The 113065-nt window shown below is 35.4% G+C and overlaps 3 protein-coding genes across 4 annotated transcripts in view; 2 read left to right on the top strand and 1 right to left on the bottom strand.

Annotated features, from left to right (window-relative positions):
- LOC110464314 (golgin subfamily A member 4-like) overlaps positions 1–5428 on the top strand; it is a 39836-nt gene extending 34408 nt beyond the window's left edge. Inside the window, exon 22 of one of the 2 annotated variants that reach the window (XM_021519464.1) lies at positions 3274–5428. In XM_021519464.1, the coding sequence (XP_021375139.1) occupies positions 3274–3300 (27 nt within the window). In that variant the 3' untranslated portion in view covers positions 3301–5428. Of the gene's footprint in view, positions 1–465; positions 565–3273 lie in introns of those variants that run through there. The other variant, XM_021519465.1, reaches the window with a different exon arrangement.
- An 11788-nt stretch (positions 5429–17216) lies between these two features.
- On the bottom strand, positions 17217–28731 carry LOC110464313 (solute carrier family 28 member 3-like). Its single transcript, XM_021519463.1, has 11 exons — positions 28540–28731; positions 27199–27665; positions 26053–26197; positions 25357–25548; positions 24678–24839; positions 23934–24059; positions 21647–21780; positions 21069–21237; positions 19807–20067; positions 17932–18112; positions 17217–17476 (listed from the first exon to the last, which is right to left on the bottom strand). The coding sequence occupies exons 1-11, from the start codon at positions 28582–28584 to the stop codon at positions 17454–17456; spliced, it is 1905 nt and encodes a 634-aa protein (XP_021375138.1). The 5' UTR covers positions 28585–28731; the 3' UTR covers positions 17217–17453.
- Positions 28732–40312: 11581 nt separating this feature from the next.
- LOC110464359 (NACHT and WD repeat domain-containing protein 2-like) lies at positions 40313–96243 on the top strand. Its single transcript, XM_021519545.1, has 8 exons — positions 40313–40540; positions 43914–44296; positions 54163–54251; positions 77170–77286; positions 83389–83592; positions 87879–88023; positions 88524–89077; positions 89732–96243. Exons 2-8 carry the CDS (start codon positions 44125–44127, stop codon positions 93491–93493), a joined length of 5043 nt encoding a protein of 1680 aa, XP_021375220.1. The 5' UTR covers positions 40313–40540; positions 43914–44124; the 3' UTR covers positions 93494–96243.
- Positions 96244–113065: the final 16822 nt, after the last annotated feature.

Below are 113065 nucleotides of genomic sequence, written 5' to 3' on the forward strand. Positions count from 1 at the left end.
ATACGTTAGCATACATCCTTAGGTCTACATGTCATAGTAAGGTAGCATACATCCTTAAGTCTACATGTCACAGTAAGGTAGCATACATCCTTAAGTCTACATGTCACAGTACGGTAGCATACATCCTTAAGTGAACACCACAGCTACACCAATTGTTATTTGAATAAGAAACAAAAAAAAAATGCAATTATTTCTAAATTTATTAAAATTACCGGTAAAGAATTAAAAACTATGGGATAAAATCATTCACAATGAACTTAAACAATACTGCTGACTTCTATTGAATATGTTTAGTATTTTACCTGCAATAACCCCAGGACCTCAGTCTTTTGTGAAAAGGGTGAAATGGGGACTGGTATTTATCAAGCAGAAGTCACCCTATGTTACTGAAGTACTATATCTGATATGCAGTCTGTCTCACTGTAAGTGGTAATTTAGATGAACTTTGTAATATATCTCAAACAGGTCCAATAGGTGTAATCCCGAGCGTCAGAAATACTGGTTTGTTTGTTACGTTTATTCATGCATGTTGCGTAGGACCTGTTTCCTGCCAAAATTTGCTGGGTGTATTCTTGTGGTGTTCTTTCACATTTCTATTTTATTTTCTATTTCAAGGATGTACAATTCACTACAATATGTTAACATTTTTCTTTGTCAATATTCTTCACAATGATTATCATTTTTTTCTTTGATGCTTGAGAAGTGAAAATGAAAAATTAAAATGCTGATGATAAAAAGATTTTTAAATGCCTGAAATGAGAAATTCTGCAATTTCCATTCTGAAAATAATGTTAAAATAATTATTAAACCAATATGTACCATGTTTAATCACTGATAAGCCCGTTTTCAATATAATGTCGATCCCTTGTAGGTATTTAAGTGTCGTATTAAACCTTATACAGTCCACCTCGATATAATGCCATTCATTTCATTTTCCGACTCACTTACTGCCAACATATTTTAAGGTCCCACTTTCCAGTATATTTCCTGTTATATGTCATCTTGACATGTCACCAAACCCCTTTATTATGACATGTCACTAAACCCCTTAATTATGACATGTCACCAAACCCCTTTATTATGACATCTCACCAAACCCCTTAATTATTACATGTCACCAAACCCCTTTATCATGACATTTGTTTCCCCTGTACAAATATTGGCAGTATAATAAGGTTTTACTGTTCAAGCTTTCCTGCAAAATGGTCCAACACATATTTCCCCCTTTTCTGAGAAGTAAGCTTCATGGTCTATATGAAATAAATAAAAAACAGTTTGTTTAAATTTGTTTTTGTTAGCACTGTTTTTTTATCATTTTCTTTCAAATGTGAACAAATTTTAAATTGCTCTCATACTTTTCGAAAAGAAAAATCACGAGAGTATTGTGTGAAAAGGATGATATTTATTTTGGTGGTATCGGTGAATATTTGTATTTTGGGTTCTCTTGTCGCTTTCCTTTGGCTTGTGTAAGTAAATTTGGAATTCTGTTTAGTACATCACATGATAATTTCTTGGGGAAATGATTGGCAAACTACCATTGGTCCAGTTTGGCACAGTTTGCTGTATTTCTCTAATTACAGAGTACTATACTTAATGAAAGGTGGTATTATTTTTCTGGCTCGGGTTAAAAAAAATGATACCAAATAGTGTGTCCTTAGTCAAAGAGGGCATTCTGAATTCTACTTCAATTTAGTGATGTTGTCTGCTTTGCTTCAACCGTCGGATTCAAACAAAACATTCAGGAGTTTTTTACAGAGCCAAACAAAGTATTAAGAGAATCAGTTAAAAAAAATCATGGAAATCACATCAAAAGAGTTGATGCAAAAAAAACAAATGTGGGAAATTACAATTTCGCCAAGATTTAGGTTACTGAAATGAAAAGTCAATAACAAATAATTAGAAATATAATCGAAGGGTTCTGTGATAATGCCATCAGACAACTTTTTCATGGCTTACATGTAGTTATGTGATGTACTGAATCTATTATGTTCCTCTCCTGAGGGAACGGTTTCTCTTATAGTGTTGTTTTGGAAGGTATAGTACCCTTGCATCGGTGTTATGGGTTCGGTTTCGGCCCCTAATCTCCCAAGACAACGCTATAAGAGAACCCTTCCCTCAGGAAAGTTGCATCATAGATCAATGGTGTTAGCTTTGGGTAAATGATATTGATATTTCTACACTTCTAATATAGTAGAATCGCTTTTCTGATATTGAATATTCGAAGAAAAAAAATTGTATGTAGATGTTGTTTGTTCATGTTTCCTGTGTATTTTAAATACATGTAGTTCGCTTTTTAGGTCACCTGAGCTTTAGCTGAAGTGACCTATTGCTATCCGTTTTCGTCCGTCGTCGTCCGTCGTCCGTCGTCCGTTAACATTTTACATTTCAAACTTAAAGTCAAGTTCTGCTGGGCCGATTGAACTGAAAGTTGGTAGGAATGATCGCCTCATGGTCCTGACAAAGTGTTGTTATTTTTCGGGTCAATCAGAAATACAATTTGGCTGCCATGGCCGCTATTTTGCTACTAAGTTCTAATAGGCCGATCTCACTTAAAATTGGTCTAGGAATGATCAGCTCATGGTCCTGACAAAGTTAAGTTAACATTATACTATTTTTTACTCAAATTGGTACATATTTCAACAACAAAAATAAATATTGTAGGACTCAGGTGACCGTTAAGGCCCATGGGCCTCTTGTTTGGGAATTTTGTGAAAATTATTGTGGAGGTGTTTGTTTCTACCTAAACATTTATATTTTGCTCCTACTTATAAATGTAAACTTATCCAACTGGATATGAAAGACTTGCAAATTAATAAATAGAATCCTTTTTCTCATTGCTAAATATGTTGTCAAACTATTTGTTGTTAAAAAACATCACCATTTGTGGTGAAATATCATAAGTGGTTTTTTAAAAATCATAAAATTACCTGACGTGGAAAACATTGTTGAAGATAATTTACTGGAAATTTTTCATCCATTCAAACTTTTACTATTCTCCCATAAATTTTTTGCCAGGTGTAAATTTCACTGATCCATATTACTATGTATACTATGTTATCTACCTATGTTCAGTGTAATAATACATTTGACCTCATTAAAGAGGGCGAAAAAGGCCCGAAATTAAACTGTGGCAAAACTTTCATGGTATACACTAGTTAATTTGACTGCAGGTATTTGCAGGTATTTGATAGAAGTCACTTAAAAATCATGCTTATACTCGAGAGGTTTGACTTTCCATATAATTATTCATAAATTTCTATTTCGTTTTTTCAGGGCTGGATTTCGTCACCTATGCATTGATTTATATGAGATACAGTGAAACGCCATCATTAGCATGCAGTGTTATCTATATAATATAGATCACTGTCGTAATTGGTCAGTCATAGGAACTCTTGACAAAACACACTGTACCTCCAGCTGGGATAAACTCACACAAGACCTAGATCAGTCAGAATATTTTGGCAGACTCGGAGCTAGTGGCCTACGTATAAATGTTACAAGTGTCTGTGGAAAAGCGATTTATGGGGGAACAAATTGTGAACTCTTATGGGATGTATTTGTATTTATTCAGTATGCATGTGAAATTGGAAGGTTTTCCCTTTTCTAAACAAATTAGATACCTCTTTTAGGGGTAAGGATTTATTTATTGAATATGAGTGAGATATGAAGATTAATTTTACTGAAATGGCCCAGATTGCATGAAATGTTGTTAATCTTACCAATATTTGTATTGGTGGGCTAAAAGGGAGTTAACTGCTGAAAAATTCAGTTCGGTATGAATTTTATCTTATACACAATTTATAAACAGGAACAACTATAAATATATATACATGTATATAAAATGTATCTACAATTTCAATGAATTTTAAGTAACATTTAAAAAATCAGATGATTACAAAATTAACATTCAGTTTTCAAGGAACCAAATATGATAATTGCATACCTCATTAAAAATGCCAGTAAAGGTAGGAAAATTTGGGGAAAGTTCTTTGGTTTGGGCTCCTTGTAAAAAGGATTTTTTTGATGATTCCAAATTCAATGTTGTGGAAAAATATGAGAATAGTGTTTTAAGAATATACTAGGTGGGCTGTTTAGTTTTGAGAAAATATCTTCCAAAAAAAAGGTATAAAAAAAGGTATTGTTAATACAATAAAAAACAGGCATCATTTGACAATATTGCAGCAAATTGTTGATACAAATCAAAGTCATACTTCTTTCATTTAATAACAAGGTGCATTTATAAAAACAGGAAAAATGAAAAGATAAATAAACAAATGTTTTGCATTTGCTAATGACAACTTTTCCAGTGTGATTCTATTTTATGCGACGCACGTAAGAAAGATCTCAGATTAAAGGGACGTACCCCAGAGAGTTTTGATGGCTACTGTCCTCTTGGTCACTCTTGTGGTGAATTGGCTACTTTACTCAAAGGATGAAATAACGTCTAGCTTGATATGTTCATTGACTTTTTATCATCAATAATATTGATTTGTTTACCCACAATGGAAGTGCATGGGGGCTGGAAATGGTTTTTCTTGCATTTATTAGAAGGGTTGAATTTTTGTTATTTTATATTAAAATATCTTTTTGGTTATCTTAAATTATGATTATGCTTGCTGATTTTTTTTTATTTCAGTGGTTAAGTTTTGGCTACTTATAACTTGTACATACGATAGTTTGAAAGATGGTGTTGCCATACTTTGGCTTTAGTTGATTGCATCGAAGTATTATTGTATAAGTATTGATTTAATATGATTTAATTGTTCTACTTTATGAAACTTTCTATGACAGCTTGGGGGCATATCTGATTTGTTTAATCCAGAGTATTTCATCCTCATTTAGAGTTATCTGCCCTTGATACATCATGGGTCTTCTTCAGATATTTATTTAGTAACTACAAGCATTTTAAATGTTACTCATTACCTGTACGACCGCTTTAAATCTATATCTCTCCAAAGTATTTCCCCTAAAGCAGATTGAAAATCATCAGTTACATATCAACATATGTGAAAACCTCATTTATCTATGTAACATAAAAGATGACCTTTTCAAAAGGACATAAAATGTCAAATTTTCAATTCCTAAACCTTATATTTGATACTCAGAATTTCCTCAAATTATATTTAGCTTCCCAATAATTTTTATGTATAGCTTGATCGTTACGAATAGCCTAATTAGCGAAGCCTGTGATTAAATATCTGCTCCAAAGTATTTAATTCTATCCTAACTGTTTATAAATGTGCTATTATTTATGAGTATTATGTTTGTTTTGTTTACTTTATGACAATATTTGTTGATACATTAGTGTTCTTTAGTCGTTACAGTTGTTTCATGAACAACACACAGCTGATAATGGACTCATTAGTTTCTTTCTTTTTATATTTTTCTACTTTGTTGCATGTTTGTTCATTTCTGTTTTATATGTAGATATGTGGGAATTCACCCAAAAGTTCATTTTTAACTCATTCACCCCTGAACACACATATGAACTCTCCCATTTCAAAGTTCGGAATAGTTCATTATGAAATTTCAGGGGTGAATGAGTTAAGATGATCATGACATTTTGTTCATATCTATTAAAGCAACATATAAAGATAGTACAGGGAACATAAGATACAACCTCTATTGTCTGCAATTTCCGAAATCCCTTTGGCCTTTTATGGATGGATTTCGTATAGAATTTAGAAATCCAGTGCAAAAAGTAACAAAAAATCATGGTAAAGATGACAATTTATTGCGATTTTAACCTGTTTTAATGCACTGGGTGTATGCTGTCCAGAACAGATGTTTACAATTCAAAACAGCTGTAAGGTACAAAAAGGTTGTGCTGTTGTCTGGCCGTTCTCATGTTATATATATGACGTCATAAGAACAGTTTTCAAATAAATGGCGTCGTTCACAAGTACAAAGCTTAACTATTGATTCACAATGTTTTAACCCTTTCATCACTATGCTACTTCAGTAGACTCTACCATGCATTGACCTGGATGTGTCCATTATGGTCTATACAGTGGTGAAAGGGTTAAGCAGGTCCTGTGTTGCGTATAATTCCACCTTGTGATTTATGCCTGCCAGATACAATGCATTTGGTATTTCAGGTCTGTTTCAATTTGTAGACGTTTGGTAGTGATGGCAGGCTTGACAGCCCTCTTAGTATGTAGAAACATGTAAAATTATAAGATATAAAAGTAACTCCAAGAATTTAGTTTTACTGTGCACTTACAGGAAAAGGACTTGCATAGCAATATGCTTATTTATGAAATGTAGGGGCCAGATATCATCAATAGCAAGGGGAGGACACTCGGTAAACCTCCTGGGACCATATTTATAAAACCATTCTCATGTTCAAGCATGGGTTCTGTGCTCAAGCCAACTTTCTTGTAACTCGCTTAAACCACTTAAAGATTTGCTCATTAATGTAGAACTAGAACAATAAATTAGGCTTGAGCACAAAATCCATGCTTGGGAATGTGAATGGTTTCATGAATACAGGCCCTGGCTGTTCCTTTAGAATTTTTGTTCTGTTTCCTTATGAAGATCGGTGATATACTTATACAGTGGGTGTCCTAATGTATATCCCTGTTATATATATATAGGGGCCTAGTAGTTACAGAATAGAGGTGACAGAATATGGTGTTCAGATATATCCGTACTTTTACATATATTGAACACAGACAGTGTTCATGATGAGTCATTAAGTCTTACTGTCCTTTAGAAGTGCATGTTTTTAATCATTCTGTTTGTTTTTCAATTTTGATTGGGTATATATATACCTTTCAGGTATTTTAATTTTAAGATTCATTTAAATTGATAAAAATGAATGAAAATCATTACGTGGACATATCTTTGAGATGTGGGTGATGTATGTAATAATAATGGGGAATATTAATGGGATTTTTAAAGCATGAATATTATACAGGGGAGATAATTTAAGGGGAGATAATTTGTTTCTTTGCCAATTTAAATAAAGTCATTTATTAAAGTGATTACATGAATCGTGATGATGGGACCAACATATTCTTATTGATAATATATCAAAAATTCAAAACAGAATAATTTGGAAACTGATTTATTTGTAAAATGTTAGAAATAGAATGTGTTTGCATTTAAATATATTTTATACAGCAAAGCCGAACTTATTCATCTTTTTCCCCAGTAAGTGTAAGTAAGTTATTTGCGACAAGTTTGTATAGAAAAAGGCCGATATTCCCCTAAAATATATGAATAGGTAATCAAATGAGACAACTAGATTGATGATGTCTTGATTAACAAGAGACTTGACTGCAAGAGGCTTGTGCAGACTAATATTAAAGATAGTGGTATGTTTGTAAACATGTATGCTAGTTCTCGATCCAAGCTTCTTTCCTTGCAGCTTTTAGGTAATTTCAACATAATAGCTTTGAAATTCTGCTTAACTTTAACTTCAATTTCCAGAATGATTTGTTGTAATTAATTTGAAAACAATGCCGTCCTTATAAAAACCTAGCTACACACACCCGTCTTGTCAAACATAAACAGTGTCTGCATTTAAAAAAAATCTGTGAACTTTATGTATAATCAATTTTACCTAAACTTAAGGTTGTGTTATGCTGCTTGATAGTTAAATGAAATACAACAGCTGTTTTAAAATAAATTTGCCTTAAAAAGCAGCTATAGACTGTTTTAACTGTTTCAATTAATGCGTGAAATCGACATCGATTTTGTGGACAACTTGTACACATTTTACACCTTTGTGCGCATACGCTTCACTGGTCATTTGTCTGATGAAGGTGACACTGTACATATCGTACTAGTCATTGAAATGTCACATAGACAATTTTATTGGTTGTGTAAAAAGAACTTCTCATAATACATACTTACCAACCTGAAGAAAATGTTTAGAAATGTTCCAATTAATCATTAAGAATGCTGTAATAATTTCCTAAACATTTTTAAGCAAATAACTGTAAAGTTATCAAACCTGATTTAAATGCATTTGAAATAAAATGAAGTATCGGATTAAAAAAGAATGTCTAAAATTGTATGTTCATGTTGAAATCGAACCCATCATCTGTTGTTATGATTTTAAACAAATGTGTGCCACTTGCCTTCCAAAGCCATTGTTTTTACCTCAGTTAGGTTCTAAGCAGGTTTCAAAATATAATTTTAAGTTTTTTTAATGAATAAAACTACTGTTTAGATTCTTGACCTTTGCTTAGTGGTGGGTAAATGGAAAATGTGATAACATATGTAACACTTGCCTTAAAAAATTATAATTGTCGGTTGCAGATTACAAAATATCTTAAAGATATTGTTTGCATTAGAAACCTGGGATCCATAAATAGCCATTTTACGAGTTTATTATCCTCAAGAGCTTCCTTTTCATAAAATGATAAAAATAATTTAAAAAATAATTTAGAATAGAATTTAAAGTGGCATTGCTAATTCAATATGTATAAGGAAAAAATTTGTTAAAAAATTTAGAAGATGTCCTGTTTCATTGTCGCAAGCCACAGGTTTGAATCCACTCCCGCTCCTTCAAATGGAAGGGGAGGGAATTAAAACCAATGGCCTGGGTTGAGGATTAAGTTTAAGATAATGAACTTTAAGGGCAATGAATTCTGCTGCATTTAGTTTTAGACAAATCATCATTTACAAAAGGGAAATAAACATTCCATGAAAGCCATTGAGACCACCGTGCAGCTTACCAATTTAATCTCACGAATAGAATTTATATGCTTGAGAGTGCGCAAGACAATACTACATTTGCTTTGTAAATGATTGCTATCAGTTGAATGTTTGCTATCTGTTGGGTGAATGTGTTGAGCGGAGCTGTGTGTTCTTAAACAGACCATAAAGATACCTGTCAACATTATCGTGGGTTTGTGCAATTTGGTGCGTGACTTCTTAAAAAAAGAGAATTATGTATCACTCCGTAAAGGAACAATTGATCACTAGTTTGATGAAATCGGAAATTTAGTTTTATCACTGAATTGGAATGTTGACTTTATTACGTGTAATGTACCATGACGTATGTTATGAAAATAATATTGATGTAATACTATTAAAAGAAACATATATTTCACTCTTTGTCATGGTTTGGTTTGCTTGTGTTTACGTCCTATTAACAGCTATGGTCATTCAAGGACATGCCTGGTTTTGGTGGTTGAGGAAAGACGGAGTTCCCGGAAAAAAACACCAACCTATAGCCAGTACCTAGCCTGTCCCACGTAGGTCTCAAACCCGCGACCCAGTGGTGGAGGGCTAGTTAAAGCAAAATGTTGGACGCCTTAACCACTTGGCCATTGTGGCCCCCTTTGTCATAGACTTGGGTTTTTAGGTCACCTGAGACAAAGTCTCAAGTGACCTATTGCGATCGCCTTTTGTCCATTGTCGTCTGTCGTCCGTCCATAAACAATTTACATTTTCGACTTCTTCTCCAAAACCCCTTAACCAATTTCAATGAAATTTTGCAGGGACCTTCCATGGACAAAGGTCAACAAAAATATTTGCCGGTTTAGTCCTAAGCCCCCCAGGGGCCTGAGGGGCCGGGCCAAAAATGGTCAAATTGACCAAAATTTCGAAAATCTTCTTCTCCAAAACCCCTGAACCAATTTCAATGAAATTTTGCAAGGACCTTCCATGGACAAAGGTCAACAAAAATATTTGCCGGTTTAGTCCTAAGCCCCCCAGGGGCCTGAGGGGGCGGGCCAAAAATGGTCAAATTGACCAAAATTTCGAAAATCTTCTTCTCCAAAACCCTTGAACCAATTTCAATGAAATTTTGCAAGGACCTTCCATGGACAAAGTTCAACAAAAACAGTGGCCAGTTTAGTCCCAAGCCCCCAGGGGCCTGAGGGGCGGGGGCCAAAAAGGGTTGAATTGACTGAAATTTCAAAAATCTTCGTCTGAAGACCAAGATATGGTAGAATCAAATACTCTTCATAGATGGAAGGTTCTTAAGGTGCTTTATCAAAATTGTGAATTTCTTGACACTGGGGTCTCACGTTTCCCCCTGGGGAGGGGGAGAACTTTACTATAGTTTATATAGGGAAATCACATTTCGGACCAACATTTGTTTAATTTCTATAGGAAATAATTCAATTTAGGTTAGCATTATCAGTATTAGGAAGCAGTTTGATAGTGTGCACCTATGAGCCCTGACTGACCCCCAGGGGCTGATGGGTGGGGCCAAAAAGGGTTGAATTGACTGAAATTTCAAAAATCTTCTCAAGACCCAGATATGGTAGAATCAAATACTCTTCATAGATGGAAGGGTCTTAAGGTGCTTTACCAAAATTGTGAATTTCATGACCCTGGGGTCCCATGTTTACCCCTGGGGAGGGGGTAAACCACAATAGTTTATATAGGGAAATCACATTTCGGACCAACATTTGTTTAATTTCCATTGGAAGTAATTCAATTTAGGTTAGCATTATCAGTATTAGGTAGCAGTTTGATAGTATGCACATATCAGCCATGAATGACCCCCCGGGGCTGATGGGTAGGGACAAAAAGGGTCGAATTGACTGAAATTTCAAAAATCTTCTTCTGAAGACCAAGATATGGTAGAATCAAATACTCTTCATAGATGGAAGGGTCTTAAGGTGCTTTACCAAAATTGTGAATTTCTTGACACTGGGGTCTCACGTTTACCCCTGGGGAGGGGGTAAACTTTGCTATAGTTTATTTAGGGAAATCACATTTTGGACCAACATTTGTTTAATTTCCATTGGAAATTATTCAATTTGGGTAAGCATTACAGTATTGGATAGCAGTTTGATGGTATGCACATATCAGCCCTGGCTTACCCCCTGGGGCTGATGGGTGGGGCCAGGTGGATTGTATTGACTGAAATTTCAAAAATCTTCTTCTCAAAGACCCAGATATGGTAGAATAAAACACTCTACATAGATGGAAGGGTCTTAAGGTTTAAGACCCTAGGGTCTCACGTTTACCCCCTGGGGAAGGAGGGGGGGGGGGGGCAAAATTTATTATGGTTTGTGGGACATGCAGTGTTTACACTCCTAGGTATATACAGGTAAGCAGTGTTGACTGTATTTGTAGCTTTAGTCACTACGTCTATGTATGTCTATAGCAAGTCACACACATAACACTGTTAGTTCCCAGCACGCTTCACACAGCCGCAGAATTGTTAAGTTGACATATTTGAATCACACAAATATCCTCATAGGAAGTTAAGACTTTTTGAAGAGTCTAAACCTAGTTGTGTGTTGATATTCGTTAAAGCTGGGAGGTAGTCTTATAAATTTTGAATGAAATGCTGACGGATGTTGTCAAGTGCAGTGCAATCCAATATAAAATGTTGGGGAGTTTCTTGTGCTGATTTGCATAGCAGACATGTTGGGTTTGTTTCATTCTGATTAAATACACTTCGGTTACATTGTAGTAAATAACTGTTCGTAACTAATCTGAGTTTGACAGGTAGCCTTTCCACATCTCTGGTGTCTGTTGAAACTGACCTCAGTATAGGATGTAACACTCCAGGTTTGAAAGAGCAGTTGAGATTGTTCAGCGATGTAAGAAATACTGCTTCGATTCCGAATCCTGACTATCCAATACTCATCGATTTGCTCGTTAACTAGTTTTTTTCATTGATTCACATGGCATGGGACCTCGCCATCCAGCAAATCCTGAATTGTTGGTAGTTCATAAATAGCAAGGAGTGACGCAGATACCGCAAACCAGCTGTGTGGATTATACTCCCCTTGTCAGAAGTAAACGGTCAGCTATATATATATCGCTTTTTGCTGGCTTGTTAGAGATAAGGGCGCCTAGCATCTTCAATACATTTTTATGTACAACAGATTTCAGTGGGATGCATGGTTCCAGTAAGAATATATGTGGCAGCGTCGTCAGCTACTCGGTCAGGCATTGAGAAGATTTGTTTGAGGATTTTCCTATCCTGTACTGTCGGATTTATAGTTTTCAGGCCATAAACCATAGTTGGTATAACGTATGTACGTAGAGGGAGTAAACAGGTCTCTGGATTTAGTCCATTTTCCCCATGTAAGCCTGTACCCCCTTTGATTGACATGGTGGATCACACCTAGGTGGACAGCTTCTATAACTCTAGGCAGAGTAATGTTATTTATAGACGACCGAAAGGGTGGTGTATCTTTTGGTATCCTGTTGTTATTACAGACTGGTAAGATAACACACTTTGCTGGTTGTAAGTCATTCTTATGCTCCTCACTGTAGTCTTTTACGATGTTAATCAGAGTCTGCAAGCCACTCGTTGAAAAATCTATCAGGGCTACGTCATCTGCACAAGTGGGTGAAGCACATGGTGTTAGACCGATTTACGCGCCAATACCGGCATTCGACACCCGATCCAACATATCGATCATTAATATACAGTTTATAGAGTTCTGTGTCGATAATCCCGCATTGTCTAACTCCCTGTTGTACAGAAATACATTTGGATAGTTTGTTTTGCCATTTCACTGAGCTGGTTGCATTACAGTTCAGATCATGGATAATCTCCCATGTTTTACCTGTTACGCCATGTAAATATAGTTTCCTTTCGAGAAGACGGTGGTTTACGGTATCAAAAGCAGCATTTGCATCAAGGAAGGCTATATATGTGTTCTTTCCATGGTTAGCAGCGATCGCCTCATGGAGAATGAAACTACTGGAGAGAGGTAAAGTGCCTTTGGTGAATCCTCGTTGTAGTTGGTTCTGTTGGGGACTGAAGGCTTTCTCAACTTGCTTAATAGGACGGTTTCTAAGGTTTTGAGTACTGCTGGTAATACAGTTATTCCCCTATAGTTCTTGCTTCGAGACTAAGAGCCTTTCTTCTTAAAAACAGGTGATGCATTTCCTGATTTAAGGACATCAGGGACAACTCCTTCGCTGATTATTATATTAAAAAGTGTAGTAAGAACATGGATGAGTCTGATACCACCATATTTGAGATGTTCCGCTGAGATGCCATATACATCTGCTGATTTGTTGCTATTTAGTCTTGTTCTCGGTAACGAGTTCCTCAAGCTGAACTGGTTGTGACTTACATACCAGGTGTATAGCATCTACGTCATATTCAATATCCATTGGTGTTGGTTTCTTAGGATAAATACAAGATGACTTTGCAAAATGCTTTGTCAATCCATCAAGAATTTCCATAGGTTCTGAGTGTCTCTCATCATCTACCCATAGTTCAGCCTGTAGATTTCTTTTTGTTAATTAATTTATGGAACATCTTTGGATCATCTCGTCTGGAGTCTAGTAGGTTTTGCATTTGAGAATCTCCTCCTAACAATTTCTATTCTCCTACATGCTCTCAAGTACCTCTTTGTTTCGGACCAGCGTTGTGCTATGGTCCCATTTGCAGGTTTGCCTGCCAGCTTCCATGTGTTTAGAGCGTCTTTATTATCTCTATTTGCTTTGCTGATGTCACTACTCCAGACATGTTTCCCTCTCCTGATAACACTGAGGCGTGGTAGAACAGACGATGCCGCATTCAGTAGGATGTCATTGAGTTGGAGAACAAGTTTCTGCAGATGGTTCACAAAAATCGAACTTTTCCAGCATTTCCAACGGTACTTCACAATATCAACCTTGCTCCAGTCAATTCGCCGAGTGACCGTTCTCATAGCAGGAATATATTTCCTTAACAGGATGACTTGAATACAAGAGACAATTGGATAATGATTAGACGTATCTATGTGAAGTAAATCTAGTTTCCAGGTAGAAGAGTGACAACAACGTTGTAATAGGGTCTGGTGTATACAATTATAGTCGATGGTTGACCTCTCCTTATTGTTCGGATGCAGAAATGTAAATTAGTAGGTTTCGTTGAATATTCACATGTACTCAAGATTCAAGCCTTGTCTGCCTGGGAGTTTTGGTTTGTAGGTCACAGTTCCAGCCTCCACACATTACTATATCATGAGAAGGGAATCCTCCTTGTAATTTCCTGGAGAATAGTTAGACTGTTGTCAAATTCAAACTCGCAGGATGTAAGTTTCTACATGGCATGGAGACACTGATAATTTTTGTGGTTAGCCAACTAATAGACAGAGAAAGCATTCACTTCGATACTTTCTTAACTAGCCATATGTATGGAAAAAATACAACAATGCATGTGTTTTGCAAGTCAGATTTTTTTTTTTTTTTTTCAAATTTTTTCATTAGTATACAATACAGTTACAATATATATACATAACATGACATAACACAAACATATATAAAGACATACACACACTCATTCATTATCATTCAAACATCCATACAATTATCAAAAAGGAAAGGTAGGATTGTTGAAAGTTTGTATTACATTTTGAATTTCTAAGCTAGCTGTCAGTGTGAGCGTAATCAATATTTACATTTACTCAATACGACAAATATTTTTATAAATTGATAAGTTACTTATGGTAAATCAGTCGTAATTTCAAGTTTGGGTGTTTCAAAAAAAGTTTTGCCATTTGGCCCATTCTCTTTGAAACTGGTCTAAGTAGCTTTCTCCCTTACTTCTAGCAATGTATTTTTGAGTTGTATATGTATCTTTTAGTGTATTTTTCAGGGCAATAATGCAGAGTTCGTTCCTGAGGCACCTTGCTTTGTAGATATATTGTTTTATTGTAAAGATGATCATATTATCCACTTTTCTGTTTATTCCATTCTGACGATATGTACCAAAAAGAAAAGATTTCTTATTAAATTCAAATGGAATGAACAGTGAATTCAACAAATTTTCTAAGTTAACAAGTAAAATTTGAACTTTTTCACAGTTCCATAGCGTATGCTCTATCGTTTCAATTTCTGTTTTACAAATGTTACAATAAGGGCTGTCTACTAACCCAACTTTAAATAAATACGAATTTGTTGTTAGAATATGGTGATTAACCCTAAATTGAAACCATTGCAATTTTGTATTTTTTGTTACAGAAAAAGGGAGTTTAAAAATCATTTTCCAATCACCTTCATCAAATTCAAATTGTTCATTCCATTTTTTTGTTCCACTTGCAATTATATCATTTTTACTAAGCACATTATAAAAATCTTTTGTACCTTTCTGTTTTTTAGCAAATATTTGTAATTTTCTTGGAATAAAAGGATAGTCTATTTTTGGATGGGTCAAGTTACACCGACTGCAAAGCTCCCTTATAGCTGTAACAATTCCGTGATATTGTAAGAAATTTGCTCTAACACCATATTTTTCTCTTAATTCAAAAAAACTGAAGAAGTTGTTGCTATCCTTTTTTAAGTCATTAACTACTACAACTCCCTTCCTATACCAATCCTTATAAAAAACACTATTATTATCTATTTTGATTTTTTTCGTTTAACCATATAGGCATGTCGGAGATCTGTTTTGAATCTGTATATTTTTCCTCAAGAATAGTAAGATTTTTCCATGCAAGAAAGACATCTTTCCAGAAAAGATTTTTACAGTTATTATGACAGAAGGAAATATAGTCTGGTCCACAGTTTGCAAGAAGGTTTTTATCAATATTTGAATTAAAAAAAAAAATTAATTTTTTTTTTAGAAACTATCTCCAAAATATTTTGACCATTTCAGTATAGTCAGAGAATAGATCGACAGGATCAATACATTAACACAAGAAAAGAACTGTAAAGCTTACCATGCTTTGATAACTTTAGCTACTCGTCAAACAGCAAGCAGCCGAGCTGGCTGGATGAGGCCAAAGGTCACCGGTTTACCTGTATTTCTACAAAACCTGCTCTTCCGTAGTAGAACATTGGACTAACCCGATCAGCCGGATTTGAATGAAATCGGTCTATTTGTAGGGTCGAAACATACTTGTGAGTTATCACAAAACTTCATTTCCCTCAGATTTAATATTAGACGGACCCAATCAGTCAGAATTTAGATGATTTTGTACCGCTTTTGGAAAACAAGTCAAAATTACACTTATAGCTTCAGGACAAAGGACTTCCCACTGTTATTGGATACAAGTAATAGCAGAGACGTATACATAATGTACACCTACCGGTAGCATGATACATTCATATTGGTTGTCAGTATGAAAAGAAGCTGAGAACGACTAATGAACAACTTGGGAACGTATTTTTTTCTTCAAAAAAGAACGTCTGCTCGCGCTAGATGACGTCCGAAACCGGAAATAGTGTCCACACAAAAGTGATCCACGTAGGAAAATAGTCCGTCATTAACATATATCTATACAAAGTTATGAAAAAACATTGTGAGAATGACAACACCATTTCAGGTGTAAATGTACATACGGAAAAGCCAATGACGATAAGATTGTTTAAAAAAAATCCACGTAGTTTTAAGATTCATTGTATTCCTCCGCGGAAAACCTCTATTTGTTTACGTTTGTGACAGGCGATCGTTGACCATTTCGCTTAGCAGTCATTTGGAAAACATGGTGTTTAGTTGACTTTTTTAAATGTAGAAAAATCTATGGTAGTAGTATATATATATAGATGATAAATATTTTATCATACAGTATTTTCAGTGTTTGTCGTTAGAACAATTTTCTCATCGCTCGCACGTAGATAAAATCTCGACTCCACCTCCGGTGGCCTCACGATTTTATCTACGTGCTCTAAGAACAAACACAATAAACATATTACTGCGCCATATGGCTATTTCGTCCATTTAAGACTCAACATTGGTACTATTACCCAAACGAATGAAAACTCGATTTCTAAAGTGTTTCCAAACACACGTAGAATACAGCAAACTGGTTTGCCATGTTTGGCTACAACAGAGGCCAGAATTGATTAAAGAAACAAGGTTAAGGTCCATTACGAATATTGGTAACCAACCAGGTTAAGTAAAATAATCACTGGATTTGGGGGGGAAATGTAGATGCAAAAAGGCAAATGAAGTAAAACGTTTACTGCACCATATGGGTATTATACAATTAATTTATATATGATATCTACCTACAGTATATTAGGTGCATATAGTTCAAAAACAAAATTTCATACAATCTAATATTGATATGAATGGTACCTCACTTAGGTATTCCCATTTATTTCAAATGAATGATTCATATATAAAAATATATACTGTTTTGATTCAAATAACTCTAAATTGAATTAATATTTTTTTAAATATGTAATTATTTCATAACACTTTTAAATAAATAGAATAGATACAATCAACTAATTTTACTATTTAATAAATAAAATATATTTCACAAAGATCAATTTAAAATTGAATTAATAAAATACATTGAGTTCAGATTATTGTTAAATATATCAACAAAACAATCAGTTCAGCTTACTATTGAATAAAATCACATTTTGCATTTAGTTCACTGTTAAATAAATCAAATATGTACAATCAGCTCCGATAACTATCAAATACATGTTCATACATTTATAATGTATTTCAATCTACTTTAAAGTATAACACGGACACTTTTTTGACCTGTTTGTTTCATTTATTGTCGTATGTATTGACGTCTTTACTTTCTGAGCTGATATGGAGAGACATCGTTGGCTTGCTTCTCTCCCTATTCCTCCTGGTATATCATACCTGTAGAAAAACGCAAGAAACATAAATACGGTACCTTTTTCAACAATAAAGGACAAAATTAGCAAGAGTATGCCGAAGTGTCAGCAAACAATAATTAGAACTCAAAATCGACAAATCTAAGACAAAATATATACAAGGCAACTTTTACGTGGATTACCCATGAACAACTACTAGGAGAGGAAGACCAGTTTTTACGGAAGGGTAAGCGTCTTCTGTTTCATCAACGACACCGCCATGAAAATCTATGAGAAATCCAAGTAATGTTATATCCTCATACAGAGAATCCGGCAGTGACAACAAAACCACAAACCAAAATAAACCTGTTGTTTACTTCAGTGTTTGTGTTGCAGTAATTCAAATGATTTTGCCCTTTAGATTAGCCGTAGGAAGGATGAAAATAATGCAGGAAAATAGCAAAACAATAATCGTGAATTCGTGTTTTATATAAAACCTACCTGCCACACATGCAGTGAAATAACATGCGATGGTACCGACTATTACTGCCCGGGGAGCGAACTTGGTGACGGCTCCGATGTATTTCGGGGCCAGGACGGATATGGATCCTATACTTATACCAAGGGAAGACAAGGAGGCAAATCCACATAAGGCGTAGGCACTGATCACTTCGGAACGGTCCTGTAAATAGCAGAAACATGAGCCCAAAATATTTTATCCTAGCGGTGGAGTTACACGAATTCATAGTCATAACTGTACCTAATAGAGCTTGTTGTAAGTTTTCGATAATCTGAACTTTCGCCTTTTGTACCCTTCATATGGAAGACGAGTCAATTATGAGAGTGGATATATACTACACAGAATACAATATGTAGTAATTACATGTGGCGGGCCATCCTCGATATCCAGGGGCTACGCTCACTAACGCTCTCCTCACCTCTAGAATGTCATATACGAAGATACCTGTTTGATTGGTCTCAGGTAAAAAAGGGGTCGAACTATAGTCTTCTCATCACAGCCACAAGGTGGCACACACTGAGCCTTCGATATTTCTATGACACATTCCAGGGGTGAAGAGAGCAAAAGTGAGCATAACCCCTGAAGTAAACCCCTGGAATATCAGGGAAGGTAATTAGAAGGGCAAAAGTAACACTGAGCATATATAGATTTCACCGGTGAAGAGCGAATGTTTAAAAATTAGCTTGCGCGAAAGTTATCAAGTGTACAGTAGCAGGCCTCTATGGAACTTTAAAGCCTGATCTGAAGTTATCACAAACGCATTCCATTTCCAAGCGAAGAACACGAGTGAATGCTTAATTATTAATATTATAACATTGTGTTTTGAAAATATCATAACACACATTATCAAGTGTACGTGTATGATTGTGCGATATATTAGCATTCCCCGTTTATTTTGTTTCAATGAAAAAACTAGATATTTTGTTCCGAAATTATCCCTCTCAAAGACAATAGCCGTATTAAATTTAACTGTATATTCAAACACTTTTTAATGTTCAAATTATTGTTAACTGCTAATCAACATTACATGACCTTAAGTCGGCACCCATTCTTTTGTAAATATAGCTTTTAAAGTGAAATAAGATTGCAAATTATGACCACCCTCACGAATGCCCTGTTCAAATATATTATTGCACATATATAAACGTGCTACAGCATATATAGTGAAATCATTATCAAATATCCATGGAAAGTAGCAGACGAATTGAGTGAAGACGTGCCGTGAATTTTCTATTAACATCTTCGTTGAGATTAGGTATAATAGTGTCAACATCAATGAATTAGCTTAAACTCTTTGAGAAGTATAAAATCATTCTGTTCTGCGTCCATCCGTCTTTCCACTCGGCCCTCATTTGTTAGTGTCAGTATTGATGTGACTCGGTACTTCAATTTTCGTTTTGATTTGATACAACTGACTTCATAAATACACAGCAAAAAAGCATGAAAGTTTGCTTTGGCATTGTATTTTGCACAATACGTGTCGAAGATGTATACGATTAACACAGTGGCGTAGCATACATGAATGCTTGTATGGTTAAGAATACACTAAAATTTTCAAGATTTTTTTAAAAATCTTTTATTTTTTTCTCTCTTTTTTTTCATGATATCAATCATAAAAAAGGAAAGAAAAGAAAAACATCTTCTTAAAAATAGATAGCGTTCATATAAAAAGTCGGGTTTTGCTTGTTTAATAATCAGACGAAAAGGATTTCTCAGAATACGAGAGATTGCATCTAGGGCCTAGTAAACAAAATTATCCCATACCTCCCCTCCTTCTCCACTACGCGCCTCGGACGTTCGACCCTCTGTAAGCATATACTCCGAAAAATAATTTGGCACACCACTGAAACACTTACCGATAAGATACCTTTCACAAGAGTTTGGTTCCACTGCGGTAAAACTATATCGTACGAGTCCTGGTAGAATACGGTATCATTAAATAATGATGAATATGCATTAAAGGCCACTTTGTTCTGGACGTATTCTCCCATTCGTATGTAAGCTACGGTCAAATCTATCATGCTCCTTAGTCCGAGAAGGTTTGAGACTCTGGAACAATCACTCACGTCCACACCCATCAGGAAAGCAAACGGATAAAACAGGTAGGAGGAAATGGTCTGAAATATGAAAGGGTTTGTTTTAAGTCAGAAAAATAAAACGGATCGTCGTTTTAAAACTGAAAGTAGAAAGATTCGTTTAAGTCTGGAAATAAAACGGATCTTTCTATTTTGAATATAGAAAATAGAATCATTCTATCTCTGAAAATATAAGGTATTGGTTTCGGTTTTTAAATAAGAGGGATCGTTTTAAAACTGAAAGTAGAAAGATATATTTTAAGTCTTAAATTAAAACGGAAAATTTATTTCATGAAATAAACATTTTGAAAAAGATAAACATGTTTCATTAGGCAAATTAGGCAAAGATATCACACGGGTATCATCATATCTGTCATTGAATAAAGTAATTTTGTTTGGAATTTAAATATTATATCGTCACGCTACCAAAATTGGTTCGCTACTGAAATAAGTTATTACTCGGTCAGAAAAATGGTTAGATATTTTCAGCGACATTTTAAGAGTACCCGATGACTTCAAATTAAATGTCTGAAAACCAGAAAAAAAAGCATACGCCGACGAATGTTTGGAGGATTTTGAAGGGGTTAATTATAGACATGCTTAAATATTGATTTTTGGTCGTTATAACTGGATAATATAAAAGTGTATATATACAATTGTAATTCAGTTTGGTATTTATAAAAGCACTCCATATTGTTGCAAACGACACATCAACTAGTAGAAATAAAACAAGTGTCATAGCCTGTGATATGGTGTACCAATCTCGGCCCTAATAATTTAAAAAACAAATCGGATGAAATCTCACTTTAGCGTTCTATTTTAAAAAAAGTTAAGATTCTAGAAATATTTCAGATTTTAAATATCACTGAAAAACTCAACTCAAAATTTTACTATTTTTTACCAATTTTAGCGTGACGTTACCTTAAATGGGAGTTTGTCAGAATAATGCTAACTTACATATACTTATAGAAATTAACGTTGCACTGTGGACATATATGTTCTAATCAGTCTATGGTGAAATTTTAAGTCTTAGCATAAAATACCTCAAAATTTAAGTTTTCAATTCCAGCCCTGGCTCCAAACCATTCCAAAGCGGTATCGACCAAGCCCAGCACGGCTAACAAAACCATTACATTGACTAGGATGCTTGCCACGAAGGCCAATCCCTGTCTTGAACCAGCTGACAAAGCATGGAGAATGTTAGACTCCGTTCTGCCAGACAAATAAAAGAAATAGCTTAAGAATACAGTCATATTTGTATTCGCTTTAGAACTTAAAATATTTTAAACTGAGATATGTAGACATAATCATTCAACAGTGATGACAAACGTTTAGAATGATGTTATTTCTCTTTCACTGCCAAGTTTAAGCACTGCTTCTAAAATATACATATCAACTGCAGGGAGGTAAACAAAATTGTTTCTTTGATCTCCAACTTTGATCGACCTGATACAAGATTTAGACACAGACATCTATCTGTCAAGTCTGGTGTCAGGGCCAGAGGAAACTCGGACTTCCCCTAACTGTTAAAGATAGGTCCACAAATGCTTCTGATTGGCAATTTTTTTTTGTTTGAAATTTGGTATGCAGTTGTGACGTTGGGTAAGACAGAATACTCTACCTTATAATGTTGTCTTTCTTGACGTTCTCGTCGGTTTTCGGCAGGGAGGGTGGCGAGGGATAGTTCAGTTTAGCAGCGGCCAAGGCAGCGGGTGCAGACAACACTGATGCCGATATCAAATACTGAACCGGAATCTTAAATGACAAAATCAAGAACATTGTTAAGGACTATGTCGGGTTTGCCCTCAACCCCACCAAAAAAATAAAAAAATATAAAGATATCGAACCACAACAAAAACAAAACAAAACAAAAACAAAACATGTTTATATTTAGTTTAGTTATTGAGTACTTAACCAATGCTACTACAAACAGATTTTTTTTGTGTTTTCATTATACTTGTCATGGTTATGAGTTGTCGATTGCATACATTAGGTTGAATCAAATATTAAGTCAATTTCGTCGTGGTAGGTTTTTTCTCAATAGAGCACATGCTTGAACAAACTAAATATCTAAGAAGGACGCTGGGTACTGGTAAGATATTTTTGATGAAAAATATGTTGGTTCAAATTGTACTTCATAGTAATCATGAGAATATCAGGGATAAAATCTATCAAAAATTGAGGGAATATTTAAATTTCATCAAATTTATGCAAGTTTCAGCTGCTCACAACAGGAATCAAACTTTAAAATATATTTAAAGGTATTATATTTGGATACATTTCAAAATAATAATTTTCACTATAAACTGGCGTAATAAAAACAGCCACGGTGATGAGCACGCTTTGTTTAAAGTTAAGGATAAAGTGAAACACAGAGTGCAAACCTCAAGTATCCTTTGCTCGTACAATACGAAGAATTATAAAACGATGAGACGGTTCACTGCTGACAAATATGCGGCTGAAGCCGGTAACGCAATGGTAGTTCAGCATAAACAAGGTAAAGTATTGCAGGGCAATCCATAGTCCCCCACCGGTACTGATTTCTATAAGAATAAGTCTCAGTAAGGTCAGAGTGACCCACTTTTTGCACTCCGCCATCCCAAGATGTCATTGTACACCAAATCTGGTTACTTTAAGTGAAAAGGTATAGAAGATATGCCCCAGACATAATTTGTTTCAAAAGTGAAGGTCAAAGGTCAAGTCATAGGTCACAGTGACCTTATTCTTGCACTCTGCACTCCATCATCCTAAGATGTCCTTGTACACCAAATCTGGTTACTCCAGGTAAAATAGTGCAGAAGACGTTTTCAAAAGTTAAGGTCAAAGGTCAAAGCATAGATCACATTGAGGTTATATTGATCTTCGTTTTGCACTCTGCACTCCGCCATCTCAAAGGCTCCTTGTACACCAAAGCTGGTTACTCAAGATGAAATAGTATAGAATGTATGTCCCGGACAGACTCATCGGACGGAAGGCCGGACGGACGGACGGAGGGACGGACGGACATACATACAGACAGACCGAGTGAAAATATATAGCCTCCCCCGGGAACCGATGGAAGACTAATAATTGTAAGTTATATCCATTTGGAATACTAGTACGTATTTGTTCGTTTACCGGTGCAATATTATAGTGCGTATATGATGTGTTTGTTTTGATCATTTTTCATATATGTATATATCTACTTGATAATAGGATTTTTATTTCCTCAAAATAGTTGTAGTCATGGATAAGGTTTCTCAAAGAAGTACAGACAGGATTGATTCGGAAACCATTCTAAGCGTTTATATTATCGTATGGACCCTCCTGAGCTCGCGATCAGTAACACTGTATATTTTTCTACATCAGTCGCTGATCTTGATTCACTTACACTGTGGCCAACTCACGTTTCGATTCCCGGTCTGACCTCGAGGCATTTGAGTTAACGCAAAATTTGTTTGTTTTTTTCTCTCATAAGAGGTATGGCTTTTTATTCATACTTACTATTTTATTGTAGTGGTACAGACCTTTAGCAATCAGTTGATGTTTTTTTCGAAAAAAAAATATGCATAAATTACCGCATTAAGATTGAGTTCTTGGTCTGCATTCATGAAACCATTCTCATGTTAAAACACAGATTCTGTGCTCAAGCAAAATTGTTCGTTTTGGTGATGAATTAACACACACAAAAAATTGTCAGCGATTTGGAAAAGTTTTGGGGAGACTTAAAGTCGAATTCCATCGTAAATTATTTTACTTGATTTTTTTTATCCTTTAACATAATCTAAGCAAGGTACAGGGACTTGGTTTGAGCACAATATCATGCTTGAGCATAAGAACGGTTTCATAAATACAAGCTCCGAACGTGTCTGTGTTATTGACAAGACAATACACACAAAAAGATACTTAATAACTATAGCGCTACTTACCCCATACCCCGAGTACAGCACCACGGCACCACCACCGATGGAAGCAAGGTCTCCCACGAACACACAAAATATCTCAGACTCAGTAAGATAGTCCATATACTCCCTAATGAAGAGTATAGCTTGTCCCTGTCAGCGTGAAAAACTTGTCAATACTCATAATTGATTTCTGGTTTCCACGGTCGCAGCAATGACGTGTTGTTTTTTTTTTTGGTATTTATCATTTATAAATTCAGTAAGAATGATAACAAAAAAAGATAAATAAATGAAATGCTGTGTAAAAACTGAATGCATATTTCTTAATTCTATTATTTTCAATAGCTTCAATAAGATTCATCAGTTTGGCATTATGTTATAAAACTTTGTACACACAAACAGTTTACGTATTAAACGTATCGTAACGTGTCAAGACCGACTGGTCTCTTTGTCAAGCTATGTCCGAGTGAGCGATTTGTATATATTTGCACCTTTTCGACACATTGTGTATACACTCTCTATCGATAAGGCGAAACGTCCCGGGTCAAGTGACATATACAATTTCGCCATACGTTGTACAAGTAAACAATACAAATCGCTCACTCAGTCGTGCATGGAGATTAACAAAGGGACAATCCGGTCTTAAACGTTGCGGCACGTTTAATACATACATTGTTTGTGTATAAAGTAAAAATTGACATTATTTTCAATAGTATTTTTTTCTTTTTTCTTTTTAAATCACAAACAAGTTAAGATTTGATGTATCATTACCCCGCCAACAAATACATTGGCTGCTGCACATATGGACTCCGGATTACTCGTTCCCGTACAAAACGATAGGAAGGTTCCCAAATTCCGATTGATGAAACTGAGGACACCAAGGTGGGTCAAAACCCTCACCATGGCAACGAAGAATATAACCTTCGGTAAAAGCTGAAAATATACATATATTCTAAAAAAATCACAAGAAGATTCTGAAAACCTTTCGCTGCTAACATTAGAGCTTTTGGTTGATAAAGATTCCGAATCTGAATCTCTTCCTGTATTCCAATTGTTTCAACCATAATCACGTGGTGGCAGTCTGTGTCTATATAGCTTTTTTTAAATCCATATAACCACATGTTTACCTCAAAAAATGTCCTTTATCGATAACATTATGATCAATTCGAAATGCTCAACAACAGTTCAGAAAGGAGTAGTTTGCTAAAACTGCGATTGCTGAAATTTAGAAATAATACTTGCATGATATTCCAAAGGAAATGACAAAACATTGTAATTAAATGCATAACAGAGTAATAAAAATTCGGGAAATGTCGTTTTGTTTCGTTTTATTACTGACAACATTACTTAATTACCATTATTATGCAAGTGCAATTATATACTTGAAAAAATTGTTGAAACAAAAGACAAATAACTCCCTTGTGTATGGGTATCGAATAAATATACTTACACCAAAGGCAAAATAAAATTGCTTATAATTTTTGCCAAAGACGAACTCTGACCCTTTTGCGGAATGAGCAAGTAATTCAGTTAGTCGTCTGCTGCACCAAACGACCGCATCTTTCCCGCCACTTGTGTACAGCACGAGAATAGCTAGAGTAAACTGAATCCCGAATCCCCAGAAAACGCTGTGCCAGGATATCTAATTAAAGAGACGCATCAATGATCATGCTAATTCTTTGATTGTGAATTTACAGATATCTAACAAATGATTCGTTATGTAGGCCACAGGTGATTAATTATAAGATAAGCATATTGTAGTATTTCTTTCTCGTTATTTTACCTTCGAATCAGATTTTTTTACATTTAAAGTCGAAAAAGCAGGACTTTAAAAGATACTTTTAAGGTTTTATTTTGCTGCAAAATGTACGTTACAAGATGACATAATATCGTATCACTATAAAAAAGGGATTGCTTTTTTAAGGAATAGTGGTTCTTTATTTCTCAAAGATTTATCTTGTTAATATGGGCGCTGCCAATTTGTTCTTAAGGATTACTCTCCAAACCTTGCAAATGGTTTAGATACTCTCCTAGTAATTCTGTATGAAAATATAGATCTATCTCGAACAAATTTGAGTGACACGTACACGTATTTACAATATACAACAGCTGTCTAAAGAGAGGGTGTCAACATGTTGTCCCTTACATTAGAGCGGTCCACGGAGGTAACGTATAGCAGCAACAGGAAAACGATGAGTCCTCCAAGAGATACCAAATTCCTGAAGTTTCCCTTCGCTATAGATGTGCCAACCAGAGACCCAACGACCACAAGCATGGTGATGTACAGTCCCCTGTAAAGCAGAGGAGAGTAAAACTGAACAGGAGTATATGCAATTTTATTTGATACATTTTTCATCTTAAATATATGTTAATTTGAACCAGGATAAACCTTTTATCAAATATACATTGTGTTTGCTTTGGGTTAAGCGAACATGATGAGGTTATACAAGACGGTGTCACATATGAATGGACCGGTCATTGGCAAATTTTTAACATGATTTCTCACAAGTATGATAATTGTTTCACTATGAGACCACGGAACAGTAAAAAAATATCTATTAGAAACGGTCAGTATATTTCCTCGTCGGTATTAAGAGGTTTCAAGAATAAGGTACATATTAGAGAGTTGATGTTTGTCTTTTGTTGTCATTATCTCGGTTCTCACTTTGACATGAAATTACACGAATTGACAGGTATTGACGTCTTCAGTATCGATGAAGCAAAACACGTTTCTATTTCTAAAACCTGGCGTTATTTTCATTTTCAATTATCTCCACGTAAATCTGCCATTTGTTCATATTTTGCACAATCTTACTGATTTTGAGTATAAATAACGGTTTTGTTGACATGTTGATTACAGAAGATTAAAAGTTTGATAGCACTAAAAACAGTAAGGGAACATTGAGAAGTTATGAGTAAAACAAAGAATATTCAAGATCACTTGTAACAATTTATAAATTTCATGATTGGATTAATGATACCAAAGAAGCGTGTGATGGATACACGGTTGACGATATTTCATAAAGGAATCTTTCTTAATGTTCATGCAATAATGCTTCAGTTTGCGATATTATATCTAAATAATGATCCAAATTTTTCATAAAAATGTCCCAAAAAAGAAAGTAAATTAAACAAATTCTTTTTTTATTATGATTTTTTATTCCATTAATAAAGCATCCTTGTTCAGTGAATTGTTGTTTGCTACAAATCATATTTTCAATTAATTTTAATGATTGATTTTATGTGTCTGTTTCATGATATTGTTCCCATATGAAAATATAAAGTAACTTACCATCGGATATATTTTCTGATCTTCAGTTGCATTCTACCCTGACATTTAACCTGCCGTAGATCAGCATAGATGTTTGCAAACCATTTCCACTTTTTAATCAGATTCCACGATAGGAGGAGATACCACAGTATTGTTCCAATCAGAAGTCTTAAAGAGTTTTCAGAGCCGAATTCTACTGTCATACAATATCCAACATACGCCAGAAATAATGCTGGAAAGATGACTTTGGTCGCCTTGGTTACCGGTGCTGTGTACGTTGCTATGCATTCGGAAAACTTCTGCCTTTCTGTTGTTTTCGTTTCTGATACCGGGACCATTTCGCCATCGTTGATTGTAACTGTTACTGCTGTTTCTTTTTCGAGGTCTTCCGAATATGTTATTTCAGTAGTGTCCAGTATCTGGGTGTAAATATTTTGACTTGCCATACCCGGTGTCGAGAGTTCCCCAGGTACTACTAGTACAGTTTTCTATTGTAAAATCAACAGAAGTATGCAGTTATTTTTGTCAGCATGAACATGAGGAAATGTTATGTTTATCGAAAGAAAAATGCCTTTGGACTGTAATGTTTCTCATGCAAAGCTCGAAAGCCTTTAGAAATAAACAAAGGCGCCAACTGCAGGTTTCTCAATATTACAATAGGAAATAGGCAGACAACTATTTTTTTGAATGCAGCAAAAAGCTGAGTAAATTAAAGTTTGCTTTCATTACTGTCGCTTTCCTCTTGTTCCATTTTTTGACCTACCTTCAGGTCAGCCATTACGCATGTTATCACTGTTTGGCAACGATGGTATGATAGGTTTCAATAGGTATATGCTAACTGCTATCCAGAGTTGCAATAGTAGTTCACAATATAGACTGAGATACACTAGGACTACATTCATATACACTTCTGATGTTTTCCTATGAGAATATGAGATTCGTTATATTGCCATGTTTTTTTTAATTTAAGATAAAAAGTAGAACAAGTATTGGGATAACAATGAAATAACAAAGTTTCCAATGTAGTGAAGTTTTTATATTATATTACACCTACAAAAATACGTTTTGCTACGTGAGTTCAAATGCAATGCAATGTTAAACTGAATTTTACATATGAAATGTATTTGGAAAGTCAGCTAGCGTCTTCTGTTTTATCGCTAAACATTTATGTGGGCATCGTTATGAGAGTGATCTTGTATCGCGAATTCGAAAAGAAAGAATAAATATCAAATATCTAACGCTATATTTCAATTGGATATTATATCAATACCATTTAAAATTGGCATATTTAAAGACGATGTAAACAAACGTACATATCCCAATGTAGTATTAAAACAATTTTGGTATTTATCAAAATCTTACCGTTGCGGATTCCTTGTTATTGACCATTTTCTCTAAAGCAGACATGGTGTTTCCCCTACTCTAAGCTGCATACGAACACATCCAGGTGATATGGCTACAAATGTGTTATCACGAAGTGGAGAGTTCTGTGGTCATGACATGAATATCAAATTTTATACGAAGTCTTTGTCTTTATGCAAAGAAATGGTCACATACTGCATGTCGGTTTACATATGATGGTTACATTGTGTTTATATTTAATATACACTGTTATCTGTTGTCGTTGCATGATATATGATTGATTAAATCTGATTCATATATACATTACGTTCAGTACATTTCATAGGTGAAGGGTCTAGGGTCATTTCTGATTTTCTTTTTTTATGTTTACCCAACATAATTATTGATAATTTTGTTAAATCTATCGTAATTGTTTTCCGGACGCAAGGAAGGCTACCTACCTAGCATTGTCTAACTTATATGCAGGTGATGTCAAACTCTTGCCTAGCAGTAACCATACCACCTCAAGCGTGACCTTTGACCCAATAAACTTTGACCGCAAACCAGATGTAGAATTCAATGTTACAGTGCATCCTAACATGGAGGCTCATTAAATATCGTGTACACATATTTTCTTGATTTCAAAATTGCGTGACTGTACACAAATGATCCATGACCTATGACTTACAAAGTCTAAGATGAAGAACTTGATATTACCATACTATGTTGTTAATATATACTAATTCTATTACGGGGATCTAGAAATACTACCTTGTACGCAAACATTTTACTTCGGACTGACGGACGCACGGACTCACCTACGCACTGACAAAGAAATGAACTATGTAAACCTGACTGTACACAAATGATCCATGACCTATGACTTACAAAGTCTAAGATGAAGAACTTGATATAACCATACTATGTTGTAAATATATACTAATTCTATTACGGGGATCTAGAAATACCTTGTACGCAAACATTTTACTTCGGACTAACGGACGCACGGACTCACCTACGCACTGACAAAGAAATGAACTATGTAAACCTTTTGACTCAATAAAGGTATCACAAAACCGCTTTGAACCGTGTCAACATTTAATTAACAGGATTAAGAATATTACTAATTCTTATTCAAGCACTAATTTGCTAATAAAATTATGATGGTTCCACAAATTAACGCTTTTTTCTGTATTTAAACTTAAGGAATATTGACAGTTTTCCATATTTCAGCAAAATACTGAAATCCCTTTAAAAAACCAACAGCAAAAAATAAAAACAAAGATTTATCGACATACACAATCTACAAATGTCAATATCATTTCCTTTGAGCCCGTATTCATGAAAGTATTCTCATGCTCAAGCATGGGTTCTGTGCTTAAACCACCTTTCTTGCAACTCGCTTAAGGTGGCTCCACACTTTCGTAATTAACCAGCGAAATTCGTTGATACTTTCATATAATGGTTATGCAACTATGTAGAGATGATTTTATGAAAATCTTAACACTCCGACAGTAAGGGGACTTTTTTGGAAAAAATACCAAAAAATTGAATTTTCGTCAATTTTAATATTTTCCGGGTTTTTTTTGGGTGTGACATTGTTCGGGACAATAACAACAATAATAAAATGAAAAGAAGCATTTCTAATTAACCCTACAAATATTTTATTTATCGCAAAATATGTAACACATGTTACACAAAGTGTTTTTTATTGAATTTGAACGGATAAAAGTGATTATCTACAAGCTAAAAGCCAACAGGACACAAAGATCTATACATATAGAATGGGAAATTGAACAAAATATACACAATGGCTTTATAATTAATTTATTTTACATTTTACAATCACTTCGATCCGGGTAAGAGTTATCTTCCTTGAAAAAAATCGGAACTTTTTGCAGAGGGGTGACATTTACACAATGACAGTTGTCCCTGTTTACATATAACAAAAATGATGGAAATAAATCAAAGATATGATATCAAAATTATCGCATGGTATGCCGTTCTCACGTGCACTCACACATGCATTTTATAGGTATCTTGATATTTTACAAAACATTATTTTCACAGAGTAAGTAGACTACATTTGTAAACACGATTTAATCGACAGAGCGAAACTTCCTCAACAGCGAAAATCGTAACGACCTCGAGCTTATGAACTCGTGTTGCACATGTGAGGTCGGTACGTCCGCATTCCATGCGTTTCCTCTATGACCTTCTTGAGGTCGTTTGGTCTCATGTCACTATCTTCCAGTGAGTCTGTTTATGTCTATGAATTTGAAAGCTTTATTCCTGAAATACGTGTGATTATACATTTCCCGGTAAAATCTCGATATCGGGTGTTGACATATCATCGACACGCACGTGTACTATTGTTTACCAGTGGCCTGTTCGTGTATGCGGAGCAACCGGTTTGACCGTTTATAAATGTAACAATTTCGGGTATAAATCCTGCCGGACCTGCAAATTTATATGCAGGCCTTGCAAGGCTTTCTCACGGCTCGCCTGAAAGCAGCATCAGATTACTAGGTCCGACCTTATTTAATAAACGAACAACAGTGGTCCGATCGGTTTGACAGTTTAAACGAAAACGGCCAAGGTGTAACTATAATTTGCACAACGACATCGAATGCCCGATACGCAATACGGAAATGACGACACGGTGTACATGCACATTTCGATCAAGATAATTGAGTCCGAGCTGTACTTTTTCCGGAAGTACGTCACGAAAATGGACGCTGATGACGATGTGTGGAGCCACCTTAAATCACTTGACACGTTGAAAAAGTGAAGTGTGAACATTTTAAAATATAATCAGTTTGAGGTGTCTTCAAACTTCTTACAAATCATTGATAAAATATGTTTCTTAATTTATTTATCATCAGAACAAGAAATTTGGCTTGAGCACAAAACGTGAGTTTGAGCATGAGTATGGATTCATGAATAAGGGCCCTGAAACTACCACCCCTGCTGGTGGGGAATCGGGAAGAGAATACACCTGCTGTTACCCACTGCATGCATCGTAGAAGGCGACTAATGCGGAAAAAAAACCTGCAGAACTGGGGATTTGCTTTGGTATCCTCTATTTGAGCATAATTTCCTAGCACCTTCCATGGCAACACCTCACTTTTGGCCTTAATGTTGAGCGTTCGCCAAGGTGAGGGAAGCACTGGGTTCTGGCCCAAGGCCGGGACATGCCAAAGTCCTTCAAAATAGTAGTTGTTATTCCCTGCTTAACGTTCAGCATTTAGGGGAACGGCAACAACTGGTTCACCCGTTGTCAGTATAATGTGACCGGGCGGAATGCTGTGCTAGGTGCCTTCGGCATGGTATTTTAGTGAGATAGCACTATAAAGTCGGCATCACAAGGAGGCAAGCACGCCAACATACCCTGTCTCCTGCATACATACACGCAAGCACGCATACACTACGCGCATGGATGCACGTCCTTAAATGACCTTAGCTGTTAATAGGACGTTAAACAAAATTAAACCAAACCAAACCAACCCTTGAACAACAACTTTTAAGCGATATAGGTATCTCCATTAAAAATGCACTTGTAAACTTAAGAAGGCATGTTTACAACATACTTTAGTTCGCCCAGTACTACATGTTTATTTGATGTCGTTTGGATGCAGCTCAGTTAAAATGAAATTGTAAAATTGATATTCAGATCTGAAAAAAACCACTTAGTATAGTGAATAGCTATTTGATAGAAACACTTTTTACAAATGTCTTAACATAGAGACTGCTTTTACAAAGACATAAGTGAGTCAATAGTATATGTTTATCCAAACGTAATGACACCAATTATAAAATTAATTGAACTTTGCTGATATTTAATTAACACCAAATAACCTTCAAAAAGACAAGTTAAACTAGTGTTTCAGGTGACCGGAACTTTTTGCAGAAGTGAAAAAAGTCTTTTATTCGCTTTTTTTAGTACACATACACAAAACAGGATTGGATATCAGGCATTGCCTATTCCGTCTTTGCGTATTGCAAAGGTATCTTCTCTTTGGAGCAGGTATTGATTGTTCCGTCATTGGTATGTGTGAGAAAATTACGTCGTTTTCTCAAAAATTGATGACGTTTCTCTCACAAACAAGTGACGTAACAATCAATACCTGCTCCCAATAGAAGATAACTCTGCAATACGCAAAGACGGAATATAAATCCTCTCCTTACAGCTACATTCGGTGGTGAACATACTAAAGACATTCGCATTATAGATATACAAAGGGGAAGTAACTCCTCCAAAGCAGAATATATAATAGTGTTGTGTAAAGATAGTTGCCCTTTTAATTAAGGACTAGTAATAAACACGTTTTGCAAAATAGATATATTTACCTAAGCTATAGCTACACTTTTTTTATATATATTATGGAAATAATCAAAATACACATATTTAGTAGATTTGGCTTTATCTCAGGCCAAACAAAGTCAAAATGTCACATATTGGCACTCCACTTATAAAGTTCAAAAGCCGATTACAGCAAATAGATATTTAGTTTACTGGTAGGGCCACGCCAAATCTAGGACATAATAAGACTGTTTGTACATTTTCAAAGGCAGGACTTACTTCATAAAGCTAGTTTGGTTTTACCCAATCTGTGGTGCCAAGAGGAAAGTACATACTAGGCAATTGATGACCTTTATCATTTCAATGAAAAAAATTATAATATCTACCTACAAAAAACACCAGCCATAGCCTAACACTAGAACATTGGTCAGTAGTATATGTGTATATCTTACAATGAAATGTATATCATGTTTGAAAGAAGAAAATATATCTTTACATATTCCTAACGATTCAGAGCAAAACAAACATATTTCTCCGCGCGCTTCACATGGGCATTCTTGTTAGGAGTAAGATCAAAAGAATATATAACTCCTGCATAATGTTGACAGAGACATCTCAGTCAAAAAGTGAGATTTTTGTCAGTTTATCACTACTTTTTGCCTATTACAACTTTTACAATAGAAAAGTTAGGAAGAAAAATAAGCGATCATTTCTGTGTGTTGCAGGCAGAGAAATATCAATCTTCGGGATAAGATTTTTTTAAATTAAACATTCGACAAAACCCCTTTATTACTAAACCCCATAGAGTTACCTTGTGTCGAGCATTCCCCGAATTCATCACAAATTTATGGTAAATTCAATCAACCTGAAATGGTTTAAGCAGAAAGTAAAAAAGAACCCATGCTTCTGTTGGAGACACACTTCTTATACAATAGGCTAATTATTCTCCAAACAAAGTCAAGTTAATTTAGCTAATCACTAACTTTAATTGCATCTCGTATACGAAGCAGAAATGCATTTAAGCTCAACATTATGATGCTCATGGTTAACGTTTCAAAATAATAACAACAGTTATTAACTAAAATTCAAAACTTGTGGAATTTCCTCATAATATGTAATATGATATTTTCAGGAAATACGAGTTGTCTCCCCTACACCTGTAATCGCTTGTTATTTACATTTAATTTAACAGTAGGTTTTTAACACGTGTTGAGCGGTTTGGAGGGGACGGCTACATTGGAGCTTGGTGTAAATATGCTAAAAAGTATGTCAGCGAAGACTGAAATGTGAAAACAAGTGCTGTTGAGTGGTTTATGTATTACTTAATCCTGATAAGAATTTGAAGGGATCACAATATAATAGCTTCACCAATTGTAACATCTGGGAGATTTTTCCTACCTTTTTCACCATTTCATTTTTTCGGGTCTGTAATAAAATACAAATACAACAAAACTAAGAGCATCTAACATCGTTTCTCCGCTTTATATTGGTTGAAACAAATAAGATTGATGTGTTTTGAAGGTTGATTTTGCTTTGAAACGCCTTGCTTCTTATTGGCAATCATTTCAGTTTTTCACCAGCCATTGGCTGAAGTTAACCAACCATTTGGCAACCAGTGCCATTTAGCTAGTCTGAAATACATGTATGTCAGTAATATGGGGGTGTTTCATGAAAACTTACGAGTTATACAGCCCATTACGCATGACATATGTATGAAAATAGCCGCAGTTTCAATGAAAAGTTAACCAAACCAAGTGGTATTCATTCAGACGTTAAGCATATCAAATTATTTTGGAGGGATCTATTGTTTTTAACCGGCTATTTTAAACAGGTTATTATTTTGCAAGTATTTTCTCATTATATAGCTATCGTTGCATGACAGAATATTTTTTCACTGTGGCTTTCAAGCTTTCCAATATTAAGATTGATAACAAATATATATTGTAACTTAACGTTGCACTTATAGTTGTTTTATAACTTCCTGTGAGGAAGGCTTTGGGTTCTGTCCCCTGGCCGAGACATACTTGAGTCTGTAAAAATGGTAGTTTCTTCTCCTGCTTAACGCTCAGCAATTTAGGTATGGGACGACTGGTTCGCCCGTTTTCAGTATAAAGTGACCGGGTTGGGTGTCCTGCTTGATGTCTTCGGCAGTATATTTCAGTGAGGTAGCACTATAAAGTCGGCATCAGTTCCGCGTTATCACAAGGAGACAAACACGAACATATCGCAGCCTCCCAAAACACACACGTATACAATACAGGCATGCATCTTGCACACAGGGGAGGTCGTCCTTAAATGACCATAGCTGTTGATAGGACGTTAAACAATACTAAACCAAACCAAACCAATCGTCTGAGGGAGAAGGAAATTAAATTAAGAAAGTTGTATTTTCGTTATAACTTAAACCGTCCATGTTACCATAGCCAGTAGCCAATGAAGCAGATAAACAGATTCGTTGGCGTAAAAGTATCATATTATGAAAATTTTATGAATAAAGGACTTGTTTCCATAACCTGCCAATTCCTTTGGCCACTTTCCCAAATGTGTCCCGTTTTAGGAACGGACGCCACGGTATGGCATACGCTCACCTTGGTCCTTCGGACCAGGTGAGCTAATAAAGTTTGCATTGTTTATTTTTGAACTAGCATCAAACATGACCAAGTACATTATTAGATAGTTGAATTATATATTGAGATTCTACGAACATTAAACAGCGTATCGATTGGCAATGCTGCATCGTTTTGAGAGCAATGTACTGTTATAGTGTTAATGTTTGTTTCCAAATATAGCACCACGCGATAAAACAGGACTGTGATGGCTTCGAATGTCATTGATGAAACACGAGCTGACGTATTTACAGAGAAAACGTCCTCCGCACTAACAGGTGAGGTTACGCTCTGCTGACGTGATGCGGAAACCGAAAGAAATAAAACAGTGGTATAAATTACAAAGCCGTACATAAATAACGACGTCTAGTGAAACTAACACATTACATTTATAAATTTGGGTGGGAGAAATTAGGGAGGGAAATGACGCCTCTGAGGACAAAGGATGGTCAACGACCTCAGTGATTGGTCCCGAGGCTGGAGAGAAGGCTTATGATTGGACAACCAATGATCGCTCGGTGTTCCTGAAGCCCAAGAAAAAACCCTTGGATCCGCCACTGAAACCTTACAGCCTGACTTAAAATTATTTATTCGTACGGGTACATAATATATATCATTAATACATACATTTATACATGTATATCTATATTGGATGTACAGTAGGTGGTCATAAATATTGTAGCGCTTTTTATGCTATAAAAATATAAACTTTATTTACGTTACAACAAGTATTTGTAATTGTTATTTCAACTTATATTAATCAACCGTGTAGGCCCGGATGTAAGCGCAAGGGGGTCTTAATGTGGGAGGAAACCGGAGTACCAGGAGAAAGCCCACGTGGTCGGGCAGTTGACCCCATAATTTTCGCGTACGATCTGGGAATCGAACTCCAGCCGCCTTGGTAAGCGGCATAAGTGCTATCCATTGCGCCACCAAACCAACCATGTTTGCCTCATATTTCAGGCATTTCTACATTTTTCATTGAATTAATCGTTGTTTTATGAGAGTTCATATTTTTTATACTTGAAGTGATTCTTTCCAAACGAATTTTCAAATATTGAAAACCTGGTGCCTGGAAAATATGGCAATTTTGTGAGAATTTGTTTTTCTTCCATTCTGTAAAATCTCATTTCAATGAAGTCTTTTTTATCCCCGACCTGCAGGAGAGTCTGTAAGCAGCATCAGATTACTGGGTCCGACTTTATTTAATAAATGAACAACTGTGGTCCGACTTGTTCAACCGTTTAAACGAAAACGGCTCGGTTGTCAGTATAATGTAACCGGTAGGAATGCCTTCGGCATGGTATTACAGTGAGATAGCACTATAAAGTCGGCATCAGATCCGCGCTATCACAAGGAGGCAAGTACAACAACATACTCTTCTGTCACTTTGTCAGTATCTCCATCAACATGAAGTTTTTGCGTTTAAGTTAGTTTCACTGACAGTATTAGTGCTACACCAACCAACCTTGGACCATACATGCATCTTAGGTAGTACATCTCAACCCATGCATCAAATGCTGGACGCAGCGTACCTTTCATGGTCCATTGAGTTGATCAGCATCTCCATCAACATTCAGTTTTCGCGTTTAAGCTAGTTTCTCTGATATGTGCATTGAGCGTCAAAGCGGGGCACAGGCGAGACATATCAATCCGAATGGCTTGTTAATACATCAGTACATAGTTTGAGGACACTTTCGAATGAGGATATATCTTTGAATATTACTTTTATTTTTCTCCGTCAACTAGTCTAAGAAATGCTTATCCTATGATACAGACATGGTGTACACTTCACAATCACAAAAACCGCCATCTGGCTGGTAAATACTATATTCTCAATAAAACAAGACCAATCTAATTAAAATTAAATTTTCAATCGCTCCCGTTTACTGATATGTCGCGTTGAAGATCTAACAACATCCCGTAGAGGGTCATGTTCAGGTGACCTTTGCATTAACCAATCAGATGAGAGCTTACGCATTTCTGTAAGTGATGATGTAATGATTTCGGAACACACTTGCTATGGTAAAAGACCGAGAGGTGTCAAATGAGCATCGAAAATGGCGGCGCCCATGACACCACGCCGTGTCTATCTACAAGACAACGTTTGTACAATTTGTGGATTTTGCTTTGAAATAAGAGAGACTTCCTCTTCTGGTGATGTTATCGTTAACAAGTTTAACAACCTGAAACTAAAACTAACCAATGACAGGCTTCGCAATATTACTGGACCAGACGAAAAAGTAGATTTTGGGCTACGAGGTGTCTGCATTGAATGCTACAGGTCCTGCTTTCTGATTGGTTGAAAGAAAGAGTTATGTCGCATTTTGATTGGCTTGTTATAAATACGATAATGCATTCACGGTGACCTCTGACGTGACCCTCTATGGGATGCTGTTAGATCTTCAACGCGACATATCAGTAAACGGGAGCGATGCGCAGATATAATTTTAATTAGATTGAAACAAGACTTGTTTTTTTTCTGCGATAACGAAATCGATAATAAACTATATTGAGTTGTCTCCCTTCGGTCAGATTTAATACAGTGAAAAATACATGAAGTATAGTAACAACAGAGTTACCTTTCCTTTAAAGAATTATTTCGTTTTATTTAGTGACAACTCTGATGTTTACCCCTGTATCTAATGTGCACAAGCTGCAGGTAATCTAAGAAATTCTTTCACCGTTAAAAATAGAACCTTGAAAAATTCCAGTTCTGACATCGATAAAGTGTTGCTCAAATCTGTATCACAGGCTCAAAGCAGAAAATGTCCATGTGGTTATGAAAATACCCCCTTATATCACAAGACACAGTTGAAATACTTTTTGTAGAAAAAAATCAATAAAATGCAAAACCACGCAAATATGCTTGTTTTATCCCTTATAACATTTAGCTAAATGTTTTATAATGTTGAACACACCGAGAAAGAACTATTTTGATAGTTTTAAAAGTTGATCAATGGTTGTTTGCGCACTTGTGTTTATCTAAGGCAAAGGTTAACATACCATGGTGAAATACTAGCCACTTCCGACCGACTCGGCCTGAGATAATTTCGATAGAACGAAACACTAATAGTAAGCGGTCTATGTCGGGCACACTAAAAGATAAGTATCTCTTTTACAATGCCACCCTGGTAGGGGACAGGGAAATAATGACTAAATATCAAGCGGTGGAACAGCACACTAGCAAGCCATGGGTACTGGGTTCGATTCCTGGCGGAGCCACTGAACAAATAATTATCTCTGTTACAATACCACCATAACACCTAGCGGTGGAGCTTCACACTAGCAAGCCAGAGGTCCTGGGTTCGATCCCTGGCAAATGGCATTGAAATCTACAGAAATGAATTGCTGATACATTCTTTATAAAACCTCTGCGATATGTCACTTGCCATTGACGGCCTTTTCAATTCCCCCCCTTATCCTGAATAAAATTACATGCAGATTTATGTAATACTCCAATGTAAAGCAACCGACCAGCTATGTCACCACATCCAGGGACACACCTTATTTAGTGTTTAACAATAAGGTATATGCTTTCGATTAAAATTCAAAAAAGGAAAACGTATCACTAATTATGTTGACACAGTACAGTTACGTCAGGTAGATTATATCTTGAACCATGTAAGTTATTAATATGATATGTAACATGGAAGCACAAATTACGAAAGGTGAATAAAGTTATGGTATATCATATCTTAAACCTTCAGATCAGTATACACTCTGGTGTGTAACATACAATGTATGTTATTAATATGATATGTAGCATAGAAACACAAATTACGAAAGGGAAAAAATTCTGAATCGTCGTGTTCGGGGCTCGATCTACAGCACCAAATTACTATTAGTAAGCCTAGCCGAGAAATGCTAGCGAATCTGACCTCCACACCAGCTGGACTTCCTTAAAAGAGAAGTTTGAATGTTGTAGTGGTCAATAGTCCAGTATCCTTGACAACAGTATAGTAACAAACCTTCTATTAATGATAGGTGGACCTGGATAACAATGTTTAGATGAACACGGATAGGTATACATAGGCTGCAAATGTGGTTTAAGGCGTTTCGTGTGAGTTTTCGTTCCGTTTCTTTATTTGCGGATTTTTTAAAACTTGTGGCACGGACATTTAGACACTCGCACTCACTCGCATAAATCATCATTATGACATCATCAACAATTATTTCATCTTAATCATCATCATAATACACACATCCATTTTCAGACCGATACACCCAGGCGGGTATTTCTGTGAGATAGCACTATAAAATCGGTATCGGATCGGCGTTATCACAAAGAGGCAACCACACCAACATACCCGGTGTCATGCACCCATACACACACGTAGGCTCGCATACAGAACACACATGGAGGCACGTACTTATATTACCTTAGCTGTTGATAGGACGTTTAACAAAATAAAACCAAACTAAAACCAAAACACAGACAGAGTTACTTATATTGTAATATATACAATCAACTTATATACTATCTATATGAACCGTTTCTGTTCGTGGCCTGTAAATCGCTTCCTTTTTTATTACAACTGACGATTCATAAATGTTTTCATTGGCTCTTTGTTAATGATAGTGTCCTACTTTACCTTAAAATGTAAAAAAAAAATATGTCATCAATATTACAATTTAGACAGAATATTTTACGTAAATATTCATTCTAATCTAAACACCGTGCCTCAATACACACATATGGACCGCTTTAACGCTATACAAATGATGTCGAATGGTCCAGTTACCTGAAAATAACTATTAATAAAGGTTGTAAGCGATCGCGAGAAAATTATTGATCGCACCTGTAATTACCGGCGCAGGTATGCGAGGTTGGTCGTTTGGATGCGAGTGTGGTATTATTATATAGTTGCTGTACGGGACGGTGGATGTGTATTCATTTTGTCGTCATGACCGTGCGTTGAATGGTTCACAACATATGTAAGAGAGTACTGTCACCACGGTACACGCGGAGCTCGCGCGAGGATGTACTTTGAGAGAGGAGGAGGACTCGCGCGTGACAACCCGAGAGTCATTTAGGAAAGGGAGGGGACACACATGTAGGACGTCCACAGGGATAATTCTCAATAGGATGGACTTACCCTGAATGTTATCAGTAAGTACACATACATCTATGGCGACACGTGTGTCTGTTTATATCAGCACTTGTTCATCGCACGTGCAAACCTACTGGATTTTCATTCAGCTAGATGACTATATAAAACAGGTTTACTTAAAGATTCATTTGTTGTAGTTTTGACACTGTATGGCGTAATCCTTTAACTCAACATTTCATAATCATTGTATTTTATAACAAACAGTCAAATTAGACAAATTGGTACGATATAAACTGACAGATATGAATGAGCTAGAAATAAGTAAAAAACGACAAAAACATGATTTACTGGTAGAAAAATCGTCTGATTGGCATGACAACTTTATTTTGTCCGATTTTTCTCTATTTGGTCTCCCATTCGCGATAGACCGACACACACACACAGGACTTACAGGGAGCTTTTGTCAAACGATCGTTAAACTGTGTATTACCATACGGATCTATATCTATATTTATGAGCCTGTGACAATAGCAGGATCGCTACATGTTTACACTGAACCAAGGGTTAATGAAAACGTCAAATATGAAATTTCACATTATATTGTAAACTGTACTTAAATTTAACCTTTGGAATTAGTTTCACAACGTAATTCATAAAAAAATGTTCTAGTTTTGTTGACGAATGATATTTTAATGGTTGCCGTTAGGTTTAAATTCAACAATACGTTTCGCAGTCACTTGGCTTAGGCACAGCAATTGTCACAATCTTAATCTTAATGTCGCTTAATGTCGCTTATTGACCCCCAACCACCCACCGACACTTTTTTTTGCCCTGGAACTGACCTCCCTCTCTATTTGGCGGAGAACTGACCTTATTTGTATTGACATTGTAAATACCAAAGTTCGGCTAAATTTTTAAAATGTCAAATGCATCGTAGTTAAACAAGCCGTATAAAAAGTGGTAATATATATCTATTTTTTGTGTGATAAAGCGCGCGCGAATGCTCACACAATGCTGAATATTTTGAATCTGTTAGTCATATGATGGATTTTCTTTTGTTTGGAGTTATCTCTATATACAAACCTTTTCATTGGCCTAAAAATTATCAGCCCATAACGTAAAAAAATGACGTCGCCGTTTGTAACGTCGCTTTTGATTGGCTGATACAGCCGCGTAATAATTTCTAAGAGAAAAGAGTCCATCAATAAAAGTTCTTTCCACAGGGATTGTGTATAGTAGATTAAATTATAAGGATTAACTTGAATATGTTTTTTTTATGTTATGGAGCTATAACACAAATAACCGGAGTGTACTCTCATCATAAACCGCTTCGCGGTTTATTTAGAATGAACTCCTTCTTTTGTGTTATATCTCCATAACATAAAACATATGTTCAAGTTAATCCTTAAGAAATATGATGGGAGTTTAGTTGTTTTTTTGTGTCTTTGTCGTAATGGGATGCCCTTATTTGTTTTTTAATGTCATTCGATAAGTAAAATAACGGGATTTTTGTTTGTTTTGAATTGTCGCTCGATTAAGAGTTGTCAAGCTTTTAAGTGTGCTCTTGTCATTCTTTTTGGTAATGAGACGTGACGGAGTATGCCAGTTTGAAGTTAATATATCACAATGTTGATAATAGGATATAATATAATATTTGTTAAAATCTTATTTCAATTCAATTAAAATTAATTGCATTTTCATCCAAGCAATTGGCATCCAAAAGACTGAGTTGCAAATTAACCAAAACAGCCAAAACACTTTACATACACATTTTATATAGGCACGTTGCAGTGAAAGTGTTTTGAAACTTGTGAATTAACGATAAAAATAAATAAATCTAGTTTCCCCGACTACAAGAACGGCGTATTTAGTTATCTTAAACCTACCGAGACTACTTTTGGTTTTAAAAAGTTTGGTTTTAGCCGTCGACCGAGATGTGAGTACGACAACTCTATCTGGGTAAAGATTATCACAAGCCCTCAACCAAATCTACAGGGTGTCAAATTAAAAGACACGAATGAACGGGGGGTCATGATCATAGGTCAGGTCATGACCTGTCAGTCCGACCCGTCAGGTATTGTCAAGTAGGGGGTAATTATCTACATTGTCGATACCGAAAGTCCATATATATCAAGCCTATTTAAATAGTAAAAACATAATGGAAGGGTGGAAACAGTAAACTATATATCACTGGCATGCTCGTTAATCAATATTTAGAGCTGTCGACAGTACTAGTGCGAATACATATAACGGACCATTTACATTTTCCATACATAGGTACGTACATTTTACTTCTATTTCTTCCGAGTGTTTACCATATGGGTCAATATAGGGGGAAAATGATATTGAATAACTCGTTTGATATAGGCCTGGTGGTTTAGGAATGAAGTCATGTTGTTACTACGCCCGTTATAGTAATATGATTACTGAGTATTAACAGCGCGAATTATGGAATATGTGTTATAGTGTTGGTTAGTATATGAAACTACAAAAAAAAATCTTATGTAAAAACCAGTTTTTAAGATTTACATTTGATCGAATACGTATATATATCAAATGTATATATGAGTCTTTACTTGGCTCGGCACGTGTATCCAATTTTAAACCAATAATTCACATACTTTGTCCATAGTTATGTAAGATACATTGAAACACGTGCATTTTATAATCAAAACATTGAGCAGAATATTATAATTGTCACCATTTCAGTGGCGGATCCAGAGACCTATTTGGGTGGGGGGGGGGGGGGGGNTGAAAATACATGATTTTTAGAGAAAATTCTCAGGGTTGGGTGGAGGGGGGTGTTCATGAAGCCTAAAAAAAACTCTGGATCCGCCACTGCTGATTTACATCAAGGTTCAATGATATCGTTGTACCGGTATTATGTGTGAATTCGTTGAAAGAGAGACAGAAAAAAAACCATTAAAATAATATAATTTCTAAAAATTTTTTTTACAGATTACGTGAAATGTTTTTGATTTGGTATAGAATTAACTGAACAAGCGAGTGGCATGTCTTATATTAGTATTTGTGTCATATACACGTACACATGTACCCAGTTTTCGTTTTTAAATTTAAACTGTCACTGTCGGTGTGTGAACATTTTGACTACATATCTTTAAAAGTCCCGGAATCAATCAGTAAGAATCTGGTATACACATATATATATTTCTCTTATACAAACACAAACAAACAGAAAGGTTGGCAAGTGTTCGATCCGGCCTTAATCCTTCCATAGACTCGGGCACATGTTCTGTATATACCTGCGATATGGCACGGGTATACGTATACACCTGTATGTGACAGACACATTCTCACCTGTACAACTTTACCTGAGCAGTAGACTAACGCAGACGTCACAGATAGTATGAATACGTTTAATTAATATGTACCTAACTTTTTTAATAATGTACTGTCACTTTTTCTAAACAGATGCTGAGTAAAACTCTGAAGATGTGTAAAGTGTCATAAACTATATAGGATTTACCTGGATTTTACCTGGAACTGGATATACAAACACATGGTCAAAGCCTTCAGTGTATCATATATGTGAGCAGATATTATTAAATTCCGAGTTTCTTCATATATTGAAATGTGTGGATGCGACATACTGTTGACTTGAAGCGCAACGGAATTAAAGGTCATGGAGGGGGCAAATCCCCCTGAGGGAGCGGCCCCGGAGCCCGGGGGTCAGGCAGGGGATCTACCTCCGGAGGAGCAGGAGAAACTACAGAAAGTTTTGTCCGGTTGCCTCGGGAATCTTCCGGCTCTGAGCTCCAAAATCGTCCGTATATTTACAAGTTCGACATTTACAGGTAGGTGCTATAAGATTGTTGGATGTTTTTAATACTTTTAACAATTACTAGACCGCAATTACTATGACTGCTCAACTCAGTTTAAATGTTGACACCAGTATTTGAATTATACTCCACAAGAACATTAATTCAATTCCAATCTTTTATACTGTAACCCCCCAAAAAGGCAAGGACAGTTAGCGTATATACAACATTACGATGCACACATGTAAGGTTTAAACGTTGTCACTCACTTTGGGTTTTAAAAGATTGAATTTAAATATCGTATTTCTGTTCTTATCTGCGACAAAAAAAATAATCACTGTTATATGAAAGAATTGTGAACTTTGCGGTTACTTTGCACGAAGTTTGTTTTTAATGATGTCGGTGATAGTGTATAAATGGAAAGGTTACGCCAATACAGTACCGTACAGTACAATACAATACAGTACCGTACAGTACAATTCCGTACAGTACCGTAAAGTACAGTACAATTCAGTACCGCACATTACAATGCAGTACAGTACAATATAATACTGTACCGTACAGTACAATATAATAATGTACCGTACAATACAATAAAATACAATACAATACAATACAGTACAATACAGTACAGTACAATACAGTACAGTACAATACAATACAATACAGTACAGTACAATACAGTACAATACAATACAGTACAATACAATACAGTACCGTACAATACAGTACAGTACAATACAGTACAATACAATACAATACAATACAATACATTACCGTACAATACAGTACAGTACAATACAGTACAATACAATACAATCCAATACAATACATTACCGTACAATACAGTATAGTACAATACAGTACAATACAGTACATTACAATAAAGTACAATACAATACAATACAGTCTACTTAAGTTACGTACAGTACCGTACAATACAGTACAATACAATACAGTACAATACAGTACAATACAATACAGTACAGTACAATACAATACCGTACAATACAATAGAATACAGTACAGTACAGTACAATACAATACAGTCCCGTACAATACAATACAATACAATACAATACAATACAATACAGTACCGTACAATACAGTACAGTACAATACAATACAGTACAATAAGTACAATACAATACAATACAGTACAATACAATACAATACAATACAATACAATACTGTATAGTACAGTACAATACAGTACAATACAATACAATACAGTACAGTACAATACAATACAGTTCAATACAATACAATACAGTACCGTACAGTACAATACAGTACAGTACAATACAGTACAGTACAATACAATACAGTACATTACACTACACTACAATACAGTACAATACAGTACAATACACAGTACAATACAATACCGTACAATACAATACCGTACAATACAATACCGTACAATTCAATACAATAAAATAAAATACAGTACAATACAATACACTACAATGCAATAGTAGCTCGAGAAATGATGTAGAATTTGTTAACAAACTTAAAGTTTTGAAACCATTATTTCAACCTACAAACCATTAACTTGTCACATGTAATGTATTAATAATGTAACTGTACATACAAGAATATAAATTCAAAATTATTTTTTATAAAAAAAAAATAACTGTTATCGAAGATAACCTCACACATACATGTATGTAGGCCACACTGGTAATGGGCCCGTTTCTTAACGATTTAAATAGAGAGAAAATAGATTAATGGTTTGATGCATGGCCACTGTATTTTTTCTGTTTAACTATTTGACACAAAACAAATAAAAGGCCACGAAATATTTGACCCTGATATCAAAGAATAATAGAATTTATTGAAATTGTTAACTAATTGAACCAGACAGAGAGCGAGCAACAATTGAATTGATTAGCATACATATACCTTTACAAAAGATTACAATATTAGCGTGAAAGTATTTACTACTAATTACATTATCATGTTTTGTTTTATTCCCCTACAACCTAATTAGTGATTATGAATGATTGTTGATGACTTAAGGTACAGTTATAGAGTGTCCCGGCGTCTGTGTCTCCAACGAAGGAGTTCCAATATTTTCGGCATTGTTTCTTGTCCATTTACGATAGATCCGCGCCATCACGAGAAGGCAATTACACAAACATGCCCTGTCTCCAACACACATACATACATGCACGCATACACAACATACATGGAGGCACGTCCTTTAATTACCTTAGAGAGAAAGAACAGTAATATATCGAAAAACGTATATGATAATTTGTTCTCATGAGGTCGTCTTGTTATCAATAAAACGATGTCTTAAATCCCTGAATTTCACACTAATGTTTAATAAAAACAATTCAATATTTTACCAACCACAGCAGAACAAATTGACATTTAAAATTTAAAGATTAAAGTCATCGAAGAATACTTCAGACATTCGTCTGAAATGTTCGACCACCGACTCAACGCACTGTAAGCTTTGCACATATGTCGTAAAAACGGTGTTGTCTGAATGTATACAATTTTACTTGTAAACTTGATTCAAAATTAACTTCAATAACATTTCTTGTAGGATAAACAAAAATTAGAAGTACGATGTTTTCTTAATAATTCATTTTATGTAAAAGAAATCTCATAAATATGAACGAAACTGACAGGCCGATATATATAGAGCTAACTAGACCATCGGGAATAACAACCTGCAGGTTTGATTCTTGCAACAACACTCCGCTATAAGTTATTCACATTGGGCGCTAATTGAATACCACGCGTCAATTGAACGTAATCCTATTTTTGTTGAAGTCTTCTTTGTGTATTTGTAGGATTATCCCACGGATTCTGTCTAAGCTCTATGTGTCAGTGTGTTTGTGAGGCTAGAAGGTGTGGCGTAGCTCTAACCAACCAGACAAACATCACAACTTAACATTAATTAGCATATTACATTAATTAAATAATTAATATCCCGTTCATACTTTCCACCATTAAACAAAGGGACCTGATCATTTGTAACAGTTGGCATGTTCAGACCTATTTCGATGTGTTGGAGAGTAATATGAGAGACGTTTCACCATCATCTAAAAGTTTGATATTTTCTCTCAATACGTCAGAATAGACCCAGGTCAGGTACACCAACTGTAACAAATTCTCAAGTCCCTGTGTCACCAAATATGACGTCATTTACAGCGGCATATAGGACCTACAGTTGTTCATATATATATATAAAAAACACACTCAGATGCACTTCCGATATATATATATATTTTTTTACTTATTCATCATCCTCGATATTTTAGGGGTTACGATTTTTAACGATCTCTATATATATACATGAGCGAAACCCCTGGGATTTCGAGGATATTAATAATATTAAACGTTTTAGGGGGTTTAGATAATTTCTCTGTAAAAATGCCGTCTTCAGTTATGGTATAGCACTATTGGGGGGGNTACGGTCCGAACATCGCTACTGTAACAAGTCTTACACTGAATAAGGTGTGTGGCAGTGTTTTGAGGGAATGCACTATAGCGAAACCTGTCTCATCCGACACCCCGTGATACAGATAACACATGGTTTCGGAATAAACAGGTTTTATACACCTGATTATGTTGGATTAGTCCGGCTGTCAAATTATTCAAAGGTCGAATTCAACAAGTTGTTTTGGAGTAGAACCGCACGGCCTTGAATAGGGTTTATACATATGGTCTTAAGTACGGATTTAAATTTAAATCTTTTGCTTTTGATTGTGTGTCAGTAGGTAAATTCTATATATGTTTTTGATTAATGTATAGGTATTTGAAAAGTTTCACGTTATGGCACAATGCATTCAATTATACGTTTGCCGTAATGGCTATAGAGCACAGGGCAAATCCAGGATGATAAAATTGCTTATCGTTACATATCGGACAATAACACGTCAGCCTAATAACAAACAAAATATGATTTTAACTCATCGACGTCAAGATAAAAATAGAATAATACGACCGGAGAAATCAGACCATCTCCGACTCTTATCGTAGTCACGCGCGTCAAACATCCGGTATTGTCCACTATCGCTATCAGAAACAGGCCATAAAACAAAGCATTTCTCTGTTATCTACTCTGTGTTCGCGCTAGATCCCCAACCCTTGTCTGCAGTTCCTCCATTTAATATTGATTAACAATAAAATTCTTTTCAAAATTCAATATTTGTTCTGTATTATGAATACAGTTTAGCCTCGTCTACATTAACGTAACATTAGCTGCCATTATGTTTGACATATTTAGTCGGTCTAAACTACATTATTGCCTGTCCAATGCTAGAGGATACATCAATATGCACAGGACCAAAACACTTTGCAATAATGGTAATATGACCAGTATTATCATCAGGTTTGGTAATGAGAATTATACTATTCCCTGTGTCATCACAACAGGCGATATGCAGATGGGATAAGTTTTCGAAGGCTTATTTCATGCGAAGTATGTCTAGAAAGTAAACTAAAAGTGTCAACATATAAACCTTATAGCGGATATAGTATGCATCGGAGATAATTTTTATTTGTTCTTGGCTTTTGCGTCCTCGCATCAGCTATAAGCTCTTTCAGCTGGAATTACACTGTATCGTGGAATCATTCCTTGCATGACCTTAGCTGGTACAAGAATTGAAACCTTTAATAAAACAAAATGTTCCAGTGTTCAGCCTCTTCGCCATATAGTAGATCAGATGATGAAATTAGAGTTTAGACTTCGGCTTGGTGTTCCTGTCACTCCATACTTTTTTGAGAATAGTAGATGCCTATCACGCTTAGACTTTCCTGGCCTGGCGTTTCTATCCTCCTATGTTCCTCCAGTTTAACCCGTTCTTCAAAGAAGTCGACTAGCCAGTTACTCCTAGTGTGGTTCTTAGAATTGGGTTTATTTCCAATGGGTTTCTTACGTATCCCGGGAGAAAATATTTTAAATCAAAACATGTATATCATGGACTGTCAACATGGCCCAAATGAATAAATAAGTGTGTCAAATTGTTGATAGATCTAGTCTTACGGGAGGTTTTCTGAAGTGTAATACCAGCGATTGTACCATAGCAACTGGGTTTACCATTATTTTAAAAACAATTTATCAAGTTTGATTAAGTCTACCCGGAATTTAGCTAGTGGTCTTATGCATTGCATCCTCAGGCCGATGTATACAGTTACTCCAAGTAATACCAGGTCCTCAAAGGAAGAGCCGTGGCAATTACAATATAAACACAAGGTACACAACATGAACAAAAACACGGACCTTCACATCGCACAATGTTATGAAATATTTATTATGAGTTCATGACGGTAACCATACATATTGCCCATAATCTTCATCAACTTATGCACCTCGGGAATATTATGTGGTAAGTTTGTCCATCAGCAGTCGCTAAGGTTAGGATGTGTTGGCACATTTGAGGTTCATGCACTCATAAACATATTATCCATATTCTTTTTCGGTAGTCATATATGATACTATAAACATATATATATACCAATTGGTTATGCATTATTAATCATTAAGCAAGGCACGTTAGGTTAACATATACTTTAAACACACATTTATAGAAGCATCATCGTCCGTCGTACGACTAACGTAGCGTGAAGATGTTAGCATTATAACGCCCCAGTGAAGGCCGGTCCAATAAAATTCAAACGCTTTTATAATTTAACGGTTTTCAAGACCCTGAATAAGTTAACAGAATAAAAAAAACATAACGACAAATAAAACGTAGTTACAAACATAAATTGATGAGTAGAATTGTCATGCTGGTAAATAAATATAAGTTAGCCTGAGAAGACAAGCGTCAAATTGACCCGAATTCGGGATCTTCAAAATGTTTTAATAATATTCTGAAGCGAAACTGAAAACCTCAAAAAATGCACGCATCTTTATTGAATTTACATGAATTGAATAGATTCAAAGGCTGGATAAATCAGCTGTGAGGTATAGTGAATAGATAAATGTCCAGACCTACATTGGCGATCCTTATTGAGAATTATTTCAGAAGGGTTAGTTCCTCGTGTTATTGGATTTTTCGATTGTAACAGTGTATATGCATACCCTGTAAACAAACTCGGTGAACATGACTTAAATTGCACGAAATATGGCAAAGGGCACAAAAAATGAATAGAAAAAGCATTATGCAAATGCCTATCTCTTGAAAAAAATAATACAGTATGTTGAAATACAATCTCAGAGCAGCATGCAGCTACCTACTTTGGAATAATTGGAATTATTCAAATAGTACATTCAACAATCCTTTGCCCTCGATGAGGTGGTTGATACAGTTATATATCAACATGTGGGAGGTTTTCCCCCCAAGACCGGGTAGTATCAATTGAAAATCCTTAAGAATTATACACTTGTGCTACTTTTTGGTACGTACATGAGCTGATATAACGTTAAATATCAATCGAGGTCAATAAGTAACATATTCAGGTACAAAAAAAGGTATCAAGAAACAAGAAAGCAGACATTTTACAATTCATGTTATCAGTTGTGCGTGAATGTAACACATACATTTATGAGCATGGTTTCTTTTACACTACCCCGATTCTCACTTTGAGGTTCTGTAATTATTTGGTATTGACCTATAATTGTACTATGGATGGTGTTGTCGATGAAGCAGAAGACGCTTACCCTTCCGGAACAATTGGTCTTATTCTATTGTTCCTTGGATTTCCATGTATTTTTTTTTTCTTTTGTTCATAATTCGACTTGGTTTAACTGACTTGGAGTTCTTATCACGGCCTTTTCACACGTTATTATTCTTTTATTGTTAGATAGGAAGCGAAGAATGCCTTATTTAAATAAGGGGCCGCGGTGGCCAAGTGGTAAAGGCGTCTGCCATTCTGCTACCACTAACCCTCCTCCACTTGGTCGCGGGTTTAAGACCTACGGGTCAGTCGCTAGGTACTTCCCGCAGGTCAGTAACTTTTCTCCGGGTTTTCTGGCTTTCCGCCACCACCAAAATCTGGCACGTCCTTAAATGACCATTGCTGTTAATAGGACGTACAACACAAACAAACCAAACCCAATTAAATGAATAGAGTAGCCAAAAGTAAGACTAATAACCGTATGAAGTTAAGAAATGTAGTGAACACTATGTGTACATTCACAACGTTTATAAAGTATACTGAGCGTTTAAATTTTGTGACACAACAGCACGGATTGTTTTATAAGTAAGGAGATATAAAGCTATTTTGATCTTGGTACTGCTAACATACATGTATGTACAACAAACAATGATCATTTACAGTATTATTTCCATTATGTTACGTACAAGCGTAATACTTTCTAACCTAAAATGTCCTGAGATGATACAGTGTTCATAATATAATGGACTACCCGACAGGGTGCTAGCTAAATCAAAATCTGACACAATATCAAAAAGAATATCAGACATGTTTATTATATAACATAATAATCAATTTCTAATATCTCAAGTTCACGTTCTTTATTACTTTGAGTCTTTCGACTCATCAGTTACAAAGTAACAAAAGTACGATATTTACAGTGCCTAATACAAAATAACATTACACAACATTACACCCACTAACAACATAATTACAAATAAAAGCATTATAATATGTTTGGAGAGTGTAACTAAGCTATTTATAATAATTGAGTTCTTCTCGAATTTGCAGATTTTATATATTTCCCTAAGTTCGCTATTTCTTTTTGTATTTTTCACACCCAGTAGTTCAATCAATTTAAACATTGCTTGGCTTTTTAACTTATTCACCCCTGAAATGTCATAATGAACTATTCCATCCTTTGAATTGGTTGAGTTCGATGTGTCTTCAGGGGTGATTGAGTTAATGTAATAAGTTTTTTCAAACATCTGCATTTTACTACAGTTTAACCCTTTTACCACTGTAGACCTTAATGGACTCATCCAGATCAATGCATGGTAGAGTCTACTTAAGTTACGTAGGGGTGAAAGGGTTAAAACAATATGTTATGTAGCATTGTTGTACAGTTTACCACAAATATATGACATAATTTCGTATCATTGAATTACGAGAGGTTTCACAAAATGTCAAAACACAATCAATATATTCATAGTAATGAGGGTATTATGTGGTTAGGATTCCTTATAAGTGTTGTTACCTTACAATTAAACGTTTAATAGCAAATGTTTTCAATACCCTTTTGGTAACAATAATATATTTCAGCTTGCATTTAGTTATGAATTATTCCACACTAAAAAATATTAAAATCATTATACAGGTACATGTATCACATGCATGTGATATAAATTATATTTCTCTGATTCTCTGCTGATGAGTTTCGTAGTGGCCAATATTTGCTGTGATGCTGATATCCTTTGTAAATTGCATTTGATTAGTGGTATTGTTCACTATGACCATACGTGATTTAAAATTTTTCAAACACAGTAAAAGAGGATATTCCAAAAAACTGTTTCCACATCTCAACACCAACAAGGAACTCTTTCACTGTGAGGTCAGCACGCGTATTGAACACTCTACCGGAATCTATGATTGGTTTGGTTTGGTATTGTTTAACGTCCTATCAACAGCTATGGTCATTTAACGACGGCCTCCCCTGTGTGTAAGATGCATGAGTGTAGTGTATGTGTGTGTGTTTTGGGAGGCTGCGATATGTTCGTGTTTGTCTCCTTGTGATAGCGCAGAACTGATGCCAACTTTACCTCACTGAAACATACTGCCGAACACACCCATTAGGACACCCCACCCGGTCACATTATACTGACAACGGGCGAACCAGTCGTCCCACTCCTAAATTGCTGAGCGTTAAGCAGGATAAGAAACTACCATTTATTTACAGACTCTAGTATGTCTCGGCTAGGGGACAGAACCAAAAGCCTTCCTCATAGGGGCGAACGCTCAACTAAAGGCCAAAAGTGAGGCATTGTCAAGGGAGAAATTAGGAAGAAGAAAGTTGTTTAGAAAGGAGAAAAGATAAGATCCCAAATTTAGTTGCCTCTTACGATCCAAATAGTTGTATGGTGCTGTGTAATTCTTTATTGGACATGCTGTATATAATTATTATCAAACATGCAATCACGTGTGTGTGTGTGTCTTGCGTTCATATTTCAGTTTTTTTGTCATTGATTGCTACATTGTTTTAATGTATTTGATGCATGAGTTTGTCTTATTATTTCATCACTGTAACATTGTAACACTCTGAACACTCGTACATATTATTTTTTTTACAATTTTTGTTCTTTTTCTTTTTGAAGTTTTTCAACAGTACATTAAAAAAACATAACACATTATATTTCAGTCACACATTCTTAATTTTCACACAAGTTTTATTGTCTGCCTTGACATTCTTTTTAACATTCTCATAATTATTATATCAAATACGATACCAATTCAGAAAAAAACCCAATTATTTTCTTTATAAGTTTGAAACAAGATACATAGAATAATATTATATATGCATTGTAGATTAGAAACAAACAAATTAAAAATATAGAAAAAAATCAGTTTGACTATTTTTTCATGCTGAAACCAGGATATCAAGTGTTATGTACCATTGTACTGTTTTAGAAGAATATAGGAAAGAAAACAGTAACAAAGAGAGAGACGGACAAGAAAGAAAAGAAAGGTTGGAGAGGTGTCGAAGGATTTGACAAGGGCTTATTGTTCAATTTTGTGTCAATTTTTGTACACACACTCGTACATATTTTACACCTTTGTGTACATACACTTCACGGGTCATTTGTCTGAGGATGGTGACAGAGTACATACCGTACTAGTCATCGAAATGTCACACATAAACCTGTATTGGTTGTGTTAAATGACTCTTTTCACAGTCCATACTTACATTTGTACCACATGGAGAAAATGTTTATAAATATCACTGTAACACAATTTATTGTCATTGTTTATTTTCATTGTTCATTTTCATTTTCTTTCACCAACAGACACAACAATTGAAAGAAATGCACTCATGGAGAATGTTTACCCAAAATTAAAAGAATATCTTCGAGAAAGATATGGTTTGGAATTCCAGGTAAGTCTTTAATCTTATTCCAAAGACTTCCATCACATGAGGATGAAGCCTTGCATGTTGAGATTATAACAATTTAATTTACACATACGTTTATTTTAATATTTAAATATTTACACACATAAATACTAACACTGAATACATATACATTGTTCATTCTCGAATAAATTTATAATGAACCCTTTTTTCCAGAAACATTTAATAATGACTGACCAAGTTAAATTGTAATTGTCACCAGGAAGTGGTTCTGTTTAGAATCACTCAACGTTTCTATTTTTAATATTGTATTCATCACTGCGACCCGAAAACTACGGAAAGGTCTTAAAGTTCGCTCGAACAATAAATGCCAATTATTGCATGGATGTCGCACACCGTTAACAAGCTACGTCAATGTTAGTTAAGTGGTAAACGCTCACACTATTTAAAATTCTGTTGTTTTATCTGAGATTTGTCGATGACAGGTTGCATATAAAAAGTTAACTAGTGTAGTAGGGATTGGACTTGTAATAGGGTTTGCATAACCTCTCATTTTTCCGTGTCACGTTCCCATTTACCTTGATAACTTTCAGCGCATGGATATTAAATTTCATTTCAATCATTTATTTTACAACCATGCGATATTTGTACTAAATCTTTTGTTTATTTGTCACTGTACATCAAACACGTTGTGTTAAGTTCATACATTTTTAAACAATGCATTAACCCAATGCTTATTCAATGACACAAGGATTGCCTTCGTGGGTTGGTGTAGATTTGAATTTGATAAAATGCACATTATGTTATTATTTTTGTTTGTCCGATATAAAGTCATCGAAAACTCCGCAGTCCGATTACATATACCACACCTAGACAATATGGTCGACGTTACCTGACCCCCACAATGCCTGTTTGGGTCTACAGTTCCCGTTATGTATTCAGGATAGGGTGACCCAATTTTAGAGACTGCGCGCGCAGTCATCCCAGGACTCGGTGACGGGACGGGATGGGGATCTTGGGGGTACAGAGTACACTCGCCGCGCCTTATCAATAAATAAACACAAATTTATTTCACAATGTTTACCAATTCACGTAGAGTTCCACTAAATAAATGGCTCTAATCTAACTCTCGTAAGGCTAATACTGGGTTACACTTTGGTCTCCGCTATACCCGAACTACAGAGCGCAGACCCTAAAAAGTTTTGAAATCTTAAAGATTTATTTACAGCGCAACGCTTATCTTTACATTACCCAGTATTGTTGCGTTTACAATTTTCAAATTATATTCGTGGCTCTTTATAAAGTAATAAACAACTGTAACACCAAATTGATATTTACGTCTGGAAATGTATTCGAAAGAAATATTTGCGCACTAATTGTAGTAAAAAGCTAACAATGCTCTTGACAAGTGATTAGCTATTATTACGACGATGAACACAAGCGCCGTGAATTATTTACATCACTAATAGATATCGTTAGTACATTCCATTTGGCGCCATTCCCTCGACGTCTATAATAACGTAGATTCCTCTGTGTAGTAAATACCAAACGGATCATATTGTACAATACCTATACCTGTAGTCTAGATATATATTCATGCATTCCCCAAGGGGATAGACATGGGGCGGGGACGAAGACGGGAACGGGACATGAATAAAGACGTATTCTTCACCAGATAATGAATTGATGAGCGCGAAAATAAGTCATGCATTGTTTATGTTTCTTAATCCACATGATCATTTTCGTCACCCGGCTTGTGAAATGTGAATCGCTCGGCGGTTATACAAATTGCGATATTCTGTTTTATTAGGTATAAATATTATTATGTATACGTGTACATGTATGTATGTGTTTCTGTATGTCACTCTATAACAAGATCATTTAGTCTGTTTACAGACATAAGGGAACAACGAATTATTTAGGTGATTTCGGGAACGTCAGAAAATCATCTGTAGAGCTAATGTAATACATATACACGCTTTGTGAATGTCCGATTCAAAAATATAACTATTCAGATTAGATAGCCTTTGTAACATTAAGCCAAATGATATACTTACGAATAATATATTCTCTGTGAATGTTTCATTCGTATACGAGGTTCTGTACTCAGTGACCTTTCAATGATCATTATTCAAATAACTGGAGTTAGCATTAACGATTTGTTATGCGCGATGATTTGTGCCACATTTCTGATCGATACGACATCCGAATAAAAAAAATGATATCATCAGCAATTTAAATTTTCCGCTGAATAGTTTGTAAATTATATCGCCTCGCGGGAGTCCGTAGCCGCTATTCACCGTGTCCGTCCTACATACTACCTACATCTTAACGTAACAGTAAACAACAACAAAGGGTGTTACCGTAAATCTCAGCCAAGCATTTTCAATTTCAATGTTTTAAAGGGACTCCTTACCAAAACAACTATTTTAGACCTACGTGTATATTTATAGCGCAAATTATCTGGATATATATTTGTGTGAGGAGGAATTATTAGTTCAAAGATCTATTAGTGATTTATTTTACTTATTGTTAAAAAAATACGAAATACAGATGTAGCTATTTAGTAGTTTCAGTTTCAATGTTTTAAAGGGACTCCTTACCAAAACAACTATTTAAACCTACGTGTATATTTATAGCGCAAATGATTTGGATATATATATTTGTGAGGGATTATTGGTTCAAAGATTCAGTAGTGATTTATTTTAATTATTTGCCGAGAAATAATTGTAAGAAAAACGAAATGAGGATCTGTCTATTTATAACTGTAGTAAGTCGATACAGAAAGTCAAACGTAGTAAACCTTTACTGCATCATATGACCATTGTAGTTAGTTTAGGACTAATCAGTTGTACTGTACGTCAAAAGAATGAAACCACTTACCTGGGGCGTCCCAAAACGGACGTAAACGAAGTACAGCAAAGACGGAGAAGTGACTATGAAAACACCCATTACAACGTTACATATTCACAACTCTTTACTGCAATAGATAATTGTTATTTAAAGTATCTAATGTGAACCGCGCAAGAATAAATTCAAGCTACAGTTCACTGTTGCGGCCAACCTCCGAACTTAAAAAAATCCTCTAACAGAGTCATCAAACATGTAACGGTAAAATCACCATCAAAAGTATTGATATATTTCGCTTCGGTAACAATTTTTATGTTTGTTTTTTCCATGTCAGTAGATCAGAAAATGTCATTGTCTTATAGTATTACTCTGGCAATTATTGTGCAGTACATACATGCAACTGAGCAGGGGTTTATGTTATCACTTAAATATGTTTATACCACATATACTACACAACATGTATCCATTGCACTATTTGCGCAGCAGCGTTTAAAAAAAACACAACTGTGAACAATGGTTCGACCAAAGCATTGCAGGTCGATATTATTGTATTTTTGAAATAACACACTCTCAGATACTTGAAATAATTTCTTTGTGGACCGTGTGCATTGCCGTACAACTGTATTGATTCTGACTAGATTAAGCAAATAACGTATTGTGCTGTAACTATTTATTATGTAAACACGAAATATTTATGGATAAAAATATGAATTGCAATGCATGTTTTTTTGGTATAAAATAATATTTCAGTCTGTTGATGAAACAACGCTTAATTCGTTTAAACAATAGTTGGTAATACTCACAAGCATTGATTGTGACCGTTTCCCGATTGTATTTGAATGACACTATCAGAATTCATAGACGGCGACAGGAGAAGGACGGGATTTTCCGTTCTTTTGTTGGAATCCGATGGTGCAATGTTTTCCATTATTCAAGCAATGGCTGTTTAAGCAGATGATGCTGTGATCTCGTAACATGCATGGCTATTGTTGATAAATAAAGAAAGGCTTTGCATGCTTGAGAACCACAACACCATTTGCAATAACATGTATCCTCAAATTTACATTTTATTTAAGTTCTTAGGTTTGATTTAGTTATTTACCCGTCTAACGTAATTTTCTGATTTTCAAATTCTTTTTGGAAAAAAGAAAAACCCATGGATGTCACAAAGCAAATTTCATGGAATTAGTCAAGTAAATTAAATATTTCATTGTACAATACCAGCTGTTTTACAAATATTCGAATTTCATTGATAGATACTGACGATTTTATATTAAATATACTGTCCTCTTCAATATAAAATGTAGATGAAATGAAATTCGGCCATCGTGTCCTGGGATATAACAATGGATTAAAACGGACCTGCATGATAATAATGCGATTCGCTATAGATCTACTGCTCCAGTTATCGGCTATCGCTTCTGGGTTAGTAGGTCGACGTTCGTTTTTATTGACTCTGCAGCTCCTGGATATTTTCTGACATTCAAATGTTTTAGCAACAGTATGTTTTGAAAAATATTAAGGCAAGTCACATGTACATATTCGACTTAGGATCTTAGGGTTATTTGGGAGTCCCTGATCGGAAACTGTAATCCGATGGAGGTGCTGCAAATATATCAGGAGGTATTGGCATTAGTTTGACGAAACGTTTGTGATGATTTAAAGAAAAATGTGTTTAATTATTGAAAAGTATTTATCACTGTATGACATAGCCCATATAAAACCACACTAAATTCATATGTCGTTTATATCAGCTATGAATGCCATAGCCTAATTGTCGACATAATGTCTTGATAAATGTAACGTCGGATACTAATGAGCCTCTCTGATAGATGATTCTATATAGAATTTTACTTGAAACTAATACTGCTATTAAATTGCTATTAAATTAGATTAAAAAAAATCGACGATATTAAATTTTTTCAATAATAGTAAACATCAACACAAAACTTTTCAATTTTATGACAAAACTTTCCCCTTTTTATGTTCTTTGCCTTTGCTGTTAATGAAGAGAAAGACATCAGCACTTGGTCGAAAATTTATGATCCTGTAAATAAGTTATTGTGAGATGCTTTTTCAACCGAAAGGTGAATTAAATCATGCGCTAATATATTTAGAAATACGCAAGGACGATTTAGTGGGGCGAAAAATAGGTACAGTTTATAAACTTTGGCAAATACTAATAGTGAGTCACGTACCGGTATCGTAATTGATATAGATTGAAGTTGTTCAAGTGTGTAAGGTTCCTCATACATGGTTCAAGTATTTGTTCCGTTTTTCATCTAAAAGTTATTCTGAAAGTATACAAAGGAATCGGGTTCCTCTTTCAATTAGCCTTCCACTAGATATACTAAGGCCTGATTGGGTAAACAAGTTAACGGAAAATTCAAGTGTTTACTTGCTGGTATTGGTCAATATTTGAAATAGTGTCGAACTTACTAACATGTCATTGTCAATGTTTTACTAACTCAGTTTCGTTACCTAATACACACTTGAAAAACAGAACGGTAGGCTCGTTGGGAGAAATAAAACAGATAAAACAGGCTACACTTCATTTTATCCCATATTGGCTTGAACCTATGACACAGAAGCAAATTTTATATTGCTGATATTTACATATATTAATTAATAGGACTAAAACCATTCTTTTGATCCCATTTGATCAAATATTTCTGCTTTAACTCTTTGAAACTTGTAGCTGCAAATATATGTTTAAAGTATAGATAGTTTTGCTTTGTTAAAATTTATAAATCATATTCTTTGCAAATTCATGATTTCCTAAAATTGTATAATAAATTATTCTCGCAATGCTATTTCAGATCCATACACTATTTCTGTTAAAGCTCTTTCAAACTTGTGAATTCAAATATTTATTTAAAGTATAAATATTTTGCTTTGTTGAACGTTATTGAATACGTATATCCTTACCAAACTATCTAGCTTTCCTAAAAATGTATTCTAGTATATACTTCTATCTTTAACAGTAGATCCTTGTTTGGGCACTGAAGCTATATACATTGGCAAACAGGAACGATCTTGAGATGGAATTGACAGACACAGTGTGATATCGAATCTCATTATATATCCTCTACACGAATCTAAATGCAATTTGTTGAAGGAGGATATCTCCAGATAATAGCCTACTCATGGTTTGACCCTGGCCGTTATCTGTATTCATACGTAATTAAAATGTGTAATAACGGTGGATATATTTCGTGTGACATAGCCACGCATCGGTACGCTATAAAGATAGTGTGCATGACATTTTGTTGACTTATTGGAGACGCCTTGTTGACTTAGATGTTGATTGGCTGACAATTTAAACATTATTACTGGCGAACCAAGGTAACGGCATACGCCAAAGACTATTTAATGAATCACAGTAGGTCAGGATACGATTCACATTATAGTGCAATACTAACGGCCATTACATACCTACAGGAGCACGTCACCGGTGTCTGCTGATTATGACGAACACGCTGTCAAATATCTTGATTTCGACCTTAAATTGACATATGTAGCGTTCTTCCCTGATCCCTACACACTCTTATTATTAAACATTTTGGACGAATGCTTATAAAAGACATGTTTCCATTTTTCATTTAACAAATATATATTTCTGTTTGACACTACAGCACTGTATTATCCCACTACAGACACAAATACGGCTTCAAGTTAATTAGATTGTCGTATGTCTATTGATGGACATAATAAAAATGTATTGCAGTGCGTATTGTTTAACCTTCATTTATTTTAAGGAAGTCGTTTAAGAAGTTTAAGTGGTTTAGATCAACAATCGGTAAAAAAATGCTACCCCATCGATGTTAACTCATTCATCCCTGAAGACACATTTGAACTCTTCCAATTCAAAGGTTGGAATAGTTCATTATGAACGTTCAGGGGTGAATGAGTTAAATGTAGGGAAAGCTCTTGTAGTCTTAAACTTGACCCTTCTTATCCTTTTTTGCGGCAAAAACTCTATTTTTGTTTGTTGTACCCAACATGCCTGACATCGTCGAAGAGATAGTTGTTTCAATTGCCTTCTTCATATAAGCAAAATGTGACGTGTGTCGTTCTTACGCTGGCCTGTGTGTGTATTTATTTCTGCCACCTTCTTTATACATTTGACGTTGCAAGGACGTTTAACTATGAGTAAAGCAAATATTTCTCATAGTTATGAGATTGTTATCTAATGTTCATGCCATACATGTAGTTATCTCGAAGCTATGAGACAGAAATCCCATGGTTACGACATAGGAAAACAGTAATAGATTGTCCTCAAAGGCTACCGTACAGTTCAGACACAGCTAGCATCAAAGAAACTTTAACCAAACCCTAAATACCATATTAGTGTTACCGCTAGAAGGTAGTATATCCATTTAATATATACATTGATGATAGGTTTCCAATATCAAACGTTACCGGTGTTTACTTCTCTTACAATAAAGATAACTTGGCTGATAGATCAAACACAAATCTATTTAATCCGTGATGGGATTTTTCTGGATAAATATGTCTTACATAGATGATAAGGTTGATGTATGTTGGAATTTGTTATCATTCCTGTCGTTATAGCAGCGATTACAACATAGTTGGGAAAAAAATATGCTATACTTACACAAAATATAAACAATATTACTCGAGACATATTCGCTATTCTTAGTTTGTTTCAATGTACATTCTGTTTTTCGGCGACTTTCTTAATGAACAGAAACTCGTACATACAATGTGACATTTTGACAAATAAGACAAATATCTCCATTATAAGTCGATGTTTTCTTACCTTATGTCAATTGCAACCCCACATATATGTAACCATACTATTTTCAAAACAATACATATTTTTGAGCTCTGGAATAGTTGTCCCTAAAGCCAATTTTCTTCTGTAGATATTAAACGTGTTTTGGTATTTTGATTTATGAAAGAATTTTCACGTATGCATGAAAAAAAAATGTCAGGAGACGATTAAAAAATGGTTATTCCAGCTTCTGTAAAAATAATAATTTCAAATATACGTACATATAAATAGTATTTGTTGGGTTACTTTGTGCTAAATAAAGAATTATTTTGTATACCTGTGATAACATAATAAATAAATACGCCATATTCTGAAACAGTATTTTTCATGATACCTATCGAGTTGTACACAGGTGCAAGAATGCAAAAATAGAAATTTCGATATCCTTGACTTTGAAAAGAATTTGGTTGGGGTACTGTCTGGTCAGCAGAATTGTGTCTGGAAATTTTGTCGCCCAAATATCGGTCAAAGGAAGGTATTTATGAGATGATAGATGCTAGATGTTGATGAGACATTTGCTATTTATAGACGTAACATAAAATATCTGAACTGAAGTCTACCTTCATTGTCACTTCCGTCCCAAACAGAAAGCGAAATCAGAATAAATTCTTCAAACTTAATATAATGATAACAAACAGATTTAGTTACATATTGTTTTCCAATTGACTGATCTGAAATTTTGTTTACAACTCGCTGAAATTTCCAGTTTTTGTAAATCAGGGTCCAGTTTTTATTTGTACAAACTATTGTTAATAACCATTTCGTAATTCTGTAAAATGTTTTGCCAAGCAATAAACTGTCAATAGCCAAATGAAATCGTCTTTTTACCAATATTCAAAGCATTAATAACAATCATGGATATGTTTAGAAACCATCTTGATATCATTTGAATCATGTGCCATTCATTTGTGGTGAGCTCAAAATTCAACCTTGGAGAGAAACTGATCTATCCAGTAATTCAATTCGTGTTATTGCAAAGAAACCCCAGAGTTGAACAATTGTTTTGTGCAAGAATATTTTGTTAATGCTCCTGTCAATAATATTATGATTTTATTTTTGTTTCTCAGTTTAGATGTAAAACAGTTACCTGTACTATTAGCCATCTACACATGAGTTTCATATTAGCTATATGTACACTATGCCAGAATCACAGTAATTTTAGGTCTTTGATTAAACAGCCTAGCGAACTGTAAGGTAAACAAACCTTTCCTTAGATTAACCTTTGATAGTGTGGTTAGATGATGACGACTCTGTCTCTTTAGATAAATTGAGGTTCATATACGCTGTATTTGTACAAAACCAAACTTTCAAAAGGCCTCCACTTTGTACTAAGGTCCGGGAACAAAATTGGTTTTACTAACTAGTCTTTTCTTTGGAACTTTTTAATATTCACAAATGTATGATGTCATGTATTCAGGAAATAGAATTTTAAATGGTCGTGATTTGTTTGTTTTCCCGTGGTGATTGATATCCCAGATAAAATCGGCGTATAGAAATCCTATAGGGTGTCTAAGAGTTATCGATGTACCATGTGCACGAGCAGGATGTACTTTGAAAACGATATGTCAACTTGTTACACAACTTTAGAAATACAAGTGTAATGAATGTTGTATACTTTACATTGATTTTCATATATTTCAAATAGTGTCTTAAACGACAAACTTAAAATTTGAAATTGAAGTAAGAAAATTTTGTCCAAGAGAATTATGTAATTTTGTCGGTTACATGGGCAAATATGCAGTGTCTTATTTACGACAGGATAAACTTAAGATTTGAAATTAAAGTAGAAAAAAGTTGTGTCCAAGACAATAATGTTATTCCTTTAGTCACCTGAGAAAATATTTGAAATCCTACGTTTTGTATGTACATTGTACATATTGAGTTTATTAGACATGCTTATGTAATGTTTATTTATAGTTACATGGTATTTGTTACAAGACATATAATAAACAATTAATTTGTGGTACCCGTTCTCGAAACCTTTTTGTTTTGTTTGTTACTAATACAGACCGAAAGAGGGGAGATGTGAGCATACATGAAAAGTTTTCTGCAAATTGAAAGCCTTCTGCCTTATTGACTTCAGGTACATGTAGATAAATACATATTACATTCAAATGAGGGTATGTAGTAGCGTCCAGGGTTACCCCTCGTAAGAGCAAACTTATATCCTCGGGTGACCCTATTTTAAATATACTATTTGTATACTTTTTACATTGAGGGTTCATAAAAGAGTCTCAGAGTCCCCACTCTTCGCCTGATTTGTCAGCGGCCACACCCTTAATCCTGTTTTATCCTGGTCAGTAACCACACCCTATGTGTAATATAATGTGTTCTATTAATAGAAATATACATAGATCAACACGGACAATCAATATAACAAAGTTGTTAAGATACATATAGAGAGGCAGTTATATAAACAAGCACTATATCATACGGTATATACATTAAGTATGTTAAATAGGCATTGATACAGTTAAACTTGACTTTGATTTGAAAAGACAAGCACCACTGTTACATAAACAAGCACTATTTGATATAGACGTTAAGACAGATGTTTAATGGCCATTAAGATACATGTAGTTAAACCTGCATTGAGACTTATGAAGACAAGCACTATTACATAGACACGCACTGTATGGTAGTTATGACGTTAACAGACAAGCACTGTTTCATAAATAAGCACTATCACTTAAACATTGAGACATTGAGAAGTATGGTCAATATAATTCAGACAGTTTAAACAGACATTAAGACTTATACAGACAAGTTTGTACGCAAATAAGCACTTTTTCAAAAATGTCTTACTGTTTTATTGTATAAAACAGCAGTCTTAGTATCTATGTCAAAGTGCGTGTATTATATTAGATGCATATATAATAAAAGAGATCTACGTCAAGATGTTAAACAAACCCTAATGTCGTAAACTTACTGAAACAGGGCAATATCATAATAATAAAAATATAACGGATAAAAAAGTCGACCGAAATTAAATTAAAATCGTCTCACTAATTCAAAATCTGATTGTATGACAATATAGGTAAAATAATCAATAATATATTTTATGAAAGAAAACTGACGATAAAACAGCATTTTTGATAACAACGCATTGGGCCGTGTCCTCATTAAAATAACTTAATAACGATGTGTAGGGGATAGCGGGTAGTGCTCACTGTGTGATCAATATAAATTATCTTGTTAGCGTCACGGATGCTCTATTGTACAGTCTTAACAGGTGACTTAAGTCAGGGTACTCTAGTGTGACAGTCTTACAGGTGACTTAAGTCACGGTAATTCAATTGTTCTTTCTCACAGGTGACTTAAGGATGTACACCTCTGAGAAGTCAAAAATTTCCTGTATTAAACTTTTTTTCTGATATGGATTTTTGGAAAAAGGAGTTAATGGCATAGTAGAAAATGCAAAAAAAACTATATGTCGGTGTAGTCGTTTTTGTGCTATGATCGGTCAAAGATACCAATTTAACACAAAATGTGATTTTAGGTGATATTTTGGATTTTGACCATTTGCAGAACAAATTCATACAATTTCTTCCAAGTGTGTTACCAGATATGTATGAATGTTTGTAGAATTGATGAAAACAGTATTTTCCTTTTAATTTATGGAAGTAAAGTTTCTTAATCTTATGCTTTTAACTCAGATAGCTGATTTTAGTTACCCCTACCCCCTATTTTTTAATGAAAAAATACTCATTTTTTACCATTTTTTGGCGGATTAAACGCTTGATAGAAAAAGTTCTGGTATTAAACTTTTTTTTTAAATTTAATGAATTAAATGAAAATGTGTTTTTCTTTCTAAAACATCTACAAATATGGGGGGTCAGTGTGCTTCTTTTTTTGTCCCATTATCATTTGTGTTATTTTTTTACCTTTTTCGGGTTCAAACTTGATGTTTGAACCCGAAAAAGGTAAGTGCTTCAGTAACATAAATACATAAAAAATATATCAATAATGTATCATTTTCGAGGTTTTTTTGCATATTATTTTTATCATATTGAACATTATAAAGTTGTACAGCAAAATTGAACCTGCTACAATTAAAAATGGCGACACTATGACAATTTAAGTGATCAATCTAGTGTCAAAAAAGGTGAAATTTTGGCATTTTTTGAAGAAATACACATTAATACACATTTTCAAAATGGCCGCCGAATTGGTATTTTTTTTAAATCCATGTAAAAAATGTTCTACAAACAACAGGCATCTATTTTTTTGACGTATTTTTCAGGTGCGTGTTTGCTAATAAACTTGATCGTAATTTGTTAAATATTGCAAAAACCCATTACACCAGATCAAAACGAGACTTGAACGTGATTGAAACCTCAGAAGAGTACATCCTTAAGTCTAGGGTACTTCATTGTGTCTTACAGGTGACATAGTCATGTTTACTTCAATATTCAGTCTTACAAATGACTAATTCACAGTTACTCCATTTTTACATCTCACTGGTGACTTAAGTCACGGGCACTCTAATCTACAGTCTCACAGGTGACATAAGTCACGGTTACACCGTTGTACACTCTTACAGGTCAATTAAGTCACGAGTACTCCATTGTATTCTTACAGGTTACATATGGCTTCAGTCAGGGTTACATACTTGTATAGTGTTACAGGTGACTAAAATGACAGTCACATGTACTCCAATATACAGTCTTACAGATGACTTAAGTCACAGGTACTCCATTCTATAGGCTTGCCGGTGACCTAAGTAACGGATACTCCAATATACAGTCTTACAGATGACTTAAGTCACAGGCACTCCATTCTATAGTCTTGTAGTTGACCTAAGTAACGATACCCAAATGTACAGTCTAACAGATGACTTAAGTCACAGGTACTTCATTATACGTTCTTTCAGATGGCTTAAGTTACCGGTATTCCATTAAGCAGCCTGATAGGTGTCATTGGTCCCCGGTTCTCCATTGTCTAGTCTTAAATGCGATTCAAGTTTCTGAAAACTCATTGTAAAGTCTTACCTTTGACTTTAATAATGGGTTGTGCATTTTACAACCTGTTAAATGACATCGGTCGTTGGTACGCCATTGCACAATATCTAAAGTTCATTGGTGTTCTTGCAAGTGAAGCAACAGTGACGGTGTGACAGAAAGATTTACTGCAAAGAAAACACGAGCTCTGGCCAAACCTCGATGGAATTGTGAATATATTACATACAAAAGTGTATATGTATTTTTTATACATATGCAAATGTACTGATGCTGTTTGTTTTGTGACCGGTTCACAGTATCTGCTCTGCAGTACCAATAACCCATTTATTGTTCCCTTATGCCTGTAAAAAAGTGTTTATATAATATTGTAGCATATGTTTGAAGTGTCATACTGCAGGATACAAAAATAATAAAAACAAAATTTATCTTTTCACTTTTTGGTGGGTTTTTTAACGTTATTGTTTCTTTAAATTTGTTTTAAACATTTTGTTTACATTCCAGTGATTTTGGTACCAACGAACTCCAAAACAATCACGACCCCTCCTTAGTACATATCAACGCTTGACCTGATTTGGAAAAATCAATCGCTACATACTCTATTTGGGTACAGATATCGAACTACGATAAACTTGATTTGTGCAAATATTCTGCTCCTGTATACGACCAAATTATCACCGATAACAGATTTTGTTTATAGTGCAAAGCTTCGCCGACCTTAGAGATTTAATCCGGTTGAATTGAACCCAATTTTCTAATCAATTGCCCATGCATTATTTCAAAACCACGCGACGTATAGCACTGTTGGCGTGCTCTTTCATATTTACGGGGACTTTAAATCTTTCTTAAGCACCTTGTCGTTATTTGTATTGAATATTAGGAGTTATCAAACACATCATACACCTGTTCAAATTACTAGTTTCCCATTACGCTGATCAGCAGACCTATTGATTCGTACACGCGATTAACATATAGTTCCGCATACCATAGGTGTTATCTCGTTATCGGCGCGGAAGGATATGCAAGTTGTACTCGACGGAAACAAAGACAGATAACATATCCGGTTACCAAAGTTCAAACACTCACCGTCATATGTACTTGAATCTACGCAGTCTCTTGGCCAAAGGGGCAGTGACGTCATTCGAGTTCCGGAAAGTTTTGAGTCATATAAATGTTAGCATGTTTATTCACATTAATAGTAATCCAAACTACACGTTCTGGATTATGAAGCTATACGCGTGATTCAATCAAACTCTACACATTTAAAAGTTCAAATTGTGAACCTATTACACCCGATATAAACCCGATTAAATATGTACGTAGCTTCGTAGGATATATTGGAAAATATTTAAAACATATCTTTTTAGATTACGTCACAAAGACAAAGTATTATAAACGCCCCCACCCCCGCCTCAAAAGATATGAAATGAACTTTGTTCTTCGCTAAATCATGTTTCTTGCACACGTTATTTACTCATTTAGATTTTTAACTGAATGAAATGTAAGTGCAGAATCTATTTAAATAATAATATATTTTTACACAGATTACGAGTCATTTCGTGTTTGATCTACACTTTCTCCTGGTATTTGGATATTCAAGAATCTATTTCAAACATCATTTATACCATTTGATTGATTTTGTCCTGCATATTTACTAATATCGATTGCAATGTTGACTATTCTACGTATCAACATTTCCTTCATAGTTAAAACGCATTTTCATTCTTAGCTGGTCGTTCTGTGATCATATTGTTCACAGATTAATGATATTACATAAAAAAAATATTGAATTAATTTCAAGGATATGGATGGGTCATTCTTTATCAATATGACTTTAATGAATGTTTAAAAAACATTTTGTCATGTGATTATTTTGATTGATCTACTTTCAACACGTTTTACATAAATATAACCATGCCTTGAAAATCTCACCTTGCTAACCCACTTATCGGCTATGTTTGATAACAAACGTGTTTCCGTCCCGTTCCATACCTAGTCTGATAAACTGTAGGCGATTTCAAGCATCAATGTGATCCAGACATATCGATCGACAAAACCCTTGATAATTGAATCCGTCTATCTAAAATCTAAACCAAACATTTCTAACCCGACATTTGTACCTTGGTATGTTTTATTTGAAAATATTTTACAATGTCTTGACAAGTTGGCTCGTTCGGGTCATACCGGAATTTTCCCTTCCAAAAAAAACCCGTCGTTGGTTTAAATTCAATCTTGTCAAAGAGGAATTCCATTAACTCATAAATCATGTTTATCGGGAGCGCCCTTTTGTTAAAAGTTCAGCGTTTATCTGCGATTTTTCCGTGACAAATAGAGATGTGTTGTGTGGTAGCTAAGAAATAGAAAGATAAATGACTGATCAATGCTCAATTTTCAACCAAGCAAAATTAAATCGAACGCCATTAAATGATAAGTGATTGCATGGCTAGCGTTAAATCGAATTTATTATTATTGGTAGTGCCTCATAGTGTTTGGAGATTTATTGGAGATTAGAAAGGACTTTCTAGGGGTCTAACCACTGTATGGATGACACAATGACTCTGTTCCATGGCTACTGATAAGTTTTCTCTTCAATTTGACCGGTCAAATCAAGTTCATAATGATGTTGCTACTCCAATTGACTTTAAAATGATTTACTATATATGGTAGAATCAACAGAATTAGTGCTTAGAAATGATACAGCCCATCTGTTTAATCAACAAAAGTAGTGCTTAGAAATGATACAGCCCATCGGTTTAATCAACAGAATTAGTGGTTAGAAATGATACAGCCCATCAGTTTAATAAACAGAATTAGTGCTTAGAAATGATTCAGCCCATCTGTTTAATCAACAGAATTAGTGTTTAGAAATGATACAGCCCATCTGTTTAATCAACAAAATTAATATTTTAGAAATGATACAGCCCATCTGTTTAATCAACAGAATTAGTGTTTGGAAATGATACATCCCATCTGTTTAATCAACAAAATTAGTGCTTAGAAATGATACAGCCCATCTGTTTAATCAGCAGAATTAGTGTTTAGAAATCATACAGCCCATCTTTTTAATCAACAGAATTAGGGCTTAGAAATGATACAGCCCCTCTGTTTAATCAACAGAGTTAGTGCTTAGAAATGATTCAGCCCATCTGTTTAATCTACAGAATTAGTGTTTAGTAATGATACAGCCCATCTCTTTAATCAACAGAATTAGTTCTTAGAAATGATACAGCTCATCTGTTTAATCAACAAAAGTAGTGCTTAGAAATGATTCAGCCCATCTGTTTAATCTACAGAATTAGTGTTTAGTAATGATACAGCCCATCTGTGTAATCAACAGAATTACTGTTTAGAAATGATACATCCCATCTATTAAATCAACAAAATTAGTGCTTAGAAATGCTCCAGCCCATCTGTTTAATCAAAAGAATTAGTGTTTAGAAATGATACAGCCCATCTGTTTAATCAACAGAATTAGTAGTTAGAAATGATACAGCCCATCTGTTTAATCAACAGAATTAGTGTTTAGAAATGATACAGCCCATCTTTTTAATCAACAGAATTAGTGTTTAGAAATGATACAGCCCATCTGTTTAATCAACAGAATTAGTGCTTAGAAATGATACAGCCCATCTGTTTTTGTTAATGCTTATTGCGATCAATCATTTCTTGCATAATCATCGTGGATATGGATTATATAATTACAATCAACTTAATTTCATTATTCTTTTAAACGTTATAGATCACAACTTGTTTTATTTAAAAAACTGATGTTCTGATTCTGAAGCGTGTCAAAGCACCAGAAAGATAAGATAAGGATGATGTTGTCCGCATTTCTCTTCCGATAACTAGAGCCAGTTTCTAGGACAATCCGCGTCGCCATGAAAACATAGTTTTCGATAGCAAATGTCCGTAAAACGTTGTGGCCAACCCCTTTGGAAACTATTGGCCTGTTGCGTTTGTTAATCCTGGTAGACCTGAAAATATCTATGCAGGCCTTGCAAGGCTTTGTCAATGCTCGCCTGAAAGCAGCTTCAGATTACTGGGTCCTACCTTATTACATAAACAAACAATTCCGGTCCAAGCGGCCTAAGTAATACAACGTAGTAGTAAGAGGCATACATATACCAAGAGGTAACCAAGATGGTTGCAGCAAGTGGAAACCACAATAATCATAGTATAATGCCTCGGTTTCATATTTTAACGGTGTATAAATGTTAAACCGACGGCCGTGTTATTTCGATTGTTTCACCGGATTCTTTACAACTTGTCAAGTTTATCTTATATAACAATATTGAATGCTATGAAATGACAGATTATTCTAAAGATGATTTTATCAATCTATTGCTAGTTCACGGGACTCTCAGATTATCAGTTCTACACTGTTAAAATATGTTAGCGAGACATTTTATATTATACATATGATTTCGGTTGACCACAGGCAGTAAAAAAAAAATAAGCTTCACAAGACCTAAGTTTAAGAATAAACTTTAGATTATGGCATTTTATAGCTTTCCGTCTGGCTGCGTAGGAGGCTGGTCAGCCATAATGTCAATGCTCTATTTTAATGAATGCATCAGTCTTGATGTCTAAATTCGGACCCAGTCATATTCGTTTTGAAACATTTTTAAATACCTAAGTTCAATTTCAATATATTTGAATTACATATCTCGACAACGATGTTAATTGGGGGTACTTATATTTGATTAATCATGGGTTTGAAATTAACAGAGACCATATATAGTCACCATTCCATGTGTTAGAGGGCTAACTGAATCTCAGGTAACCCGAGACATGTTGTGTGGGTGGGTAAACTATATCTAATCGTTCACAGTTGGTTATGTCACGGACTATACTAGGACCTAAATAAATAAAATAGCGTTAACGTTAGAAGCCATCAAAAGCAAAGAGCAATCCCAAGGAGAAACTATATATAGTGTTATATATCTTCCATTCATATCCGGCTGTGTTCTTTATTTACACATCATATTTGTAGTCGTGGTAAAAGCGGCGGTTTTATCAAACCACGTGAAATCTCGCGGTGTGAGAGTTGGGAAACGAAATTTAAAATGACCATTTAATGACGAAGTTGCATTGTTTTGTACATAATAAATTAGTTGCGCACGAGGAATACTTGCTTTAGTATTCTGTAATGTTTACTTTACGCAGGCTTTCGGGCATTTAAATAATATTGCTTGGTAAAAAAATGATATCGGCAAAATTCAATTCATCGAAATTCCGTGTTGTGTTTCAGATTTCGTTAAATTAGGTCTTGGACACATATACAAAATGTATTCATGCAAAATCTCCTCATTCCAATTCTAACCGTTAACGGAGCGTGTATTTAGACAGTATTGTATCAGTGATGTGATGTTGTATGTAGGTCAGCCTCATTCACGGACATTGGTCAATGTTTGACCTCATGATCCGCTGCAATGTTTGCAGATACTCATCGGGGACTGCTTTATTGATTATATCGGAGTATTTGCATTGGTGTTTTGCCATCAGATAATAGGCATTGTCTACTGTTATATTAGTTCGTCCTGGCTTAAGGATGCCTGTCCCGCTGTAGGAAAAAACACTAAAGAGTTCCACAGTTGATTTCCCAGGGCACATCTGTAGATTTGTTTGTTAGAGCGACAGTGAGACAATTTCAGAAATAATTTAACGAAGCTATATAGTGATGCCGCAAATATCTGTTCTTAAAATGCACAGTAACAGTTTTTTGCAGTGGTACGGGGATCCTTAAAATACTTCTTTCTTCATCACTATATAAAACAGAACATTATACTCTGGTGTTCTGTGGTCTAGGCGCCGCAGTGGCCAAGTGGTTAAGGCGTCTGACATTCTGCTTCCACTAGCCTTCCACCATTGGGTCGCGGGTCCTCCACCACCAAAAACCTGGCACGTCCTTAACTGGCCATAGCTGTTAAAAGGACGTAAAACACAAACATCCCAAAAACGAATCCTTGGTCCAAACAATAAAGGATTGGGTTGCATCTTTTCACACGTTAGAAGATATGCAACACAATTTAATTTATACAATTCCAGGAAGCGCATCTTAGAGTCTTTGTCAGACCAAATTGTTGTGCATTACCTTTCTAACTAGAAATGCAATAGTTTAAGCTTCTTAATGAATGGTGGCATAAACTCTATTCGCGAAATGGATTCATTTCATAATCTTCGTTATGCATTAGTGAAAAATATCAACTCGATGCTATATAGCACTTAATCACCAGGAATAAAGTTCACCTTTTGTATATTGTATACATACATGAGTATAATTTCCAAGTCAATGCATATGAAACGATACCAAAGTATTCGTTTCTCCAAAACCATTTTTCAAAGAGTAATTTCAATTAAAAAGTACAATGATGAACCGAATAACTATATTACATTGATCACATGAAGCTCTTCTGGATTGATTCCGGAGTACCGTCCTGCGGATCCATTGTTAGTGTAGAAATTCAATTTCCGGGATTTGACGGTATTGAACTCGTACTGACATGGCAGGTTCATCGTGTTTGCACATTATCTGTTAGTCGTACTCATTATTCTTTCACCTAACTTACGCAAGATTGGTAAGGTTTTCAAAGTACAGAAACAGCTAATACACGTCAATCAGCACTATGCTTGCAATACAGCTGGATCTAACTGATACGCACACTAAAATATCGTGTTTACATAACCCATAGAGATTGCTTTAGGGTCATCTAAAGTGACATGATAGAAATCTCCGATATGTCTGTCATTAGATCCCAGGTAAAGAAATAACAAACATAAAATTAATAACGTTTCTTTATTAAAACGAAAGGATATTACCGCGTTCCACCGGTCTAGATTTATGAAAACATACATACCCGGTATTAGTTTTTTACGGGCTAAATAAAACTACTACATTATCGTTAACGAAACTCTCTAATCTTTGTAGCCGGAATGCACAGGACACTGTGATATACAGTAAAACCTCGATATAATGCCCCTTGTTTCATTTGCCACCTGACTTAAATTGTCATTGTGTCGCCATTTTTAATTGTAGCTGGTTCAATGTTGCTGTACAACTTTATAATTTTTAATATGATAAAAATAATGTGCAACAAACTGGAAAATTATACATCATTGATAATTTTTTTTACATATTTAGTGTAACTGAAGCACTTTTGATGATTTTTGACCCCGAAAAAGGTAAAAAATAACACAAATGATAATGGGACAAAAAAAAAGAAGCACACCGACCCCCCATTTTTGTGGCTGTTTTAGAAAGAGAAACACATTTTCTTTTGATTCATTGAATACTAAAAAAANACTTCCAAAATTTAAAAGAAAATAATATTTTCATCAATTCTACAAACATTCATACATATCTAGATCTGATAACACACTTTGAAGAAATTTTTAGGAATTTGTTCTGCAAATGGTCAAAACCCAAAACATCACCTACAATCGCATGTTTTGTTAAATTGGTATCTTTGACCGATCATAGCACAAAAACGAACATACGGACATATTTTTTTTTTTGCATTTTCTACTATGCCATTAACTCCTTTTTTCAAAAAATCCATTTAAGAAAAAAAGTTTAATACAGGAATTGTTTTACTTCTCAGAGGTGTACATCCTTAATGTCAATTGAAACTCAATGAAAAATCATGTATATATAGATGTTGAATACAGAAAATACAGAAATGATTCGTTTCTTGTCCCTCAATGCCTTTGTAATGTTATTGTCGTCTCCTTATTTGCAAAGCAATTTTATTTTTTTAGATTACATCCGGGAACGTAATAAATACAAGCATAACAAATCACCTGTTAGGCATTTACATAGCTTAAACGTTTGGCAGCGTAGCAGAATAAAAATTTGAACAAAATCATCGTCCAAACTGACCGATATTTTCACGTATTGTAAATCAGTTTATCTGAACCAGAAAACGCTTGGTAACTAAATACTATCACCATGAAACATCCGTACTGACCGTTTTCTAGCCAAATCGGTCAGCGGCGGCTGAAATGGTTAATAGTTGAACAGATAGAGAGTGTTTGGAACGTAACATTCGATGACGTCATCGACCTGATATCTCTCCAAACCAGACACAGCCATAATTCTGTCAGGTATTGACACTGATAGCCAACATTAACACTATGTGCCGGAAGTGGGGTTTTCAATGTGGATGTAAAATAGCATCATTGCTTTTATCGACTTCGGTTAGACGCTTTATCATGGCAACCCGTATTTAACAACTTAATAATCGTTTGAAAGACGCGGACGCTTTAAATCATTCGGACGTATCCTAATAATTCGTCATTAACTGCCCTGACTTTTTACAGAACGATCACATTCTTGTTTTTAATTGCACCATTGCCGTTGACACTACAGGACTACTTCCATGTGGTGTGTTCGGTAATGGCGGAGTAATTTCCGGTTTATAATAACGTGTCACTTTCACTTTAACTTCCAAAATGATATTCTGTCACGAAATAGCAGCTTTTTTATGTTAAAAAAACAAACAAAGTGTTGCATTAACCTGTCGATATGGACATATTTGTTAAGTGAATATTGCACCTTGGACCAGCCTTGCCCATTTTTCTTGACGGAGATCTATATGTCATCAGTGACACAGCACTTCATTATAAAATACCACAGTACACCATTTTCAATTATATTTTATATCAATTGTTTGTAGTTATCACACTCAATGCAATCACGAGTTTGGGAGATCCGTGTCTTTAACGTTTAGAGAAAGAGAAAGCCATTCTCAGGCCGAGGTAATCACTTTGGGCCATTTAGTTGCAGGCACAAAGGAAGCGTGATAGGTGGACAATCTTTATTAAGTCTGTTCTAGGTCTCCACACATATTTAATACAAACATACATGTCATGCATACATAGTAAGATAGTAAGAGCCGCATGGCATAGTCGGTAATGTATCAGTCTAATTAATGACCACAGGGTCGATGGTTAGATTCCTGCAGGCGGTAGGATGTGATTGATAATTAAGATACGTCGTTGCTCAACTCTGCCTGTATAGACTTAAGTTTGTTATAAAAGGATCTTGTTGAATATTACGGTCTCTGTGCTGTGCTATTAAGGCGACATGACACTATAAATGAGCCGTTGGATACACGGACCAATAACAAGCAGATCACATACAATTTTCACCTCACACACAAAAAGCTTCATACAAATTGAGTATAATTTAGTAGGGTCAAGGTTGGGTGTTACACTGTCTGTTTTATAGTTTCAAATCATATGGCATAAGTACAACACGGACCCATAACAAGCAGAACACGTATACAACCTCCTGATCTCACAGACATGTTGAGGTACTAAAGGGGATAACGTGTTACGATTTGTTTGATTATGATTGTTTGTAAATGTCATGATTTGTTAAATGAATGTCTGTTATTAGTCGAATGTCAAACGTCTTAGATGGATTTGTTTGAAATTAAATAGGACACTCAAAAATGATATAAAAACATAAATATAATACATTTATTATATATAAAAATATATAATATAACAGCTGTAATTGAATAATTGAAGCAATTGGATGGTTGTTGATTAGATATTTACTGAACAACTGATCAAAAAACGTGCATTTGATACCTGAAAGCTATAGAATAAGAAAATCAAAAGAATACCAAAGTGTCCAAATACTGCAATTCGAACGCAAAAATACGGCAAAACATGAACACAAGAAAGATGTACACGCAGACCCTTGCGAAACTTCTAATTAATGTGACGTCCTCAAATAGGGAACTGAGGAAGTGACAACGAAGTAGCAAAGCTCGCTTATGAGTATAGTAAAGAATATCAATCGCTATAGCACACACAAGATGAAGATGTTTAATTTGACAAACATGACGAGTGTTTTACAGCTTAAGAATCTGTTCTTAAGGATCAAGTTATTTTTGACATAGTCAATTAATTGTCGACGTGACGTCATACAATAATAACATGCTGGTTTTCCCTTCTTTCAATTCCCCCAGTGTAAGGCTAATTGTGACACACTGTAAACGGTAGTCTTATTTCAGCGCTTTTCGTGTTTTGATTATTGCGCTAAATTATGATAACACCAATAGAAGCTCTTCCAGCAATGCGCTAATCAGTTAAAATTCAATAATGCGCTAATATTTGAGTACGCTAAAATAAGTACATTTATATTAGTTTAACCCCATGGAAACATTCTATAACTCACATTGCTTAAGTATGCATAGATATAATTCTCTAGGATAAGAGAAATTGTTACCTTATTTCTATCTGCTGACAAATGGTATGCTGTACTTAAACAGAGGTACTGCTTAAGTTTTGTGCAATGTCTGACATACAATGCTATTGTATTTTGTAGGTGGTGGACATGAGATGGGGAGTACGAGATGAAGCCACGGACGATCACATGACCACACAATTATGTATGCAAGAAATCGACAACTGTCAACGCCTTTCTATTGGTCCAAATTTTGTGGTAAGTAAACTGTGATCTGAAACTCGGTGACTTGAAAAAACCCACGTAGATCCAATGTCGGATCAAACTGGATGTTTCATTCGCTTTTATTGTTGGTGAAATGGAATATCCGAGAGTTTGAAAACAAATGGAAACAAAGATGGTCGACAGAATTTCTGATTGGCTTAAAGCTTGAAATTAGCTTTCAACATGCCAATGAAGACTAATTATTTTAGCATAATGCTCATGTGACAACTTTACATGAGCCTTTATTTTTCAGTTTTATTTGAAATAATAATGACTACGTTGTCGTTGAATTCGTTGAGACAATTTTGACTTATTTACAATTCTATCGAATCAGTTTTAAGAACAAATCGTACAAATGATCCTGTTATTTGCTTTGTTAAGTGTTATTTAAATATTTTGGTTGATGATATGGGATGGCTTACATGGTCTCAAATAAGTGGAATCGTTTCAATATCTTGCCTAGGGCCTGTATTCATGAAACTGTTGTTATGCTCAAATTCAGATTCTGTGCTCAAGCCAAATTTCTCGTTTACGTGATAAATCATTGATAAATACACTTTTTGTCAATGACTTGTCAAAGGATTTTGGAGAAAATAAATACTTGACCATTCGACTGTGTTAAATGAATAATGCGAGTTACAATAAAGTTGGTTTGAGCACAGAATTCATGCTTAAGCATGAAAACGGTTTCATCAATCAGATCATAAAAGAACCAGACCGGTGGACGACACAGACCCGATGGTACTCTTCTTCATTATTTGGTAAATAGATTAATAACATTTCGTGTTGCCAATGTAAAAAGGCAGGTGTCTGACACTGTTGTTCAATTCAATAACCGGAAAACGGGGAAATGTACCTTTAGACGCCTCAAATACCTGTAAATTATACATATCGTCGATCTAGGATGATAGCGCATCGTACCGTGCCCACTATAGGTTTCACAGCCGCCTCTCGTTACACCTGAATTATAACGCGTCATCGTCACTCAGCTGGAAACTTAAACAATGTAGCTAAATTGTATACTGGATGTTTAGTGCAAGTTGTATTTCTATTGACGCCGAATTACGTTGTCAACTACACCAAGTATAAGCATTGCTATGTAATCGATTTAATCTGTTTATTTTTTTGTTCTCGTTACAATGATGTAGTTTGTGTCACCCACCTTCCAGCTAAACCGTTATTGTAATGAATAGATCTATTTCTATAGCAACCCACCAATGTTTTGCTGATTGGATTTTTATTTTCCATCAGCGTAAAATATATGTAGTCTTTTTTTTATTTGGATTCCCTAGTGAGTGATATTCATTATATATTCTACCGATACTATAAACCCCAAATTAATCCTTTCAGTGCAATTAATACATTTGGACACTAACTTATACTGCGGAAACATTTAGTAACGCTAATGAAAAACTGCCAAAATGTCCATGCGAATGAAATTGTCATTTGCTTCAAACTGGTTTATAACAAAATATGGAGTTAACGACTTTGTCCTTCTTTGGCGCTTTGTTCTGTGTCCAAGACATTTGTGACCAACCCTAACTAGTCCAAACAACTTAAATAGGTCAACGCTTCTTTGTTGATTTTGACGTTTATACATATTTTCATTGCCAACATAAACGCTGCGGAACCGAAGACCATACAATGAGATAAAAGCGACACGGCCGGTTTTCAATACTCCTGATAAGTGTGTTAATTTCCTCGTCTGTAGCACTAAAGTCGTGGAACGCGAATCAGAACGTAGAGCCCCCCTTCCTCTGTTTTTCGTTTATATTGATCCAGGGAAAGAGTTACTTCCGCTCATACAGCGGCAATTGAAAGGGACGACAGTGTTGGCTGAAAATATCACAAATGGAAATTATTTGAAATTACAGAAACACTGATTCAAGCATATGCAGTTATTTGGTAATAAATGGAAGCCACAAAGAGACGACGATCGAATTGTCTATTTGGGCGATAGGTGAGAAAGCATGTTTTATCTCATACGAGTCCACGTAGTTAAATCAGTTTTGCGTTAAGCGTTCAGTGATTTTCTTTATATTCATATTTTGATTGTGATTTTATTTATGATAAAATAAGTGAAAAAACTACAGCTGAATTGACGGAGAAGTCTTCGGAATAGGATTACTAATTAAACTGTCAAGCTGACAAATATTAATACAAACTTACCGTTATAATTTCACGTGGGCTCACAGTATAAAATCAATGAGCTTGGTAATTTCTATGAACTGGGCATTAAGATAAAGCCACATATATGCTAGAAACTTGCCATTTCCATTAGGCGCAATTGTAAAATAGATCAACTTCCTTTGGTTGAGGTTAATAAATAACTTGTCAACTAACCAATCAATACAACGCATTTACGTATATGCGGGGAGACAGCTTCCGGTTAATGACGTAAGCGGACTTGTATAGGTTAAAGTTGGAGTTACTAGGGATCCGCAACAAACGGATTAGAAACGATCATGTATTGCTACAAAGATAGGACTATACACTACAATTTACCGATGTGTCAGAGGAAATGTGTCCATATAATCCTTTATTTGAATAATTATGCATTCAACTCGACAGAGGATGAGTCCAATATACCAACATGTCTCCATAGAGTGGTTTCATTTTACCTTTTAATCGCCTCAGGGCTGTGCCTGGTATAGTCGATCAGGATTCAGATAAAACACATTGCTATTAGCACATTTTCTTTATGTTACTATATTGCATTGACTAACTATATTTTGCAATATTAATATATCAATTACAAATCAATAAGGTATTTTATTAATCATTTGATTTGTCCCAGAAAACAAACGTGTTGAGAAAAACCATTTTCAGTTACGTAACATTCCTACTTTTGAGTGCGTTAGAGAAATGTTGATTGCAATTTTTGCAACATAGCACCGTTGTGAGTTGTTATAGATTTGCTCGGGTCCGAGGCTTTATACATTATACTGCAAATAGATATTCACGAACATTATAATTCATGGTACTTGTATTCACTTGGTATAATATATTGAGCGAAATTAAATCCTCTGCGAATATTTCCAACGCTAGCCAAACGACTGTTGATTGTAACCATCTTCGTTTACATCCCTCTAAAGGAACGACCTCTTATGCATTACACTGTCAACAACGAAAGACAAATGAGTATTTTGTGTTCAAAACGTTGAGAAGCATTTATATTGATTTTAATGGAAACGATATCAAGAAAAATACACTTATGATAATATAGGCAGTATGACGATTGTGATCACCGGACTACTAAAAATTATAATACACCAATATACCGCCTCAAGCACGCAGGCATCCTTACGAGTATGCAGACACGCCCTGCAATTACCTTAGCTGTCAAACAAATACATTCATGAAAGTTAACTTTCCTTTTTGCAGTAGTAACATTCCAGTTTTCTGCATTATACTATAAGCTCAAGTGTCAGGGTTTCCTAGATAGATGTACCATGTTACCCAAAAACCCACTTACCCAGGGTTCTCTGTCAGAGATCTTTCCATCTACGTTAAAGCAATTCGACGGCTGTCATCCTATCTGATTTTCGCCTATGTGAATTCAAGGCCAACCATAATTGAAGATGGAATTGAACACTATGTTTTGAATTTTTCTAGTGCCTTCAAACTCTTCTAAATTTTACGGGATATTTTATGACGGGTTCCGCATGCGGTACAGGATGAACTTTCGAAGCAATTAGTTCCCCTTCCGGTTTTATGTCGGGGTTTCTGACCTGTGTTTGTCTCTTCATCGTTATTTTGCGTCGGAATTCGCCCTTGTGTATTGACAACGAGATATATTTTTGATCTATGTCACTTCCCGATAGTCTAACCAGCCAATCCAGTTACAAGCGACTATATATCTTAAACAATAATAGTATAATGTATGATGATATCCGTTTATTAACGCCGTGCTGTGACAACGCATACATTTCACAAAATGAAATGATTGGTTATTGAGGTACTCGTCCTATGCTTCATGCATTATTAAATTTTCATTAGGTACACAAAGACATATATATCTTATTTTTAATCCTTTTCCGAACAGAATAAATGATTCAGACGACCATCATTTGTTGTAAATATACCAAGCATTACAACGTAGTGTTGACAATGGGATTGGGACATCGTATCTATTTACCTGCCATTGATTTAATGGAATCGGTACATGGGGTGTATATAAATACATGAAACTACCATAACAGTTTGAATAGATCCGATAGCATTCAATAAATTATGGTGGAATTGGGTGGAATTGTAACATGCACGGCACTTTATCATTTGTGTTACGAGACAGCTGCCAATTGTAAAGCAATCTCGTAAACATATTCAGCAGTGAATAATGAATTGACTTTCTGTCATTATCAGTTAAAATATTCTTTCGTCAATATTATTTTATTGTTTACCAGCCGTAAGGTTATTATTTTGATCGTCACTTTCTCTCTAATGCATATGAAATTTAACAGTGATCATTGTGAGGAGAGTAAAAATGGGAAAAAGGTCAGATCCGCCTTCGAACATTGTACCTCCAAACACGAAAGAGTCTCTCTAATTGACGGAGCTAGCTGATCAACGGTACCTTTCCCAGTCCCAATACCTTTTTGTTATCTTAAATGCAGAAAGTACAGTGGAACTCTCTAGTGTTTTTCCTGCAGTGGGACAGGTATCCTTAAGTGATACACATCCAGCAAACATCCGCTTGTACGGATCCAGTGCCCATACCAGACCATACTGTCGTAATACTTGACCTTTTAATAGACACATATATAACGAATATATAAAATAATATATAAAAAGCATGAAGCAAGTGATATCTTAAGATACAGGCAAAATTATTTGTGGATTTTTCAGAAAGAATGAAGATTAATATTTACACGTAAAGTTCGGCCATGTTTCTGTTGAAACAATCATAATGAGCACATTTACAGAATGAGAAGCCGTTTTCTTCAGTATGTTTGTTTTGCAATAAGAAATGCAAATTATCTTTAAAAACAAAATGGAGATAATTATATACACCGAAAAATACGGTCATTATTCTGTTTCTGAGCACAATAACATGTCGCGAAGCCATTATTTAGTATGCATTTTGCATTAAGAAAAAGAAAATGCATTTTAACGGGTATTTTAGCCAAATTGTAGCCATTTTGTTCCTTCGCTTTAATGCTTTGTTTCGGTTTCAAATATTCAATAGATTAACAGGTTATTGATGTGTAATTCAGCATCTACTGCCCGGTACAGTGGTAGTACATTAATGACATATGCATATTTACCCTCTTGTGAGTGCTATGTCGGGGAGGCATTGGGTACTGTTTATCACTACCGATCAATCATATTTAATGGTAATAGATATAGCTACATGTACAAGTATAATTAGGGGTCGACGTCCACGGCAGAGCACTTATTGACCTCGCCGATAATTGATATCAAATGATAAACAATTGTCTTCTTGAGGTCCAGGTCAAAATGGCAGACGAGCGGTTAATTTGCTTGATATCTTCTTTGGGTCAGATGGTGCAAATGACACGTGTAATTCGTATTTGTCAGGGTCTTTGTCAGATAAGTGTTTACAAGGATATTTGTATTCATTTTGAACTATTTTATGCATAATTATCCTGTTGTGATGTCCAATATAATTATATATTTTGAAATGATATGAATGAAAAGTATATCAAGTCAATTTGTTGTATCCTTTTAACGGTGCTGCCAATTTCGAATGAAACCTTGCGAAGTTGACTAAAATGCTTTGTTCATTACAAATGCCTGATATATCTTATCACAATAGTTGAAGCATCAAGCTTACTTTCGATTTTAGCCTTTCTTTGAATTAATTTATAATATTAAAGTAATAATTACGTATGCAGCCGATTCAATTTACATAAAGAATTGAAAATAATTGGATACTTTCATCACTCATCGAAATCATTGAACTGACGTTTTACATTGTTTTGTTGTTTAAAGTAGATTCATGGATTGGATCCTGACAAATACAAATATACAACCTGTAATTAACTTTCGACCTTTCATTTCAACAAAAGATTTAACGTGAATACTGAATATTTCAATATGATACATTTTCTGGTCTTTTCTTTGCTGTAACAGGTTTTTCTAGGCCAGAAGTACGGGTACCGACCTCTACCGACGTTCATCGTTGCCACGGAGTTCGAGATGATCCGTGAGTGTGTTAAGTCGGTGAAGGACGAGATCGAGGTCCTTGACAAATGGTACATGAAGGACGAGAACACGGTGCCAGCCGTCTATGTACTCCAACCGATCAGCTCCATACTCACCAACTTCAACAACAAGGTGAGTTTTGTATCATGTTCTGTTATTGTATTTAGGAGGCACATGACACATGAATGTTATAAGAAGGAAAATTTTGAAATTGGCGGAGAACATTGTTACGTTATAATTGAAATGAAATCATTAAGTGAATAATAAATTGATGTTTCTAAAAATAGTAACATTGAGTAAATATTACATATCACCGACCTCTACATGATAAGTATCAAACCAATTAGGATGTAGTGAAAATGTGCATTATATTATATTTATAAACAACTGTATGTGGTTAAAATCAAAATATGTCATTAGATATATAGTCAATTTATGTATTCTTAAGTCGCTGCTTCCGTCCTTTTTTTACATTTGTTACCAAGAACATCATCAGATGTTTGTATCCTACGTTGAATTACTAAGTATTAAATACTTCCGTCACATAACACCATTGTCAACATGATTCAACATGTAGATTTTTTTTATGCTAGAAATAGCATAATTACATTTTAAATAGTTATTATATATAACATCAATTAAGCGAGCTATATCTTTTGCAAAAATACTCCTGAAATGTTTCAGTAGACGTAAATGAAGCAGAGGACGCTTACCCTTCCGAAACAGCTGGTCTTATTTTGGCCTTCTTTAACTGATCTTGAGTTTGAATTATTGTTTTGTGGACACTTCGGTGATATTGTGTTGTTCAATGTAGAATATTCGTTCTAGATTTGCAGAATCATTAAACAAATATGTATCGGATATTAAACATATAATCATCAGGCCCGCCACTGATTTTCGTTTACAAATATGTATCGTCTATTGTCACTTTTTTGTTTATTCGAAACTGACGAATTTATCATTTCTTTATTAACTGAAAGAGCTAACTGTGAAAGAGGAATATGTTTTGAGGTTTGACCCTTTAAACTTATTGCGGTGTGGACTTTTCGCTTGATTTAAGGTTTCCAAAATACACGTATTCTATATACGATGTAAGCTGTAACAATTACTTATATAATATATACACATTTTTTTCGCATGTGGATTTTTTTGGAAGCTTATTTACTCAAAACTAACAGGAATTAGAATAAAACATTTGAATTTTTGATGAGATACAGCCGAGGGTTTCGCAACTTGTGCGTTACGTTGTATATCTTGCAGATCGTGCTAACGAACAATAAATTCATTTATTGATGCTCCAGTGACGTTCGATACGTGTTAAACCGTTGATGTATAGTTCAAGGCTATCAGGGAAAGAAAATCGCCTTCATCGTTCGAGCGCGTAAAATTCATTCAGCAGCAAGGAGTAAACGTTACCTGCGATTGACTTCGTGATGCACGGAGCTGATGACACTATCGCGTTGTTCGCTTTACATCCGAGTCAAGGCACGCACACCTTGATTTACATAATGTGGATATAATCTTTATTGGGAATATCCTGATTACATTGTACCGTGCATGTTTAAGTTGGTATCCCTTAAAACAGCCGATGACGTAAATAGTGTCTATCTACTCACTTGATTACGTATACGCGGACAGAACACGAGTTAATAATTATGCTAATTTTCGTCTTGTATAAAAAGATGATTTTTTGAGTAGAATTGTTCTATTGTCGCCTTGCATACTTGAATTGGCTTATTTTCAATACCTGATTTAAGGAATAGACAATTTTAGGGGTATTACGGTATATACCGTATATTAACTAAAAACACTTTGTCATTGCTTTTAATTCAAAATAAATCAAACATTTCAATGAATAGTTGTTGGATATTTCTGATTTATTTTTCATTGCGTTTTTTTTAAATGACACTTTATAATTGAAAAAAATACACCCTTCTGGAAAACCAAATTAAAAATGATGCAGATACTAATAAAAGTCAGTGCGAAATGAAAACGGAAAGATGGCTCAATATGGTTTCGTCCTTGTTTTGGTTCCTCGTAACAAAATGCATTATGGCAAAACATAATTTAGTAACACAGATATTTTAAGCACTTTTTAATTTTTGAAACGAATAGCATGTCATGTGATAAGGTGGTCACCAAAACGGCCGAGGTTCCATTCCCTGGAAGGACATGAAAAGGTATGGGGTCAGATACTGGACCAAGTGGGTTTTCTCCGGGTACTCCAGTTTCCTCCCACATTAATCTAAGACTCCCTGTGCGCTACCATCAATAATTGTTTTGTTGGTCGAACTTTTTAATAATTGTTTAATAAAATTTGCTCTCATGGTACATAATGTATAAGTGTGTAAAACAACAATGACACCGATTAGTTAATGCTGTTTTATCTCTTTGAAGAATATCAACATACATTCAAGTACTGCGTAGCTTTTGCTTTACCGGTTCAAAAGTAACTCTACGGCCCTTTTATTTGTTATTTTTATGACAAACTAACCATGCGCTTCTATTTATTCTGTTGTACATGAAAAATATTCATGGTTTTAGAATGTCATTTCATCAGTAGTCGGAGTTTTCTTCCCATATTGTTCTTAGTAAAACAGTTGTTTTAAATACCAGATCAATCTTCGGTATTGACTTGTTACATTGTAACGACAATGTTCTTGATTAAAAACCGAAATCAAAGTCGATCTTTGACGCTTTGATAGGTTTTAACGGAGATCGCTTTATAGATGGCCCTTCGATGCTTAAATAAAGATAAAAAGCCTTTATCACTGTATTCTTTTGATGTCAAAGAAAACCGCAATCGATAGGACACGATCGGTTAGCAACGGTGTGTTTGTTTCCATCCGGCATTGAAAGTAACAAGGCTGGTGTTAAGGCCACAATGGAATAATTAGTAATACCAATATCAAAATATTGTTTTCCTATTTGACTGAAACTACACACTTTGTTTAAATTTAATTATGAAAGCATTCTTCCTCAACAGGTAGATAAACCAATATAGATGCGTTATTAAACCTTCTATTCGAGATGTTTTGACATAAAAGCATTTTACATTACATCGATGTAGGAATTAAGCAACTGTTGATTTATACATTTACAGTTAATCAGTTATGTAAAAACTTTCTGACTGACTGAAAAGATTGTGAAGCACAACAAAAAAGTAAACATAATTGTTAAATATTGATTAATAATGTAGAAATATATTACAAAGGAAAATGTAAAATTAATTCGATATTGGTTTATGGTAGCCTTCCTTCGTTGAGGACATCAAAATGGAGAATATAACTCAGTGCGCATCAGCTCTGACGTTCGCTATCATTTCAATATACCTTCCTACATATGTGTGTTTGACATGAGCGTATGGATGTATTAACTATTGCTTAGGGAATAAACAGTATTCAAAACTTTTAAAAAACATTTATCATAATTTGTGGACGACACACTGTCTTAATGACTTCCTACTCTGTGTAATTCTAAAAAGCTAACTACCGCTATGTAATAATCTATTTATTGACGACAAAAAACATCTGCCCTGTGTATATAAAGAGGCGATCTGCGTCATACATTCTATTTTCAGAAAGATCAATGCTTTGTTCAATCATTTAAAAGTGAATCGACGTATGTAGTAGTTAGTAATAAATATTTGTGAGTCGTTTGAAAGCCGACACACTGTCGCAGTAATTAGCTAATTGTTGGCATTAAATTATCTCGTTTTTGATACGCCTGTCTTTGTGTGGTGAATCAACCTGTCGCATTTTACAAAATAATTACTGCAATATTTTATCTACACAAGACCATTTGCAAGGCAAATTATTCAATGAATCATTCGCTAAATAAATTCTTTCCCTTATATATTTTAGCGATAATAGCTGTTTATATTCAAAAAGAATACCCTTAAGCATCCCTGAACCACTGCCAAAAACTAGGTATTGACAAGAACTTTCCACCGCATGATTATAGATTCTATAAACAAAATTTAATCAACAACAGTGTTTTGAGTGTTGACAAAACAAAACAAAAATACCTAGGCTAGACCCGGATTCGAACCCTGAACTTTAGACTGCTAAACGATCGCTCTAATGGATTGAATTGAACTGGCCTAATTGTTTGACAGTCATATCCGAACGGAAGTAAAGGGGATGCTACTGCAAAAATTAAACAACATAGTGCATTGGGAGAGTGATCCTTCAAAATTACTGCGAATCTCGGTGTTCACGAATACAACGTGTTGCAAGAGTTCATGAAAAAGAAACCTTTCAATTTGAAATATCACGTGATTTACAATTATCATATACGTTCTCGTAGTCAACACGTTATAAAACAGGGTATAAATCGAGTTAAATTGTTCTGGTGTGACTGATTACTTATGAAATAAAGTCTAAAACTATCCTAATGAGAGAATTCTATTTTTTCAGAGACATCAGCGACTTCAAGAACTTGACCAGAACACCTGGTGGGAGACATTCCTCAAACTACAGCGGATCATGAGAAAGGCCGCTCAAGTACTTTTCATAACCAAAAAACTTGACCGCGAACAGATGCACAACTACTTCATGTCCGGTATGTTACTGTGATAAAATCCGTTATTTTCGTGGAGAAAATCGTTGCCTTGTAATTTAACGCCTTCTTTGGCTTATGCATTCTTTAAAACTGACGTGTCACCCGCGTAATGTACAGGCCGCTTCCTACCAATTCTGCTATGAAGATACTTTCTATCATTCATTTGAGACAGCATCAAACTAGTAAAAACATGTCTAGTGGTCAACCCTTAATATAGCACTGTTACATTGTTGTCCACGTAAGGACCCTGTAAATGATAAAAGAATCCCTGAAAAACTCGGACCGAGCTCTTTCCCGAAGTTAGATTATGAATGTCAGCCTGGTAAATTCTAGCCGCTCCCTACCAACTCAGCTGTTCGTATTTTTTCTTTTACTCACTTGGTATATCATAAGACTAGTTAACAAGAGGTATTGGGTTCGACCGCTAGCGGAGGCACTGAAAACATAATCACCTCTTTTGCACAGGAACATTATCTAATATTGCCTCTTTTGTATTTCAGTGACGGAGCGGGAAGTTGAACGTGGGATCTTAAAGGCCAATAACGTTCAAGATCACTGCCTTGCATACGTCAGGGAAATCGCCAACATCAACCCAACAATGTATCGCTTTGCTTACAAATTTGTGGACTTTGCTGCTCGAAACATAGATGGAGAGGCTCAGAAACTTCTCCAAGTGCTGCGTGACGACAAGCTGACAAAGAAAATGCCAGAAAGCAATTTAGTTCGTTTCAAAGTAGACTGGGGAAGAGAAGGTATAGACAAAGACACTCATAAGGAGTACTTAGAAAACTTTACGAATCACTTCCATACCTCCATTGCTAAACTTGTGGACGATGCCATGGCAAAACACGAAAGACTCTCCAGTGACCCAGTGTTTACTGAGGCCCTACAGCATCTCCATGCGTGTACAAAGTATTGCAAAGTGTTTCAAGGACGCGGGGACATTGTGAAGAAGATAGAGGAACATATTGTTGGTCCTTCAAACAGACCTTTTATTCTACATGGAGAAAGTGGATGCGGGAAGACATCTCTGACTGCCAAAGGAGCAAGTCAGGTAAGCATTGTTTCTCTATTAATGATATTATTTTTTACCAAAATTAAAAATTAAAAAAATGTCAAGAAAAAAATAATAATATAATTGGCATAGCTATAACGAATATTATTTATTATATAAGTATTAATTGATATATTTAGAAAGATTTACACATAGCGCTCGATATTGTATGCCTGTTTATCAGAATAGTGTAAAATTAACAAAAACAAACTTTGATGTTTCAACAGTTAATCTTGTGTACATAGTACCTGGATGCCAATTATATAATTTTCGTCGCAGTTTAACTTTTGGTGTTTCCGCTCTCCGAAATGAGGAAGAATTTTAACATGAGAGGGAACATTAGTTAAAGACACAAAAACAAAGTTATCAAATGTGCAGGGCTAAAATTAACACTGGACTGGGTAAATGAAGAAGAATTTCGACATGAGAAGGAACATTAGTTAAAGACATAAAAAAGTTATCAAATGTGCAGGGCTAAAATTAACACTCGGTTAATACAGATTTTACCAGGGTAGGGCGAAAATTTGACCGGGTCAAAGTTCCTCGGTATATAGTATTCATTACTAAATGTTTTTAACTCAATAGTTATTTTTATCAGTGTTACAATATTTAAAATCCTTCAAATAATCACAAGTATTTTTTATTTTTTTTCAGATAAAGTCGTGGTTCCCAGAAGAAAGAGAGCCAATGCTAGTCATTAGATTCCTTGGCACAACGCCAAACAGTTCCAGCATCATTCCCTTGTTGACAAGCTTGTGCAAACAGATATGTGTATTGTATGACGCGCCCATGGACGATATCCCTGACGAACTGGCACCATTGATACATCACTTTAAAACTCTTCTTAACCTAGCAACAGAGGAGAAACCTCTGGTACTGATCCTGGATTCACTTGATCAGCTATCAGGCGCAGATGGTGCACATCAACTCGCATGGCTTCCAGCTCAGCTTCCGCCAAATGTAAAGATGATTTTGTCTACTTTGCCACGGCTGTACGGAATACTGGATACCATCCGAATCATGATCGAACCAGACGAGAACTATGTTGCAGTGCTTCCCTTAGGAGAAAACTTAAGTGGTACTATTTTGAAGTTCTGGTTAAAGAATGGGAATAAAGCAATAACTGATGCACAATGGGACTTGGTGAATGAGGCATTCACAAAATGCAATCTTCCACTTATGGTAAAGCTTGTGTTCGATCAGATCTGCACGTGGAAATCTTACACAAAACCAAGTACCACCGTCCTTCAATTCACTATACACGATAGCATTATGAAACTGTACGAACGAATCGAGATCCAGCATGGGAAAACATTAGTTGCACACGCATTCGGATACATTACCGCTGGAAAAAGTGGCGTGTCGGAGTCCGAACTAGAAGATCTGCTTTCTCTTGACGAAAAGGTTCTAAACGACGTGTACCAGTACCATCTTCCACCCGTGCGTCGAATTCCACCTTTGCTGTGGACAAGAATTCGGAGTGATCTCCCCGGTTATCTGAGCGAGAGAGAGGCAGATGGTGTCAACGTGGTAGGGTGGTACCATCGCCAGTTTATAGAAGCGGCGAAGGAAAGGTATTTCAGGAACCTCAACTTTGTCAGTACCGTTCATGCAAACCTTTCCGAGTACTTCCTTGGAATCTGGGGTGGTGGAGTCCCAAAACCATTCGAGTACACAGAGGGTCAACGTCGTATGTTCAAACTGGACGAAATGAAAGGAGAAAGTGACAGAAAGGTACCGATTCAGCGACTGATATTCACTTCAGATGGCACTGTCACACGCTTCAATCTTAGAAAATTAAGTGAACTGCCGTATCACTTGGTGCGATCTCACCAGTACGAAGATCTCTACTCCACTGTCTTGTTCAACTACAAATGGCTCCATGCAAAGATGAGTTCGATGCCGTTGCAATCTGTCCTGGCTGATTTCGAAGATCTCTTGGAACATGTTTACCAAAAGGACGTAAAACTGATTGCGGATGCCATTCGTCTCTCTAGTTCAATTCTCAACCACTACCCGGATATGCTTGGGCCTCAGATCATTGGACGGCTGCTTCCGTACTACCAGCAGAACACAAACATTCGGAGTCTGATTCAGCAGTGTGATAGTGATGGTTTAGAGGACTGTGCCTTAGTTCCTGCGCACCACTGTCTCCATACGCCTGGTGGGCCACTGCAATACTCATTAGAAGGACACCCGTTCGCTCCTTTTGGTATCGGTACGACTTCAAACGGCCGTTACCTAGTATCTGTGTCGAACAAGTTCATCATATGGGATCTTCTTAACGGCGAAGTGTTCAGAAATGTTGTGCCAGGAATAGGTGGCATAATGTCAAATCTTTCTATTTGTGAAAATGACAAATACGCTGCAAGCTTCACAAACAACAACCAGGTTGTGATATGCACAATCATGACCGGTGACTACAGAATCATCACACCTGTTATGAACGGAAAGACCGCCTCAATCATCGGAACCTCGATATCTAATGCACACATTGCCATCTGGACAAGTCAGGAGTGGTACCTTTACAACACACAGGGGGAGATGCTATCGAAACACGACACTCCCCTCAAGATGCCTCTTATACATGTAGACCTAGGCAATGACGACAAAACGTACCTCATATGCAAGTCCGGGACTGAAAATGATACGGAAATGGCTCTTGAGGTTCAAGATCAGTCAATCGAGCCGTTTGAGTTCCACAGTGGCATTAGTGTGAACAAGGAAAAAAACGTTCTCTACACATGTATCGAAATAAGCGACAATGCTGTGGCAGTGTACAAACGAGAGGATAGTGTGTGGCGGTATGACCGCACTCTTGGCGACAATTTTGACAAAGTGTTTGCATTGACTCTTTCAGAAGACGAAAACTACCTGGTTGCAACCATTGCGCTGGGATACAAACTCTGGAACCTGAAAACGGATGCACTTGTGCAACTCAAGTTACCCCCAGGAACCAGAAATATCCCCACTAAAAACCAACTCTTCACTTTGGTTGTATTCACAAAACACAACCATTTCGTCGTGGCTGGTGTACGAAAGAATATGTACGTTTGGGACACAAAACAAGGCAATATGGTGAAAGTTCTTGATGCTCATTTCGGAAGGATTATATCGTTACGGGCGGTTAGTTCCGGCTGTAATAAAGTAATTTCGTCTTCCATCGACAAAACCATCAAGGTTTGGAACTTTGACAACATTTTGGAAGATGTTCACTCGATTGACCGAATGGAAAAACCGATCGAAACCATCGACCTTGCGTCTGAAACGCATTATGGTGTTACAACGAGTAGGAACTGCATTGGTGTGTGGAACCTAGGCACTGGTAAACTCGAGTTGTCCCTGGAAACCAAATCTGTCGTTTCATTGGCTGTCATAACTAAAGATGGAAAATATGTGGCTGCTGCGGAATCAGGAAAACTTCTTATCTGGGAGGTATCGCAAGAATCGGCGTCAAAAGTGATTATTCACAAAGACATTCAACAACTCCTTATGAATGAAGGAGACTCACGGGTGATAGCATTGGCAAAAGAAGGGTTTAATAAGGGAAAGGTGACCGCCTACACCTTCCCTGAGGGTGAGCAAGTTTACACCTTTGAGTACAATCTCAGAGTCTTCAAACCTGGCGTTCTGACAATAGATGGGTCGTTCTTTGCGGTACTTGCCACTGACAAAAGTGGTGACGTCCTTGGGGTCTACCACGCGAAATCAGGCACGCATCTATATAACCTTGGACTTAAGTATAACAACTACAAACCGGTGCAGTCAATGAGGGCGATGAGGCACGACCCCCACCAAATTGTGCTTGTCGATGAAGAAAAAGGAAACGTCATTGATCTCAAGAAAAAGACCGTCCCGCGATCTGTGAGTAGATGGAATGGTATGGCAATGAAAAATGGAAAGTTTGGATTGTACGCCCCAAACAGAGGAGGATTGCAACTTCTAGAATTGAAAACGGGCAAGACCGTTAGAACATTTATTCCAAGAGTGGCTGAAGGAGTGTTTAGCATTGATGTTTTGTTCACGCAAAATGACAGGCATGTTGTGTATTACCACTCGGGACATCGTACAATCAGAGTGTTTCGTGTGTCCGACGGTAAAATGGTCGCCAATTTCAAAGCGCATGCCGAAGTGAAAGCAATGGTGAGTACGGCGGAAGGCGAGACAGTTGTAATAGGAGCCGTGGACGGGAGTTTCACGGTCCTATCAATAGCAGACCCGGAATACGAGGAAAGTGTTGAATTCCTCCAGTGTCTGCCGAGCAGGAACTTGCAATCGAACACCTCAAACGGGTATCGTACAGCGAACGGAGACATTGTACAGGGCAAAAACAGCATGGGCACTGCTCTTCAAGTGGCTAGGTTTGTAGCAAAAGCAAGACAGGCCCAAAAGTCAAGGGCCTGTGTCATATCCTGAATTCTAGCCTCCGGACGTTGTGAAACGGTGAAATTCGTTATGTGATTCAAAAGGAGAGACAACAGATGCCCTGCTGTGATAAAGTGGATCGATGATGTTTGAGAGGATATATGTTTTGTATACAGTACAATGTATATAGAATACCGACTTGGTATACTTCTATATCTATTGAATGACATACGAGCTATTTAGAATACCGACCCAGTAAACACTTCTCTCAGCAGAAGATGCTTTAAAGCATTAGTGTTTGTTCTTCACGTGACTATAAACAAATCTACAAAATAGCTTTATCGGAATTCTTTTTGACTGGTTGCAATGGCTGATAGAGGATGACTACATTTGCACGAATACTAGCATGAGAAAAAAAAACGTGTGTAAAATATTTACGTTGCCAAACTGTTGAATGATGCGTGTCATCGTATGCCCTTCGTTGCAGCTGCAAGGATGTTCTGTATTTTGTCCTAACAGGAGTGTGTACAGTTGAAATAACATTCAATTGAAAATGATGTACCACAAAAGGTGACCACATACGGTGATGCTTTTAATATTCAGTATACTGTAAAAGTGGAAATTTTCGCGGTATGGAAATGTTTGCGTTTTCCTCGTTGAGTGATTAAACGCGAAAATATCAACACGCGAATATTCATTTAAAGACAATATACCAGTACATTATAGATGTGTAGGAAAAATAAGCTTCGTAAACGCGAAAGTTTTCACAACCCGATCAGGTTACAGAGTCACCTTGCGAACATTTTCCCACGCGAAAATTTTCCTTTTTACATTAGTTTAGTAATTCATGTTGATATTTATATACAATGTATAATGTATATATCCCAAGGGATCCTGTTATGTACTGTCTGCTATATAGATGTTGACGTATAACGTTATTGATATAAAGTTGTTTATTTATGTTGTTGACGTCGGCATGACGACTGAAATTCCATACAGTGTAAGTTCATTTACGGTGCATCAGAGTTAACTAGCTGTGCATTTCCATTAAATCACTGTAAGTTAATGTATCATATTTAGATATGCAATGTAATAACACCGTCACTTTAAGACTTGATAAATATAATGTGAAAAAGTACCTATTATGACGTCATGATGAACACATGATGACGTCACAAACTTTTGAAAAACACAAAACCATAGATCTAAATTTCCAAACTTTTGTAAATATGCATCCTTTGGCCCAGAATACAATAAATAAATAAATTCATAAGCAAACAAACCAATATATCTAGTCTCCTTTTTAAGTCTCACGACCACTATGACGTCAAACGTGAATCGAAATTTATGATTCCAATTATGTCATTCAAGTTTAATACAGCACACGTCAGTAGTATTGAGCATGACAAGACAACAGTAGTATCCAGTTGTTGGAGGAAAACTTAATAGTTGACAATGAAATTCAAGAACTTCACTAAATAGATTTGATCACGTGATCAAAGGGTGATTTACGTTGCTGCTTTATACTACGGCGATGTACGTTCATTGTATAGGGGACGACATTCAATCGGTGTGTAAATTACAATGCACCAATACAATGTTCATTGTATTATACAGTGTTCAAAGTAATTTATACATTGCTAAAAGTTATCTCTTTGACTCTATCGATGTAAATAAATCGACACATGGAATATAAAATATAGATATGATGAGTGTTGCTGATAGGATGTACAAGAGATATGCTGTTAATGCTATGATAAATTAGAGAGACACGTATTAACCGAAAATGCACAATTAACTATTGCAATCTCTTTAGCCCTCATATTTAACAACAGATGATTTCCAAAGGGGGGGGAAAAAGATAAAAATATAGAACAAATATCATTCTTAGTCACAATATTTCGGCCTCCTGGCCTTCTTCAAGTGTGAAAGTCAACGGTTGTTTCAAGTAACGTCCATCTTGCTTATTCGGAGGTACAGGAAATGACGTATAAATATAATAATATTTAAGTTTTTAATTGGAAGCCGTCTTCATTGAAATCCGGAAGTCGTCTAAAAGAAGAAACAGAAGAACGGAAGTTCAAAAATGCAACACTTTCGGAGTTGTTAATTAGGAATTGTCGCCTAGTGGAAATGATTGACATTGAAAATATAAACAATCCGAAATGTAACTTTTCGAGATGACTTTAATCAAATGTTAACGGTTAAGATTGTTCTACGGTAAACTAAATTCGTCAGTGAAAGAAAATGTACTGGAACATTGGTAGCATCATAATTATATACTTTCAAAAATATACGTGTAGACAGTAAACAACAATAAAATCTTTCATGTGTAAAACGACTGCTTCAACCAATTTGGCCAGAGACCACTAATTTCTATTTACCCAAATACAGCTATATTTCCCCGAGGCTATCCATTATAATGTGCCGGTCATGACGTCATATATTACGTCAAAACAATAGATACCTGTAGATAAAAAAAAACTGCCTTCCGCGCAAAAAATAATTACTAATAACAATATTGCGATATTTTTTAATGTTTTTTGCTAAACTTGAAGAAAGTATGGTGATTCAAAGCGGCGTTCTTCTGAAAATGTCATTTCTATCCTTATTCATTGTAAAAGAGTGACATTTTTTCCTCTCTGTATATATTGTTTTCGCAACTCACTTAACGTATACGTACTAATATGTTATAACCTTAGGCCTTGGATGAATGGTGCTACCGTGACAATCCAGTGACGGATCTAGAGAAACATCTGGGAGGGATTCCAAATTTTCTTTGGGATGGGGGGGGGGGGGGGGGGGGGGCAGTTGTGTACATAAAGCCCAGAAAATCCCTCTAGATCCGCCACTGCAATCGTTAATATATAATGTGTTTCTATATATTTTATTGATAAATGTGGCTTACTCTGATGCTATCTGGTTGTATATGTTAAGATCTGTCCATTGAGAAGTAAAATGAATATATTACTCTCGATCACCATGACGCTTTCCTCTCCGGCACAACATTTACTAGTAGCCCAAGCGTTTTGATGGTATCAAGACACATACTGTCTCAAATAAAAATGCAGCTTTGTCGGGGTTTTTATTTATGAATAGTGCATCGACATCACAGGCCCTACTTTTATAGAGAAGATCCTGGCACTTTCCGCCTCATATCATCCTCGACCAATGTATGTACAGGGAGGTAACTAGCAAATCAAATTCCTTAAATTTTATTTCACATGCGACTAACGACGGTAGATATTAATTAAATAAATAAGGATTTATTTCATTTGTTTCATATCTATCGTTGTTAACCCATATATTGAACTGCAAAATAATTAAGAATAAGTTAATAAATATGCAATTACATATAACAACTCATTTTATGTTACTATGTATTTGTTTGCGTATTACCTCTTATTTATTGCTAACTCCAGTTATTACCTATACTACGGGATGAATCGATCAATTTTTAAAATTTAACTTTATTAAATTGAACTATACATGTATCTGATCATATGTGTTTACTGTAATTATTAGAAGCAATATTGTAAAACGTCAGAACCTGTTGCAGTATATTTCACGTTTAACTTATGTTGTCTAAGTGTCGTGCATGGTCGTTATATTATATACCTGTATGTGATGCAAGTAGACCCGTAAAAATCCATCAATCTTTTTTTTCCAGTTAATCGTTTATGAATAAAAGATTGTTTTCTGTCTTTGTAATATTTCTCAATTTTTCATATCATTCAATTTATTTATTCACAGCAACTTCCTATACACTCTACCAGAAGAAATTCCTTTCATAGAGCTATAACATATAAAAATGTAAGCTATTACATATAAAATGTAAGCTATTACATATAAAAATGTTACCCAATTTGATCAGTGTCATTTTGGAGCTTCTGTTTCCGCCTCCAATAACATTACTTGGGACTAACGTAAAAACATTCAGGTGATCATGTCGTTACGCTGTTCAATGAATATCGTTACCACTGATGATATAGACACTTTAATACAGAAAATTAACGAGTTCCTGTATTCAAATAACTGATGATGTTTAATCTATAATGTAAATATAGGGGATTTTGTTTCAATATCTTACCGGTAATGGTAAAATTTATTGCTTGAACAAACACATATTTCATATCAAACAGTTGGTCATATTTATTGTGATGCCAATTTGAAGCGGCAAATGGATGATAAGTAATCATGTAGCGATTAAATTACGATCAATACAATGTTCAGCAAAACACGACAGGACTAACGGCACAGGTGCGTAGCTGCCAATACACTGGTACGCAGGCGAATCCATCAAATTTCCAAACATTTTACAATAATACATAAGTAGTCTTTAGTATCTTTAACGTGCATGTATGTATTAGCCGCAACAGAGCCAGTTCACATGCAGGGTACCTATTGGTTCTTTAAGCAAGATTCTTTACTCCGCATGTTCCAGTCTACTCAGTGCTAGAATTGTGTAATGCAAGATGAGAGCGCCGAAATGGCAGCTACGGTTGTATGCTTCCGAGGGAGTCGAGAAAGATATTGACTGGTTGCAAAAGGTCCTATTACCACAGATAATAATTTGTGGACCACTTTAAGACGACCTACGAACTAGGTTGTGATAAAGCGGTACATATATAAGAACCTCGAATTATTAATATTATTTTTATAAATACACATTTCTTTGCGCTTACAGCATGTTAAACTTTTTATGAATATTTAATTAAAATAATTAAAATTATACATTCTGTTAATTGGAAGACATACAATAGACCTAGAGAAGTCGTGAAATTAATTGTTTCATCGCTCGCACATAAATATATAATCTGGAGTCCACCTGCGGTGGATTCTCAATTTCATCCACGTGATCACGACGAAAAAAATGTTCTCATGACAAATCCTGAGAGAGACAGTTTGATCATTTATAATTATCTTCTTAACTTGATAAAATGTAGTATGATATTTTTGAATGACTTGACATTTATATCAAATCATAATATGTCCGAAAAAAATGTATAATTTGTTTTCTTTCTAAAAACGGATAATACGCGTAAATACGTTCAAATAAAAGCAATACCTTAAATTTGATATTTTAGAAACTAATTCTATACTGCCAGTCAATGCAATGGAGTACAAGACAAAAACAAACAAAACAAGAAAATAACAAAGTGTCCACGAAACCATGACTCTAACTCAAAATCGATCAAATCAGGGCAAAATATGAACAAAGGAAAGATCAAGTGGAGACTCTTGAAAAAATACAATAAGAGAAAAAAAAATATTCCGGAAGGCTTCGTCGACGACACCTACCATGAAAATACTGGTCAATTGCAAGTTATGCTACATGCCCATGTTGGGAACACGAGTAGTGACAAAAAAACAAAACAAAAAACAATGTAATGAAAATCGTAGGAAACATCGACTATTTTTTCATTGACATGATTGCCGATCGAAAAACTTGTTTATACATAGTAGTCATGTTGTGTTGATCCGAGGACTTGATGATGTTGTCCCCTGGTCTGCAATCCTCAACAACCGATAAACTCAAAAAGTATCCTTTCTAAACCACAGATGTGAAATATAATAATACATAATGTCGGGGTTTATGTAAGGATGACGGAGTTATTTCCCTTGCGTCGTAACTATATATGAACATCTTTCTTCTTAGGTTTAAAATGATATTATCAGGTATTACATTTAAGATTATTCTGGACATAAACAAACAAATGACAAGTAAAATGTTGAAGGTAAGAATATATAAAATATTTGTTATTTATTTATAAATTGTAATGTAAAACGATGTTTTATGAAAATACATATAAACAAATCATGTAAGGATAACAGAGTTATCCCCCGTCATCTTGTCCAACAGTTAACAATTCATCGAAGTGAATTTCAGGTGTTGAAAGTGTGATTCTTCAATAGCTTAATAACCTTTAAAGTCAATAAAACAATTTTTTAGAAATTTTAGCAATTTTAATTTATATTATCTTTAAAGTTACTATTTTAGTCGCACCTACGACTGGTAGACCAAATTTGATAATTAAGAAAATACGCCAGTTCAAATTTCACTTGAATGTTTATCAACGTATCTTGGTTGGTTCAAATGAGTTCCAAACCTTTGTAGTTAAATAGGTCAATATCATATGAATAACCCACTATCAAACCTAGCTGATCTTGTGAAAAACATATGTTGAGAAGCCAAATCTATATCTCCTAGCAACATTCCGATAATAGCGTACAACACACGTTGTTTTTTCTCAAGTTACGATGTTTTTTCTTCATTGCATCATTAAACTTTTCGCTATATCGGTACACATGTAGATCATGTTTTTTTACGTGATAATATTAAAAACGATGTCTTCATCAGGTTTTTTTATGGGAATTATAGACTCGCAATCAAATTGCCTTCGAAACAATCTACAGTGAAATAAAGCAAATATGTGTATTGAAACAATTTTACTTTTAAAATTGCATATTAGTTGAAAAAATACACAGTGTAAAACTCATTCTGTATCGACAAAAACTGTACTAAATAAAAAAAAATGCCGTGAATCTCCATTGTTGTTTAAAATAATTTCAGTAAGTACGTATACTTCTCAAAATAACAAACCGGTAACAAAAAATTAGTCAAGTCTCCCTCAATTTCACATTCAGATATATTGACGATGTGTTGTCTTTGAATAACAAGAAATTCGTTGACCACATCGAGCATATACACCCTCCAGAGTTATAAATAGACAGAACATATAAATAGACTCTTCAACTTCTGTCACTTTCCTTGATCTTTACTTACATCATGACCAACAGGGATGGCGAAACAATAAGCTAGCGATTTTGACTTTCCGGTCTTGAACTTTCCCTTTCTCCATAGCAACAGCCATTCTTCCCCTACATATGGTGTTTACATGTTGCAGTTGATTCGGTACCCAAGGGCATGCACTGGATATCATGATTCATGTGGTGACATCACAGGATTTCCAAAGATGGAAGTTGATGATGACTGTGGATAACTTATGGTCGCCATAAGCATCTCGCATGAACATTTTGCTGTTCCTTTGTGCTATATGAAGGTCGACCTTTTTATTATGCTCATTAGAGTGATTGTGATTATGGTGTCACTACCCGACGTCTCAATGTGAGGACGTGACGTTACTTGGATTCGACTTAGATTTACATGTTGGATGGCGTCGATGAAGCAGAAGATGCTTACCATTCCGGAAGACCTGGTCTTATTCTCGGTGTACCTTTGCAAAGGGACGCCATGTCAATTTTTTCCTTTGTTCATATTTTGCCCATGTTTTAACGAATTTGCATTCAAATTATGATTTTACTGATAATTCTTTATCAAATGCTGGCGTGTCGTCTCAGACCTCATACCATCAATGTGTCGCGAAGCGAGTTTATATCGCTAGCACTCTTTCAATCATCTCCGTTCGGTTTTTAACACGGTCATATTGTTCCTGAAAGTAGAATAAATATACAGGAACTTCATCCTGTGCCCATAATCATGAAAACGTGCTTATGCTCAAGCGTGTATTTTGTGCTCAAGTCTAATTTCTTGTTCTGGTGATAACTTACTGGGGGGAAAAATCTAATTTTAGCAATGATTTGGAAAATTATCATAAAGAGACTTAAATCCTAATATTGCTTTCAATGTTTTCAATAGACTTTTTGATCGTTCGACATGATTTAATTGAGTTACGAGAAAGTTGCTTTGATCAAAGAATCCATAATTGAGCATGAGAACGGTTTCATGAATACGGGCCTTGATCAGCCCCACTATTGTTTTATTGGGTGGTTTTTTTTTCGATTATTAAAATATGTATTAGCCTTCTTGTAGGAAAGCACGATTCTCTGTCTCCCAGATTAATCATGTTTCATTTGGGCTTCGCCCTTGTGGCGTTATTGTAAAATCATTAATGTTGCTGCTAGAATATTTACATTAAGGTATTACGTGTGTTTTGGTGTCATTTTGGTTTGTGGGGTGATATTATGACGTAAGTATGTATCAATAATGACGTTGGCATTTGTCGCGTGTGTCGTGTTGACGTTCTGTCAACATATTTGTGTACAAAATAAACACCCGTCCCCGTATGAACCTACGAAGAGGTGAAACCGTTATCAAACTCGCAATTGACGAGAACAATGTTTGAATTTTGATCGCACTAGCTACAAAATTAAACGGATTCGAAAGTAGTTTTTGTACGATACCCAAAAATACTCTGATTTACGGAATTCTTTTTATGACAGGCTGAAGCTCCCAAGAGCGAACGTTAAACATTACTCATTGAAAAATATCTCCTAAAACTCACTCGATATATCACTTCCATAGAATATTCTATGACAGATTAAGGGAACGGCCGTGAATTATTCCGTGTATTGTAGGGCAACGGGCATTAATTCTAGTTATGACACCACTTGCATACAGGAAAATGAGTTGGGAGGGGAAAAGTGCCATTGTCGACATTCACTGATCTGACAAATCAACGTTAAACAAAATGTGATTTGTTGCCGTTATGGTATTTTTATCTGTACACGACAAATGTCATCACATTCAAACGGATCGATAGCTGGGATTGGCATTTTGGGATGCTGTTATTGATGGTCTTAACATGATCCGCTTGTCCTGTGATATACGTCAATATGTCTACTGTTTGAAGGATAATCTATAGACGTACGTCTGAAGATTTACCTTTCAACATAGGGGGAGAACGGGGCGAGTCCGGTCCAGAGTAAGTCCGGCCACCTCTGATGTTTTTGGTCTTGAGTAAATTTTTACATTTTTGATGATCTTGGGACTTAATTTGGCTGAGTGGGACATTCACACAAAAACAGTGACGAGAAGACTCAATTAGAATATTACTTAAAAAAAAATACTTTTAAGAGAGTACAAAGAAAATCTAGACTTTAAGCAGTTAAACGTAGGTCCGAATTCGGGTTTGAGCATTAGGGATTTGAAACCTTTTGGATTCCAGTAAGAATGCCAGGTAGTATACCACGAACAGCACCGACAGAAACAACACCTAATATTTCACCCTCACTTACTGTGAAATGAGTAATTTTCGTGGGGCCCAAATTTCGTGGTTTCCCTGCAAAACACTATTGTGTGGGTACACGAATTCATGGATTACGAGTATCCTCTCAAACGGAGAATTTCTTTATTTCAGACTTGAAATTACTTCGTGGACCTATGAATTTGTGGATGAAGATAACTCCACAAAATTAAAAACAAAAAAACAAAAACAAAACTGGTGATTTCCAGTAGCATATCAAATATTTGCAAACTACTGAAGCTATTCATAAATCAATACCCTATTAATTTTGGTATGACAAAATTCAATGTCCCAAGGGATACAAAATGAAAATCAAATTGGGTTTTCAACATGAAATCAAGATAAAATCTGAATCGATTGGAATTTCAACCTGCCCTAATTGATATCAACAAAAACAATGCTCTGTAAAGCGGCCAGTTCGTATTGTTTAAGCCCTGAAAGCGAGAGCGAGAATGAACGCAACACAAGAAATACATTATCTTTATAGTGATGTAGTGTTTAACACAAACAAACTATCACACTCTATCATCTTCTAAAATTGTCAGCTGTTGACGCTGATGATGGATCTCTGGGAAGCCTATCATAACTATATATCACATTATCTTATATAAAGAATATCAGATTATCATCTTAGACGTGAGTCTTTTTGTCCTTTGTAGTGGGTTTTGACATCTCCGTAAGCTGGATGATCCATTTCCGGTCAAAGCACTTCTAGTATGAAAAAATAGTCCCTTCCTTAACACAAACATGTTAGGTGAAAAAAGTGGACGTGAATGTGCCGTGTACTTCACAAAACTATATCTTGTTCAATACGACTTGTCGGAAATGGATTCACATGTCAACGACATTGACCTTTATGACAATTTTAATTCTGATGTATTCATACGCCAGTTGTAACAAATAGAGACAGACTCATCGCTGCTCAGTCAGCTTCCTTACTGCAAGCCATTGAGCCATAACGCAGTGAAAAGAAGCTAACCTAACCTGCAGGACTGATAAATATGAGTTTTGCTACAGGTCGTAAGTCCAGACGTAGACGTTACGCGTAGTCGTAGGCGTAACTTACGTCAAAAAACTGTTTTACTAAAGGTCGTAACTTTTAGTTACGTGTAAAGTCACGTGTAAGTCTACGTCTGCATTTGAGCACACGTAAGGCTACGTCTATCCCTACGTTTACGTTCGGAGTTACGACCTTTGATAAAATGGACCTTACGCACACGTAACTAAAATCGTTACTCGACTTACGGCTACGTTTGCGTCTGGACTTACGACCCTTGGTAAAACTCAGTCCTGAGTCGGTGGAGACAACTATCTGTGGAATGTCATCCCGGTGTGACGTCACATTCAGCTTCATGAACTGAACACTCCAAAATAGGTGTCATAATATAATGCATTTCCCCCTCATATTCGGAATGAGACTCATCAATGTGTTATAAATAATAAATGCCATTTTTTTTTAACACAAATAGTACAGTTATTGAAACTTCTTTTGCGAGCCTTTGAAAACATCTGCATCACTTATGTCTTAACCCTAAACCGCTGAAAACAACTCACAAGGGGCGGAATGGGTAAAAAATCACTCGTCCTTCTGCAGCAAGATTGCCTGTAGTAGTAAAGCTGACAGTGCAAGTTAAAAAGCTTTTAATTGAGATTCCTTTTTTTTAAGTTTATTTTTTTCTGGTTTGGAGATCTTCCCTATCCCTTCCTACTATCGTCTCTAAGCAAGTGCCGACATTTTAGTTTTTCCTTGCTAGGTAACGATTATTGGTCTCGCTGGGTAAAAAAACCGCATTACCTGTCATACCATCTTATTTAAACAAAACCAGAAAAAAACATATTTTGATTTTGTTTTTGATCTCAATTGAAAGCTTTTAACTTGCACTCTCAGCTTAAAGGTGTTATTTGGCCGAATTTACTGATACTGCACATCGTGGCTACATATATGTAAGTAAGTTGGTTTCAGATGTTTACAGTTATTTGACTCTTTGCTTGACAAAGGACACGGACGTTTCGAATGCTCGCAAAAGAAATCAACAATAAACTGATTGAATTAATATATTAGTAATCCCGGCATGTGTTACCGTTCTGATATAGGCGGTACCTGCGGTGCAGATATTCACTAATCATTAAAATGTTCTCCAAAAGAAATGTCAACTGTTAAATAAAAAAAAATGATGATCACAGAACATGCATAGATACATCGGCACATGTACATTTGTGAACAGGTATGCATAAAGAAACTACATTTGCTGCATAGGTACAATGTACATGTACATTTACGTGGAAATCCACAAATATTCAGCAAATCAATTTACTGTCGATACCATTGTTGGTATTTAAATGTTCCAGTTTATCTGAACCATGTTTTACCCCATCTTGTGTTCTCAGCGTCAGCCTCCCGACCTTAGGTCCTTCAGGCCTTTGATATAAATTCTTATAATCAATATGGGAATGGACGGTAAGTTAATTCGGGACGAAGAGCTGTCATTCCATTTAAGTCTGCGTTGGACATATAATCAGGAAGTAGAGTATGGGTATAGATTTCCTCTTGAAAATCCTATCGATTTTTTTCTTGCAGACGATATATTAAACTAGTGACGTCACAGAGTACGAGTTTAAACTGTAACAAACAAATTTGACGTCGAAGTAGGCAGTGTTTGACTAATCAATAACAATGACGTCAGAAAATGTGGTTTGTGATTAAGAAATAACTTTGACGTCGAAGGCTGTGATGTTTGTAACAAAAAGTTGTGACGTCAGAGACTTTGGTGTTTGTAACAAAGTGCTTTGACGTTGGAGGTTGTGGTGTTTGTAACAAATTACTGTGATATCAGAGGCTTTGATGTCTGATAAAGAAATTACCGTGACGTCATCGTCAGTGCGATTTGACCATGACAAATACGTGTGACGTCAGTGTCAGTGCAGTTTGACTATAACAACGAACTGTGACGTCGAAACTGTCAGGTTTTGGATGTAACGAATACATGACGTCGGAGGCTGTATGGTTTAGCTGTGACGTTGGGGTCCGTGCGGTTTGTCTTAAACAAATAAATAAGATTTTAATGTAACAAAAAAGTCTTTTTAATTAATTTATTTTTCAATTTACAATCATTTGTTGTTAATGAGAGACTTTGAAAACAAATCGGAACTTTTTGCAGAGGGATAAAATCTATACAATGACAGTAATTTTCCTCACATATATCAAAAACGACGGAAATGAATTAGCAAAAATTGTCAATTTACTGTTCTTCTATGGAACAAAATTAATCTCAATCATGTACACTTTGGACATCATTGCATAGCCCGCTTACGCATGGTATATTTACATGTCAGGTTCAAATGTAATCACCAACAAAAATCGTAGCGATCCCTAGCTTGTGAACTAGTGTTAGCACGTGATATGTACATGTGAGGTCGGTAAACAAAACACATCAGTCTACATTCCATTCGCCTCATATTATATATGACCTTCCTGAAATCGTCTAATCTTATGTCAGTGTCTTCCCGTAAGTTAATTTATGTCTTTGTATCACATAAGCTTTATTTCTGAAGTACGTGTGATTACACATTTCCAAGTTAAGTCTCGATATCATGTGTTGCCATATCATCGTCACGCACGTGTACTATTGTTTATCCGGAGTTACTATACTTTACATTAAGGTATTGGAATGCCCGATACGCAATACAGAAATGACGACACGAAAATACGACAAGAAAAACATAAGTCTCGTTCAACCAGACGCTTAGCTTGCGCAGACAACAAGAGTCTGGTTGAACGAGACTAGAAAAAACATGTGTATTACGAAGGGTGGGAAATCCTTAATTTGACTGTCCTTAGTTGTTGTTGTGTGGATGCCAGCTTAGAATGCAAATGTCAACAGATATACGTGTCGTCAGAGGTCTGTGAGGTTTGTCTGTAGCGAATACTGTGACGTCATGATTTGTCAATTTTGTCTGTAATAAATGCCTTTGACGACAGATGTCTGTATCTTTCAACAAATGTGACGTCAGATATATGTGAGGTATATCTGTTACCATCAAAGAATGGTGAAGTCAGGGGTACGAGTGCTGATTGTGTAACAATGTAACTCTGACTGCATCGATTTTTTGGTTTAAAAAGATGGATGTTTTGTAATGAATATTCTATTTGAAGGTTTTTAACAAATAGCTGTAATGCAAGGTGTTTTTTTTAGAGCAATGTAAGTTACAAGTAGCTGTGACGTCAGGATTTGGAGGTAGTTTTACGTAACAGGAAGCTGTGACGTCAGGCACCTGTCTTGTATGGCGATTATGATTTAAAATATTTAAAAAACGACAAACACTAACGAAGAAACCAAACAGCAACCTGTTACATACCAATATTAATGTAGACTATATATTTTATGGACATTTTGCTATATAGAATGCACAGATTATGAGATATGGATACAAAAATATCCACGCATTTCTATATAGCAAAATGTCCATAAAATATATAGTTTATTTCTGATATAAACAGAATATATACAAATTGTAAAACTATATTTGCCTTAGGAACAATAAATAAAGCGCCTAATATGATGTTACTGACAAAAAATTAATTTAACAAGAAAGTAAGACGTGTTACCGTTCTTCGACTTTCAATCCGCCTTAGTTCTTGCTTTCTTGCTTGTAGTAACGATATCTATTACTGAATTTCATAGTTACAAACACGTTCATCTTTCTAGATTTAAGGCTGCAGACTCCGCTAGTGAATTTTTTAGTCCCCATGTTTGCTGTAACTTTTATGGCAAAGGTGTTATCCTTTGAATATTGGCAAGGCTCATTATATACACAACTTTAATATTTGTTTAATTCGAAATCAACAAGTACTCCGCTAAATTTTGAAACTAATTAGTTAAGCGGTTTTTCGCAACTCCCATTCTGTTTCAACAGTATAGTATGGACTTGTTTGGATTTCCAACGGTTTGGCCCCTATTATCACCGATATGAGTCCTAAAATGACGAAACAGCTATTCCGTCTTTGCGTATTGCAGAGTTATCTTCTCTTTAGAGCAGGTATTGATTGTTACGTCATTTGTTTGTGAGAGTAACGTCATAAATTTTTGAGAAAACGTCGTAATTTTCTCACACAAACCAATGACGTAGCAATCAATACCTGCTCTCAAGAGAAGATAACTCTGCAATACGCAAAGACGAAATATGACGCAGTGTAATTCGTTTTGGGCATACCGACATTTTAGAGGCGCAAACTCCTGTATTAGCATTGCGTTCAACTTCCGGTTTATCCATATACTGTTTATTTACCTCGTCCTCGTCCTCGTCTTCCTTCTCCTCCTCCTGCCTTCTTTCCCCCCATCAATGTCGCCTCCCCGAAATCCTGCTCCTGGATGAGGTTTAGAGCAAGTTTCCGATAAGCTGTCACTGACATGCATGACGCTAGGCCGTACGTTATCAGGCTTCTGTCGCGTCTGAGTTGTTTGCTTGCATGAATCGTCAATGTACGTCATACGCCTGTACATTACCATTAACAGTAGCTTGCAGGGTGATGGCGCTGTCGGTTACTTACATAGCGAATGATTATGCTAGGGTTAAAAAGTTTAAAATATCTAGATATCGTGTCAAAGTGTCGTTTTGTTATCATCGGGAGCAATTTTTATGACGTGGTATTCAAACGGGAATGGTGCACTTACCACGCTAAACATATATGTTAAGCTCACCGCATTAACACTGTCTATACACGATCATTGCCATCAACAATGCGTCTCCATTTGTGTCTGTCGTTGGCATGGTGTTGTGCCTCGCCCCATGAAAGTCCCATCTCTTTCAATTCCTGTGTTATGGCGCTTTAAAACACGGCGAACATAATCATGTAATTATCATCGTCATGAGCATGCGAACGTCAATAGCATTTGTTATTGTTATTGCTGTTGTTGTTGTTGTTCAAGTGATAATGACACTCGAACAAATGTATATTCAAGGACCCCTGTAACACTGCATTGTTGTTTATACAGTAACCTCCCCTTAACTTCCGTTTATATAGCAGAGATTGCCTAGGACACTTCCGTTGATCAGATAAATCAATCGGTTTAAAAACATATGTTATAACAACTTATCAACGCCTTCTCCCAATATACATTTGAAATGACATTACAATAATGACAATAAATATCTACAATTGTTATTACAATTTGAACTCGAAATCTCTTGCTGGATTTGATTAAGTTTTGCACAGATCTAAAAATGTTTGAGTTAAGGTCAACGGAAAGTTGTAAATTGCCAAACAAAAGTATTTCAAAATTTAACGCAACATTCAAATTAATTAAATTTTAAACCAGAATACGTCCTTCGTTTGTAAAAATGTGACATTCCATAAAATAGTGAAAGACATTCTCACAAGGATGACGACAATTACAAGATGCACTCTTAACAAGGTTAACGCTAAAAAGGTAATAATTAAGGGAACTGCACTGGTGTCGGTATATCAATATGAAGCCCAGGGTTCAAACCCTGGTGATGCCCCGCTGATATTTAACATTCCGAACACTGTTAAAAAATTAATATTTTGTTTATTTCATTTTTACTATTTCTCTTAATGTTCTGAAAGGTACGGTTTTCTTTTCAGAATTGATGAAACAAAGCTACATCTGTATATTGTCATGCTGAAAAGAAATCTGAGTTTCCAATACACAGTTACAGTTTCGGGCAGTGGTACGGGGATCCTTAATATTTTAATATATCCCTTTAAAGGCTCATTCCCCGAACACCAGCTCTGGAGAATTGAAAGGAAGGTGTTTATATAGGAAATCCTTTGAAGTTTAGTTATAGCCTGTTTCAACAAAGAATGTCAACTCATTTTGTAGATATGATACTAAAGTCAATAATAAAATGGATTAAAAGTTTTTATTTCCTACATATAACTGTAAAACACATTTAATACAGAACTAAGTAATAGAAAATAATCATTACACATTAATTTGTACATTATATAAAAAAGAAAAATAACATTACATTATATGAAAAAGAAAATTCCTTAATTTAAGCCACATTGATACTAATGTCAGCAATAAAATACAGTTTCTATTCCTACATATAACAGTAATACACATTTAATACAGTACTAAAAGATAGCCATTATTATACATAAATATACACAGTAAACCTTTCTGGAGCTAAAGTAGATGAAGAATGTTGCATGAATCATGATGGTTTTAGTTGGAATGGAATTTTGGAATTCAGAAGTTTTGCCAAAAAGTATAATATCTTCCTTCATTTCGAATGTTTTGTCAGTTTTTAAGTAAATCCATCTACGTATGTCTTGCCAGAAGTTATTTGTCATTTGACACTGTTAAAAAAGATGTTCTATAGTTTCTTTGCTTTCTTGGCATAAATTACATAAATCACATTGTTTGATTCCAATTATTTTCAAATAATGATTAAGTGGAAGTATTCTTGAAAGAAGCCTGAAAGTGACCCATTGAATGCTAGTTTTAAGTCCATATATAAAGTTTTCTAAATCAATCATTTTGAGTCCACCCTCACTATAGTCTTGAACAATTGCTGAGCATTTTATTCTATCAATTGGTGATTGCCAGACAATTTTTTATTTTTTTTTGTTCAGTGATTGAATTATGTCTTTACTTGGAGTAGGGAAAGGTCTAAACAGGTGATTCAATTTTGCAATGATAAGAGATTTAAGAACAGTTATTCTCCTTATAGGTGTTAACATACTTCTTGACCATTGATGTAACTTGCCATCTATAATACTAATAATTTTGTTGACATTTACAGTAACCATGTCTTCTAAATTGACAGAGAAATCAATCAATCAAGTAAGGTAAATTTGGCTGTTCCCCATTTTAGTTTCCACCTTCGATGGAATACATCAGCACTGACGTTTTTGCTACCTATCCAAATAACATTTGTTTTTTTTTCAGTATTTACTTTTAACCCTGATATTTTAGCATATTTATCATATAAAGATTTTGTGCCATTCAAAATAAAGTATATGTCATCAGCGAATTTGTTATTTATGTTTATGCCCTTAAAAGTTTTATTATTGTTTACGATGATACATATGTAGCTAATATTTCAGCTACCAAAAGAAATAAGTAAGATGATACCGTATCCCCTTGTCTACAGCCCTGTATGATAGCCGAGGAAGTATTTGTATTAAAACATAACAGATAACCTGAGTGAACGACGACAGTGTGTTGCCATCGGATCTTCCACCTCACATAACAAAGTACTAGATTTCGGGGATCCTCAAGGGTCGGTGTTAGGACCACGAAAATATTGTATGTACTCCAAACCGATTGGAGAGATTTGTCGTCGCCAAAGCCTTCGCTATCATTGCTATGCCGATGACACACACATTTACATGGTCATCAAACCACAGGACAGTTGGAATACAGCAAGTCTGACAGCTTGTCTGACAGATATCAGTATCTGGATGAACGCCGGCCAACATGCTTAAGCTTAATCATGAAAAGACGGGACTAATCCTCTTTTCCCCAAAGTGTCAGCAAACAATGGCTCTCCAGCTCAAGGTCGGTGCCAGAACTATTGAGACTGTTCCAGCTGTTAAAAACCTAGGGGTATACTTTGATAGTTCACTGAACATGGAGAAACAAGTGAACGCTATTGCCAAATCCTGTTATTACCAGATCAGGAACAGCGGCTGTATTCGGCATTTTTTAACTGCAGATGCATGCAAGATATTGATGCATTCACTTTAAGTGTTACCTCTCGGTTGGATTATAGTAACGCCTTGTTCTGTGGTATATCTGACAAACTAACTTGTCGTCTGCAAAGGGTCCAGAACACTGCAGCACGGCTAGTTTCTCGTACTCAAAAGAGATAGCACATCACACCTGTGCTTTATTTATTGCACTGGTTACCTGTACGATACAGGTCGCAGTACAAAATTCTGGTGTACACATACAAGGCACTGAATGGAACAGCTCCTCAGTACAAACAGAAGCTTGTTACCCTGTATCAGCCGTCACGATCACTGCGGTCAGAGTCAGAATCTTTGTTGTGTGTCCCGAAATCTTGTACTGTGACCTACGGAAACAGATGTTTTGGGAGGGTTTCGGCTACGTTGTGGAATAGCATACCATCTGCTATTAGAAAGTTAAATACCCTGGCCAAGTTCAAGAGGGACATCAAAACTCACCTCTGCATTTTAGAATCTTAGCAAAAGACGTCATGTAAATACCACCCTTTTATTTGTTCAATTATGTGCACATTGCTTGCTTAAATCGATAAAATTGATTGTAAGCCTTTGTTGTTTTTTTCACAATTATAACCATTACTAGTATCCATATGTTGTGAAGCGCTTTAGAGTAATTTTACAAACTATATAGGGCGCTATATAAATGTTGCATATTATTATTATTACTTATCAGAAGTTGATTTACCTGTGCAATTTACCTGTACACCATTTCTGCAATAGACTATAACTCACTATCATCACAACTGGCCACCTACGTAAACATGTGATTTTAAGCAGAGTTGCTGTTCAGGGAAGACCCCTTCCCCCCTTTAAAGTAGTGGAAGGGTTCATAATATAAACATTTAACACATTAGTAATTAATATAAACAAGTTCTCTTTCAAGCTTTGAAACTCATACATTTAAAGGGTTTAATTCACGTCCACTTTGTATTTTATGGTATTTTATGGGCGCTATCACGTGTATTTGTCTCACCTACATCTTTCTTCTTTGTAAACACAGAATAAATTGACTGAATTTAAACAACACTGAAATAGAAATTACAATGTGTATGGCATCCAGCCTCCGTCATACATGTTTGACGTATTTAATCAACATCGTTTTTTGCTTTTGTCGAGAAAGCAGACAAAAACAATACATTTTTTTCATGTTTATTGCTAGAAATTTGCCCTAATGCAACTAACATACTACGTTTCCATAACAACTAGCTCACCTTTTGTTTGCATCACGTATCGATTGCTATCTATTTTCACTGTTTCGGACCGTCCGGACTCTTTCCTGTGTTTACATAGAGGGCCCCAGGGGCATTTATCGGATATTGCATCATTAATAAATTGGTTAAAGAATAATTTTCATGAGGCGAAATGCAGCAAGCCACATCAAAACGCCATTAAGGCGTCGCGGTACGGCTTGTTTCATCAGACAAAAGAAAACTGTTAATGTTTTGATTGTTCGAAGCACACATACAGAATTTATATATTTTGATATAGCAGAGAGTCATGTATGCTATGCACAATTGTATTTCTCGAATTTCAACTTCAGACAGAAATAAGTTATAATTATTATTTGAAAGAAAAAGACTTTCATAAAGTTTTGTTTATCCCATTGCAAAACATTTATTACATTGCAGTTATTTCCCCCATATAAAGTGGCTAGGTAACTCAATTAGGTTAGAGCGATAGCATTACGAGTTCCGATCTGGCCCTGTTGCATTTCTAAACACAGAACAATGATATTGATTTATATTTTGGTTAATTCTTATCTTCTATTTTTCATATTAAGTCCCGAAAGGTCTGGTTTTCTTTTCAGAAATAATTTATAAAAGAGTTAGTCATGCCGGCGGAGGGAGGGGAGGGGAGGGG

The sequence above is a fragment of the Mizuhopecten yessoensis genome, unplaced genomic scaffold, assembly GCF_002113885.1.
Source record: "Mizuhopecten yessoensis strain PY_sf001 unplaced genomic scaffold, ASM211388v2 scaffold10985, whole genome shotgun sequence".
NCBI classification, from domain to species: Eukaryota; Metazoa; Mollusca; class Bivalvia; order Pectinida; family Pectinidae; genus Mizuhopecten; species Mizuhopecten yessoensis.

What these genes read in the sequence shown, in the direction of transcription:
- LOC110464313 (XM_021519463.1), bottom strand. Translation starts at nt 28,584, where the DNA reads ATGTCTGCTTTAGAGAAAATGGTCAATAACAAGGAATCCGCAACG. An exon ending in TGCTGTACTCGGGGTATGGG is followed by an intron (nt 21,781 to 23,933) that starts GTAAGTAGCGCT and finishes TTGTCATTTAAG; the next exon opens with ATTCCGGTTCAGTATTTGAT. An exon ending in TTTCACTGCATGTGTGGCAG is followed by an intron (nt 17,477 to 17,931) that starts GTAGGTTTTATA and finishes GTTTTTCTACAG; the next exon opens with GTATGATATACCAGGAGGAA.
- LOC110464359 (XM_021519545.1), top strand. Translation starts at nt 44,125, where the DNA reads ATGGAGGGGGCAAATCCCCCTGAGGGAGCGGCCCCGGAGCCCGGGGGT. An exon ending in TACAAGTTCGACATTTACAG is followed by an intron (nt 44,297 to 54,162) that starts GTAGGTGCTATA and finishes TTTCACCAACAG; the next exon opens with ACACAACAATTGAAAGAAAT. An exon ending in GCACAACTACTTCATGTCCG is followed by an intron (nt 88,024 to 88,523) that starts GTATGTTACTGT and finishes TTTGTATTTCAG; the next exon opens with TGACGGAGCGGGAAGTTGAA.